Source organism: Macaca mulatta, chromosome 12, assembly GCF_049350105.2.
Source record: "Macaca mulatta isolate MMU2019108-1 chromosome 12, T2T-MMU8v2.0, whole genome shotgun sequence".
Taxonomy (NCBI): domain Eukaryota; kingdom Metazoa; phylum Chordata; class Mammalia; order Primates; family Cercopithecidae; genus Macaca; species Macaca mulatta.
Genome location: NC_133417.1, coordinates 136,103,865 through 136,224,816, shown reverse-complemented (window position 1 = coordinate 136,224,816; position 120,952 = coordinate 136,103,865). Strand labels below are relative to the sequence as shown.

The window sequence follows — 120,952 nt, the reverse complement described above, 5'->3', positions numbered from 1 at the left end:
CCGCCACCTCGCCCGGCTAATTTTCTTGTATTTTTAGTAGAGACGGGGTTTCACCGTGTTAGCCAGGATGGTCTCGATCTCCTGACCTCATGATCCGCCCGTCTCGGCCTCCCAAAGTGCTGGGATTACAGGCTTGAGCCACCGCGCCCGGCGCGTGGTGACATTTCTTCCATAGTTACCGAACTGAATATTTGCCAGGCTAAGAAGACACTTTCAACTGAGGTAAGTGGAGAAGTGGCTATTTTGGGGACTCCCCAGGCTACCTAGGGCGGTCTCTTTAACCCCTAGGATCCAGGTATAGTTATTAAAAGCACCCACTTTCATTGCCCAAAGTGTCCCAGTTTAGACAATAAATTATACAGTCACTCTATTTATCGCGGATTTTAAATGATTAAATTGTGGTAAAACAGGCGTAACCTAAAATTTACCATTTTAACCACGTTAAGTGTTGAGTTCAGTGGAATTAAGTACGTTCACCTGGTACAACCACCACCAACTCCCCATCCTCCCCTTTCCCCAGCTCCTGGCAACAAACCACAATTCTAATTTCTATGTCTATGCATTTGACTACCCTAGGTACCTCTTTTAGTGGAATCATACACTATTTTTCTTTTTGTGATTGGCTTATTTCACTTAGTATAATGTCTTCAAGTTTCATCCATATAAGAGCATGGGTCAGAATCTCCTTCCTTTGTAATGTTGAGTAATACTCCATTGTGTGTGTATTCGTCTGTTCTTGCACAGCTATAAAGAAATACCTGATACTGGGCTGGTCACGATGGTGCACACCTTTAATTCTAGCACTTTGGGAGGCCAAGGTGAGAGGATCACTTAAGTCCAGGAGCTCAAGGCCAGCCTGGGCAGCATGGTGAAACCCCATCCCTACAAAAAATACAAAAATTAGCTGGGCATAGTGACCCATGCCTGTAGTCCCAGCTACTCAGGCGGCTGAGGTGAGTGGATTGCTTGAGCCTGAGAGGTTGAGGCTGCAGTGAGCTGTCATGCCACTGTTCTATAGCCTGGACAACAGAGCAAGACCCTGTCTCAAAAAAAGGAAAAAAGAATAAAAAAAGAAACAACTGAGACTGGGTAATTTATAAAGAAAAGAGGTTTCATTGGTTCATGATTCCATAGGCTGTACAGGAAACATGATGCTGGTCTTCTGCTCGGCTTCTGGGGAGGTCTCAGGAAACTTACAATCATGGCAGAAGATGAAGTGGAAGCCAGCACTTATCACGTGGCCAGAGTAGGAGCAAGAGAGAGAGGGGGAGGTGCTGCACACTTTTTAAACAACCAGATCTTGTGAGAATTCACTCACTACACAGTACCAAGGAGGGATGGTGCTAAACCATTTATGAGAACTCTGCCTTCATGATCCAATCACCTCCCACCAGGTCCCACCTTTAACACTGGGGATTATAACTGGACAGGGGATTATAACTGGACAGGGGATTTGAGTGGGGACACAGATCCAAACCATATCAGTAGTTTATCAATGGATAAACACACTGTGTTATCCATTCATCCATTGATGGAAGCAGCAGTTGGGCTGCCCCTACCTTTTGGCTATTGTGAATAATGCTGCTATGAACATGGGTGTACAGATAGCTGTGTGTGACTTTGCTTTCAGTTCTTTTGGGTGTACACCCAGAAGTGGAATTCCTGGATCATATGGTAATTCTTTATTTATTTATTTATTATTAGTATTTTTGAGATGGAGTCTAACTGTGTTGCCTAGGCTGGAGTGCAGTGGTGGAATCTCGGTTCATTGCAACCTCCACCTCGCAGGTTCAAGAGATTCTCCTGCCTCAGCCTCCCAAGTAGCTGGGGTTACAGGCTCCTGCCATCGTGCCTGGCTAATTTTTGTATTTTTAGTGGAGACAGCGTTTCACCATCTTGGCCAGACTGGTCTCAAACTCCTGACCACTTGATCAACCTGCCTCAGCCTCCCAAAGTGCTGGGATTACAGGTGTGAGCCACTGAGCCTGGACTCTATTTAGAATTTTTTGAGAAAATGCCTCTCTGTTTCCAATAGTGGCTGCACCACTTTACATTCCTATCAGTACAAAGATTCCAATTCTCCAACATCCTCTCTTTCTTTCTTATAGTAGCCATTCTAGTGGGTATGAAGTGGCATCTCACTGTGGTTTTGATCTGAATTTCTCTAATGATCAGTGATGTGCTGAAGTGCATGGCACCATCATAGCTCACTGTAGCCTCAAAATCTTGGCCTCAAGTGATCCTCCTGCTTAGTCTCCTGAGTAGCTGGAAGTATAGGCATGTGCCACCACACCAGGTGAATTTTTAAAAATTTTAAGTTGTTTATAGAAATGGGGTTTCACCATGTTGTTCAGGCTGGTCTTGAACTCCTGGCTGCAAGTGATCCTCCCACCTTGGCCTCTCAAAGTGCTAGGATTACAGGCATGAGCCACCATGCCTGGCCAGTCATTCTTCTCTAGAGACATATCTATTCAAGTCGTTTGTTCATTTTTGTATTGTGTTACTTGTTTTTGCCATTGTTTTTGAGTTTTAGGAGTTCTCTGTATGTTCTGGATATTAATTCCTTATCAGATATAATCATGTTTTTTTTTTTTTTGTAATGATTTTGAAACTTTTCTTCCTTGTACAATTTTGAGATATAAAAAATTCCCAGACTGGGCATGGTGGTTCATGCCTGTAATCCCAACATTTAGGGAGACCGAGATGGGAGGATTGCTTGAGCCCAGGAGTTCAAGACCAGCCTGGGCAACATAGCGAGATCTCATCTCTACAAAACATTTTAAAATTAGCCAGGCGTGGTGGTGTGCACCTGTAGTCCCAGCTACTCAGGAAGCTGAGACAGGAGGATCACTTGAGCCCAGGAAGTCAAAGCTGCAGTGAGCCATGATCACACCATTGAACTGCAGCCTGGGTGACAGAGCAAGACCCTGTCTCAAACAACAACAACAATAACAACAACAACGATGATGACAAAAGAATTCCCAAACTGGACTCTTACTGGAATGACTTATGGTCCAAACGTATAACTGAATTGTGTAACTAAGAATTAAAGAGCCAGGGTGCACCCAAGATGGCCGAATAGGAACAGCTCCAGCCTCCAGCTCCCAGTGTGAGCGACACAGAAGATGGGTAATTTCTGCATTTTCGGCTGAGGTACCGGGTTCATCTCACTGGGACATGTCGGACTGTTGGTGCTGGTCCGCGGGTGCAGCCCGACCAGGGAGAGTTGAAGCAGGGCGAGGCATTGCCTCACCTGGGATGTGCAAGGGGGAAGGGAATTCCTTTTCTTAGCCAAAGGAAATTGAGACACACAACACCTGGAAAATCAGGTAACTCCCACCCTACTACTGTGCTTTACCAAGGGTCTCAGCAAACGGCACACCAGTAGATTATATCCCACACCTGGCCCAGAATGTCCCACACCCATGGAGCCTCCCTCATTGCTAGCACGGCAGTCTGAGATCTAACTGCAAGGTGGCAGTGAGGCTGGCGGAGGGGCACCCACCATTGCTGAGGCTTAAGTAGCTAAACAAAGCTGCGGGAAGCTGGAATTGGGTGGAGCCCACCACAGCTCAAGGAGGCTGGCCTGCCTCTGTAGACTCCTCCTCTGGGGACAGGGCATAGCTAAACAAAAAGCAGCAGAAACCTCAGCAGAGGTAAAGGCCCCAGTCTGACAGCTTTAAAGAGAGCAGTGGATCTCCCGGCACGAAGGTTGAGATCTGAGAACAGACAGATTGCCTGTTCAAGTTGGTCCCTGACCCTGAGTAGCCTAACTGGGAGACATCCCCCACTAGGTGCAGACCGACACCTCACACCTCACATGGCAGGGTACACCCCTGAGACGAAGCTTCCAGATCAAGAATCAGACAGCAACATTCGCTGTTCAGAAATATTCTATCTTCTGCAGCCTCTGCTGCTGATACCCAGGCAAACGGGGTCTGGAGTGGACCTCAAGCAAACTCCAACAGACCTACAGCTGAGGGTCCTGACTGTTAGAAGGAAAACTAACAAACAGAAAGGACACCCATACCAAAACCCCATCAGTATGTCACCATCATCAAATACCAAAGGCAGATAAAACCACAAAGTTGGGGAAAAAGCAGTGCAGAAAAGCTGGAAATTCAAAAAATCAGAGCTTATCACCCCCTCCAAAGGAATGCAGCTCATCACCAGCAACGGAACAAAGCTGGATGGAGAATGACTTTGACGAGTTGAGAGAAGCAGCTTCAGTCAATCAAACTTCTCAGAGCTAAAGGAGGAACTACATAACCAGTGCAAAGAAACTAAAAACCTTGAAAAAAGAATGGATGAATGGATAACTAGAATAATCAATGCAGAGAAGACCTTAAAAGAACTGATAGAGATGAAAACCATAACACAAGAACTATGTGACAAATGCACAAGCTTCAGTAACCGACTCGATCAACTGGAAGAAAGAATATCAGCGATTGAAGATCAAATGAATGAAATGAAGCGAGAAGAGAAGTGTAGAGAAAAAAGAGTAAAAAGAAATGAACAAAGCCTCCAAGAAATATGGGATTATGTGAAAAGACCAAGTCTACGTCTGATTGGTGTGCCTGAAAGTGACAGCAAAAATGGAAACAAGTTGGAAAACACTCTGCAGGATATCATCCAGGAGAACTTCCCCAACCTAGTAAGGCAGGCCAACATTCAAATTCAGGAAATACAGAGAACACCACAAAGATACTCCTCGAGAAGAGCAACTCCAAGACACATAATTGTCAGATTCACAAAAGTTGAAATGAAGGAAAAAATGTTAACGGCAGCCAGACAGAAAGGTCGGGTTACACACAAAGAGAAACCGATCAGACTAACAGCAGATTTCTCATCAGAAACTCTCCAAGCTAGAAGAGAGTGGGGGCCAATATTCAACATTCTTAAAGAAAAGAATTTTCAACCCAGAATTTCATATCCAGCCAAACGAAGTTTCATAAGTGAAGGAGAAATAAAATCCTTTACAGACAAGCAAATGCTTAGAGATTTTGTCACCACCAGGCCTCCCCTACAAGAGATCCTGAAGGAAGTACTAAACATGGAAAGGAACAACAGGTACCAGCCATTGCAAAAACATGTCAAAATGTAAAGTCCATTGATGCTAGAAAGAAACTGCATCAACTAGCAAGCAAAATAACCAGCTAATATCATAATGACAGGATCAAGTTCACACATAACAATATTAACCTTAAATGTAAATGGTCCAATTAAAAGACACAGACTGGCAGATTGGATAAAGAGTCAAGACCCATCAGTTTGCTGTATTCAGGAGACCCATCTCACATGCAGAGACACACATAGGCTCAAAATAAAGGGATGGAGGAAGATCTACAAAGCAAATGGAAAACAAAAAAAAAAAGCAGGGGTTGCAATCCTAGTCTCTGAGAAAGCAGACTTTAAACCATCAAAGATCAAAAGAGACAAAGAAGGCCATTACATAATGATAAAGGGATCAATTCATCAGGAAGAGCTAACTATCCTAAATATATACGCACCCAATACAGGAGCACTCAGATTCATAAAGCAAGTCCTTAGAGACCATACAAAGAGACTTAGACTCCCAAACAATAATAACGGGAGACTTTAACACCCCACTGTCAACATTAGACAGATCAACGAGACAGAAAGTTAACAAGGATATCCAGGAATTGAACTCAACTCTGCACCAAGCAGACCTAATAGACATCTACAGAACTCTCCACCCCAAATCAAGAGAATATACATTCTTCTCAGCACCACATCACACTTATTCCAAAATTGACCACATAGTTGGAAGTAAAACACTCCTCAGCAAATGTAAAAGAACAGAAATTATGACAAACTGTCTCTCAGACCACAGTGCAATCTAACTAGAACTCAGGACTAAGAAACTCAATCAAAACCGCTCAATGACATAGAAACTGAACAACCTGCTTCTGAATGACTACTGGTACATAACGAAATGAAAGCAGAAATAAAGACGTTCTTTGAAACCAATGAGAACAAAGATACAACATACCAGAATCTCTGGGACACGTTTAAAGCAGTGTGTAGAGGGAAATTTATAGCACTAAATGCCCACAAGAGAAAGCAGGAAAGATCTAAAATTGACACCCTAACATCACAATGAAAAGAACTAGAGAAGCAAGAGCAAACACATCCAAAAGCTAGCAGAAGACAAGAAATAACTAACATCAGAGCAGAACTGAAGGAGATAGAGACACAAAAAATCCTCCAAAAAATCAATGAATCCAGGAGCTGGTTTTTTGAAAAGATCAACAAAATTGATAGACTGCTAGCAAGACTAATAAAGAAGAAAAGAGAGAAGAATCAAACAGACACAATAAAAAATGATAATGAGGATATCACCACTGACTCCACAGAAACACAAACTACCATCAGAGAATACTATAAACACCTCTATGCAAATAAACTAGAAAACCTAGAAGAAATGGATAATTTCCTGGACACTTACACTCTCCCAAATCTAAACCAGGAAGAAGTTGAATCCCTGAATAGACCAATAGCAGGCTCTGAAAGTGAGGCAATAATTAATAACCTACCAACCCAAAAAAGTCCAGGACCAGACGGATTCACAGCTGAATTCTACCAGAGGTACAAGGAGGAGCTGGTACCATTTCTTCTGAAACTATTCCAATCAATAGAAAAAGAGGGAATCCTCCCTAACTCATTTTACGAGGCCAACATCATCCTGATACCAAAGCCTGACAGAGATACAACAAAAAAAGAGAATTTTAGACCAATATCCCTGATGAATATCGATGCAAAAATCCTCAATAAAATACTGGCAAACCGAATCCAGCAGCACATCAAAAAGCTTGTCCACCATGATCAAGTGGGCTTCATCCCTGGGATGCAAGGCTGGTTCAACATATGCAAATCAGTAAATGTAATCCAGCATATAAACAGAACCAAAGACAAAAACTACGTGATTATCTCAATAGATGCAGAAAAGGCCTTAGACAAAATTCAACAGCCCTTCATGCTAAAAACTCTCAATAAATTCAGTATTGATGGAACGTATCTCAAAATAATAAGAGCTATTTATGACAAACCCACAGCCAATATCATACTGAATGGGCAAAAAATGGAAGCATTCCCTTTGAAAACTGGCATAAGACAGGGATGCCCTCTCTCACCACTCCTATTCAACATAGTGTTGGAAGTTCTGGCTAGGGCAATCAAGCAAGAGAAAGAAATCAAGGGTATTCAGTTAGGAAAAGAAGAAGTAAAATTGTCCCTGTTTGCAGATGACATGATTGTATATTTAGAAAACCCCATTGTCTCAGCCCAAAATCTCCTTAAACTGATAAGCAACTTCAGCAAAGTCTCAGGATACAAAATTAACGTGCAAAAATCACAAGCATTCTTATACACCAGTAACAGACAAACAGAGAGCCAAATCATGAATGAACTCCCATTCACAATAGCTTCAAAGAGAATAAAATACCTAGGAACCCAACTTACAAGGGATGTAAAGGACCTCTTCAAGGAGAACTACAAACCACTGCTCAGTGAAATAAAAGAGGACAGAAACAAATGGAAGAACATACCATGCTCACGGATAGGAAGAATCAATATTGTGAAAACGGCCACACTGCCCAAGGTAATTTATAGATTCAATGCCATCCCCATTAAGCTACCAATGAATTTCTTCACGGAATTGGAAAAAACTGCTTTAAAGTTCATATGGAACCAAAAAAGACCCCACATTGCCAAGACAATCCTAAGCCAAAAAGAACAAAGCTGGAGGCATCATGCTACCTGACTTCAAACTATACTACAAGGCTACAGTAACCAAAACAGCATGGTACTGGTACCAAAACAGAGATATAGACCAATGGAACAGAACAGAGTCCTCAGAAATAATACCACACATCTACAGTCATCTGATCTTTGACAAACCTGACAAAAACAAGAAATGGGGAAAGGATTCCCTATTTAATAAATGGTGCTGGGAAAATTGGCTAGCCATAAGTAGAAAGTTGAAACTGGATCCTTTCCTTACTCCTTATACGAAAATTAATTCAAGATGGATTAGAGACTTAAATGTTAGACCTAAAACCATAAAAACCCTAGAAGAAAACCTAGGTAATACCATTCAGGACATAGGCATGGGCAAGGACTTCATGTCTAAAACACCAAAAGCAATGACAACAAAAGCCAAAATTGACAAATGGGATCTAATTAAACTAAAGAGCTTCTGCACAGCAAAAGAAACTACCATCAGAGTGAACAGGCAACCTACAGAATGGGAGAAAAGTTTTGCAATCTACTCATCTGACAAAGGGCTAATATCCAGAACCTACAAAGAACTCAATCAAATTTACAAGAAAAAAAACAATCCCATCAAAAAGTGGGCAAAGGATATGAACAGACACTTCTCAAAAGAAGACATTCATACAACCAACAGACAAATGAAAAAATGCTCATCATCACTCGCCATCAGAGAAATGCAAGTCAAAACCACAATGAGATACCATCTCACACCAGTTAGAATGGCAATCATTAAAAAATCAGGAAACAACAGGTGCTGGAGAGGATGTGGAGAAATAGGAACACTTCTACACGGTTGGTGGGACTGTAAACTAGTTCAACCATTGTGGAAAACAGTGTGGCGATTCCTCAAGGATCTAGAACTAGAAATACCATTTGACCCAGCCATCCCATTACTGGGGATATACCCAAAGGATTATAGGTCACGCTGCTGTAAAGACACTTGCACACATATGTTTATTGCGGCACTATTCACAATAGCAAAGACTTGGAATCAACCCAAGTGTCCATCAGTGACAGACTGGATTAAGAAAATGTGGCACATATACACCATGGAATACTGTGCAGCCATAAAAAAGGATGAGTTCGTGTCCTTTGTAGAGACATAGATGCAGCTGGAAACCATCATTCTCAGCAAACTATCACAAGAACAGAAAACCAAATACTGCATATTCTCACTCATAGGTGGGAATTGAACAATGAGATCACCTGGACGCAGGAAGGGGATCATCACACACCGGGTCCTATTGTGGGGAGGTGAGGGAGGGATAGCATTAGGAGATATACCTAATGTAAATGACTAGTTAATGGGTGCAGCACACCAACATGGCACGTGTATACATATGTAACAAACCTGCACGTTGTGCACATGTACCCTAGAACTTAAAGTATATATAAAAAAAGAATTAAATAGCCATCCTAAAGTTTATTTAGCTTAATATTACAAATGTAAGTACACAAAATAATTTTTATAAGGATTAGATATCAGAAAGTCTAATGTCTATCATCATACTTAACAGTCTCATGTAAATCTTTATACTGTGTTGCACCATAGGTGATGCATTGTTCTATTTTTTTTTTTTTTTTTTTTTTTTGTGAGACAGGGTCTTGCTCTGTCATCTAGGCTGGAGTGCAGTGGCACAATCTTGGCTCACTGCAGCCTTGACTTCCTGGGCTCAAGCAAACCTCCCACCTCAGTCTCCTGAGTAGCTGGGACTAGAGGTACTTCTTAAAGTTATCTAGTTAACACATTGTCTTAACCATCAATCTACTTCTCTATTTATCTGTTGAGAAGCTCTTAATAACTGTTTTGGTGCTTAAAATAAATACCTTTCACAATCATCACTAATTATTGGCACATTTTACTCCAGCAATAATAATAGTGCATTTATACTGCAATGGACTGATAGAACTTCAAAACCTAAAGCACATAATATTTTCTCACTCCTCGTTACATCTCTCATGCTCAACTATGATTAAAAGTGAATATGCAGCCTTACCACTGAATCGGAAGGCCTGCCTGGCTGGAGTAACTTCAGATGACATGCAGGCTCCATATCATGATCATTTATGTGGCCACCTGCTCCCTGATGGACTTCAAGGCAGAGAAGCTGTCACCAGTGGAGGTTGTCCAGGTTCTTGGCATTTTGAACAGAGTTGGACAAAACACGCAAACAAAGCAAGGAAAGAATGAAGCAACAAAAGCAGAGATTTACTGAAAACGAAACTACGCTCTGCAGGATGGGAGTGGCCCGATCATAGGGGCTCAAGAGCCCAGTTGCAGAATCTTCTGGGGTCCAAATACCCGCTAGAGATTTCCCATTGGCCACATGGTGTTCACCCAATGCAAATAAAGTAGTGGCCCGAAATCCATCTGATTGGTTGCGGAAAGCAACTCATCAGAGACTTAAGTGAAATTACAAAGTTATACTCCTATGCAAATATCTTTGCTTTCTGCAACCAATCAGAGCTACTTTCAATTTTCCAGCAGAAACGGGTGGGTGGTTTTCAAAGGGAGTCGCCTCTGGTCCTTTTGTTACTTAGGTATGGAAATTTGGGGTTTTCCTTTCGATTTGGTTCTAGGAAGTCAGCGTGAATCGGCCTTAGGTTTCCTGCCTCCAGACCCTAGTCTCCTGCCAAAAAGTGGCCGGTCGGCTCTTGAGCCTTCCCAAGGCAGAAGGTGGAGCTGAAAAGCAGACTTCCCTGAATGCTGAGGCTGAGTTGAATATTGGTGTAGGCTCCGTGCAGCCCACCTGCAGAGCAGAGGAAGGGAGCACCAGAAAGATGCTTGGGAGATGGATCTCAGGATGCCGGACAGAGGCCTTTGAGCTTTACCCCTTGGGTGGCAAAGCATGGACCACTGCAGTCTCTCCAGGTCGTGGGTGGGCGTGAGTGGGCCCTCGGGCCTATTTGACTTAGTCTCTCCCTCTCACATCATGGGAGCCATCTTCTCCCTCTTGTGACTCCTTGTCTTATAAACCAGAGAAGATGACTAGTGCTTATGAAAAGCACTCTCGTGCTGACAGGTGCCCTAAGGCCACCATCATCATCCATGAGGATTTCTCTCTTTGTCAGAGTGCTGCAGCAGCTGCAGCCTCATTCAGGGCTTGGCCTCTGTCCCCAGATTGCAGAGGAGAAAAGAGCCAACAAAGGCCAGGCACAGTGGCTCACGCCCGTAACCCCAGCACTTTGGGAGGCTGAGGTGGGCGGATCACTTGAGTCCAGCAGTTTGAGAACAGCCTGAGCAACATAGTGAGACCCGTCTCTAAAAAAAAAAAAAAAAAGAAAAAAAAAGCCAGGATGGGTGGCGCTTGCCTGTGGTCTCAGCTACTTGGGAGGCTGAAGTGGGAGGATTGCTTGAGCCTGGGAGATCGAGGCTACAGTGAACCATGATCCATGATTGCACCACAGCACTCCAGCCTGGGAGACTGAGACCCTGTCTAAAAGCAAAAACAAAAACAAAAACAAACCAAAACGCCCCCAAACCAAACAAAAGAACTACCACAGACCCAACAGTACAAAATCCAAAAGACCTAAAAAAGGAATACCCTTCAAAATAGGTATCCCTCCCATTCTGTCCTCAGGGTTCCTGTTTTCTTTTTACCTGAAAGCAACTGGACTTTCAGCTTCTTATGTGTCCTTGCACAAATTTTTTTTTTAGAGATTGTCTGTATAGTACCTCTACAAGCAAATAAGTATAAATAAGTCCTTTGTTTGTTTCTTTCTTTCTTTCTTCCTTCCTTCCTTCCTTCCTTCCTTCCTTCCTTCCTTCCTTCCTTCCTTCCTTCCTTCCTTCCTTCCTTCCTTCTCTCTCTCTCTCTCTCTTTCTTTTCATAAACAATAGTGTACCGTACACATTTCTCTGTGCTTTTTTTCCACAATGTATTTTGGAGCTTGTGCTACACCTGCTCATAAAGCAGTTTCTTTTTCTCGCTTACAGCTGTATGGTATTCTGTTACGTGACTGTCCCATCGTTTTTAAACCAATCTCTTAATGATGGACATTTGAGTGGTTTCTGCTCTTTGTGATCAACAATGTTGCGGTAAATAACTGGATTTGTCATTCCACACGTGAGTATATCTCCAGGATACATTCTTTGTATAGAACTGTAGGGTCAAAGGGCCCACACAGCTGTAATCTTGATTAATATTACCAAAATTTCCCCCACTAGGATTGTACCCATTTACATTTCTACCGATGATGCTTGAGAGTACCATTTCCCACCTTACTCACATCGTGTGCTATCAAGCTTTTGAATGGGTGCCAATCTGATAAGAGGAAACTGGTACCTCAGTGTACTTTTAATCCTGCATGTTTCTTATTAAGAGTGACATTGAGGCCGGGCGTGGTGTCTGATGCTTTTAACTGTAACACTTTGGAAGGCCAAGGCAGGCAGATCGCTTGAGCTCAGGAGTTTGAGATCAGCCTGGGCAAAATGGCGAAACTCTGTCTCTACAAAATACACAAAAATTTGCTGGGCATGAGGGCACTCACTTTTAGTCCCAGCAACTCAGGAGGCTGGGCAGGAGGATCACCTGAGCCTCTTAAGAGGTAGAGACTGCAGTGAGCTATGATGGCACTTCAGCATGGGCGACAGATCTAGACCCTGTCTAAATAAATAAAGAGTGACATTGGTTGAACAATTTTCTATTGTTTAAAAATCATTGTTTTTCCTTTATTGTGAACCGTCTGTTCATCTCCTCCTTTCCCTCTTTTCTATTGGGTCGTTAGCATTTTCTCACTGATTTGCTTGTATATGAGTGGAGAGAATTTTTTTTTTTTTTTCTTTCAGTTTGGCATTTATCTTTTGACTTCGCTTATGGTGGCTTTACAGAAAGACTTTATTTTTAGCCAGGTGCGGTGGCTCATGCCTGTAATCCCAGCACTTTGGGAGGCCGAGGCAGTCAGATCACCTGAGGGCAGGAGATTGAGACCAGCCTGGCCAGCATGGTGAAACTCCATCTCTACTAAAAATACAAAAATTAGCTGGGCATGGTGGTGCGCACCTGTAATCTCAGCCACTTGGGGGACTGAGGCAGGAGAATGAACCTGGGAGGCGGAGGTTGCAGTGAGCCAAGACACACCATTGCACTCCAGCCTGGGTGACAAGGGGAAACTCTGTCTCAAAAAACAAAAAACGAACCAAAAAAAAAAAAAAAAAAAGAAAAAAAGAAAAAAGAGAAAAAGCTCATAGAATAAGGGTACAAAGAAAATGCTTTGTGCAGCTCTATGTGTTGGTGTTTTATGCTAAGTATTATTACAAAAAAGTCCAAATGTTTTTAAAAATTGAAAAGTTTATAAGTAAAAAAAAGTACAGTAAGCTAAGGTTACGTTATTCTTGGGCAAAGAACAAATTTTTCATAAATGTGGTGTAGCCTAAATGTACAGTGTTTATAAAGTCCACAGCAGCAGTCAGTAATGTCCCAGGCCTTCCCATTCACTCACTACCCACTCACTGACTCACCCAGAGCAACCTCCAGTCCTGCCTGCTCCATTCATGGTAAGCGCCTTATACAGGTGGACCATATTTTTATTTTTCCTACTGTATTTTGAACGGTATTTTTCTATGTTTAGATACACAAATACTTACCATTCTGTTGTGATTGCCTACAGTATTCAGTGCAGAAACATGCTGCCCAGGCTTGTGGCCTAGGAGAAACAGGTTAACCCGTATAGCCCAGGTGTGCAGTAGGCTACGCCATGGTAGGAACCCTACGATATTCAAACAATGAAACTGCCTGCGATGCAGTGTATTAGCTAGGAATTCCAGTATGATATAGAAAGGACTGGTGAGAGAGAAAATCCTTGACTTGTTCATGATTTTACAGTAAAACATCTAGTTTTACACCAGTAAGTCTAACGTTAAATGTAGGGCTTTTTTGTGGCTCTTCCTCGTCAGGTTGAGGGAGTTCTTCTCTATTCCTAGTTTGCTGAGGATTTGGGGCTGTATTTTTTTTTTTAATCATGAATGGGTATTGAATTTTGTCAAATGCTTTTTCTGCATTTATTGATGTGATCATATGACTTTTCTTTGTGAGCCTGTTGATGTGATGGATTACGTAAATTGACTTCAGAATGTGAGTCAGATTTGCATACTTGAAATAAATCTCAGTGTTGGACAAATCTGATATTATTGAATGATTTGTTAATATTTCATTGAGAATTTTTGCATCTTCAATTCTTTTAAACATGTTTATGTTCCATATATGGCACAGAATGTGGTCTATCATGGTGAATATTTCCAGTAAGCATGAGAAGAATGTGTACTCTACTGTTGTTGGATGAATTAGTTTATAAATGTCTATTGTGTCCTGTTGCTTGATGCTGCTGTTCAGTTCAGTTATATCCTTATTGGATCTGTCAGCTACTGATACCTTATGCTGAGATCTCTAACTATAAGAATGGATATTTTAATTTGCCTTGCAATTCTACTAATTTTTGCCTTACATATTTTGACATTGTTATGTACATATATGTTAAGTACTATTCTATTTTCTTGGAGAATTGATCCCTTTATCACTACGTAATGTTCCTCTTTCTCCCTTATAATTTTCCTTGTTCTGAAGTCTGCTTTATCTATTTATTTATAGGTTGCCCCCACCTTTCTTTGATTAGTTTGTATGGTATGATGCATCCCAATACTTCTCTCATTTATTTACTTTTTAAAAGTTAAACATACTTATTGTGGTGAAATATAAACAATGTAAAAATGACCATCTTAACAATTTTTAAGTGTATAGTTCAGTGGCAGTCATATGGTTGTGCATCCATCACCACCATCCATGATGAGTTCATTTTGGACACCAATCCATACTAGAGCTCCTCAGAACTCTTTCATCCTGTAAAACTGAAATTCTATACCCATGAAACAAAAACTAATTATACTTTTCATCTCTGTGAATTTGACTACTCTAGGACATTTTTTTTTTTTTTACAGTACTTGTCTTTGTGTGACTGGCGTGCTAACAAAACTGTCACAAAAGACTCTGTAAAAACCAAAACCTTGCACGGAAGCCATTGTAACCTTACACAAAAAAACACTTCCGCAAGGAAATCTTCCCAGTAAAGCTGCATGTTCAACCTTGGGTGGGCGTCACCTTTGTTACTGACCCTTGTAGCCAATGATAATCATTTCAAAACAATCATATAATCCTCCTCATTCTTCCTCCTTGCGTATGCAGTTTACTGTGGCACATGCATTCCCATTGCAATGCTCTATTCCTGAATAAATATCTTCTCCTTTTAGAGAGCCTGTTTCTGTTATTTAGGTTGACAGTTTTTAACTGCCTTTTAGTATGCTTTGTGATTTTTGGTTGAAAGCTGGACATGATTTATATGATAGTAGGACCTGAGGTAAATTGGATTTACAGTGTGAGGTTTTATGTTAATCTGACTAGGAGCTGGGCCGTGTTTAATGTTTCCTATAGCTGTAGGTGCCAGAAACTTTAGTTTCCTCTAGTTTCAGGTGTTTTTTGTTTGCTTGTTTGTTTGTTTTGTTTTCTCTTGTATTGTTTTGGGTTTCCCTAAGAATTCTATCTTTTTTCTTTTTTCTTTTTTTTGAGATGGAGTTTTGCTCTCGTTGCCCAGGCTGGAGTGCAGTGGCGCCATCTTGGCTTACTGCAACCTCCGTCTCCCAGGGTCAAGCAGTTCTCCTGCCTCAGCTTCCTGAGTAGCTGGGATTACAGGTGCCCACCAACACATCTGCCTAACTTTTGTATTTTTCGGAGAGACAGGGTTTCACCATGTTGGTCAGGCTGGTCTTGAATGCCTGACCTCAAGTGATCCACCTGCCTCAGCCTCCCAAAGTGCTGGGGTTACAGGCGTGAGCCATTGTGCCTAGAGGAGAACTCTGTCTTAAATAACTCTTTCAGTTATAGTCTACTTTTATTATACTGGAGCCTGTTGATGTGGGGTGAATGTCCCCCCACCAAATTCCTGTTCACCTGGAAACTCAGAATATGAGTCTATATGGAAATAGGGTTTTTGCAGATGGAAGTAGTTAAATTAAGATGAGGTCTTGCTGGATTAGAGCAGTCCTTAAATCCAATGACATGGTCTTATAAAAAGAGGGGAGGATACATAGAGACAAAGACACAGAGGTGAAGGAATTCAGAGCATTTCACCCCAAAATGTGTCATTCTGATGCAGGGATTATTTTGCATTAAAGGCACTTAAATATCAGTTTAAGAGGTTACTCTGGCCCTCCTTCCCCCGCCCCCACCTCCAAAAGCAGAAGATAAAACCCTCTTGGAAGGCAAAACCCTCCTGGAAGGTAAAATCCTCCTGGAAGGAAGATAAAACCTTCCCTATGGAAGTTGTCTTCCCTATACCAGGAGGAAAGTAACGTTCTTATCATCAAGGACAAAAAGTAGAAGCTGGGGAGAAAACTACACAAACAAACTTTGTTAACTTGACCTTTGTCTTCCTAGCCACTTTTCTACCCCAATAACCACCCTAGCACAAACCCCTTTGCCTCATCATATTTTCAGTTTTACTATTCTTTGCCCAACTCAGTATATAAATGTTTAACTCTGATTACTTTTTTTGAAAGGTCTTCATGTCTGCTGTCCCCCAAAACTCATATATTGGAAACATAATTCCCAGTGCAACAGTGTTGGGAGGTGTTTAGGTCATGAGAACTCCACTCTTGTGAATGAATTCATGATGCTATAAAAAGCATCACCCACTCCACTTTTCTACCGCATGAGGACTCAGCGTTCATCCCCTCGAGAAGACGCACCACTCAAAATGCCCTCTTGAACCCAGAGTCTGGATCCTTACCAGACAATGAACCTGCCGGTGCCATGATCTTGAACTTCCCAGGCTCCAGAACTGTGAAAAATAAATTTCTATTCTTTATAAATTACCTGGTCTGTGATATTCTGTTATAATAGCACAAAATGGACTAAGACAATTTTCTTATGAAGGCTCCCATGACACATAAAGCTTATATTAAATACATTTGTATACTTCTGTTCGTCTGTCTACGTCCGTTTAATTCTCAGGACATATTAGGGCTTCCCATTGAAAGCCCTAATAAGGTAGACGTCAAATTTTGTCTCCCCTCCAGAGAGAAGGCCATGTGATGGTAGAGGCAGAGGTTGGAATGAAGCAGCTCCAAGCCAAAGAATGCTGAGAATTGCCAGCAACCACAAGAAACTAGGAGGCAAGGAAGGCTCCTTCACAGCACCTTCAGAAGGGACATAGCCCTGACAACTTCCAGGCTCCAGAACTGTGAGATAATACATCTTTGTTGGTTCAGCCACCCAGTGTGTGGTATTTTATGGCAGCCCTAGCAAACTAATACCATAAGGTACTAGGGAGGAGAGGCATTGTGTAATCTTACAATTAAATCTCAGTGGGTCGAGTGCCTGCTGTAGCCTTTCTCTTTTTCTCCCCTGATGGAGACTGGAAGGCTAGAAGGGGGCTGAAGTTATCTCACTGCCCTTCCCCTAGGGCAGATAAGGCCCTGGTAAGGCAGTGTCCTTTGATGAGAACACTTAAGGAGAACAGAATGCTCTGGGCTTTCAAAATGGTTACTTTTCCACTGGGGATGGTTTTAAATGGTTACTTTTCCTCTCCTCTTGCCTGAAGCCTGGGGATTTTTCTCCTGTCTTCACAGTGAGAAACTGGTGACCTTCCTGGAGGTAACCCCAGGAAAATATGGAGCTTCCCTACTACAGGGACCCCAGGAGTTTATAACACTTAAATTAGTCCAAACACTCAGGTTCCAGCAATTCATCAGCTACCATGTAAGTGCTCCTACAAGTTGCCGGCTCCAGGGCGGCTTCTGCTCCTGGAAGGTAAGTTGTGGTTCTCTGTATTCCTCTGTCTCTTCTATTTTTAGGGTGGGTGCTTTGACTGCCATTCTCTGCAGCATCTAAGAAAAGTTGTTGCTTTTCAGTTTGTTCAGCTTTTTTCCTTGTAAAGATGGTACTAATGACTTCCAGGCTCTTTACTGTTGGAGCTGTCTTATGGTGATTTTTTTTTGTCATCCAGAAGTATTTGTGGTTTTATACTGGGATTCTATCTCCCTACTAATTCTTTTTCTCCTTCGCAAGGTATTTTGTTTTCTTTGCTAAAGACTGTAGGGAAATATTTGAGTAACAAAAGAAAGACACAGGAAAGTTACAGAGGCCCAGAATCATAAAAACTCAGAGTAATGGCTTTCAGGTCTATGATTCTGACTTCCCTTTTAGAAATTACTGGAAGCCTCAGTAACTTCTGTACCTTACCTTCCTGGCTGCTGGTCAATCCTCTTATACTGGCACTGCACATTTCTTATCTTGTCAGTCTCAAAAGTTGTTTCCTGTATGTTTCTTTGTCTTGAACTTACTTTGTAAGCAATTTGAGGTCCAAGGCTCAGGCTTCCCTGACCTTGACAGCTTCCTGGAGTCTTGTACAAAGCCAGTTTGTGATTAAGTTTCTGGGACGATGGGCCATTGGTTGAATTATATTCTTTTCTCCGTTGGTTTGGTGTAGAATAAGTCATATATATTGCTAAATTGCCTCTTGCCAGGACCTAAGCCCAGGCATGTACTGGTGGGTCTACTCTGTGATCCAGGCTCTGATAGGGACAGGCAACCCTGAGGGAGAGCTTTTCTGAGTCTGACATCTATGTCAAATGTATGTCCAAACCCCTATTTCTCTTTAAAAACACTTCATATATCTGTCTCACCAAACCAATGCCTGTGCATTGTAGATAACTTGGGAAATACAGGTAAGTGTATAAAGACAAAAATGAAAATGATCTATGAAACCGTAGTCACTATTTTGATGCAATTCTTCTGGACTTTTGCATTGCTAATACTCAGAGAGAAGGATGAAGGGTTGTTTAGCAATCAACAAAAATCAAGGATTACTATTGCTGTGATTGTTTTCTGTGCATACAAAAAAATTAGTGCAGTGCTTTAGGAATGTGGCTGGGCAGGAACATGACTTTCGAAATCAAATGCATCTGAGTTCAAACCCCAAGTCTGTCACTCACTGGATGACCTTGGGCAAGCTGCTTCTCTATGTTTCAATTTCCTCATCTGAAAAATGGGCCTGCTCTCACCTACCTCATAGGGTTGTTGGGAATAACTAATGATTTTATGTGTGTAAAGCAACTTTGTTTTTTATTTTTTATTTTTATTTTTATTTTATTGAGACAGGGTTTCACTCTGTTGCCCAGACTGGAGTGCAGTGGTGCAATCACAGCTCACTGCAGCCTTGACCTCTCTGGGCTCAGGCGATCCTCCTGTCTCTGCCTCCTGAGTAGCTGGGACTATACACGTGCACCACCATGCCCAGCTAATTTTTAATTTTTTTTTCTAGAGACGGGGTTTCACCATGTTGCCCAGGCTGGTCTCCAACTCCTGGGCTGAAGCGATCCACCTGCCTTGGCCTCCCAAAGTGCTGGGATTACAGGAGTGAGCCAGATGCCTGGCCTGTTTGAAGCCCTTAAACCACAACACTGGCAACAAAGTATTTGATAAATGGAGCAGTTGGAGGAGAAAAAGTGTGAGGAGGAGGAAGAAAAGCAGGAACCAAAACTATGGCGATTTCCATTTTTGGAACTGCTGTGACCTCGCACAGCACACTGTGCTTCTCATTGTATATCCAGTGGGAGAGTTCCTGCTGCTTGAAATGTGATTTATGACAGTTATAAACCAAGATTTCAGTGTGTCTTCATGGAAGAACGCCTGCTAATAAAGATAGAAGGAATGATAGAATTAGATTACAACTATTTTGTAAAGACCCTCGTTATCACTGATTCAGTCAATAAGGTCGATGGGTGCTAAGGCCATTGGGTGAGAGGTCCTTGGGTATTGGATATTTACACATTACCAAACTATCATTTTGCAGATTATGTGTTAATTACAGTGGAGAGATCTTTTGGACATCACCTTAACTAAATGATCAAAATGAGGTTTATAAAATAAAAGACAAACATTGCATGTTCTCACTTACTTGTAGGATCTAAAAATCGAAACAACTGAACTCATGGAGGTAGACAGTTAGGATGGTTACCAGAGTTTGGGAAGAGGAGTGGTGGTGGTTGCAGGAGTGGGGGGCGCTGTCAGAGGGAGGTAGGAATGGTTACTGGGTACAAAAAAAACCAGGAAGAATGAATAAGACCTACTATTTGATAGCACAACAGGGTGACTATAGTCAATAATAACTTAACTGAACATTTAAAAATAACTAAAAGAGTATAATTGGATTGTTTGTAACAGAGAGGATAAATGCTTGAGGGGAATGGATACCCCATTCTCCATGATTTTACAATTGCATGTCTGTATTAAAACATCTCATATATTCCATAAATATATACGCCTACTTTGTACCCATAAATAGTTTTAAAAAAAATTTTAAAGTTAGGTTTACAAATAATGAGACTAACATTACATGCCTGCTGATGTGATAACAGTAGTACTCTCTTATGTGTGGTTTCACTATCCTGAGTTTTAGCCACAGCCTGAAAATATTCAATTTAAAACTTCACAAACAATTCAAAAGTTTTATTTATTTATTACAACTTAAACAAATTTTATTTACTTGATTGAGACCTTATTGTATGCAAAATGTTTTTCGTGGTTGAGCTTAGCTTTGTTCACACTGACCTGAGGGAGTCTGGTTTTCTCTGCTCAAGGTTGTTCAACTGCTGCCGTTGCCCTTGGTTTGTTTTCTTTCAGGATCAAGGTGGGTACTTTCATATAATATCTTATTTTTCATTCCTTCTCTGGCAATTCTTCCCTGGATTCTTTGCTTTGCATAATTGTATCTACAGTGAAACCAGCATCCCAAAGTCACTAAGATAAATCCTCCTACTCCAACATCACCTGATCTTCTAATTCTACTAGTTAACAACAATAAAAAAGAAAAAAAAGTCCAAAGCCAGCCACAACAGATCGTAATGAACCATACAATATTGAATCCCGGGCACAGGGAATATTTTCAACACCGAAAATGCCTAGGAGCTTAAAGAGCTTCCCCTTCGCGGGCTCGCCGGGCTCCGGCGCCGCGGCCATGGGGACGACTCCGCGCCTCCACCCGCCCAGCACCGCCTGCGCCGCGGGAGAGGAAGACCGGCCAGCCGCGCCCCTCCCCGTCCCCAAAAATTCACTAGTTTTAAATCACGCGCTGTTCTGAGCAGCGCAATGAAATCTCTGGCTGCCCCACTCCATCCTGCTCAGGATGTGAATCACCCCTTTGTCCCGCGTATCCATGCTGGAGACACCACCAGCCGTTAGTCACTAGCCCGTTCAGCCGTCTAGCTTATCACATCGACTGTCAAGGAATTGCAGTGCCTGTGTTCTAGGAACCCTTATTTTACTAAATAATGGCCCCAAAGCACAAGCGTAGTGAAGCCGGTAATTCAGATATGCCAAAGAGAAGCCCTCAAGTGCCTCTTGTAAGGGAAAAGGCAAAAGTTCCCAACTTAAGAAACAAAATCATTTGCTGAGATTGCCAAAATCTATGGTCAGAATAAAATTTCTAACTGTGAAATTGTAAAGAAAGAAAAAGAATGTGTGCTGGTTTTGCTGTTGTACCTCAAACTGCAAAAGTTATGACCACAGTGCGTGATAAGTGCTCAGTTAAGACGAAAAAGGCATTACATTCGTGGGTGGAAGACCTGAACAGAAACTTCTTGTGATTGGCGACAGTCAGGCTTGGTACTCTCTGCAGTTTCAGGCATCCACAGGGGATCTTAGAACCGAAAAAAAAAAAGAAAAAAGTTTTCATTTGAATTACATCATGAGGCAGTAATTAGGCAAATAGAGATTGCAGAATAGTCCATTAGGCTCTGCAAGAATGTCAATGACATGAAAGACAAAAAAAGGTGGGAAGACAGCTCTAGATGAAAAGGTATTAAACAGTCAAATACAATGTGTGAACCCTGATTAGATGCAAGACAAAGATTTTTTTAAAATACAGATTATTAGATAATATTGTATCCACGTTAAACGTTAAATTTCTTCATTGTGACCATGGTATTGGGTTATGTAAGAGAATGTTCTTCTTTTAGGAGCTGCAGGTGAAGTATTTAGGGGTGAAGTGAGCATATGTCTGCAACTTACTCCAAATGCTTCAGCAAAAAAAAAAAAAATATATATATATATTTATATATATATTTTTATATATATATATTTATATATATATATTTTTATATATATATATTTATATATATATATTTTATATATATATAGTGAAGGGTAAATGGGTGTTTAACTGCTTCTCAACTTTTCTGCAAGTCTGATATTTAAAAAAATTAACAGATGGCCAGGAGTTCACGCCTATAATCCCAACACTTTGAGAGGCCGAGGCAGGTGGATTACTTGAGGTCAGGAGTTCAAGACCAGCCTGGCCAACATGGTGAAACTTCCATCTCTACTAAAAATACAAAAAATTAGCCAGGTGTGGTGGTGCGTGTCTATAGTCCCAGGTACTTGGGAGGCTGAGGCAGGAAAATCGTTTGAACCCAAGAGGCGGAGGTTGCAGTGAGCTGAGATTTTATCACTGCACTGCAACAGAGCGAGGGTCTATCTCAATAAATCAATAAATAAAGTAAATAAAATAAATGTGGTAATAAAATCTTGCTTTCAGGTGAACGTTAGAACAGGACCTCCCACTGTCCTAGCTATTGGGATTCTCCGAAGGAGAATTAGGAATCCTCTAGTTTAAAGACACCAGTGTAGTTGGGTATGGCAGCTCATGCCTATAATCTCAGCGTTTTGGAAGGCTGAGGAGGGAGGATCACTTGAGGCCAGGAGCCTGAGACCAAACTTGGCAACATAGTGAGACCCTGATTCTACAGAAAAATTTAAAATTAGCCAGATGTGGTGTCACACGCCTGTAGCCCCAGCTACTTAGAGGGCTGAGGTGGGAGGATTGCTTGAGCCCGGGAGCTCAAGGCTGCAGTGAGCCGTGATCACACCACTGCAGGCACACTCCAGCCTGGGCGATGCAACAAGACCCTGTCAAACAAAACAAAACAAAACAAAACAAGACAAAAAGACATTGGTATAATATTTTCTGGCTGCATTTTCCGATGTGAGTCTCCTTTACGGTCTACCATGTTAAGTGTAATCATTCTCTACACTTGAATTGCATTTGGTTTTGCTTTACAATTCTAAGAAGTTGCCATTGAGCGGATGTTTAATCAGCCCTTGAGTAGTGATACTGCTAATGTGGGACTAAATTCCATCACTGCAACTGTCTTAACAGGCTGAAGAAAATGTGAGGTGAGAAAAGCCTGTGTTTGGGTTGTGGGAATTATGTACAATTATATAAGTTGAGCAAGGAATCTGTGTGAAAGCCACTTTCTTTCCTAAGAGCATCTGATCCACTGTCACATGTGCCCGTAACAAGGCCTCAGATATGCTGTCACATCAAGGAGACATGGAAAATAGGAAGTCAAGACCTTTCTACTGGATAAAAATGAGGAGAAATTTCCTTAAGGAAATAACACAAAATCATTAGACAGCTAACAACATTTGTTGTTTGCATTATCTGACAAAATTTCAACAGTGGATTGTGAATTATTCTTTTCTTTACCACTCAAAGTAGATGGAGATTATAATTTCACAGAAATGGTGTATTGAGTTGGGATGCTAGCTCTTGGTGACAGAATTACCGTCACATAGTAAAGGGATAAACATAGTGGGAGGAATTAAAAAGATGACTCTGTCCTTAACTGTAATTGCATCAAGGGATGACATGTTAGTTTCTTTTCACTTGCCATTTCCAATTGTTAGGTGAGGACTGCTTAGAAGACTATATTAAGGATTCCTGGGGCACTCCAGGCCCAGGGAGGAAGAGTACAGTAATTGATTAGTGATGTCTGTCATGATTTTTTTTGAAAGAGTGCAAGTGGCATGGAAGTCATTTGTGCTAACTTTGAATTCCAAACACAAACTAAATTGAATGCTTAAAAAACACTAACACCTTCAAGAAAGGATTTATTAAAGTAATGATTAGTGGCCATGGTTAGTGGGTACAAAAAAACAGAAAGAATAAACAAGACCTAGTATTTGATAGCACAACAGGGTGACTATAGTCAATAACATTTAATTGTACATTTAAAAATAACTAAAAGAGTATAACTGAATTATTTGTAACACAAAGGATGAATGCTTTAGTTGATGGATACCTCATTTACCCAGATGTGATTATTACACATTGTATGCCTATATTAAAATCTCATGTACCCCATAAATATATATATCTACTATTACCCACAAAAAATAAAAATAAAAAGTTTAAGGCCAGGAGGCTTCTGCCAGTGGCATGGAAAGGAGGGAACTAAGACTGAAGTCTGAAAGCCAAGCTTTAAATCCAACAGGAAATGAACTAGAAGAGAGTTAAGCCAAGTCCTCTTCAGGACACAGAATGACAGCCAGCCCAGAGCAGGGGCTTGGCTCTGTCACTGTGGAAACACAGAGAAAGCTCTGGCTTGGACGGGGTTTTGGCAGTGCCATCTACACTGTGTCAGGGGAGTGGGCAAGAAGACCAGGTGCAAGGATGCATGTGGCCCACCTGATGCCAGGGGCAGCTGTTGTGGGCACGATTACGGAGCTGCATAGCCAGGGCTGTGAAACCTTTGCATCTCGGAACTTGCTCAGAAGCCCTCTGTTATGATTTGGCTTTCTGGGTGTTTTGACTTGAGCAAGACAAGGTCCTGTTGATCAGAAGCCAGTGGGAAGCTGTGGTTTCCAGAATGAGCTCAGCTAACATAAGCTTGCTCCACAGGCCTGCTCATCAGACCTTGGAGCCCCCCAGGCTGAGGACTCTCCTTGGGAATCCCCCACTAGGAAGGTGGTTCCAGGAGACTGGGGTGGTGGAGGGTACTGCCAGCCTTCTTCTCCTGGCCATGTGCAGACTCACACCTACTCACGTTCCTGGTTTTTAAGAAGATCCAGACTGGACAGACGTGTATCCTGGATGCTTCCAGCCTCTCCAGCTTCCTAGGAGATTCTGCTCTTCAGTGCCCTCATTATGGTCAACTCAGGGACACAGGATGTGCAGGTTTTTGCCAGGTTCTTGTCCCCTGATAGTGTCTGGGAAGTTGTGTTTATTTCCCCTTCCTGCTGTAGCACATTGCCGTATATTAAGTGGCTTAAAATAACACAAATTTATTATCTTACAGTTCTGTAGATTAGAAGCCCAACACAAGTCTCACTGGGCTAAAATCAGGGTGCTGGCAGCACTGTGTTCTCCTGGAGGCTCTAGGGGAGAACCTGTTTCTCTGCCTTTCCAGCTTCCAGAGCCGGTTCTGCCTGCAGCCCTTGGCTCATCGCCCCTTCTTCCGTCTTCAAGTCCAGTAACAGTGGATTGAGTCCTTCTCACATCCTATCCCTCTGTCTCTTCTGCCCCACTCTCTACCTTCAAGAACTCTTGTGATTACATTGGGCCTACCAGGATAATCCAGGATAATTGGCAACCTTAATTCCATTGACAACCTTAATTTGCCATGTAATTGAACATACTCACCGGTTCTTGAGATTTGTACCTGGACATATTGGGATGGGGGAGATTATTTTGCCCACCTCAGAAACCCCGAACGATGCTCCAGGATCCACACAACCACTGCCCCTACCTGGTTGCTGGTCACTTTAGCCAGCCACCTCTCCTTCCTTCCTTCTGGCCACCAGGGAACTCACTTTTCTGGGATGCACATGCTTCCTGAGCCACTGCATCCAAGGATGGACCCAAGCATCACTCTAATTCCCCAAGGCCCAGATGAAACAGAGGAAACCATTTTCATTGTGACAACTGGCAGCAAAGGTCCTCATAGCTGGGAAACACCTTGGCAACTGTTAGGACAGATGGTGGAGCAGAGGCAGTGGACATCGGCAGGCACCTGGGCCACCACGCAGAGGCTTCAGCTGCTGTGAGGGAGGAAAGAGGAGGGGTAGAGAGAAGGGCCAGGAAGGCAGAAGGTGAGAGAAGCCTGCCTGCAAGAGGCTGGCTCCTGTGGGGGCCGGCCTTGGGATGTTCCGCGGGGACAGGGCAGCCGTGGGCCATTTCAGCTGTGCAGATGCCCGATGGAAGCTTGTGCTTCTGTGATGTGACATCTCCCTGTCTCTCTGCAGTCCCTGAGCTTCAGAAATGCCCATGACACCTTGAGGGCAGGGGGGGTCTCTATAGGACTCCCGGAAGAGGAGACAAGTGACTGACAAGCAGCACCATGGGAAAAGCAGAGGCCGTGGAGGTGTCAGCAGTCCTGCCCTGGGAATGTGTGGAAAACTTGGGAGGGCATTGGCCATCCCCAGACCACACAACGGGACATCCTACGGAGGGCTGTGGCCTTCCTTAGCCCTCTGGGCTCACAATGAGCCAACCTCATGTAGAGTTCAAGGCATGGCCAGGCTCCAGCTGACTTCTGGATCACACCTGCTAAGACCAGGCAGTACCTCTTAATCCAATATTATTACTGAAGGCTTGGGCATAAGAGGAGAGGATCTTAGTACAGAGGGAGTATTCCAAAGTACTCACCTGGATTGTGGTTCCCGGCACACAAGCTGCACCTGCCCTCAGGCTTCTTTCTCCCTATAGGCCTTGGCCTGCTACCTGCAGGAGAGTTTGCCCACGTGTCCTGATGAGAGTTCAGGTGACCATGTCATCTCTATCTTTGAAGTCCAGTAACCCCCCTCCCTTCCCAAATGTACCTTCTCTTGCCAGGTGTGGTAGCTCACATCTGTAATCCCAGTACTTGGGAGGTCGAGGCAGGAAGATAGTTTGAGTCAGGAGTTTGAGATCAGCCTGGGCAGCACAGCAAGATCCCCGTCTCTATAAAAATTTGTTTAAAAAAATTAGCTGGGCATGGTGGTATGTATCTGTAGTCCTGGCTGCTCAGGAGGCTGAGGTAAGAGGATCGCCTGAGCCCAGGAGGTTAAAGTTGCAGGGAGCCATGATTGTGCCATTGCCCTCCAGCTTGGGCAACAGAGCAAGACCCTGTCTCACAAAAAAACAAAACAAAAACAAACAAACAAACAAAAAAACCAAAAAACCCAAACAACAATAACAACAAAAACCCACAGATGTACCTTCTCTGGGCCTAATGAAAGGGAAAAAAAATCCCTGCTTACACTCAGTTGTCAAGATCCCAGGCAACTTCAAGTTGTTAATAGCACAAAGTGGAGCTGTCAGCCTTTTGCACTCCTCTGGGTCAAAGGGTAGGCTATTTTTAAGGCCTCTGGTGCGCGTTGCCAAGTTGCCTTCTAGAAACCACATGAGGCTGCCCTCCTCCCTAGACATCTGCCAGCACTAAGCGTTGCCATCTAATAAATCTCTGCCAAGTTGGTATGAAAATATCTCATTTTCATTTTTAGTCCTTTGATTACGTGTGTATATTTTTAAAATATGCATATTGTTTCAGGGAAACACTCTCAAACCATGTTTTTCCTCTGTTCTCACACACCACAACAACAGTCAGCAACACAGAAGGAGACTTCTGGGACCAGATGTGTGGGCGGTTGTCCCACCAAGCCGCGGACAGCAGTGGGGTGTCCTCCAGTTCAATTCCAACACTGTCTACCTGGAGATAGTCTTACAGCCCACAGGTTGAGGGCTCAGTCCCAAGACTATCCCCGACCCGGACGCAAGTCTGGACTTCGGAACTTCTGACCGACCAGCTTCAAGTTGGGGTTCCCACAACCCCCTCTTTGGGTTTGATCAATTTGCTGGAGTGGCTCACAGAACTCACGGAAATACTTAACATTCGCCAGTTGATTCTAAAGGATATTACAAAGGATACAGGTGAAGAGATGCACAGGGCAAGGTATAGGGGAAGGGGCATGGAGCTTCCAGGAACCTCCGTGAGCTCAGCTCTCCGGAAGCTCTCTGAACCCTGTCCTCTTGGGGTTTTTACGGAAGCTTCATGGTGTCAGCGTTCCTTAGCTCAGGGCGTAGGACAGAACCCTCTGGGGAGAGTCTTAAGACCCACAATCAGAAAGGCGGGGAGAGACACGAGTCCTGCCCGGTGGCAGATGAAAGGAGAGCAGGAGAAGGCCAGAGAGCTTCTGTTTCCTGAGGCCCAACACAGCCACTGTCATAACACGAGACTGTAACAAGGGCTATGGGGGTTCCGAGCCAGGAACTGTGGGCAAAAGCCAACACGTGTGTACTTATCATAACACCACACATGTCACTTCTTGTGAATGATATTAGTAATAATGAAAAACCTGTTTCAAATGTCACTAATCTCTATTTAGATGTGAGAAAAAATGTTTGATTTAGGTGAAGCAGAGAAGGTTTCATTATCAGTGCAGCTCTTGTTATGAGGTCTGAGGCTGGAGTAGGGGAAAGAAGAGCAAAACAAGAGAAAAACAAAGAGGGGAAAGAGAAGAAGAGAAGAAAATAAAAGTGGCAAGAAGAGATAAAAAGACAAAAAAGCCAATTGCTCTGTGCCTTGTCCTGGGTGCCATGCCTGGGAGACAGGCAGGTAGGCGATGGGCTGAACAAGGCCTGCTCAGCACACCCTGCATTCTGCCACATCATGTACAGGCCAGTGGTTCCCAAACCATGTGGCTTCAGGACCCCTTTACACTCTTAAAAAGTGTTAAGGATCTCAAAAAGCTCTTGTCTATGTAGATATCTATCAGGGTTTCCCATGTTAGAAATTAAAACAAAGAAACTGGCTGGGCATGGTGGCTCACGCCGGTAATCCCAGCACCTGGGGAGGCTGAGGCGGGTGGATCACGATGTTAGGCATTCGAGAACAGCCTGGCCAACATGGTGAAACCCTGTCTCTACTAAAAATACAAAAAAAATTAGCTGGGCGTGGTGGTGGGTGCCTGTAGTCCCAGCTACTCAGGAGGCTGAGGCAGGAGAATGGTGTGAACTTGGGACGCGGAGGTTGCAGTGAGCTGAGATCGCGCCACTGCACTCCAGCCTGGGTGACAGAGCAAGACTCTGTCTCAAAAAAAAAAAAAAAAAAAAAGAAACTATATTATTTACATAAATAACATTTTTAATTAAAAGTTATATTTTTCAAAGCAAAATAAATTTAGTGAGAAGAGAAGCATTATTTCTACATTTCCACAAATCTCTGTGATGCTGGGCTTCGTGAAAGATGGTTGGCCTCTCCTATCTCTATTCAATCTACTGCGGCATCACACAGCATAGAGCCTCCGGAAAACTCCACTGTACACTCACTAAAGGGAGAGAGTGGAAAAGGAAGTACTAACAACATTTTATTATTATTATGAAAATAGTTTTGACCTTGTGGATCCCCAGAAAGCGTACCAAGACCACCCTTCCCCCAAGAGTGCCTGAGCCACACTTTGAGAAGCGCTGATCTAGGCCGGGGAATTGATGGAATCCACCCCATTCTTCCCAGGAAGGCAATCTTACAATAGCTATCAAGAGCCATAAAAGCAGGCTCACGCCTGTAATCCCAGCACATTGGGAGGCCAAGGCGGGTGGATCACAAGGTCAGGAATTTGAGACCAGCCTGGTCAACATGGTGAAAACCCCGTATCTACTAAAAATGCAAAAATTATCCATGCGTGGTGGTGGGTGCCTGTAATCCCAGCTACTTGAGAGGCTGAGGCAGGAAAATCGCTTGAACCCGGGTGGCAGAGGTTGCAGTGAGCCAAGATTGTGCCATTGCACTCCAGCCTGGGTGGAAGAGTGAAACTGCGTCTCAAAGAAAACAAACAAAACAAACAAACAAAGACAAGAGCCATAAAAGCATTAGGCCTGTTGATGTAGTGATTCCCCTTCGGGGACTATATTTTATATTTATTAATTTTATTTTTTGAGACAGGGTCTCAGTCTGTCACTCAGGCTGGAGTGCAGTGGCACCGTCCCAACTCACTGCAGCCTTGACCTCCCTGACTCAGATGATCCTCCCACCTCAGCCTCCCGAGGAGCTAGGACTACAGGCACATGCCACCAAACCTGACTATTTTTTGTAAAGATAGGGTCTCCCTATGTTTCCCGGGCTGGTCTCGAGCTCCTGAGCTCAAGCAACCCTCCTGCCTCTGCTTCCCAAAGTGCTGGGATTACAGGCGTGAGCCATCTCGCCCAACCCTCAGGGAATATATTTTAAAACAATAATTCCCAAAAGAAGGAAAAACTACCTAAATGACCTATAATTGGGGAATGATTAAATAAATGCTGGCATGTACATTTAATAGAATATTATGTGGCTTAAAAGGATAATGATGAAGACTCTGCACTGGCGTGGAAGGAATATCTACAGCTCTAAGTGAAAAAATCCGAATTATGTAACTGACTCTTCACCATGCCTGCCAGTCTCATGCTGGTTCTGCCTGTAAACAAAGCCTCAAAGGCGATGAGAGAGAGTAGGTTCCATATATAGGGTAGGGACTATGGGAGAATTTTTCCTTCTCTTTTTGGTTTATTTTGATTTATTTAGTATATATTTTTTTGCAATTAGTGAAAACAAAAATCAAGACTCTCGAATCTGTCTTGCTTCCCCAGGTCAATGTGGTTGGGAGGTGTGTGGAGAGCAGCCACCCAGACCCAGAGGTCGGGAGGCGGGGAGGGAGGAAGGAGTGGGGGAGGCTCTGAGTGGGGAAGTCAGGCCTGGAGGGGCTGATAGCTCACTTGGTTCTAAATTCCTTTTCAGTGCTGACTGAGAAAGCTCTGCTAAGCAACTGTTGTGAGAGGCCTGCGGGAGACACAGACCAAGCATAGGGGCTGTGCTTTGCCTCACCAAGGGAGGAAGCTGGGGGTGGCGCACGGGTGGGCGGTGGTGGCAACTGTAGCACCCAAGACTTCTTGGAGAGAACTGAAGTCAGGGGCCACACTCATGTTACAGAGGAGCCGGGCGGCATTGCAGGCTTCATCCGCTGATGGGGAGCTTGACAGACACCAAAGCCTCCGGGGCCTGCTGAGGCGGGATGCAGTTTCTGCTTAGGTAGGACAGGGCCAGATTTGTATTTTAGGAAGCCTCGCTGTAGCTGGGTGCAGGCTATGTTAGGAGTTGGAGTGAGGGACCAGTTGAAGTTGAACACAAGGTACTTAAAAAAAATAGCACTAAAAATCTGGGTGTGGTGGTCGACACTTGTAATTCCAGCACTTTGGGAGGCTGAGGTGGGAAGATTGCTTGAGCGCAGGAGTTCAAGACCATCCTGGGCAATATAGTAAGACCTAGTCTCTACAAAAGTTAAAAATTAGCCTGGCATGGTGGTGTGCCCCTGTGGTCCCAGCTACTTGGGAGGTTGAGGCAGGAGGATTGCTTGAGCCTGGGAGGTAGAGGCTGCCGTAAGCTATGATTGGGCTACTGCACTCTAGCCTGAGAGACAGAGTGAGACCCTGTCTCAAAAAAAAAAAAAAAAAAAGAGGTCACATAGTTGACCAACAGACACTCCCTCCTGGGGTAGGGAGGATGGGATGAGCTTTATTCCCTTGAGCTAAAAATGTAACCAGGGTCCCAATTACACCTTGCAACTTAGATGCAGTCTTCTAGAATTGCAAATGTGCTCTTTCATCGTGCTCTTGCCCTTTGCATTGGAGCCCAGTTGGTTGGTGCAAGTCCAAGGTGCAGAAGGCAGGCTCCAGCTTCACTGCTGCAGCACACCTAACTAACCTCAGTAAGATCGCCCCATAACCAACAAAACTCCGGTGGTGCTGACCAAGGGGAGACTGCTACGTAAACTGGGTTGTTGGCAGCCAGGCAGTTTCCCCCATCTATAGTGGAAAGCAGCGATTTGCCAGCTAGTGGCTCTTGCTGGCTTGGGCATGAGGAAGGGATGGAAGGTGTGGGTCTGTGGTGTGGCCAGTGTAATGGGGCTGTCAGAAAGTTGAATATGCTAAAGTCAAACATAGGAAATGAGCAATAGGGTTAGTTCATCATGAACCTATCTCAATTCTTATTTACTTTTCGGGGTTCACTAAAATATGATGTGATTAAGATGTTCTGCTCTCTAGTTTGGGGTGTGTCTCAAAGAACCCCAGTAGACTCCTAAAGGGCCACATGAGCACCCCCAGCCACAGCTGCCTTGCCCTGGCCCCTGCCCCCGATAGGCCCTGGAGGTCCCTAAAAGGTCTGATGGGCTAGGCCTGCTTTCTTCTAGCTCTGCCAGAGAGGAAGCTTGGCCCCAACTATGGCCTGGTTCAGGTGTGGGCTGCAATGGGAACTTGTCCCGTGCTACTGGGACATCCCGCTCAGCTTCCACAACCATCAGCTTCTGCCAGTCTCATTTCACTGATCTCTAGTTCATTGATCTCTACCCTCCACCACTTACACTGACCTCATGGCATCTTAGCTTAATACTACAGGGTGCATCTCTTCTGATGAGGACACTTTTTTCTCCACACTCTCTGGTCCCCAGTTTTGTTAAGGTACAAATGACAGAAATTGGATATGCGAATGATGCAGAGGGTGATGTTTTGATATATGTATACACTGGGAAATGATTAAATCAAGCTAATGAACACATCCATCAATCACATAATTATCCTTTTGCGTGCGTGGTAAGAACATTTCAAATCTACTCTTGTAGCAATTTCCAAGTTTACAATACAGAACTATTAACTACAGTCACCATGCTACTATATACAATAGATCTCCAGAACGTATTCCTGTTAACTGAAACACCTTTGACCAATATCTCCCGGTTCCACATCCTCCCCAGCCCTCCAGCCCCTGGCAGCCCCCATCCTATTCCCTGCTTCTGGGAGTTTGACTTCTTTAAATTCCACATATAAGTGAGGTCATGTAGTATGTGTCTTTCTTAGTCTGGCTTATTTCACTGAGCAGAATGTCCTCTGGGTTCATTTATGTTGTCACGAATGACAAGATTCCCTTTTTTAATGGCTAAATAATATTTCTTTGTGTATATGTTTTTAATCCATTAATCCACTGATGGACACTTAGCTGATTCCCTATCTTGGTTATTGTGAATACAAAAGACACTTTTTAATGCAACTACCATGCCATCATCTTAGCTAACACAATTAAAAGTCAATCTGTAGACTGGGCACGGTGGCTCACCCCTGTAATCCCAGCACTTTGGGAGGCCAAGGTGGGCAGATCAAGAGGTTAGGAGATTGAGACCATCCTGGCTAACATGGTGAAACCCCGTCTCTACTAAAAATACAAAAAATTAACCAGGTGTGGTGGCGGGCGCCTGTAGTCCCAGCTACTCGGGAGGCTGAGACAGGAGAATGGCGTGAACCCGGGAGGCAGAGCTTGCAGTGAGCCGAGATCGCACCACTGCACTCCAGCCTGGGCAACAGAGCAAGATTCCATCTCCAAAAAAAAATAAATAAATAAAAAGTAAATCTGTAATATTGTCTACCACAAAATCCATATTCAGATTCCTCCACTGTGTCAAAACTGTCTTTTTATGACTGGTTTGTTCAAATGAGGGCTCAAATGAGGGCGTGGATTGCATTCTTTCAGAGTCACCCCTTTTCTTCTCCTTTCCTTTTCATGTCATTGATTTGTTGGAGAAACTGGATCATTGTCTGGGAGCGATTCTCAATGTCCAGCACTTGCCCTTGGAAAGTCCTCCACGCAGGAGGCAGCTGCCTCCCGGAACTCAGTCCTCTCTCAGCCTCTTTCCACCTCAAATCCCAGCCACACACTCGCCACCCACGTCCGCGCTTCATTCTGTGAATTTGACTTTCCTCTCCCCTGCCGCCATCTTTTTGCACAGATTGCCTTAGCCTGTCTGTCTTCTGTAGTCTTCTATCTGCTTTGTCCACGACCAGAATTTGTTACTACCAAGGAGGGCCAGCAGACACAAATCCTTCCCTTAGAGGCTGGTGGGAGGAAGGCAGGCAGCTCCCAGCCCCACGGTGAGACTCCTGCTCCTGCTTCATGGAGGGCAATGCGCTGGAACCTTACCTGGTTCTTCCCCGGGCAGCGAGTGCCGGTGGCTGGGACAGCATCTATGTCCATTGTCGCATCTGCAGGGCCTAGCTCAGCGCCTGGCACTTGCAGGGCATCAAGAATGATTCTTGGACGGCTGAACTATGAGCAAGAAGGCAGGCAATGGGGCCTTCCTTGTTGTCTTTGATGCAGTAAGAATCAGGATGAACAAGCGGAATGTGAATTTGTTATCTTTATTTTTAATTTTCGCGGTACATAGTGAGTGTCTGTATTTATGGGGTACATGAGATCAAAGTAAATTTGTGACAAAGCATTCAGTTATATTCTTTCCACTCCTGAATGATTGTCTTCACCTGCAGTTAAAGCAAATCATGCTGTAGGACGCCACTGTTGAGTCATTCTCCTGGGGCTCCCACAGACACGGCATTCTCGTTTTCACTCTGAGAATTAAATCTTGTGCCGGGTGTCATAGTCATCTCTGCTGTGGACATTTCCCTCTGAACTAATCCGCAAAGGTTACTGGAATCCACGGCTCCTCCAACTCCCTCCGCAGGCTTTCTCCCCTTCCCTTCCACGCTTCCAGGGTTTGCCTGGGCATCCGAGTCTCTACACTGGTGAAGCAGGCACAGCTGTCAGGTCACAGACTCACGTGTGCAGAACCATAGCTTCTGGCTCATCAAGCTCATGGAAGTCCCGGGGACAATCATGTGGGTACACGTGGGAGGGAGGTGGATTTGCCCCTTTCCACACCACAGCTTTGCCCTGTCCAATGTCCAGTGGTGGGTAATTTCCACTGCTGACCTGGGAAGTCTCCTCGAGGTCCTCTCTGGGACCCCGCGTCTGGGACCAAGATGCTGTTGTGTGTGTAATGAATAGCAGAAGGATCTTCATGGAGAGGCTTCTCACCTGACTGATCTCGCTGGTCCTCCTCCTGGGCTAGGGCCAGGGAGAAGAGGGACAGCCCGAGGGCCCCTTCCTAAGACAGACCCCGTGTTAGGCCATTCTTATGATGCTATAAAGAAATACCTGAGGCTGGATAATTTATAAAGAAAAGAGGTTTAATTGGTTCCCAGTTCTGTAGACTTTATACGAAGTGTGGTGCCGGCACCTGCCCTGTTTCGAATGAGACCTTGCTTGCAATTTTGGCAGAAGGCGAAGAGGGAGCCGGCATCTCACCTGACCAGAGTGGGAGCAAGAGGAGGGGCGGGGAAGTGCCGCACACTTTCAAACAGCCAGATCTCGCAAGAAGGAACTCGCTACTGAGAGGACAGCACCAAGGGGAGGGCGCAAGATCATTCATGAGAAATCCACCCCCATAATCTAACCCCCTCCACCACGCCCCGCCTCCAGCACTGGGGATGACAGTTCAACATGAGATCTAGAGGGGACAACACCCAAACTCCGTCAGAACCCTGAACAGGGATAGCTCTTAGCTCTCCAGGCTCTTGCTCTGTGACCTACTCTGGCATTGTTGCCTCTCTTACTTGGCCCCCCCCTGGGGCTGGGGATGCCCGGAGACAAACATGGGTACTGCTGCTCCTGCCAGGAAATTCCTGAGCCCAGACATCTCTTAGCACCCATGCCCAGGGCTGGCTGGGCTTCTTGGCCCTCCGTGAAGGGGCTAGGGGGAGAGGGGAGGAGGTGCACAGGAAGGAGGGGCTGCTCTGGAAGGCAATAGCCAACCAAGCTCTCGAGCAGTCTCTGGGCGGGGAGCCAGCCAGCCAGGATGCTGTCCTGCTGGCTCCGGGTATAAATGGGCCTTGACCTGGCTCTAGCCCAAGCACTGCCCGGGAAGGCCTCTGCTGGGGCCTCAGTTTCCACCTCTCTACAATGGGTACAGTTCTGCTACAGAGAGCGCTCTCTCTCTCCTCTCTCTCTTTTCTCTTGTTTTTTGGTGGAGTTAAGCCAAATGAGCACCTGGGATCTTTATTTACTCTCTGATCCCAGCATCCCCAGCCCCAGTCAAACTGCTCCAGTCTTTCCTTCAAGTGAAAAGCCATCAGGAAATACCAATATTTTTCTAAGCAATATAAAATATTTGTTAAAACTGTCTCACAGAAACACACGGTAAGAGACCAGGTTCTGTAGGGCTGGCTCAACCTTTTTTTTTGTTTGTTTGTTTTTTGTCATCTGGTTACAGAAAGAGAACTTTGATTGTATTTCTTACAAAGTTTAGAAGGAGTAAAAGGTATTACATGGTCTTTCAAAAAAAAATGATTCCATATAAAGCCCACCCTGATGGCCTCACTTCCTCAAATGGCATTTAAGGGGGCCCTTGCCTGGCTGGCTTCTTTTTATGTGATGTTTCACACAAACCCCCAATTATTAGTATGAGAATGAGTCTAACCATTTTTTTTTCTGAGACAGAATCTTGCTCTGTCTCCCAGGCTGGAGTACAGTGGTGTGATCATGCCTCACTGCACCCTTAATCTCCTGTGCTTAAGTGATCCACCCAAGTAGGTGGGACCACAAGTGCACACCACCATGTCCAGCTCGTTTTTTTTTTTTTTTTTTTTGGTAGAGATGATGGTCCCAATATATTGTCTAGGCTGGTCTCAAACTCCTGAGCTCAAGTAATCCTCCTTCCTCTGCCTCCCAAATTGCAGGGATTATAGGCGTGAGCCACTGTGCCCCAAATTTTAAAATAGTTAAATATCTTGTTTTACTGAGCAGATTTTCTCTATTCTGTTTGGTGGTTGTGGCAGCATCTGTGTTTTGTAGTTGACAGAAATTAGCATGAACATTCTCCTAGATGAGGTCTCTACTGCTTGTCTTTTTGAATGAGCCAGGGCAAGACTTTTTTCAATGGTTTACATTTTTACCCCAAATCTACAAAACAAATAATCACAATTTATCATAGAAAACGTTTTTTTGGTGACTGTTGGAAATAAATGCTCAGTGCCACAAAGAAGAATCAGCACTCCAGCAAAAAGCTCTCTCAGCAAGGCAATTTACTTCTGCAGAAGCGTGTAACTTGAGCCAATCTCGATCACAAGAGCACACCCATTAGCTGGGATTGGACCGCACAATCTAAGCTAACCCGATTGGCTAAGGTTTCAAATTGAATAGGGTCAATTAGGCAGGAAGGTAGAGGCTGCCCGTTACTGGGAGGGAAGGCATGTCTGGAGTGGTCTGGGTGCCGCAAAGGCAGGAGGGTTATTTATAGAACAGGTAGCTAGGAGACAAGGAAGTACAAGGAAGTTGGTCTTAAGAAACAAAGAATAGGGACCTGAAGCTTTTTGTAAAGGAATTTATCATCTCTGACAGTAACAATGCCTCACTCTCTTGTGCAGACTGGAGTGCACTGGCACAATCACGACTCACCATAGCCTCTAACTCCTGGATTCAAGTGATCCTTCCATCTCAGCCTCCCAAGTAGCTAGGACCAGAAGTGTGCACCACCACACCCGGCTAATTAAAAAAAATTTTGTAGAGACAGGGTCTTACTATGTTGTTGCCCAGGCTGGTCTCAAACTCCTGGCCTCAAGCAATCCTCCCACCTCAGCCTCCCAAAATGCTGGGATTACAGGTGTGAGCCACTGTGCCTGGCCTAGAATACATTTTTTTACTTAATGTTTCCAGTCGTACAGCCCAGCTGAAAATCAGAATCATTTTATTCAAGGAAACCTATTATGTTTTAAAGTGTATTAATAAACTTAGGAGACTAGGGAGGTAAGAGGAAGACTAGAGAAACAGTATTTGACGTAGGAAATCTGACTCAGGTTAGATCAAGAGTCCTGACTTCTATTCCTTTGTATACAAGCATAAAAAGAAGAATCATAAATATAAACTACTTTCCCCTTAGCCTCCAACCAAACAACTTAGTCAGCTTTTGACAACTTGAGTAATAACTCAAAAGAAATTCTAATAATTCATTTTTGTATTAAGACAACTGTCACCAGACTTATCTCTGGGGATCATCCCGGCCCCAAGGGTTTTTATAGACAACTACCTTTCATGAGCCTAAATCTACATATTGGACACTCTCCTTGGTCCCCTTTGAGCCACTCCTGCAGGAGGAACCTCTATAGACATTGCTGCTGTCCAACAGGATGTTTGTATCAGTCCATTCCCATGCTGCTAATAAACACATACCCAAGATTGGGTAATTTATAAAGAAAACAGGTTTAATTGACTCACAGTTCAGCATGGCTGGGGAGGCCTTAGGAAACTTATAATCAGGTGGAAGGGGAAGCAAACATGTCCTTCTTCACATGGCATCATAAGAAAAGTGCCGAGCAAAGTGGGGAAAGCCCCTTAAAAAACCATCAAACCATCAGATCTCGTGAGAACTCACTATCATGAGAACAGGATGAGAGTAACAGCCCCCATGATTCAATTACCTCCCACCAGGTCCCTCCCACGACATGTGGGGATTATGAGAACTACAATTCAAGATGAGATTTGGGTGGGGACACAGCCAAACCATATCATTGTTCTTGGTTTCCTCTGCCAAGATTCAGTACTGGCCACTGGCTTACCTTCAAGGCTCCTTCACATACTGGCCAGCCTTTGTCTGGAATCTTCCTTTGGCTTTTGCAATTCTCCAACCTCTGACTAACTCTTTTCCACCTTTGTGGGTTCCAGTCTCTCTGCCAACCTCTTTAATATTCTCTTCCCCAGAGTTCACTCTTTATTTTCTCACACTGCATGTTATTTCACAAGCTTCCTCCATCATCCTGATACTGATGACTCCCCAGTATATACAAGGTGGGCATCCAAAGTCCAAAAATCCAAAATCAAAAATGCTCCAAATCTAAAACTTTTTGTGCACCAACATGCACTCAAGGAAAATGCTCATTGGAGCACTTCAGATTTTGGTTTTAGGATGCTCAGCCAGTAAGTATAATGCAAATCCCAACTCTCAAAAAATCCAAAATCCAAAACACTTCTTTTTCCAAGCATTTCTGACAAAGGATACTGAACCTGTATCTCCATTCCCCTGTGTTCGTATTTCATACCCTCCGGTCCAAAATGGAAACCCTGTCCTCCCAGCCCAATCCCAGAGCCCAGGGCTGCATCTCCTTTCGAATTGCCCCATGATCCATCTAGAGCATGCCTATGCGAGTCTCTGGGGGTGTGTGCGTGTTGATATCTGGATGAGTGCGCACAGTTCCAGCTGTGAGCCTGTGAAGGCCTGAGAGAAGACCACAACACACAGCACAATTGTGCAAAACCCTGGGACTCAAGCAGTTGGGCAAAACCCCTTTTACAGCCAAAGCAAGTCACTCACTCAAGGCCCCCTAGGAGCTTCAGAAGGAAAGACTTCCTGATGGAGAAAATAATAAACAGGTCCATGGAGCCCGTCAGCCTTCGCTCCCTCGACCCCTCATCCAGGGGTCTGCACTGGGGCTGGGAGTGGCTGCCGGGCTGGGACCACACGCTCTAGTTCCTGAGACGCGCCTGCCTCTGTGTAAACTGGGGCCCCTTTTCTGATGTGTTCCAGGCAGCCTGAACTAACACACAGCCCCTTTGTCTGACCGCAGCGCCAGGAGCCTCTTCTTGGAAATGTGGTCACGATAGTGCTGAGGCCGGGGGTCCTGCCAGCCATCTCTGAGGGAGAGGAAAAGTGCCCCTCACCCCAGGCGTTTCCTCTGAGACCCGTGTGTCTCTGGCATGAAGGGGCTTGTGTGTCACTTGTCCGGGTGGTAGGAAGGGGTTAATTCTTGTGTCTCCTGGCAGCCAGAGAGGCTCTGGGCACCCTAGGCACAGTCAGCAGAATGCAGGGGTCCTGGGTGGGGTGAGGGAAGCTCAACCCAAAAGGACAATGCCCTTCCTCGGTGGCTGGAGCCAGGGCAGGAGCCCCTGACTGAAGAGAGGGCTCAATTCCCAAAGCTCCCTTGCCGACCTGCAGTGACCGGCTCTTCACTCTTAGGGACTATCCGGGTTTAACACTGAAGGTCCGGAGCCCCCCAGGAGCCCCGTTCGTCCTGGGCAAACCAGAACAGATGGTGATCCTCACCCCATCCCGTATAACAGACAGGGCCACCTCCAGGCGCCCGGATGCTAACCTTCCCGAGGGGAGACTGACTCCTGCCCAGAGGTTACCCCAGGCCCCAGCATGGAGTGGGCCCTCGGGGACGAGGCGGCCGGGCTCTAAGCGTTTCGCTGAGCACCTGGGCTGGGCCAGGCTGGCTGTCCCTGGTTCTTCTGACCTGTGTCCTCCTTCCCCTGGGACCAAGAGCTCTGGGTTGGGGCTTTCAGTGGATATGCGTGCTGTTCACAGAGGTGGTCGTCTCACATTTGGTCCCTGGAACTAACCCCCATCCTTGTGGGGAAGAAAGAGCAGCTGTGCTGGGGTCGGAGAGAGGCCGGGAACCAGAAACCCGGAATCGGTACTTGGTACTCGTTCCACGGCTTTTGGTGAGAGGTGCAGTGAGGTGCTGGCCCTGATGCAGACCTAGGTTTTGTGATTCCTGAGCCAGGGCTGGGTTAGAAGTCGCCACACTCAGTCAGCCTTTTGTGTTGTAGGGGCAGGTGGAGAAACAGCCCGTGCAGGGAGGGGTCTCTCCAAATGGGTAGCCCATATGCTGAGGCCTGTGCCGCTGGGGGCAGTCCAGTCTGTTAGCACTGGAAAGGAGGGTTGAAGAGGTAGACAAAGAAAGCACCCTAACCCCAGGTGACAATAGAGGCAAGGAGAGGGAGGCAGGAAGTGACCATAGCCTGACCCAGCACCTCTGGGGTGGCCACTGGAAGCTTTGGGGTGACAGCAGATGTGACCTCAGAAACTGAAGTCAAGAACTTTGGGGACTGAGATCTTGGGGAAGACCTGGTAATGCCTCTCCTACCGGACACAGCCCCTGCATCCTGCATCCTCCACCCCCACAGCAGAGCCTCACCCTGCTGCCACTGCCCCCTGCCAAGGGATCCCCAGCCCTGCCTCCTGGAGATGCTGGCTTCCGCGCGTGGGGAGTGCTGCCCGTGCAGGGACCGCTGCTCCTGGATAAGGGGTAAGCCCTGTAAGGAGAGAGGCCCTGAGTCCCCTGAGTCCAGCCACCACCTCTATGGCCGTTCTGAAAGCCTGAGGGGACTAAGGGTGGACACAAAAGGAGGTTGTTCTAGTTTCTTTGGCCTCTGGACCAACCTGAGGAGGGACAGCTACCCACTGCTACAGGCTAGTCCCCAGGTGGCTGAGAGCTCCCTTGGAGATGGGGGCTTTCTGGAGGGCCTGCCAGGCTGCCCAGCAGCTGCACACCGTGGGCTGCCCCCTGTGTTCAGTAGGTTCCTGAATTCCCCTGGCAGTCATTGACCTCAGCCACCACTTTCAAAGAGGCCAGATATCTTCAATTGCTAAAGGGGATTATCAGGGCCCCGAGTTGGGGGGTTTGGGAACACGCACCTTCCTGTCTTTGTGGGCACCTAGGGGGCAGGGTGTCAGTCCTCAGGGACTTGGCAAAGGCTCCAGAAACGGGCTTTGTGTGGTGTGGCACCCAGCTGACTGTGCAGGGGAGTCATCCGGGCTCAATGTATAAGTGGGGCTTGGTGGTCGGATGTGGTGGTTCACACCTGTAATCCCAGCACTTTGGGAGGCCGGGATCAGGGGTTGCTTGAGTCCAGGAGTCCGAGACCAGCCTGGGCAACATGGCGAAACCCCATCTCTATTTTTACAAAAAATAAAATAAAATAAGTGGGGCTTGGGAACAGAAGTGTTCCCGACAGAATGGGAGGGGAGAGAGCAGATGGGAGACATAGGGTGGGGCCTGGGGCAAGTCCCTGCCTAGCCCAGCTCTTGGAGCTCAACCCTTTGTGTCTGTCTCCAGGTCACACCTGGAGGATTGGAGCAGAGGGCGGGGGACAGGTGCTGCTCATCTTCCTCTCTTGGCCTCTCCTTCCTAAGTTCCCCTGCCTTCCTCTCTCTGTTGGGGCTTCCTCTGATTTTTCCTTGGGTCATGAGGGTCCCATTATCAATGTTACTCCTTTTTTTTTTTTTTTTTTCTCCTTCAAATAGATCCAGTAGGGGAGACAAAGGCAGGCATAAATCAATGAGGAATTCGGGCCTCAGTCACCGCTTGAGTACCAGGCACTTCCTGGGTGCGCTTACCCCTGTTACCGTGCCGACTCCTAAAACAGCGTTTTCTGAGACAGGTACTGTCGTCTTCTTCAGCACCACTGCCTGGTCCCCAGGAGATGATCCACAAACATTTTTTGATTGAATGGATGTGTAACTCCAATTTGCGGCTGGGGAAATGGGCTCAGAGAGGTTAGGCAACCAGCCCAAGTTGACAGAGTTGCTTTGTGGGGAGTGGTGGCTGGAGACTTTCGGAGGCTATCTTCAGAGTCTGGCTGCCTCAGATGCCCTGGACCCTTCTTTCAGACAACCTGATGCCCCTACTCCTGCCCTCATTCCTTCTTATTGCTGCTGGTGCCCTCATCCCAACCCAACCCCTGCCGCCCCAGTGGGTCTGTCACATACTGCTCCTGTGCCAAGCGTGTGTTGCCTGGGACCTGGGGTGGCCCATGCCCCTGGTTCCTGCCTGGCCAGCTTCCAGCCTCGGCTCCTGCCATTCCCCTCTTACCCGGGGTGCAGAGGGTGCCCGGGCCCTCGCCAACACCATGTCCCTCCTGCCCATGCCTGCACCTGAGCTGCCCTCCTCCAGCGTCCTCCTCCTTCCCCGTGTCTCTGAGGGTTCAGCTCTTGTTCCTGCCCCTGCTCCCTGACCAGCTCTCTGGGGCAGGCTGAGGGGCACTTCTTGCACAGCCCTGGGCCAACTGGTTCCCCTGCAAAGCCCCTGGTGGGCAGGTTTCCTCCCTGGAGGGAAGGAATGTCCCACAAGGGCAGGGCCAGGCCTCTGGCTGCTGAAGGAGCGAATTTCACCAGCGTCAGGGGAGGATGTGGTGAGCGCCCGGCTATCCTGGACCCGCTCTTTGGTAAACACAGTCAGATTCACTTGTTCCTTGCCCTAGAAGAAGCTGGTTCCTGAAGCTCCGAAGCTCCCCCACTGGTGAAGTCGAAGGTGTGTGCCCCCAAACTCCCCAACTCGGGGTTCCCAGTCCGGAAGACAGGCAGGGACCCGTCCAGGCTCCCAAAACCTCCAAGTCATTCTGGATGGTGAGAGGGTGGGCAGGACTAGGGTGAGAAGTTTCAGGAGGCTTAAGGGAAATTTTCTGAGAAAGTTCATCCTATTTATGACTCCTCAGGGCTGTGACAAGGGGAGGGGAAAATCCGGATGGACAGACCTGAGCTGTAGGGTGGGGCCTTGGGCGAGTCCCTGCCTAGCCTGGCTCTTAGGAGCTCAAACTTTTTGAGTCTCTCACGTACCTTGGCAAGGGATCCCCCATACACCTTGGACATCCCCCAAGGTATCCAAGGGATACCCACAGGAGAGGGAGGTACTGCAGAGCAGCTCATGTAGTACTCTAGCTTTTGTGCCAAAAGCGGGAGAAAATAAGAACTCATATGTACATGGGGCACAGAAACTCTGGAAGAAACTTAACAGTGGTGCCCTGGTGGGGGGAGAGGTGACAGCTGGATTTAGGAGTGGGACAGATATTTTCCTATATATTTTTACATATGTATTTGAATCATGTGCATGTTTTCAAAAATGTAAATAACAAGCAACAGCAATAAAATAGAAATACTCATTTATTAAAAGAAGGTAGCCAGGGCCGGGAGCAGTGGCTCACGCCTGTAATCCTAACACTTTGGGAGGCCGAGGTGGGTGGATCATGAGGTCAGGAGTTTGAGACCAGCCTGACCAACATGGTGGAACTCTGTCTCTACTAAAAATACAAAAAAAATTAGTCGGGCATGGTGGCGCAAGCCTGTAATCACAGCTACTCAGGAGGCTGAGGCAGGAACATTGCTTAAACCCGGGAGGTGGAGGTTGCAGTGAGCTGAGATCGCGCCACTGCACTCCAGCTTGGGCAACAGAGCAAAACTCCATCACAAAAAAAAAAAAAAAAAAAAAAAGAAGGTAGCCAAAAGGTAGCCAGAATGGGAAGTAGACAAGGATCCCTTTGAGGAGGGGCTGAGCAGAGACACTGCTCCCTGCAGGCCGCTCAGTGTGGACGCCTTCCTGGGGCCTCACATGGCAGGCTCTGGGTATTGAGGTGGGTGCCAGACACCTGTGTGTCTCCTCCCTGCTGCTGTCCCGACAGGCTCCTGGCCCCCTCCTGCACCCAGGGTGCGGGCCTGGCTGCCCCACCTTGCCCAGTAGCCAGCCTTTGGCTTAGATTGGGCTGGGGGCCCTATAGGGGGGCCTCGCTTGGGGCAGGACTGCCCAGTGCCCTATCTTGGCACGCAGGCCAGCTTGGGGCTCCATGGCCTGGAGCAGGGAGTGGACTTGGCACAACCCATTGCACAAGCCCAGGTGAGAGCTTGAAAGCTGTCATGGTTCCGTCAACCTCTTTACCAGACAGTGGGAAGACCCGGCTCCAGAGGGCCAGGTGGTTCCCCTGCAGTGACTTGCAAGCTCGTATTTACAGAGGGGACCCATGTGTTGGATGAATCACCCAAAAAACCCAGGAGTAGTTTCTATTCCTGTAGACACCTGAAAGTCCCAGCATGCATGGCTTTTAAAAATTGCTTGTGCTTTGGTCGCCCGACAGGGCCTCCCAACACCTCCAGGGCACAGCAGCTGCATCTACCGGGGTAGACTTCAGTCCAGACTTTCCTGATGGGCTGGAATCTATGAGGGCTCTCAGCTAATAGCCACCCAAGCCCACGGGTGAGTCTCAGCCCTCCCAGCCCTGAAGGTGGGAGATGCCAGGGAAATCTCTGCTTGCAGGGCCCTAGGAGGCCACAGGCCCAAGGCTGCCCCAAATCTCTGTGCAGACCTGGGACAGAGAAGCCGAGGCTGGGGAACCTGTGGGACCCCACTGACCATTCTTGCAGACACACGTGGAAGCTGAGGTCTCCTCCGAGGCTGGGCACGCAAGTCCTAAACTGGAAGTCCTAAACAGCACCACCTTCCTTTCCTTTCTGTGGGCAGCAGTTTCAAATCCTAAACCCCCGAAGTGCTGGAAGTCACGACGGCCCTTGTCAGGTGCTGAGAATGGCTGCTGCTGTGTGGTGCCCCTGTTAGAGCATCTGCGGTGTGTGAGAGCCTTCCTCTTCCAGAGGCTTCCCAGGTCTTGACACACGCAGTGTGATTTTGGGCTTTTTGGTTTTTTGTTTTGTTTTTTGGCAGCTGCGGGATGGGCGTGCAGATCTTCTAAGAGGGCAGGAGAGTGTAGACCCTCCTCCTGGAATCTGCTCCCCATGTCCACACTCTAGTTCCATGCAGCCCCTCTGTAGACCCCTGAGCAAGAGCCCCTAGGCCAGACAGGGTGTCACAGGAGCCACTCAGAGCATCTGGTCCCACCCCTTTATTTCACTCACAAGGAAGTTGAGACCCAGAGAGGGGAAGTGACTCTCCCCAGAGCAGGCCGGCAGCCAGGCCTGGAGGAGAAATGACATCTCAGCCCTCTCCGCCACACCGGACCACCAACAGGTAACAGCCTCTGGGCCATTTAGAGAAACTGAGGCATGCAGCCTCTAACCTGACCTTGCTCTTGTGGACTGCAGGTAACTCTCCTAAGATCAGGGGCTCGTGTGGGCCTGGGCTTTGTGCACACCTGCCCCGATGCAGCAAGCAGTCCCAGGTGTCAGGGCAGTGGTGGCCTCCAGGCAGCCTCCGTGACAGTAGCAGCGGCAGGCAGACCTGGTTTGTCCCCGATTACGCGTGACATTTTTCTACGAACCCTCAACTTCCTCCTGATCTGAGTCAGGGTTGCAGCATCATGTCGGGTGGGGAAACCTCCCCACAGGCAGCCTGGGAGCCTTCCCTGGGGTGTGTAGCTCACTTGCCACGGCCCTCCACCAAGCCTGCTGCCCATTCCCCGGAATCTTGTTGGGAAACCACCAAGCGCCAGAGATGACACTGTCTCAGGGATCATCCTGCAGCCCTGAACAAGTGCTTATTGGGGGCCAGAAAGAGCCTAGGAGCCCAGCCTCACCCACTCACCAGCTGCTTAATTTCTCTAGCCTCCATTTACCTCTCTGGGGAATGAGGCAATACACAGTTTCTTCCTCACGGGGAGTAAATGATGGGGAGGGGCGCGCTGGCTGCTATTCTATATTATAGCTGCATTGTTCTCGAACCCTAGCCAAGTGTCTCTTAGAAAGGCTGGGCAGGAAGACACAGCAGCACTTAGAACCCCGAAAATTCTAGATTCTTCCCTGCAAGTGAGAACACAAAGTCAGGACATGTCTGGCTGGCCTGGCCTCACCTGGGCTTTGTGCTGCCCGAGGCGATGGGGATGAAAGGACAGGGCAGAGCAAAGTGCCACGCACAGCTCTGTGGAAGGCAGGGTTTGCCTTTGGTTCTGAGCAGCTGTCCCAGCTCCAAAGGGAGCACCAGTGACTGTGGAGCTGCAGCAGACCCGGCCATTTGTTCCGTCATTTCTTCATCCCCTCTTTCATGCAATAAGACCTTCCCAAGGGCAAACAGTATGTGAGGCTCAGCGATAAAGGTGAAGGGGACGTGGTCCTGGTCCTGGGGTTGCTGCAGGACAGCAGGGACACGCTCCCCCTGGGATACACTGAGGACTCTTCATGGTGCCCACTCAGGACGGCACTGGGAAAACCATATCGGATGACGTGAGTGAATCCGGAAAATGGGCATTTGAAGGAAGAGGTGGGATTTTCAGCAGTGGAGGAGAGAGTTCAAGGGGAAAGAGGAGCATGAGCATGCAAAGAAGTGAGGAGGGGGCTTGGCAGCTCCTGGATCCCAGATGCTCTTGCTGGTGATGCTGATGGGGGCCAAGGTGAGGGAGGAGGAGAGACTCAGAACATGAGTTCCAGCGGGTCCCTCATGGCCTGTTGGACCTTGGGTAGACTCTTTAGCATCTCTGAGCCTCACTGTCCTTATCTGTAAAATGGGCATAATTAGGGCAGCCTCCCAGGAGTGTCCTCAGTTCCTGTCGTAGAGCACTGAGCACACTGCTGACCACCTCTCATGTCCCCAAGCCGGCCCCTTCACTCTCCCAGCCCCACTCCAACACCCCTGCCCAAGCTTCAGCAACATTCAGGCATTCGGGAGATTGCGGTCATGTGCTCTGTCCCCTCTGTGTCCTGTTCCTTCTTGCATCATGGCCCCCAGACGCCTAGCTCAGGCACAGGTGGATGACTTTATTTACACTGTGGTGTTAGTGGTGGATACGCTGTGTATTCTAACTGCGGTATTTTTGGGGGAGCATTCCAGGGCTCCTCAAATCCATCCCTGTGGCTGTGCCAATGCTGATTTTTGAGGCTCTGGCCCTGCCATCTCTGAGGTGGTTCACGCTACAATGCTCTGTGCAGATGACAGCCTGGCACCTGCAGGAAGGACCACCTTCTCAGCCGCAAACCTCCTTAGGGTGGTGATCTTCTTGTTGCTTGCGTTCTCTGGAAAGTCCAGGCCACCGAAAGAAGAAAGGTAGGTCTGGTGTTTCGGGGGTTTCGAGGCCTCAGCTGTGCAGGCACCTGAGGCTGCCGCAAGTGGGACGCTGGATCCTTGAAGGTGTGGGCAGATGAGGGTACCGTGGACCACTGGCAGTTGTGGGAATCCCAGCTGCAGAATGTAGAGAGTCAGCAGTTAAGAGCCAGCGCAGGCCGGGCGCTCGGGCTCACGCCTGTGATCCCAGCAGTTTGGGAGGCAGAGGTGAGAGGACTGCTTGAGCCCAGAAGTTTGAGACCAGCCTGGGCAACACAGTGAGACCTTGTCTCTACAAAAAATAAAATATTAGGCCAGGCGCAGTGGTTCACGCCCGTAATCCCAGCACTTTGGGAGGCAGGTGGATCACCTGAGGTTGGAAGTTCGAGACCAGTCTGACCAACATAGAGAAACCCCGTCTCTACTAAAAATACAAAATTAGCCAGGCCTGGCACATGCCTGTAACCCCAGCTACTCAGGAGCCTGAGGCAGGAGAATCACTTGAACCCAGGAGGCAGAGGCTGCAGTGAGCCAAGATTGCACCATTGCACTCCAGCTTGGGCAACAAGAAGGAAACTTCATCTCAAAAATAAATAAATAAATAAATAAAAGAAAAGAAAGAAAGAAAGTAAAAATTAGTTGAGTGTGGTGATGCTGTAGTCCCAGCTACTTGGAGGGCTGAGGTGGGAGGGTTGCTCAAGCCTGGGAAGTTGAGGTTGCAGTGAGCCTTGATTGTGCCACTGCACTCCAGCCTGGGTGACAACGCAAGACCCTAACTCAAACAAACAAGCAAGCAAACAAACAAACGTGCTAGCACAGTGAGGCCAGGGCTCTGGGCTCGGGGCTGAGCAGGACCTTAAGGATGGAAGAAATGAGGTGGAGCCCCCCAAGCAGAGGGAGCCAGGAGGAGAAGCAAGGCCTCTGCGCTCCACCCCAGTCCCTTTCCACACTCGACATACTTTCTCTCCTTTTCACCAAACATTGGAAAACAGCCTTATATTGAAAGAAGAGTCTACTTCAGGGTTAAATATCAACAAACAAAAACACCCTTCAGTAAGACACTGCTGTGTGTATGAATTCTCTCTACAGCACTCTGGATAAGCACCTCACCTTGCCTTTGCTTGCATACCTCTGGTAACAGAGAGTCCACCACATGATGAGGCCGCTTTGCTTTGTCTACTCTCGGACACTCTGGCTGTGAGATAGGTTTGCTTTCTGCAGCATTTGGAACCCACTCCTTTTCTGACCCGTGAAGTCTTGTGGTGGAACACGTCACGAGCACTGGAGGATGGATGCCCTTGTGTCTTTCCTTCTAGGGATTAGGAGTATCTCTAGGCCTTTCCGCGTCTTCTCCCATGCTGTGGTTCCCTACCCGCTCCGAGTTCAGCCCGTGCGGACAGACAGCCTTGGGTCCCAGGGTGATCAGAGCAGTGCAATGGCCATGGTCACTTCCACCCCACTTCCAGGACCTCTGAGTGTAGCATTGGCTCGCCTCGTTTCTCCCTTTCCTGTTCAAAAGAACACTTAGGAATTCCTACTTTCATTTAAGTGGTGACTGCATTTGTGTTTTGTGTATAAATATTGTTTCTTTCCAATATTTCAGCAACTTATGTCTGATTTTGGCTCTAACTCACACGTTAAGAGGCTGTGTAAGAGAATGCATAGAAATGCCTATTAAATATTAATATCATGGCGCTGCAGCTAAGTGTTCAGGACCAACAAACAGCTATTTCCTTTGTAGTCTAAGAATGAGTGTAAAATCGCCATTGCTGTGGAGGACTTGCCTGTGCTCGGGAACGGGATAAATTTTGTGAAAGACCCTGTCTATTCTTCTAAAGAGAGCATAGACCCTTGATTTACCACGTACTTCTCCCTGATCTGCCAGTCCACCTTATTAATTGGGTTGTTCAGAGCTCTAATTTCTCTGTCTATTTGATCGTGGATATTCTACAGGAGGGGCACTAAGGGCTCCAGCTACACTATATTTCCATTTTTTAAAAATTTCTTCTGCATTTCCTGCATGGTCCCATTATGTACTTTTTTGCTGTGCTAATTGGAACAGAAATTGAGTGTTTTATGTTTTCATTATTTATTGTAACTTTCACTCCTGTGGAGTCTCCATGTTGCTTTCTCAATTCTTTTTACTAAAAAAAATTACTTTGTCCTATTCCCTTCCTTTCTAGCACAAAATGTGCCTGATAAACCAAAGATTATGCTATCATTTTACTCTGTCTGTGTCTTTTCATTTTCTTGGTGCTTTTCCTTGACCAGAGATGATTGAATTTTGTTTTTTTTTAATTGATGGTTGGTTTTTAATAGATTAATATAGGGAGTATTAATAATTGTTGATAATATTTGCATAAGCCTCTGTGAGGTTGCCCCTCTGTGTTCTATATTGTGATATTACAGTTTTTTCATTTTCGGTTTCTACTGTGAATCTTCTCTTCCTTTTGTCCTGTTAAGAGAAACAAGGTAATTTAACCTAAATATTCAATTTGGAAAATATTTACGTTTTTAACTTCTTGACTCTACTGATAGCTAGCCAAGCTTTGGGGGGATTCTATTTTAAACCTCTTTTCTCATCTTCATCTACTCTTCACTGTGAAGCTGGCATTTTGTCTCTTTTATGTCGTCTTTTAGTCTTTATGTAATACACATTTTTATGATGTGATGGCTGACCTGTGAAAAGAGGAAACTTGGTTTTCAATTTTTTTTTTTTTTTAATCATGAATCAGGTTCTTGTTGCTGTTCTCCCATCACTTGGGTGGGACTTGCTATCTCACTTGACACTTCCACATCTCTGTCTCACTTCATGCTTCGTTCCCAGCCCCATCTTGAAATGCTCATCTCTGAACCTGAAAGGTCATGCCTTATCAGCTGAGCTTTGGTGAATTCAATGCGTATCTTTTAATTTTGTGTAAACCTTGCACCCTGCCATGCCTCAAACACAAACCCAGACCGCAAGTTGTTTCTCTGATGTAGAAGGAAAAAATTGAAAGCTATCCTTACTGGTCTCCTTTTTCCCCACCAAACATTTTTTATATATATATATATATATGATCTCAGGTTTTCATATTATCATTAATTAATTAGAAAAACACACCAAAAAGACGAGAGAGATAAAGGCAAAAGATTTAAAAATCACCCACCATCCAACTGCTAGAATGCAACCACTGAATGGGATGTAGAAATCTTTTTTTAGGTTTTTTGTTTGCCCCTCTATGCGTGGGTTTTTGTAATTTTAATCACAGTTGAAATCATTCTCAATGTGTCTAATTCTACAGTTTGTGGGGTTTTTACTGAACATCATCAGCATAAACATAACAGTCAGACAGAACATTTTTCCATTGAGTAAATTTACCACAGTGAAATTAACCTCTTGTTGGCATTTAAATGTGTATGTATTTTTTACTATTAGAAAAAAATAATGTGGTAATACATTGAGGCGAAGAAGAAGAAGAAGAAAAAAAAATGCTGAGGTGGACATATTTTTGTACACAATTTTTCTTCTTTCATATAATTTACTTAAGGTGAATTCTCAGAATCACTGGATTAAAGTCATATGATTTTCATGGCTTGTAATAGAAATTATCAGATCCCAAAAGTTGTGTGCTAATTTGTACGCTTACCAGCATATTGGTGACTAGCTTCACAGAACCCTTGCCAAATTCTTTGTTAAATTTGATAAGCAAAAATGTTATCTCTTCGCAAACCCTCTTCTGGGAACTGCCTGTGTCATTGGCTTATTCATCTGTTGTTGGTCTTGATATTATTCATTTTAATATTCTCTTCACAGAGAAAGAACGTCATTTATCTAACATTGGTTGTGTTTTGTTTCTTCGAGTATATTATTTGATGTTAAGACTTTTTAGCAAAAAGACATTTTTTTTGCGCCATCAAACCTGTCCTGTTTATTTTCTTTTACTTTGATTTTCAGTTATACTAAGTTGACAAAGAGCTTTTTCCCTTAGTGATTTTATAAGTTGTTTATTAAATTTTCATTTAGTTTTTCTACGGTTTGATTGTTTTGAAATGTAATTCCTTAATGAATTTGGAATTTCTTTTGAGATGCCGTTTAAGATGAGACTCTAAGTTGGTTTTACTGCCAAATTGTTAACTGACAGTCTTAACATAATTTCTTAACTAAGCCTTCTCTTTGTATTATTGATATTTTGGGGAATGCCTCATTTATTCTTGTTTCTGTTAAATGTGTTAGTGTATAGTCTTGAGATTTCTGGGTGTTAGCAAATGTCTGATTTCAACAAGAATGTCCTTATTATTTTACCATTAAATACAAAGTTGCCATTGGTGTGAGCAATGTACTCTTTGTAAGAAGTACTTCCCTATTCCGTTAGTTAAATAACTCTGACAAACTGTACAATTGGATGACTTTTTATTTTTGCTTTAGAGATGTGATACAAGACATTAATTGATTTCCTAACACTGAAACTATCTTATATTTCTATAGTAAATCTGATTTGTCATGATGATTTATAATTTTAATGTACTGAATTCCATCTAGTAATATTTTAATTAGAATGTTTGCATATATATTCATAATTGTATTTTGAGCAACTTTGTCTCTTGTGCTGAGTTTTGATATTTGGATAAGTTAGTTTAATAGAAATTCATTAATACTAAGTTCTGAAATACTTTATGGGGTACAGGGATTATCTGTTGCTTGAAAATTTGAAATAAGCTAAAGCCTATTTTAAGAGTAATTCTTTGATAATATTTTCAGTTTCTTTTATGGATATTGGTCTAGTCAACACTTCTATTTGCTCTTGGGCCAAACCTTGTATAGATGGTGGTAAATTATTTTTTTTGCCCCCAAATCAACAACTACATCAAGGTTTTTAAACAGATCAACACACAAGTAATAATGCATTTTCTTGCTGTTTTTGCTCTCCTCTCTAACTAAGCTTAATGTCTTCTTTCTTATTTCTAGTTATGACCGTTTGAGTCCTTTCTTCTTGATCATAGTTGTTAGAGATATAGGTATTGCTTCGTTTATTAGAGATATAGGTATTGCTTCGTTTATTAGAGATATAGGTATTGCTTCGTTTATTGCTTCTGCTCCAAAGGAACCACCTATTAAATGTGTCGGTTCTGATATTTTCTCTTTTCTAATTCATTTATTTCTGCTTTTATCTTTATACTTTTTCCTGATTTCCCTAAGACGCTTTTTCCCTAAATGCTCAAGTTAAGTGCTTAATTCATTTATTTAGTTTCCTTAAAGAAAATTAAAGCAGTTAGGGCAATGTATTTATCTCTGAGAATAGTTTTTGGCTGTATCCTGTGAATTTTTTTTTTTTTTAAACAACCAATCCAAAAAGGTCTTGCTATTCTTCCCATGTATTTGGTTTTGTAGTTCTCACTTTATTTTTAAATAGCCATTGTTATTATTATTATTATTTTGAGACAGAGTTTATATAAACAGAGTCTTACTTTGTTGCCCAGGCTAGAGTGCAGTGGCATGATCACAGGTCACTGCAGCCTCGACCTCCTGGGCTCAAGCCATCCCCTTGCCTTAACCTCTGCCTCTGAGTAGCTGGGACTATATAGGCACAAGCCACCATACCCAGCTAATTTTTTTCTTTTTGAGACGGAGTCTCGCTCTGTCGCCTGCCTCCCGGGTTCATGCCATTCTCCTGCCTCAGCCTCCCGAGTAGTTGGGACTACAGGCGTCTGCCACCACGCCCGGCTAATTTTTTTTTTTTTTTGTATTTTTAGTAGAGACAGGGTTTCACCATGTTAGCTGGGATGGTCTTGATCTCCTGGCCTTGTGATCCGCCCAGCTAATTTTTTAAAAAAAATTTTGTAGAGACAGAGGTTTCATTGTGTTGTGAGGTTGATCTCAAACTCCTGGGTTCAAGCAGTCCTCCCTCCTTTGCCTCCCAAAGTGCTGGGATTACAGGCGTGAGCCACCGCACCCGGGCGGGCTGTATTTTTATTTTCTAGGTCTTTGTATGCAGTCAGAGAGTACAGCCAAAATAATTTCTGTATTTTTTTAACAGATGGTTTTGCTCTTGTAAGGTAGATAATTCATTTTTAGCAAATGTTTTTTAGCTGTTTGAGAAAAAAAATGGATTATCTATTTGTTTAAAACCAAACCCAAGAGTCATTAATTAAACTGTATTAATCATATTATTTATATAATTCTATGTCCTAATTTATATTTGTTCTAATCTACAGTATATGAAAATCTGACACTGCAATTTGTTTTTACCAATGGCTCCTTGAATTCTAAGAATTGTACCTGATGTACTTTTGTATACCACCATTTGGTGTATAAGATTACTACATTTGCCCTCACAATTGAGTTTTTATTTTATTCTATAAAAATAAGCTTCTTAATCCTGATGAGCAATTTTGTCCTGCAATTCTACAAGTCTAGTTATGAATATTACCTCCCTGTCTTTCTTTTTGTTTGTATTTGTCTGTTCCATCGTCACAGGACTTTTATGTGGAACATTTCTGTGTCATTTAAGTGTACTCTTCATAAGAGCAAACAGTTATATTTTATTTTTTAATTGAGAATGTTAGTAAAATTTGATTTTTTTGCACTTATTATTGTAATTTCTATGCTGTTTCTTTTCCTGTTATATTCACTCCTTTGCTATGTAGTCGATTTTGTTTCTTTTCATCTTCTTTAGTAATTTTGAAGGTAGGCGTCATATTTTTAATAGTGGTTACTTTAAGGTTCTCAAGAATCTGACACATATTCCTGTAATTATTGAAGTAAAAAAATAAACAGAACAGAAATATTAGCAATAGAGCCTTTTGCTTCACCCCAGGCACTTACTATTACCCTCCATTGTCCCCACCCCTACAACACAAGAACATTCTTCCTGCTTTGTTAATTTATCCACAATATTAAGACTTGTCTCTTTCTAGGGACACAGATCATCTCTTTTTTTTTTCTTAGAGAGAAGGTCTGACTCTGTCACCCAGGCTGGAGTGCAGTGGCATGATCATGGCTCACTGCAGCCTCAAATTCCTGGGCTCAAGCAATCCTCCCACACAGCCACCCAAATGGTTGGGGACCACAGGCACGAGCCACCACGCCCTACTAATTAAGTTTTTTTTTTTTGTAGAGATGGGATTTCACTATTTTGCCCAGGTGGGTCTCAAACTCCTGGGCTCAAGCGATCCTCCCACACAGCCTCACAAATAGTTGGGGACCACAGGGACGAGCCACCACACCCTACTAATTAAAAAAAAAATTTTTTTTTTTTTTTGAGAGATGAGGTTTCACTATGCTGCCCAGGCTGGTCTCAAACTCCTGGGCTCGAGTGATCCTTCAACCTTGGCCTCCCAAATTGCTGGGATTACAGGTGTGAGTCACTAGGCCAGCCAGATAATCTCTTCTGGTTTTTTTTCTTTTAATTTTAAATCTGTAACTATATTCATCATACCTTATGTCTCTTTCCACAGTTTCCTGCTTTCAATTCAATGCTCAGTTCCAAGCTTTTCTATCTTGATGTTTTCATCCTTACACTCTTCTCAGTAATGATCTCTTGGAGGCCTAAAGTTTTGGGGTGATTATTTTTCTAGAGGCCGCATCCACCTGAGACTTGCTTTTTGCATTCTTTATGCAGGAACACCTGTTGGATACGAAATTCTTGCACCCAGATCTTCTCCCTCAAGCCTCTTCTGGTGTTAATTACTTGGTTTGTTTATTCATGGATGTTTGGGAGGTTCTGTCTTGGTGACATTTAAACATGTCAGCGGGACATTCAGAGGTGTCAGCAGGGCCCCTGGGAGTGGCTCTCTCCATAGCTTTTGCATGAAACATGGAGCTTCATCTCCTGTGTTGTCTCATTTACTCCACGGTTCGATTCAGCTCCACCTCTCAGCCACCGTGCTGCTGCTGACTCACAATGGTTTGGGGTCCTTTCACTCCATTCACAGATGCTATTTGCTTGACCCATGATCTTTGCTCACTCAATGCTATTTCCTTCTGGAGGAGGCTGGGACTACCCCATTCCAGTCCTCTAGGAGGTGAAGGTGCCCACCCATCCCTGCTGTGGATGGTAGAAAGGCAGCACTCCACAGATGGTGCTGCTGGGATGGAAACTGAGAGTGTCTCCACTGCTGCCTGTGGCACAGATCCCAACATCAATGGCAGCATCGGGATGGCCCCTTGGCAGCTATGCAGGGGTGCTGCTGAGACCTCCCTGGAATTCCAGAGAGCCCACTCCCAGGGTCCCTGACCACAGTCAGTGCAGCTCTGCTGCTTCCGGTCCATGGTGACATTGATGCTGATGCCACTCTCCTTGGGCTGCTCCCAGACAGTGTCTGAGCCTGGCAGAGGCACTAGCCTAGGACGATTTCTGCAGATGTGGGGCTCCTCCAAGAGGCAGCCTTTGCTCAGAGATGCCCCATGGCTTAGCCAAGAAGGGCTGAAATCTACACTGCTGTCTGAAGTCCTTCCCACCTTGTCCTTCCTTCCCTCTCTCCTTCTACAGAGTCAGACCTGTAGGTGGTCTGAAGGCTCACCCCACCTCCTCCTGCTCCCTCTCACCGCTATCCTTCACGGACACTTCCCTTGTGCAATCTCTGAGGTGTCTAACACTGTCTTAGCATCTGCTTCTCAGGGGACCTGAAGGGACTCAGCCTCCCATCCAGCCAACTATAGTACCATTGCTTGATTGGGGTGGACCCCTGGGTTGGCCAGAACAGGAGCTGCTAATGGAATGGCCCCATACCACAGGTCAAATGGTGCTAGTTGCTGTTCCCCTGCCCCGTTCCCCTCCCCCACCCACAAGTAGACTGGTTTTTATTAGCAAACTTCTTTGAGAAGGATGACTGTTTCATCTCTTGCTGCAGTTTGGAGTGCGTTGATGCCTTTTTATCTTACTTCAGTGAAGCTCCTGATTTTTTTGAAAAAGATTCAAAAAGATGGCTTCCTTGGACTTTCAGAAGGAATTCAGATTAATTTTTCAGATTCTCTTCTCACTCTGCCATTAGCTAGCAGTATTTTTTCAACCTAATTTCTTCTTGCCAGCCCATAGAGTGCCTTCTCTGGCTTCAAAGACTACCCTCTGAGAAGCTTCCATTTGAAGTCTGTCAGTAATTCAAATGTGACCTTTAGAATAATCCTACTGGGGAATACTGATGGCCAAATTGTATCTATGAATATACCTGCTACTGTCAATGGAGACTCATCCCAGCATCCAAGGTTGTGTGCTTTCTGTCAGACCACTTTCCTCCTGTTGTTATTCATTTGTTCCCCCAATTCAACCACACATTGCGTCTGGGTTTGGGTTGAACTTTGAGCATCACTGATTTTTTTTCTTGGCCACTTTGAACCACCAGCAATATGCTGGACTCACCCATGGAGTCGGCTGGTAACAGTTGACAGTAAGGGCCTCTGAGTGTTGAGCTTTTGTCATTGGTGGCTGCTTTTTCTTAATTGGTTAGTGTGACCCAGACAAAGACAGATGTCCTCAGTTCCTTTTTCAAAATCTTATTGGGTATCTTTAAACATCAACTTATATTCACTCTTATTTTTGCGGTTCTTGGTTTTCTGCTGTTTCTGGTCTTGAAGGCAACTTCTCCAAGCCAATTCCATCTTCCTCTTTGGTGTTGCAACATTTCATATTTAGACCCGAACTGGGCTTTGACCTGCTTTTCTCATCATTTTTGAAATTTACCTTGTGAGTTCCAAGCTATTCTAGTAATTTTGTGAGCTAGGCCTGTGGCCATTTCAGCATGTTTAGTGAGGAGGTGGCCACCACAGCTTGCAGATTCTGAGCATCCAGAGTAGGACCAGTGACTACTGCACACCCCCAGGGGGCACCATCCCCACAGACCACAGGACACCAAGGCTTTGAATAAGAGGAAGTACATTTTCCTAGATCTCTCTTTACATAAATCTGTGAGAAAAGTTAACATATTGGAAACCACAGAATCTTTAGAGCCACCAAATCAAGTAATGCATGTTAAATGTTTTGTGCATAGTGCTCAGTGGATAATATATATGTACCTATAAATATCTATCTATATATATCAGTTTTCTTTTTCATTAGGGATCAGAGAGGGCTTGGGAATGGTATTACAGATAAGATCTTAAAAAATACCCCAATTTTTTCCTCCCACAGGCCCCCAGTAGTGATGAAAACCAATAGTAGAATGAAAATTCGGTTAGCAATAGCAGCACAGCAAAGAAATAAGTCACAGGAATGCTTATTGTGGAATTCGTTGTTTCCTGGTAAAACACTAGAAACCTAAATGTTTATGAATAGGCTACTGACTAAATGAGTTTTTGTATACCTACACAATGGAAGGCAAACAAGCCATTCATATATGCTGATATAGACCAACATCCAAGAAACATTGTTGACTGAAAAAGCAAGGGACAGAAGCTGTATATATATTATTTCCAAATTTTAAAGAAGTCATACACGTATATGTATGCATGCATGTATTTGCATATATGCATCTACTTAGAAAATGTCTGGGAGGAGTATGCAAGAAGCTGTAAGCCATGCTGCCTTCAGAAAGGACAGTTGAGGCCTTAGGGTACAATGGAGGCCGACTTCCCTATGCATGTTCTTTTGTTCTGTTTGAATATCTTATTGAGTGCATGGAATACTTTAAAAATTAGTAACAAGCTATGAAAAATAATAACAGAAGCTTTAATTAATAACAGAAGTTTTAGGAACAGGTGTGGGGCCTCCCGCCTGTAATCCCAGCACTTTGGGAGGCCGAGGTGGGAGGATCACCTGAGGTCAGGAGTTCGAGACCAGCCTAGTCAACATGGTGAAACCTCATCTCTACTGAAAATACAAAAAATTAGCCGGGCATGGTGGAGCGTGGTGGCGCAGGCCTGTAATCCCAGCTATGAAGGAGACTGAGGCAGGAGAATCACTTGAACTTAGGAGGCAGAGGTTGCAGTGAGCCGAGATCGTGCCACTGCACTCCAGCCTGGGCGACAGAGGGAGACTCCATCTCAAAAAAAAAAATAATAATAATAATGGCTGCAGTGGTCACTAGTACAGGATTCTCTGGTGGGAGTCCATGCTGATGTCCTCCTGCCTGGTACATCAGTATCTTGGGATCTTAGCCCCTGCTGGGCAGGAAGTCATGGAAGGTGAGAGAAGCACAGGAAGGCAGGTCTCACGGCACGACCCGGCTACACTTGCTCACCAGCTGCTTGCTGCCGAAGCGGTTAAGGAAGACGCCAGGCATGAATGTCCTTTCCATGCCATGCCCCAGTGCTCTAGTGAATGTGGCACGTTCCATATCTAAGGCCAGTCCAAGTCGAGTACACCAGCAGCGTGGCCTCACTTGTGGGGAGAGGGAAGAGTGGGTGAGAAAGGAGGGTGTGGGGAGGTGGGCACAGGTGGGCTAGTGGGGAGAGGGTAGAAGTTGGGTCATATTTGAGTCATCTTTCTACCAGCCTGGTTCTGGACGCCTGGGTTGAACACTTGGTTTTGTCCTGCTCTAGAGCTACATACCTTAATAAAGAACCCCACAATGGCACTCACCCCCTCACCCCAAATTGGCCAGGTTTGGACCACACCCCTGTGCAACCACACCTATAGCCTTGGTCCTCCTGTCCCTGAGGCCACTTCTAATTTTCTGCCTGACTAAAGGCCTTTCCTCGCCCTGTGGAGACCTCAGGGCCCCACTCCATTCCCTCTGGGAATGCCCTTTCTCCCACATCTTTCCATTTTCTGTCTGGTTTTCCCTTTGAGGAACAAGAGGCTACAGCAGCTGCAGACCTTATATCTTGGCAAATATGAATCCCTGACAAGGGACTCCAACCCTCTGCCTGGAAACCCAAGCAAAAGTTGTGGTGCTTATCATGTTCTTGGAGAGTCAAATGTCTGTCCCTGAGCCAATGAACTAACCAACTACTGTGTCCAGAGGAATGCAATGCTCTGGTGCCAATCATCCCTGGTTGCAGGTTAACTGTGTCCAACCATCAGGAAAGTGGGTCTGGGGAGGACAAAGGGGATAAGAGGAGCTGAATCCTGGAAACAGCATTTGAATCCCTGGTCGAGTTGCTCCTGAAGTCAGCCCTACCCTAGTTTCCATATTTTCCATTATGTGAAACTCTCTTTGCTTCAGCCTGTTTGGGTCTGGGTATGTGCTGTTACTTCTTTCAACAAAAGGAGTTCTGATTTAAAAGATAGATGTCCATGCACAGCAGAGTTCTATATTTGCCAAAGAAAAATGTGTGTATGGTAGAAAGAGAGTGAGAAAGCGAGTCTGTAATGATATACACAAAAAGTAACATGTGCATCTGGGCAGCAGGATTAAAGGTAATTTTTCTTTTCTGTGTTCTAGTTGTGATTCAGTGGGCACGAATTGCTGTATGATGCTGGGGAGGTGTTTGTGATTCTTGACAAAGTCATTTGAATCTATCACTTCAAGAGAGTGAAAGGAGCCCCGTCTGATCTGTTGGTGTTGTAGGAAGAAACATGAGTCAGCCAAACACCAGTGGTGACTGCCTGTTTGATGGCGTCAATGAGCTGATGAAAGCCCTGCAGTTCGCAGTCCACATCCCCACCTTCGTCCTGGGCCTGATCCTCAACCTGCTGGCCATCCATGGCTTCAGCACCTTCCTGAAGAACAGGTGGCCCGATTACGCTGCCACCTCCATCTACATGATCAACCTGGCGGTCTTTGACCTGCTGCTGGTGCTCTCCCTCCCATTCAAGATGTCCCTGTCCCAGGTACAGTCCCCCTACCCGTCCCTGTGCACCCTGGTGGAGTGCCTTTACTTCGTCAGCATGTACGGAAGCGTCTTCACCATCTGCTTCATCAGCATGGACCGGTTCTTGGCCATCCGGTACCCACTCCTGGTCAACCACCTCCGGTCCCCCAGGAAGATCTTTGGGATCTGCTGCACCATCTGGGTCCTGGTGTGGACTGGGAGCATCCCTATCTATAGTTTCCATGGGAAAGTGGAAAAATACATGTGCTTCCACAACATGTCTGACGATACCTGGAGTGCCAAGGTCTTCTTCCCGCTGGAGGTGTTTGGCTTCCTCCTTCCCATGGGCATCATGGGCTTCTGCTCCTCCAGGAGCATCCACATCCTGCTGGGCCGCCGAGACCACACCCAGGACTGGGTGCAGCAGAGAGCCTGCATCTACAGCATCGCAGTCAGCCTGGCTGTCTTTGTGGTCTCCTTCCTCCCAGTCCACCTGGGGTTCTTCCTGCAGTTCCTGGTGAGAAATGGCTTTATCGTAGAGTGCAGAGCCAAGCAGAGCATCAGCTTCTTCTTGCAATTGTCCATGTGTTTCTCCAACGTCAACTGCTGCCTGGATGTTTTCTGCTACTACTTTGTCATCAAAGAATTCCGCATGAACATCAGGGCCCACCGGCCTTCCAGGGTCCAGCTGGTCCTGCAGGACACCACGATCTCTCGGGGCTAACAGAAGGACATCCTGTTCAGGGGAAGGAAGCCCTGGCCCTGAATTCTAGTAACGGATATTGCGTTCCAGGGTTTCGATGTGGAGGGATGATCCACGCCATCTTTACTGATGTGCTTCCCTTTGATGCCCATTGAGTGCCAGCTTTGCTCATTGTACCCCAAAGACCTTTTTTCCAGTGCCCAGACAGCTCCACATATACCACCCAGTGTTCAGGGATCTCTGAAGAACCCACAAACCAGGTCAATTACTGATTTCTAAGTCCAAAAACTATACAGCACAAGAATTGAGAAAGAGAATGAGACCATGTGAACAAGGCTGTTTCCAACTCTCCCCATTTTCCTGTTCGACTGGGAGGTTCTGGAAAGAAAGAGAGAGAAAGGGAGAGGACGTAGAGGAGGGAGCCAAGAGAGTCAGTTATGGGGGAGAGTGTCTTGGGCAGAGGTGGGGTGGTAGGGATGAATGAAGCTCCTTTTTAGTTTGGGTGTCCCAGGACGGAGCAGACTTGCATTTTCCAGTCCCTTCTGGAGCTGTGTTGCCAAAAGCCTCACTGAGATGACAGCAAGTGAGAGTGGTGTTGGGGCTGGGCAAGTTTCCAGTGGGCCTCAGAAAGGTGAAGGAAGCCAGCTACCCCTTTCTGTGCCCATGAGAAGACTGCAGAATGACTGAGTGGGGGTGTTGATGACATCCAAGAGCCATGAGGGGAGGGGAGAGAACACTCCTGGGGAAGGAAGAAGACAGGCCCAGGGCTGGAAGCACACAGCCCCTCCCCCACTACCATCAGGGTGTCCACAGCAGGGAGCGTTGGTACTGGCCCCGGGCGAGGAGAGGCAGTGGGAGATGGCCTGGGAGAGGGGAGACTCCTGACCTGCTTTCTATCTTGAACAGACTGGGAAGCTGCTCATTCCATCTAGCTTGCTTGAAAACAACGGCAAAGAATCAGGCCTGCCTTGGTTCCACCATAGGAGGGTGGAGGAGGTGCTGACTTACTCACCTGCATCCTGGCTGGGCAGTTGGCACTGCCCATGGAACCGTTCCTCCCTGGCAGTTGGGAGGGAGAAGATGAGGCAGCCAGGCACAAGGGTGTGGCCTTGAGAAAGAAGGCAAGGCGGGGGGTCCCTGCAGGACCCAGGAAACTGTAAACAATTGAGTCATTCCTGGATGGCTTCTCGAAGAATCTGGAGGAGTGCAAGTGACAGCGGAAGCCTCCCAGTGACTCAGCTGCTCCGGAGAGTGAATTGATGAGAAGGATCCACTGTGGGGTGGTTTTGCATGACAGAGCAAGTGGGGTGAGGAGTAACTGATGAGACTCCATGTGAGCAAGGTCTTTAGGAGGAAAAGCAACTGCGGTCTACTTGTAGGATCTGGGCTCAGTGGGGGCAGAAGGGCTTGGGAGGGGTGGCGGCCTGAGGGGAAGAAGAGAGGCATTTGGATAAACCAGGACCTGTGGGGAGGAGGAGGAAGAGGAGGAGGAAAAGGAGGGGAAGCTGAGCATTGGCCCTAGGCTTGAAGCCTGCAGGGAGTGCTGGATAGGTGGGGAACCTGGCCGAGCTGCTTCCTGCCTGAGAGCCTTTCCTGGCTGGCCTAAGAGCCGTGGACAGGCAGGAGTTGCCTTCTCAGGAGCAGCCCCCACTGTTGCTGTGCTCAGGTGGCACTCTGTACACCTCCTCCTAGGTGGATGGAGGGAAGGGTGAGGAAGAGAGCGTCAATGAAGGGGTGGAAGTGGATGTGGAGGAGTGACCAGACCAGACCAGACGAGAGGAATCAGAGGCTCAGGCCCCCTGGGCTGGGCCTCTAGGAACCACAGCCACAGAGTCAGGCTCTGCAGACCCAGAGGTAAGGCTGCCTGACTGCCCCAAGTCCCAGACACACTCCTCTCCTTGCCTGCAGGCTGCCCTGTCCCATGGCTACCGTAGACAGAGACGCCACCCATGATACTCTAAGGAAGCCAGACTTTTGCATGCAACAGGGCATTTGGGACTCAGAGTCCACGGGTCAGAGTCCACGGGTGGTGGAATTAGGGACAACCCTCCTCCCACTTCTTTCTCTGCATGAGGAGTTGGGAGCCTGCCTGGTGGAGCTGAGTGATGCCCTTCGTGTGCACTTGGGTCTACCAATGTGCTTAGGGCCAGATGGGCTTCCTAAGAGACAGGGGTGGGTGGACCTGACCTCCTATCATCCCCAGCGATGTTCAAACATAAAATCTTATCTACGTGCAGCATGACTCTGTCCAGGTGACAGAAAGGGCTCCAGACTGCTGAGAGGAACTGACCACGTAGGGAGGGACGGGGAGGGGGCCAGGACCCATGAGGTGCATGACTGTAAGAGGTAGGTCCTCGGAGGGTATCAGCAGTCTCAGTGTGATGTGACAACTGGGACCTGGGAGGGAGCCAGGACCCATGAGGTGCATGACTGTAAGAGGTAGGTCCTCGGAGGGTATCAGCAGTCTCAGTGTGATGTGACAACTGGGACCTGGGAGGGAGCCAGGACCCATGAGGTGCATGACTGTAAGAGGTAGGTCCTCCAAGGGTATCAGCAGTGTCAGTGTGATGTGACAACTGGGACCCGTGGGTGGGCCCTGAGGACCCCTGACCCGTCCCAAAACACTGTGGGAAGAAGGGCCGCTTCTCCATGGGGACCCGTGTCTGTGGGAGTGGGCACAGGTCCATGCTGCAGGCCACTATGGCTGCTCAGCAGGAGGGCCGAGAGTTTGGACCCACACGGCTGCAACCCAAGTTGGCCCATAATCAGCAGTGGGGCCCAGCGGCACAGGAGGGGCGGAGGGTTAGCACTGGAAAAAAAGACTTGATTAATCTGATTCGCTAAATAAATAGATTCCTGTGATGCCATGTGACCTTGTCTTGGACTAAGCTTACTGGGCCCGGAGAAGAGCAGGCCCCAGATGGCCCCTGCCAGGTCACCCAACAATCTTGGTCTCTTCAGCAGCCACCTGGCCACCAAGTGTGGGGCTGCAGGGAGTGGCCCTCCCTGCTCAGGAGCGCAGCTGGGCCTGCCCAGGTGACCAGGGGCCAGATCCTTTGGGGTCTAGTTGCCACTCCCCCACATCCACATGGGTGCTTGGTTCTCTGTGGTAGCAGCCAGGCTGCACAGACCCCACATACCCGGCTGCAGTCGACCCCACCCTGTCCCTGCCACCTTGTCCCACCACCACCTTGTCACACTGCCACTGTGACACTGCAGCTGCTTCCACAGGCCCTGGCTCCTCTGCATACACGGGGGTGGGGGGCCCAGTACAAGAGACCTGCTGACCAACTGAGGGGCTGAAGATACAGGGCCAGTGTCTACAGGTCTTCCACGGTGGCCCTTCCCTCCCTTCTCTGACCTTCTGTGGTGGGAATCCGACTTTCCCACGGTGGATTCTCCTAGGTTCTTCTCTGCACTTCGCAATGAATTTTGCTAGCCTGTGGAGAGCTCCCGGAAGCTGTGAACTGCTAGGCTCTGGCCTGGGCCACTCTGTCCTCAGGTCCCCACAATCCTGAGCACAGCTGATCACGAGCTGGGTGCTAAGGGCCAAGGGGGACATCTTTGCTCCATCTAACCATCTCCTACTAATCTAGGAGCCACCCCCCATGTAGGCCATGTCCCCTTGGGGGTAGTGACCACCTCCTCTTGGCCCCCAGGGAGGATTTGACTCAGAGAATGTCAGCTCACAAGGTGCATTTGTCAACTATATTCCTCTTGAGTTACCTCTCCAGGGACCCTCAGAAGCTGAAAGTCATGATACTGATACTATGTAACTGCCACAGGATACTAAAGACGTCTGGAAGCGTAAGATAACACCCTTGGGGGAAGCGTAAGATAACACCCTTGTAGCAAGTGATCACAAAGGGATGGAGATTGCAAAGGTGCTTGAAATGACTGAGACCTGGTAACAGTTGCAGAGATTCCTAGAGCTTAAAAAGGATTCGGTTAATAGACCAGTGCGGAAAGAAATTGGGCCCAGCCACTGTGTGGGTGTGAGGAGAGGCTGGCGTGCAGAACAGTCAAGAGGTAAGGGTGGGGACATCCCCTAAGGAGGAGGAGCTGTGTGGGGACACCCACACCAGACCACCCTTCGTCTGTCCTCAAGGGTCAGTTGTACTGAGGACAGCAACTTTCCAGGGCCAAATAAAGGCTGGCGGGGACCACTTGACAATCTCCACCACTGAGGAGGACAGAGGACTCAAAGACACACCAAAGGTGCCTTTTCTGGGGTGAGCACTCCCCTGAAACTACCATCATAGGCCTCGCTGGCTTTTTTTCACCCAGAGCTGGCTTCTCTGGTGAGCCCAGGGCACAAAGCCATGAGCGGCCATTTGAGGGAGTGCGGATAGCAGGTCAAGAGGGACTCCCGGAGCTTGAAGTGGAAGGACAAAAAGACATTCTTCTGCCACACTTCAGGCCTGAGCACTCCCTCCCAGGCCAGGAGCCTGCAAGATAACACCCTCCTTGCAAAGCTGTTGCAGAAAAGGTCACATGGTGCCTCAATCATGAGTCACGACAGAAATGTGGCCCTTTGCGCTTTGAAGTCTCGTGAGGTAGGATCAGAAGCACTGTCACTTCAAAGCCAGACGCGGCTCTGGCTCACCTTTGAGGCTTCAGGTGGCAGCTTTATTCCGGAGGCCCAGGCCTGAGCGAGTGTAACCAAGACGCTGCCTGCAAAGGAGACCTGCATCTCCACCGGGGCGGCACAGTTACGCAAAGGCTGCTTGGGGTGCAGATAGAAGCCTCTCTTCTCGGCAGGTGGTTTTGGGCTGTGCGTCGTGCAGACGGGAGTGCATACACACGTGTGTGTTTCTCGTTCAAGTGGTGTCTCAGAGCAGCTTGCCAGTGCAGGCCACACGGAATTAAGGAACGTTGTGCCAGAGTTGACTAGATCTGGCTAAACCCAGATTCTCCAAATAGCTGATTCCCCAAGTCAGTGTCTAGTGCATTTCAGACGGAATGACCCTGACTTGGGGAAAACTGATGTCCGATGACCCAGTGATCGCTGTGTGAGCCCCCAGCCAAAGCACAGTTCTGAGAGTGGGTGGAGGGGTTTCCCTGAGGGCAGTGGAGAAGCCTTGAGGCCAGTGGGCCTGGAGTGGTTAAGGAGGACTCTAGAGGACCGGCTCAGGGTAGGACATGTTTGTGGGGGATCTCCAGGCAGCATTAGGTAGGTGGAGAGACGTCTCCCTCCCCAAGATGGGCCAAGTGTTGATGAGCACTGGGCTCTGGGCGTGGCCCCCTTTGGCAGTAGATACCAGCCTCTTCGCTGTGGATTTCCTTCAGCTTCCTAAATCTTCAGTACCTACTTCAAGTTGCAGCCGGGGCACAGCTTTCACCAAGGGGAGTAAGTGTGAGCTTTACAGCAGAGCATGAGACCCAGAGATGCCTGGAGGGGGGAACCCACAGAAAACGGGACTTCCCACATTAATGGAGGGTGGGGAGCAAAGTCATTATTCTCCGAGTATTAAAGGGTATATGACTCCAAAGACAGGACTATTTCAATGACATGAATAAAGTGGGATGAAATTGATGGTTAAGAGATCTGTGAGCTATTGATATTTCTTCCCTGGGACTTTACACTGAAAAAACACACATATATGGCAAATATATTGTCAGTCTACCTGAGCTGCTATAATAAAACACTGCAGACTGCGTGCCTTAAACAACGTGAATTTATGTCTCACAGTTCTGGAGGCTGGAAGTCTCAGATCAAGGTCTGGCAGGGTCAGTGTCTGGTGAGGCCACTCTTCCTGGGCTGCTGACAACCACCTCCTCACTGTGTCCTAAGAGGCAGAGAGAGAGAGAGAGGAAACAAGCCCTCCGATGTCTCTTCTGTTACGGACATTCATCCTGTGGGATCAGGCCCCACCCTTACTTCATTTTACCTTAGTTGCCTTCTAAAAGCCCTATCTCCAAATACAGTTACATTGGGGGTTAGGGCTCCAGCATGTGAATTTTGGGAGGGACACTTCAGTTCACAGGAATGGCTTCTACTCTGACCTGGAATAGAAGTCACATTTCTTTAATTTATTCAAATGGAACATAACTTGCCCTAATTCACCGAGGTTTACTGGAGGATGCTCCAGCTCCATTGTCACTGGATACCTTCTGTTCCCAAGATCTTGCACGGGTCCTAGCCCGGGCATCCCTCGATGGCTGCACTATTTCCAGAGAACCCTGGGTTTCAGTCCACACTGGTCACAGCCATGGTGCCCATCGAGGACTGGGCCCTTCAATAGAGGCATCCGAATGACACTCGGGCATGCAGCTCACTCCTGCAGGCCCCGAGCTCTCCGTGTTAAATGCTCTTGCACCTTCACGTCTGAGGCTCCTTCGGCAGAGTGCTTGTCTGGGCTCTTCTTGGGAACCACAATAGCCCTGCACCTTCCCAGGCTGACCTTTGGACTCACAAACCTAGCATCCTTTTCAGGTAGGGCTTCAGGCAGCCTCCCTGAGAATGGTGAAAGCTCTGGCACTAGGTCTTTTGTTTTGTTTTTTTGTTTTGTTTTGTTTTGTTTTGTTTTAAGACAAGGTCTCACTCCTGTTTCCCAGGCTGGAGTACAGTGGCATGATCACAGCTCACTGCAGCCTCAACCTCCTGGGCTCAAGGGATCCCCCTGCTTCAGCCCCCTGAGTAGCTGGGACTGTAGGTGCACACCATCATGCCTGGCTAATTTTTGTATTTTTTGTAAAGATGGGATCTCGCCATGTTGCCTGGGCTGGTCTTGAACTCCTGGGCTCAAGCAATCTACCTGCCTTGGCCTTCCAAAGTGTTGGGATTAGAGGTGTGAGCCACCGCGCCCAGCAGGCCATGGGAGTCTTAATACATCTCGAGCCGTAGATCCTCCTGCAGTCAGGAGAAAGCCTGTGGACCTTCCCCAGAAGGATAGTTTCACATGCATCAAGTAAAATGCACCGAATTAGAGAGGAAAACAGACATATGGAAATGTAGTCACCAATGTAGCAATACATACGTTTCTTTAGGTACTGGATAACAAGATCCAGTGACAGGTTTAATGATTATCATAATTTTGAATTCATGATGAGCTGAGAAGTTATTTTGAATTATCTGCAGCAGCTGTAGTGGGATATGAGAGTATCTGTGATGTCTATTGGTGACAAGTCCCAGGAACCACACCATCTATCGTACTGTGGTGTGATGTCTACGTGCATAATGGAAGGAAATGCTACGTTCAGTTAGTGATTAGTGAAAATAGCATGTAATGTTTTCCCCCAACAAGTTCATGACACCCCTGAATTCTCCTCCCGCTCCCCAGGTTGAGAACTTCTGGGTTAGGCAGAGATATAAGGAACCTGGGCACAGGTGTTCTTCCTCTGGTGAAGGATCATTTGTGTGCCCTCTTTATTATGCGAATGTGAGCCCCCAGGGTCCCATCCTCTTCCTCTTGGGTTTTGGGCTGACCCAGGACCTTTGCTTGTCGGGGGATTAGAGAAGCTGGCCGGCCCTCTTTGTATGCCGCACTATAGGAAGCGGAGTCCCATGGCTCTCAGAAGGCAAAGACACCCATATCCCAGTCCCCAATCTCAGAGATGCAAAGTCAGGGATACCTGTCCAGGAGTTGTAGGGCAATCCAAGAAGCAGTGGCAGGGGCAAGCAATGGAGGCCCCCAAAATAAATCACCTTGAGTTAAGGGGGATCTCAGCTGATAACACTGTTCTGGCCAGTGTGGAATGTGGCTGATACTGGACACCCCTTCAAACCCAGCCACCCTGACCCAGGAGCCATGCTTTGGGAAAGGATGGCCGAGTGTGAAATGAGAACTAAAAAGAGCCTTAAGCCTGAACCTCAACCACCAAGGGCATCCCAGCCTCTAGGGCAGCAGCGTCCCTCCTTGAGGCACCAAGCTGCAACAGTGACACCTTGTGACTGCTTGGAGAAACAGCAGCAGAGGCTGATGGAACCCTGGCTCTCCTCCCTCAGGTGTGAGGAAGAAAAGGTGACCTCCCCTTTGGACCAAGGGGGTCCCTGGGGTCTTTGAATAATTTGGGGGCAATTCTTCTGCCTAAAAGACACATAGGGAAAAATAAATGAAGCAATGAGATAAATGGGACCATTTTTGTAATCTAAGTTGGTGAAGTAGGTCACACCAGTTTCACCATCATCATCATCTTATATGATATTTTATTACTACTACTGCCTCCTGGCATGTATCGATGTAGTAAGTTCCACTATCAGAGGATGGCCTTACCTACCTTTATGGTTTTGATTTTGTTATCGTTTTGTTTCTGAGACAGAGTTTTGCTCTGTTGCCCAGGCTGGAGAGCAGTGGTGTGATCTCAGCTCACTGCAACCTCCGCCTCTCGGGTTCAAGTGATTCCCCTGCCTCAGCCTCCCAAGTAGCTGTGACTACAGGCATCTGCCACCACGCCCGGCTAAGTTTTTCTATTTTTAGTAGAGAAGGAGTTTCACCATGTTGGCCAGGCTGGGCTCGAACTCCTGGGCTCGAGTGATCCTCCTACCTCGGCCTCCTGAAGTGCTGGGATTACAGACGTGAACCACTGCACCCAGGCTCCTAACTTTATGTCATAAAAGTTCTTATGAAAGTACTTGGGGTCACCTAATTGTCACCCCATCAAGCATCTCCAAGGCCCAACCACTCCCAGCAGATTCTGCCTTTGACACAATTGTGAATTCCTTTTCCCAACTCCTAATCCCCTCCTGTGGCATCCCCTCTCCCCAGTACTGCAGACTACCACCTTTCCTCCAGCCCGCAGCCATCTCTCTCCTCCTGCTCTTCATCACCTGCTCTTAGGGGTCAGTTGCCTCTGGTACAACTTCGTGGCCAGGGTTATTCTTCCAAGGACTGTATACATTGAAACAGGGAGCAAAGCTGTAGTTCAAACCAAGAGAGAAATGCTTCTATAAATACGTATCTCCAGTGACTCTGAAATTGCAGCAAACAGGCTGCACAGGTGGGGTCCAACACTGACTTCCCGAAGCTGCACTGCATCTGAAAGCAACCAAACCGGGTGAGGGGGCCACACAAGGGAAGGAGCACTCCTTTGGCAGGATGGGGATGGGGGGCGTTTCCAGTTGCTGTGCATTACCATCCATCTCCATTACCCTTGGCCTTCAGGGAAGCCTCCCACCAGTTCTCCCCAGAGTCAGTTGTTCTTTATTGGAGAAAGGAAGGAGGAAGGCACTCCATGTGGGCTCAGATACACATAGAGGGCAGTTGCTGTAGGACTCAGGGCTCAGAGGAGAATTTATCAGTTTCCAGGACTATGATGGGAGATGCCAGGGTTCCCACTGAATGTGGGATAAAATCACAAGCCCTTCTGCTTGGAGATTTAAAAAGGGGGTGACCCCATAAAGCTGGAGGAGTTGGGGCTAGAAACAGGTTGATAACAAGACCTTGGCTTGATGGGAACTGTTGTACAGACATGGAAGCTGAGGCCCGTGAGGGTGTGAGTAGCACCAGCTCTCTGATGCCCTTGTAAGTGATTTTTGCATGGATCCCATGCTAACCCGTATTCTGGGTCTCTGTGTCCTGGCCCACTATCCCCACTCCAAAATCCAATCAGGGCTCTTCAAAGACCCTGAGCCATCAAGGGGTGACCCATCTGCTCCCCAATAGAGGCTGGCACAAGCCCACCACAGGCTTCCACTACTCAATTGCACCTGATCGAGAACACGCTTATCCTCTCCTTGTCTGTTACACCTCATTTGATCCTCCCTTGCACTGGTGTCCTAAGTAGAAATGCTCCTTCTTATTCATCTCTCACAGCAAGGGCTCATGGCTCCCGTCCACCCTGTGTGCCTGGCATAGGCTGGGTGCAGAGCAGAGCTGATAAATACTTGGTGATTGACAGCTGTAGTCATCACCACTGCCCCAGCCCTCGCTTCAGACCAGGAAGCAACTGGAGGCTCAAAGACCCTGAGTCCTGGCTCCATAGCACCAGCTAATGATAACAGATGGCTAGGGGCTTGCTCCAAGCCCCTTATACCTGGCTGTGTGCAGGAGCCCTCTGGTAGGATTGATGATAATGCCGGGGTGCCTAGTGTGCCCCAATCACCAGTTAAGAAGATTCTCATATTTCTCTAAAGGTTCAAATAACAATTCTAAGCCCCTCAACATTATGAGAAGGAGCACTTATGGCTTAGGATGAAATTTCCAATGATGGCATCATGCGGGGATTTTAAAGGTGCTGAATCTTTGTAACAGAGGAGAGGGAGGTGATGTGCCCTGAAAGTCACTGGTGACTCAAACCGTGGCTCAGGGGTGATGAGGAGACAGACACTCAAGATGCTGGTGACAGGTTGAGATGAAAAAATGTTCCATGAAATGTGAAAGTGGAAAGGAGTTACCCTCTGTGGAATTAAAAGATGTCTTTAAAACCAAATGCATTAACTCCTACAGGAGACATTTAAACAATTACATGCACACCCGTAATAGTTTGTATATTCAAGCTGGATCTTCTCACTTGGAAAAACGATCTCTTTTGTATGCACATCTTCTTAATGGCCCAGTGGGAGATGCCCTGTACTCAGGGTTGCCCTGGGTTTGGGCATAGATGAGGTGCACCCCTAGTTCCTGGTGAAACCCAGGTCTGGGTGAATGGAGCAAATCCAGATCCTTCTAATGGGATAGGGAAGCAGATTGGCTCCTGTTCCCTGTCACTGAGTGATCCAAAGGACCAAGGCCAGGGACCCTTGCACCAAATTGTGCTGTCAGATTCTCTCTCCCAGGAGGGGAGCCCAGGGAAGCCCAGGGCCGCTGGAGTCACCTCCAGGCAGTGCACGTTGCTCAGCAACCTCTTTGCAACTGTGAGCTGCTCCACATCCCTGCGAAGAGCCTTCTATTTGCTTGAATTAGCTGGAGCTGATTTCTCTTGCAGGCAACAAAGAACCTTCCTGTTAGCAAAATGAAGTTTCCCGCTTCAGCATGAGAAAGGCTCCTTATGGAGAGAGGGGAGAGGGGAGCGGGAAGACAGAGGCCCTGGGTATGGGTGCTTGGAGATTCTCTCTTTCTTGGGGGTGGAGGGGGAAAGGGAGAGGGAGGTTGTATGGCCAGATCTCTTCCACAGCCTTAGAACAGAAGTGTAAGCCCTTTTGACAATCTCACCTGAATGCCTTGGGAAATACCAGGTTAGGGTGTTTTCTCGGATGAAAACTCAGGTGGTGCAGGCAGCAAAGCCCATCATCGACTGCCCCAGGGAGTCAGGTGCAGATTCTTCCCTTCCCTGCAGTGTGCCCTGGCCTGCAAGGCCCTGTCTACGGACACCAGGGTGGACTGAGGCTGCCACAGGAGGGCATGGACGGGTGTGGAGGAAACAGGAAAGCTGCTCGTTTCACCGGCGTGTGACAATGTGTTCTGTCTACACCATGCCTGCCGCAGGAGGCACTTGGTCAGATGTTGGCCCTTGCTGCACCCTGAAGGTCAAAGAGGTGATGGGGATCCTCCTTCCCCACATCACCCCAGGAATTCTCACGGGTCCTTGGGTCTCTCTGGGAAGGCTTCCCTGAGTCCCCAGCCCCAGTTGGGGGTCCCTGCTCTGTGATCCCATGGCACCCTAACTTTCCACAAGGAACTGGGGTGAGTGAGGGTCTCTTGGGTGCAGGGAACTCATTCAGGTTTATTATGGAGGCTGGGTCACAATGACGGTTGCACAACTTTATAAATTTTCTAAAAATTACTAAATTGTTAAACAAGAAAGAAGGAAACAAAAGCTGTTTTGTTGAAGGATGTACATGTAAATAAAGAAGACAGGACTCTCAGCTCCATGCAAGGCTGCCCGGGTCCCCAGGACAGGCTCATAGCAAGACCTCCCTGGAGGTCCCCATGGGGCCTGGAACACGGCTCAGCTTTGGAAGGGCTGGAGGGTCCAGGGAAGTCTATTAGCTCTGCTCCATCCTTCCCACCTTTCAGTCTCTGTCTCCTACCACCATTGTCCCAGCTGGCAGCCACTATCTCTGCTGACCTGTCCACCCGTGTCCATCACTGGCAGCCTGAATCACGTGATCTGTGAATCACGTGCTCCTTCCTGGTCCAATCAACCATGGCGGAGGAGATGGGGCCATGTGAGATGCCATGTGAGATGCCTCCTGTGGGGCCGCCTGGAGCTGCTGCCTTCAGCAGGGGCTTGGCAGGTGCTCTGAGGCTTTGTGTCTTTGTCTCCACCTCTGTGCCAGGAGGCTGCTGCCCTTCAAGTCTCGTGGGGACACAGTCATGTCCACTCACACTGTCTGCGGTGGCTGCTTTGGAGCTACAGCAGAGCAGGATAGTTATGACAGAAACTGTACGGTTTGTAAAACTGAAAACACTTGTGATCTAGCCCTTTGCAAAAAATTTCCCTAATCCTTGCTCTGAATTATAAGCTCTTCAGGGAAGGGACTAGGTCTTGTTCATCTCTGGATCTTCAAAACTTAGCAGAGTGTCAGACACATAGGAGAAGCTCAGTCAATTGTAGGAGCTCAATTAAATAAATAAATAGTGGAGTCTGGGCTGAATCTGTGTAGTCTATGTCCCTTACTTTAAAAGGAGGCTTCCAGGCTGGGTGCGGTGGCTCAAGCCTGTAATCCCAGCACTTTGGGAGGCCGAGACGGGCGGATCACGAGGTCAGGAGATCGAGACCATCCTGGCTAACCTGGTGAAACCCCGTCTCTACTAAAAAAATACAAAAAACTAGCCGGGTGAGATGGCGGGTGCCTGTAGTCCCAGCTACTCGGGAGGCTGAGGCAGGAGAATGGCATAAACCCGGGAGGCGGAGCTTGCAGTGAGCTGAGATCCGGCCACTGCACTCCAGCCTGGGCCACAGAGCCAGACTTCGTCTCAAAAAAAAAAAAAAAGGAGGCTTCCCAGCCAGGTGCAGTGACTCACACCTGAAATCCCAGCACTTTCCGAAGCCAAGGTGGGTAGGATTGCACGAGCTCAGGAGTTTGAGACCAGCCTGGGCAACATAGTGAGACCTTGTCTCTATTAAAAAATAGTAATCATAACCAGGTGTAAGGGCATGCTTGCATCCCAGCTACTTGTGGGGCTGAGGTGGGAGGATCACTTGAGCCCAGGAGGTCGAGGCTGCAGTGGGCTGTGATTGTGCCACTGAACCCCAACCTGGGTGACAGAGTGAGACCCTGTCTCAGAAGGTAAATAAATAAAAGGAGGCTTCCCCTAGACAACACTCTCCTCCTACTCTTGCCCATTGAACAGGGTGACCAAATGTCCCAGTCTGTCCAGGATTGAGGGGGTCCAAGGCCATTAAGTGTTAAAGCTTGGAAAGTTCCAGGCAAACTGGGACAGTGTGGTTCCTTATATTGGATATCTGGCCTCTCTATATGTTGAAGCATCTGCCTGCCTCACTTGGGCCATGAGTCCACTGTAGTTAGCCAGGTAGAACCATGTGTGTCTAGTAGAAATAGGAATACACATAACCAGTTGCATAACAGATTCAAACACTGTAACAACAGTGTGAAGGAGCAAGGCAGTACCTGGTGGTAACAGTTATGCTGAGGATTCTGGGTGTTACCAGTGAAGCGGCTGAGATCCCGTGGGGCTGGGATGATGGAGAAAGTCTTTTTGGTAAGTGGAGTCCATTCAGGTCTTGATTGGATGAGACAGAATCATCTCTCGCAGAGAAGGAAGGCAGCGACCTTACTGGGGCATGAGGTCCCTGGTATCCACGTATCAGTCCCCAGGGAAAATTTGGATTGGTCACATGTCAGTTCCTGAGCCAAGTTCTGTGGCCAGAGGAATAAGGCGCTGACCGGCCAGCCGGGATCACACGCCCATCTCAGAGGCCTGTTGGGTGCTGACTGTGGTACTAAGAGGATCCCGTGGAGTGGAAATGGAACTCTAGAAGGAACTCAAGGTGGCTTGGTTTGGGTTTCTTGGAAAGCAGAGTGGGAAACAAAGGTTCCTGTGCTCCTCCTTTGGTAGGGAGGTGACCTCAGGGAGCAGTCGCGAGAGAAAGGGGAGCGTAGCTGGGAAGGAAGTGGCGCCAACTCCAGGGTGTGTTATGGAGCTGGCCACGGCTGGTAACAAATATAACTGCTTGCTCAATCCCAAGGACCACCCTCCGGGAAGCTGCACAAATGTCTCTCGGCACAATCTTTTTGGGAGAAAGGGAGAATAATTTGTGCACAGGCTCCCAGCTTGTGTTGGGTCATCTGAAGTGTGTAAATTGTCTCTATTTGCTGGTTGTGGATGGGTGGATGCAGTGTCTCCCATCCTAGTATCCAGGCAAGCCTAAGGGGTGCACAGCCAGGACCTGAGGCAGGGGCTGCTGGGTGTGCCTGGGTGAAGCCTGAGTCCATGCAGAGTTGGTGGTCTGAGCTGTGGCTGGGGGCCAAGGCCCACAGATAAGTGAGAGGGTCCAAAGTAGCACAGAAGAAGCGTCTGACAGGAAAGGAACTTGAGAGCATGGGATCAGATAACACTGAGTCACCACCGTCCTCCTCAAGAATACCTGGTGTCCATGCCTCTAACTAGGGCTTCCTGGTGTTTGCACAAAGAGATCATCAGGTGGCCAGGAACGATCAGACTGGAGCAGTCATTGGGTGGAGGGAAGGTCAGCTGTCCTAGTGAGATCCAAGGACAGTCCTTAGCCCCTGCTAAAAGGAAAAGGTGGAATTAGTTAATCACCTCTGTAGAATCTAGAAAGCTCCTCTAAAAGTTGCTCAGCAAATATTTAATGAAGCTGAACAGAAGTCATAAACCCCAGTTCCCTTGTTTTCTTGCCTGTAGTGGAGAGTTTCTGACACAGCCGAGGGTGTGGATGTGGGTGGAGCTCCAAGGTCAAACCGCTTGGTTTGAAATTTTGCCAGAGGACCTGGAGAGGGTGGCAAGCTGCTGGGTGGCAGAATATCACGGAAGAACCACGTCCACCCAGCCCCAGCGCCCAGCCAGAGAGGGATGAGGAATGTGGCCTCAAGCCTGCACCGTGCAGGAGTCTGTCCAGCTCACCATGTCCTGGTCAAGCCCCAGCCCTCCTCTCTCTGCAGGAGCCAGAAGGTCATAAATCCAAGGAGCTCAGTCCCATTTTTTGGCCTTCAGGGCTGAGGAGGGAGAGGGTGACCCTCAGTGGCTGTTTATGGGGCCAGTCATCATCTACCCAGACAGGAATAGTCAAGTCTTCTGCAGTTTGACGGGAACGTTGCCAAGGTAAAAAAAAAAAAACTATGAAGACACTGGCCTTGGTGACACAGTAGGACATTTATTTATTTATTTATTTTGAGATGGAGGCTCATTCTGTCTCCCGGGCTGGAGTGCAGTGGCTAGATCTCGGCTCACTGCAACCTCTACCTCCCAGGTTCAAGCAATTCACTGCCTCAGCCTCCTGAGTAGCTGGGATTACAGGCGCCCAGCACCACACCCAGCTGATTTTTTGTACTTTTAGTAGAGAGGCGGTTTCACCATCTTGGCTAGGCTGGTCTTGAACTCTTGACCTCGTGATCCACCCATCTTGGACTCCCAAGGTGCTGGGATTACAGGAGTGAGCCACCGCGCCCAGCCTAGTATGACATTTAATATGATTCAAACACATACGTGCCTTGTTTGCTTTGTTGGTCTGGGCATACCTGTCCCCACAGTGCCCTGGAACTCCCCCATCCCAACACGTAGCACACTGTCCAATAACTTCCAGTTTCTTCTTCTACCCCACTAGACCGTCGGCCCTGCCAGGGTAGGGTTCGTTTCTTGTTCACCTTTCCATGCCCAGCACACAGCCCAGGGCCCACCGCCCTGCAGGCTCCACAGCGATGCTCCGAAATCCCGTTTAATGTCTTGTTCTAGACGTCAGGTCTACCCAGAAAAAGAGGTAGGAGAGTCTGGCCCATCTTGGGGATACCAGGACTGTGAGCTCCTAGAGGACAGGGCCAGCATGCTGCTCCTGTCTGTCCCTGGTCCCCAGCAGGGCCCAGAACATAACAGGGCTCAAGAGTATGTGTTAAACGTATGACTGACTCACTTCTTACTCACTTCTGTTTTGGTTCCATCCCAGTCTGCAGCCTGGGTGAGCTGAACAATGTCATGCACAAAAGAAATTCTCTGAACAGTTTGGAAAACGGTGACAACACCTTCTCTGTGCAGAAACGGAAGTGGAAACCTGCCGTGCACCTGGGACCCCAAGGAGGGGTGACCTTGTGCGAAACTGGTAGAATGCAGCCCTCCTGAGGCAGGGCATCTAATTTCCCAGGCTCTTGGCTGCCCAAGTGGGGCCACTAAAACCCTGGGACTTGGCACCAGTCACCGAAATGCTGTTCTTTCCACTCTGTTTGCCCCAATTCTGGTAAATGTGAGTTTTATTACCAGCAGCAACAACAAGAAGACAAAGTCAGAAGCGATCCAACTGGAAACCTTCCTGGGTTTGGAGGCACAGCCTCTGCTCAGCACAGCCTGGCCTGGGGAGGCCTGGGGATAGCAGTCTCCCTGGTAACAGTCTCCCTGGACCAGAATCAGGAGCTCAGGGACAGCTCTGCTTGGGAGGGGTCACCTAAGGGAGAAACAACCTGGGTGGGCCTGGGTCTCAACCTGGGATTGCAGGCCTTGGAGGTGGCTGCCCCCTGGGTGGTCAGGGGCTAGGATGCCCTCCGTGACGCCTGGAGAAAGGGGCACTTCTGAGACAGGATGCATTTCATCCCCTCCCTCCCTGCTGCTGTAAGGCTCCCCATCACCACAGCAGTCTGGGCAGCCCAGGCCTGACCCGGCCCCCATTAACCAGGCATTTCTGAGCGCTTAGAAAAATCAAGTTTTCTATTTTAAAATAGAAAGAAAGGGTTTTACTTCCCAGACCAGCTAAAGCTGCCCCATTCCCCAAATTACATAGTGCTCCATGTGATTGCCGCAGCTACTGCTTCTATCTGCCTGAATCCAGAGAGGCCTGGAGACTCCCCCAGGATGGGTAAGCCCTACCCCCCACTTCCCACCGAAACTGCATGGTCAGGGCCTGGGCTGGGAGCCTGCAGATGGGCGCCCAGGCTCGCAGTGGCTGCTGTGCGCTGAAACCACAGCGGATGGGGCTGCCCAGGCTGGGACTGGGGCTGGGAGTGGCCTCCTCTTAGAAGCCTTCTCCTTTTCCCTACCTCTACCACAAAGCGGAGCCCTCCTGAAGCATCCAAGAAAATGAAGCTGGGGGAGTTCACCTGCATTGGGGTGCAGCTAGTGGTGAGGACAGGGACCAGAGACTCTCAGGGAGCACATGGAAGCTGTAGGTTTACAGCACTGGCTTCCAGTTAGTGGGAGCTGGTGTCGGGGACTTCCGGTCAGGAGCAGAGGGCAATGCGAGCATTGTTCTCTAGGAGGGGACAATAGGTCCCAACCTGGGAGACCCACCGCCCAAACACCCTACCCAGAGCCAAGACCAGATTCCTCTGTACTTGCTGCATCTCCAGTGTGACTCACAGGAAGAAGAGGAGAAAGGCTGAGGGGATTGGGGGGGTGAGGATACTAGACGAAGAGAGGGAGCAGAGACAGAGGAGGTGGCAGCGGCAGGTGCTTAAAGGACTTGTGGTGGGAGAAGTTTTCCACCATCGTCTGGATGCTGTGTGTGCTCAGGATTGTCTAAGTGAGAGTGAATTCTTTTGAGCCGTGGGCTGTACAGAGACATGCTTCCAACTGTTGTGGGCTCCACTGAGAACTTCTTTAATGCTATCAACAACCATGTGAGATAGATATTATTATTTCCAGTTTATAGAGTTGGAAACTGAGACTTGGAGAGATTGAATAACTTGCTCATGCTTGCTGTGGCGGCTAGTATCCAAAGATGGCTGCAGACAACCTTGCCCTCCCTATACACACATGCCACTTCTCCCTTCAAGAGGTAGTGCTTATGTCCCCTCATCTTGAATCTAGGATGGGCTCACAACTTCTTTGGCCAATAGAATGTAGGGAAAGTGATGTTCTGGGACCTCACAGCCCAGGCATTAAGTAGGCTTGACAGCTTCTGCCTCCTCCCTTTTGGGACCCAGCCTCCACGTTGTGGGGAAGCCCAAGCCGGAAAGAGAAGAGGACTATTTGGAGGAGGGTTGAGGCTCTCAGCTGACAGTCCAGCTGAGCTCAGAACTGATAGGAAGCGATCGTTGAAGTAGATCTTCTTGCCTCCCTAAAGACAGCTCAGATAATGACACACACGGCACAGACACATCATCCCTGCTCAGCCCTTCCAAACTGTAAAATCTTGAGCACATAATGACTCTTTTTTTTTTGAGACAGAGTCTCACACTGTTGCCCAGGCTGGAGTGTAGTGGCACGATCTTGGCTCACTGCAACCTCTGCCTCCTGGGTTCAAGCGATTCTCCTTCCTCAGCCTCCCAAGCAGCTGGGATTACAGGCACCCACCACCACGCCCGGCTAATTTTTTGTATTTTTAGTAGAGATGGGGTTTCACTATGTTGGCTAGACTGGTCTTGAACTCCTGACCTTGTGATTCGCCCACCTCGGCCTCCCAAAGTGCTGGGATTACATACATGAGCCACCGTGCCTGGCCCATTACTCTTTTAAGCAACAAGGTTTGGAGTATTTGTTATACAGAAATAGATAACCAAAACAATCATCCAGCCAGTCAATGGCAGAAATGGGATTCTACCCAGGTCTGGTAGTCCAGAGCCCACTGTCTTGCCACCAAGCCCCAGGGCTGCTCTCCTACCACTGACACGCAGGGTATCATCCAAAGCTCTGAGTCTTCACCCCAAGTTGAGGCTGCTCCACTTCCTTTCACGTCCTGCTCCCTGAACTCCTAGCTCAGCTGAGGGTTAGGGGGGTGCAGGTAGCCTCAGGGTCAGGCTCCCCATGGCAGCCCCTCCTCCACTTAGAACCAGCTGCCCCAGATGCCCGCTGGGGGAGAGGACATTTCTAAGGAGAGAATGATCACAGAGTCCGGCGCACCTAAACCATCTGTCGACCTAATGAGGCTTTCCTATCCTTTTCCCTTTCCCCACATCTTCTCCTCCAAGTCTAGATAAAGACTCCACAAGTCCAGGGAAAAAGAAATCAGACGCTGGTGAGGTAGCGGGAATGGGGCGAAGGGTCCCTTTGTCCTCTATACCCCCGTCACTGGGGGTTAGCTCCAAGGAAGAGACTTGTCAGCCCCTCAGGGATCTGAGAAAAGAGGGGGATTGCGCCCATGAGTCAGACATTCCAAAATAAAGGACGTGCAAAGGAGGCGACCTCAAACCAACTGTGCGACTCTTGCCCATCCTCCACTCCTGGCTGCTAACTGAAGGCCGAATAGAGAGAACATGTCTTTTTTTTCTTTTTTAGAGACAGAGTTTCACTCTGTCACCCAGGCTGGAGTGCAGTGGTGAGACCATGGCTCACTGCAGCCTCGACCTCCCAGGCTCAACCAGTAATGCCAAATAGCTGGGACTACAGGTACATATCACTATGCCCAGCTGATTTTTAAATTTTTTTGTAGAGACAAAAAATTTAAACAGCCCTTGTTTCCCAGGCTGTTCTTGAACTCCTGGCTCACCCCTGTGCCCAGCCCGAGAGAACATTTCTAAGGAGAGAATGATCACAGAGTCCGGCACACCACCCCTCTGCCTTATGCCTAGTGAGAGGGGCTTCACTGAGACTGCTGGGAGACCAGGACATGGGGCCTGGGAATAATTTGGAAGGGGGCCCTGTGGACTGGGTGAGGGCCAAGTGCCTGGGGAAGCAAGTAGTGAGAGGTTGTGGCCGGAGCTGCCTGCTTGTTGCTTGGAGCACAAGACAAGAAGAGGTGCGTGCCAGCAAATGGCCCGTTCTGCTGGATTCTGTAGCATCAAAGGGTGTGTGAATGTTTCAGAAGCTGGTCTGAGTTACTTAGATCCAGTTCAAGAAAATGAAGCTGAGGGAGAGTTCGCCTGCATTGAGATGCAGCTAGCAGTGAGGACGGGGACCAGAGACTCTCATGGAGCATCCACCTGAGGGAGGGTGAACTGGTGCCAAGTGATGCTAGTGCTACAGTTTGGATCAATGTTGGAGGTGGAGCCTAATGGGAGGTGTTCTGGTCAGAGGTTGGATCCCTCATGAATAGATTAATGCCCTCCTACAGAGGCGAGTGAGTTTCACTCCATTGGTTCCCACGAGAGCTGGTTGTTAAAAAGAGCCCGTGCCTCCCGTGTCACTCTTGCTTCCTCTCTCTCCACGTGATCTCTGCATGCGATCTCAGCATGTGATCTCACGCCAGCTCTGTTCGCCTTTCTGCCACGAGTGGAAGCAGCCCGAGGCTGTCACCAAATGCCCAGTCTTCCAGCCAGCAGAATTGTGAGCCTTTTCTTTATAAATTCCCCAGCCTCAGGTGTTCCTTTACAGCAACACACACTGACTAAGACAACTAGTGACCTCTCCAGCTCCGATGCCCAGCGCCAAGCTCTCACCCTACTGTCCCAAACTTGGAGGCACCGAGGAGCCTAGTGAAGGGGAGGAAAGGCAGGGGCATGGAGGAAAAACCCGCCAAGTTCTCCATGCGCCTTGTAGGCTTCTCATGTGGGCAGGTCTGGGATGGGGCATGGGAGCAGTTTTAACTTCAAATGCCATCTGGAGTCTCAACTGTTTTGATAGTTAGATGTTGTAATTACTGAAATTGGATTTGTGTGACTAAAAGTTACCCAAGGGATTTTTATTATCTTGGATGGACCAAGAAAAACCAAGAAACCTACCTTCAATTTCATCCAAGGTCAGAGGAAAACCCACCTGCCAAACAAGTTTGAAGAGGTATTGGGGAGAAATTGTTTCCTGATCACACCCTACGAGGCTCCCTTGTTCAATAAAACTGTGACACAAATACTGGGAACAATTCTGGTGAATTTAGGAAGAAAGGAATTGATTGACGGGACACTGGGTGGCTCGGAGTCACTGGGTGGGCTGGAGAAAGCACGTCAGCAATTGGGAGACCACAAAGGGAACTGCAGGCTCCAGAATGTGGAGAGGATACCACCACCTCCCTGATGCCCACAGGACCCTGTGTTGCTGTTGTCCCCTCTACCAGGATGCATTTTTCACTGCCCCTCTTCCTGAGTCACTTGTCCCTATGGCATGGTCTGGGTGTGAAATGGTTTGGCTCTCTGTCACCACCCAAATCTCATCTCGAATTGTAATCCCCACATCAAGGGAGGAACCTGGTGGGAGGTGATTGGATCAGGGGAGCAGTTTCCCCTATGAATTCTCACTCATGAGTTCTCAGTTCTCACAAGATCTGGTTGTTTGATAAGTGTCTGGCACTTCCCCGCCATGCTCTGTCTCTTGCCACCATGTAAGACTAACGCGTGCCTTGCTTCCCCTTCGCCTTTGGCCATGATGGTAAGTTTCCGGAGGCCTCCCCAGCCACATGGAACCACGAGTCAATTAAACCTCTTTCCTTTATAAATTACCCAGTCTCAGCTAGAATCTTTATTGCAGTTTGAAAATGGACTAATACAGAGAGGAAACATCTGATTGACTGAGCCTGGTCACATGCTTGACTCCAGCCCCAAGGGCCACTGGGAAAGCCGGATTCAGCGTAACAATAGGGATACATCCTGAGAAACGCATTGTCAGGCAGTTTCATTGTGTGAACATTGTAGTGTGCACTTACACAAACCTGCATGGCGTAGCCTACTGCACACCTGGGCTATACGGGTTAGCCTGTTGCTTCTAGGCCGCAAGCCTGTGCAGCATGTTTCTGTACTGAATACTGTAGGCAATCACAACACAATGATGAGTAATTGTGTATGTAAACATAGAAAAATACAGTTCAAAATACGGTAGGAAAAATAAAACTATGGTCCACCTGTATAAGGCGCTTACCATGAATGGAGCTTGCAGGACTGGAGGTTGCTCTGGGTGAGTCAGTGAATAGATAGTGAGTGAACAGGAAGGCCTGGGACATTAGCGACCACTTCTATAGACTTTATAAACACTGTACATTTAGGCTACACCACATTTATGAAAAATTTGTTCTTTCCTCAATAATAACGTAACCTTAGCTTACTGTACTTTTTTTTTTTACTTTATAAACTTTTCAATTTTTAAAAACCTTTGGACTTTTTTATAATAATACTTAGCATAAAACACCAACACACAGAGCTGCACAAAGTATTTTCTTTGTACCTTTATTCTATAAGCTTTTATTCTTTTTTTTTTTTTCTAAGGCAGAGTCTCCTTCTTGTCACCCAAGCTGGAGTGCAATGGTGTGATCTTGGCTCACTTCAACCTCCGCCTGCTGGGTTCAAGTCATTCTCCTACCTCAGCCTCCCAAGTAGCTGGGACTACAGGCACGCGCCACCACGCCCATTTACTTTTTGTGTTTTTAGTAGACACAGGGTTTCACCATGTTGGCCAGGCTGGGCTCGAATTTCTGACCTCAGGCCATCCGCCCGCCTCGGCCTCCCAAAGTGCTGGGATTACACCATGCCCAGCCCCCCTTTTTTTCTATTAAAAATTTTTTTTTTAACTTTTGAACTTTTGAGTTAAAAACTAGACACTAACACACACATGAGCCTAGGCCTACACAGGGTCAGGGCCATCAGTGTCACCATCTCCACTTCCACATCTGTCCCACTGCAAGGTCTTCAGAGGCAACGCATGCATGGAGCTGTCACCTCCTATGATGACAATGCCTTCTTCTGGAAACCTCCTGAAGGACCTGCTGAGTCTATTTACAGTTAACTTTTTTTTTTAATAACTAAAAAGAGTATACTCTTATTAACAATTAAAAACACACGTGTAGTAAATATGTAAACCAGCAACATAGTTGTTTATTATTATTATCAAGTATGAAGTACTACACATAATTGTATGGGCTGTACTTTTATATGACTGGCGGTGCGGTAGGTTTGTTTACAGCAGCATTGCTACAAACACATGAGTGATGTACTCCAACCTTACAATGGCTGCGACGTCACTAGGCAATAGGAAGTTTTCAGCTCCATTGTAATTTTATGGGACCACTGTGGTATGTGCCGTCATTGTTGCCTGAAACGTTATGTGATGCATGGCCGCATAGTAGTAGGTGGCTGGTGTCTCCCATCAAAACTGTTTTGGAGGGGCAAATTCCAAATACAGGAACATGATTCAGATGATGGCCCCCGGGGGGGAAATGGAGGGCAAAAATTAATATCTTTGAAAAGGGCAAACTGAAGTAATGACCAAGTTTACCCAGAAATTATCCAGATTACACATTCTGCCCACCAGACCAAAGGAAGATTTGAAAACTAGATTATTACACAAAACACACTATTATACAAAAATAAAGATACCAATAAAGATACTTTGGACACCTGAGTTTGTGGCTATGAAATTCATACTCACCCCAGAGATAACGCAAGAAATGAACAGAAGTAATCAATGAAAAGCTGCTGGCATCCTGCTTGAACACTGTGGGCACTCGCTCAGTAAGCTGGGACAAGGGTGCTGACTAAAATCCCTCCCCTCCCCTCCGTCCCCTCCCTCCCCTCCCTGACCTCCCCACCTCCCCCTGCCTCCTACCCCGGACCTCCCACCCCATTACCTCACTGCTGCCAGCCTTCCCCTTCCCATCAGTCCTCCGTTAGGCGTTAGGCTTAGGCGCAGAGCCCTGGCTCCTGCAGGGCCAGGCCAGATGTGGCTTCCAGTGACAGAGCCCTTTGTCTCACAGGTGGGAGGCTGACGAGTGACCTTCATTGGCTCCCACATCTCTGCCTCCGTGTTCTGGCAGCTGGAGTGGGCGCAGCATGCAACAAGGATACAGAGATGCCACGGTGGGCCACTATGACTGGCGACCCTTCTAGGACTGCACCCCCGTCAATCCTTGCTGCCCCAGGCCCTAGACTCAAAGTCTCCCTTCCAGTCCCCGCAGGGAACAGGCCCCAGGAGGATCGCAGGCTGCTCCCCTGTGCCTGCTGGCCCTCAGAGGGCGAATTTCCCTTTCCTGTTGTATTTTGCCCACTCTCTGACATTCCTCCTCCCCACTTTCAAAGCTCAAATGATTTCCCAGGAAGCCCGCACTAGTCACTCTGATCTCTCCCTCCTCTGAACCCTGTGCTGCCAGGTCACATGCAAAACACGTGTCATTAAAGCTGGAAAAGACCTTCAGAATGACTTTGTCCGAACTCCCCATTTTACAGAAGGGCAAATTGGAGCCCAGAGACGGTGGTAGCCCACCACAGCTGTACAGCTGCACCAGGGGACAATGGCAGAGTCCAGATCCCCTGGGCCTCTGGACACAGGACCCCCTCCTTACTTCGGGGACACTGCATGTACTGCCTTGGGTGGTCTGCTGTGCCTCCCCATGAGGGCACGTCCCATGGAAATGGGCTCTTTTCTTTCCCAGGCAGAGCGCTGGAGGTACCCAGGGCCCCACACCCGACATGGCCAGGAAGGGCAGTAGCCAGTCCATCATCATTCCCGAAGCAGTTATCGGAGCTCTGAAGTCCCTGATAAGTAAGACTCCAGCACCAGTGGGTGGTAACTCCTTCAGGCAGAAGGCTGAGCACGGTTTCCATGGAGACCGCCCAGGCTCTGGTTTCCAAGACAACACTTGCACGAGGTTACAGAGCTTCCTATTTATGTCAACTTAACATTTCCAACTGCTCTATTCTTCTGGCCAAACCTGGGCCTAATGCAAGGCCTCCTTTCTAGGATGGGTGACAGTCCTCAAGGGCTGGAGGGAAGCAGTTGAGACTGTGCAGTTAGGTGAAAGTGAGACATGGCAGCCAGCAGGGCCTCCTCCAGCCCAGGGGCAGGTGTACAGGGACCAAGACATGCTCATGCTCATGAATTATAAAAAGGTGTGGAAAGAGACATAGTCCTACAGCTTCCTGCCATCCCTGCTCTCCAGAGGGAACTGGTGTTACAAGGCTTTGAGTGCGCTTCCAGAAATAGGATATGCACATCCATAGCGCTATCACTTAAAAAATTCACAAACGGGATAGAGATAAATATATACTCTTGCTCTTGCCACCTGCTTTACCCTAATTATAGATTTCAGAGAACTTTACACATCAGCACAAACAGATCTACCTCATTCTTTGTAATGGCAACAAAATACTGTACTTTTTAAAAAAACCAAGTCTCCAACTAAAGGGCATTTGTCTTTAGTTTCTTGCTATTATAACAATAAATATGCCTGTACATATACTTTTGCATATCCTATGGAGTGCATCCATAGGATGCATTCATAGCAGTGAAACTTCTGGGTCAAAGACATTGCATTTTAAAATTTGATACTGTGAAACTAATTTACTCCCATTATAGGCTGATGTTACAGAAAACATTTATCTAAAATTCCTAAACAAAATGTTAGCAAATGGAATCCAGTAGTATAGACATAAGAAAATACCTCGTGACTAAATCAGTTAGTAATATTCGCCACATTAACAGATATGCAAACATATGAATAGATGCAGAAAAAACATCTGATAAAACAACTTAACATCAATCCTTGATTAACAATAAAAACACTTTGAAAACTAAGAATAGAGAACTTCTTAAATCTCAAAGAGTATTCTTCTAATATTTACAGCTAAACTATATTCAAGGTGAATTTCCTTTTAAATCAAGAACAAAACAAGATTTGTGGCTATTACCATGGTGCCAGAGCTCCTACCCAGTAAGATAGGACAAGAAAAATAAATAAAAGTTTTAATTACTTGAATGGAAGAAACAAAATTTACTCATAATCAATTACCAGAATTGCTTGTATAGAAAGCACAAGGCTGGGCACCATAACTCCCGCTTGTAGTCCCAGCATTTTGGGAGGCCAAGGCAGGCAGATCACTCGAGGTCAGGAGTTCGAGACCAGCCTGGCCAACATGGTGAAACCCTGTCTGTACTGAAAATACAAAAATTAGCCAGGGTGTAGTGGTGCGGGCCTGTAATTCCAGTTACTCAGGAGGCTGAGGCAGGAGAATCACTTGAACCCGAGAGGCGGAGGTTGCAGTGAACCTAGATTATACCATTGTACTCCAGCCTGGGCGATAGAGCGAGACTCAGTCTCAAAAAAAAAAAAAAAAAAAAAAATTCCTCAGAGAACTCTGTGGAATAAGATAGACAGTCTGGCAAATTTGCTGGATCAATACTCAAAAATAAACTATACTTCTACACATTGGCAAAAAAGGTATAATTATTAAATATTATAACAACACATATAAGGGACATGGGAAGCAATGTAATGAAAGATTTGTAAGACCTCTACTGAGGAAAGTATAAAACTATGTTGGAAGACATTAACGATGCAGATTTTAAAAACACCATGTTCATGGGTGAGAGCACTCAATATCCTGATTTCAGTTCTCCCCAAGTGGATCTATAGATTTCATATAAGTTCAATTAAGAACCTCAACAGAATTTTCCATGAAACTTGGCAGTTGTTTCTAAAATGCATATGAAGTACCAAGAATAGGCATGGTACTGCTGGAGAGAATCAAGGTAGGAAACTTTTAGTACCAGGTAGCAAGACTTACTTTAAGTGTGGTTATGGTCCAAAGGATAGACCTGATGAACAAAGTAGAAAGCCCAGAAGTAGACCTTACGCATAGAGAAACTTGATCCTTGCAGACATATACTGTAGCTCAGTGGGGAAAGAAAAACAAAGACAGAAAAAATGGTTATTCCTACCTCACACCATACCAGGGATTAAACTCCTGGGGATTCATAAATGTAAAATACAAAACTCTACAATGAATAGAAGAAATTGTAGAATAATGCCTCTTCAACCTTGGGATAGGAAAGATTTCTGAAATGATATGCAAAAGGCCCTAAGCATAAGGAAAAAGATGAATAAATTTGACTACATTAAAATCAATAATTTCTGTTCATCAAAGTGACCACAAAGAAAGTGAGAAAGCTATGTACATGTGATGCTGTTTGTGAAAAAACAAAAACACAAAATGAAACAAAAAAAAAACATGAGAAAGCAAGTCACGAACTTGGGTAAGATACTTACCACCCATCCATGAAAATATGTAAAATATAAAATGTATAAATATATAAATAACTCCTACAAATTTGTAAGAAAACAAAGCAACCAATAGAAAAATAGGCCAAAGAAAGCAAATAGGCATTGTATAGCAAAGGAAATTTGAGGGTTCAATAAACATGTGAAACCAGGCCCACTTTTCTAGCAATCAAGGAGACAAAACTAAAACCATAATGAAATACCATTTTATTTCCAATCCATTGGCAAAAAACGTATTGCTAACATTAAGTGTTGACAAGGATGTGGAATGAGCAGAATGTCTATGCAGTGCTGCTGGGAGTGTAAATTGGTTCAACTTCTTACAAAAAACAATCTGCTAGAATTTTGTGAGTTGAATATTTGCATACTGTGTGACCCAGTGCTCAGGTGCCCCAGGAAGAAATGTTCATGAAAGCACTGTGATTGTAAAAAAAAAAAAAAATCAGAAAAAAATCCCAAGAGCCATGGTTAGTCATTGTTTCATAGGTAATTAAGCTGTATATTCACATAATGAACAAATATACAGCAGTAAAAATGAATTAAATATTACTATAGGTTTCAACATGGACAAGCCTTAAAAGGTTTGGAGGGTGGGGAAGCAAGTCAGAGAATAGTATTTGTATTTTGTTACCACTTTCATAGGGTTCAGATGCAAGCAAAACTTCCTTAGGGGTTCTTTGATATGTGGTACAATTAGAAAGCAGAACAAAGAAATCCAAGATAGGAATTACCTGGATTGGCTAATTAGTAGAGCTTAAGATTGGCTAATTTATGGAAAATTGACATATTTTCAAGATTGTCTTTGGTTCTAAGAATAGGTGTGTCTTTGCACTAATTCAGGCATTTAATGTCCCCCACAAAATACAGAGGGGAGAGGGATGGAAGGGAGTGCTGGGATGATGCCTGAGTTTCCAGCAGTTCCTAGCATCCCTGAGCATGCAAGCCTGTCCCCATCTACAGGCGGTCTTTCCCTCCCCTTGAATCTGAACTGGTTTTGTGACTTGCTTTGACCAAGAGAATGCAATGAAGTAACATTCTGGGATTTGTGGTGCCAGGTCTTAAAGGACGGTCAGCCTCTGCTTCCCCTCTTTTGGAGCTCAACTGACAAGCTGTAAGGAGGGCTAGGCTAGACCATTAATGATTAGAGGCCACGTGGAGAGAGGCCCTCGGAGGGTGAGAGGCCATCTTGGTTGCTCGGGCCGCAGCTGAGCGCCCAGATGAACATAAAGCAGCAGGCACGGTTATCCCATGGGGACCCCTCCGTCATCCAGCTGAACTCAGGCAACTCACAGACTCGGGAAAACTAAGAAACCACTGTGTCAGGCCACTAAGTTTTGGGGTGGTTTGTTATGCAACAGGAAGAGGAGAAGAGCATGCAGAGAGACTCTCGGTGGTATTTGGTAGTCTTTTGTTTCATAAGTTGGCTGGTGGGTTTCCAGAGATACATTGATTAATACATTTTATAACTTACACACTGACTTACATGTAGTGTTTTGTATATAATAAATACAAATGAAAAAAAAACACTGTGCCGGGCATAGTGGCTCACACCTATAATCCCAGCACTTTGGGAGGCCAAGGTGAGAGAATTACCTGAGGTTGGGAGTTCGAGACCAGCCTGATCAACATGGAGAAACACCGTCTCTACTAAAAATGCAAAAATTAGCTGGGCATGGTGGCGCATGTCTGCAGTCCCAGTTGCTTGGGAGGCTGAGGTGGGAGAATCACTTGAACCTGGGAGGCAGAGGTTGCAGTGAGCCAAGATTGCACCACTGCACTCCAGCCTGGGTGACAAGAGCGAAACTCTGTCTCCAAAAAAAAAAAAAAGTGCTTCACAAACATCCAACCCTAACTTGACTTGTAAAAACGTATCTCTTGGGCGGGCGCGTGGTGGCTCACGCCTGTAATCCCAGCACTTTGGGAGGCTGAGGCAGCTGGATCACCTGAGGTCAGGAGTTTGAGAATGGCCTGGGCAACATGGCAAAACCCCGTCTCTACCGAAAATACAAAAATTAGCTGGTGTGGTGGCATGCGCCTGTCGTCCCAGCTACTCGGGAGGCTGAGGCACAAGAATCACTTGAACCCAGGAGGTGGAGGATGCAGTGAGCCGAGATGGCACCACTGCACTCCAGCCTGGGTGACAAAGCGAGATTCCATCTCAAAAAAAAAAAAAAAAAAAAAAGTATCTCCCTAGTTTTGATTTGCAGAACTGTTTATATTATTTGTTCATTTATCTATTGGGTTGTTCATTTTTCATAACAGTTTATGAGAACTTCGCATATTAAAAAAAATAGCCCTTTTGTGCCCTGTGTTTGGAAAGACATTTCCATGTTCACTGCTTATAAACCTCTTGGCTTTGTGGTATACTCTGCTGTATATCAATTCTAACTTTTCATAGACCAATTTTTACCTGGTAGATATCATGCTTAGAAAGGCCGTTCCTCCTCCAAGATTATCTTTTAAATAATCTCTTCAAGTACTTTCATAGTTTCATTTCACAATTAAAATCTCTGATCCATCCAGCATTAATCTTGTTCTACGGAAGTAGAATCCAGATTTTTTGTCAAAATGGCTATCCTGCTATTCCATTAAAAATAACCCATGTGGGCCAGGCACAATGGCTCACACCTGTAATCCCAGCACTCTGGGAGGCTGAGGCGGGCGGGTCATCTGAGGTCAGGAGTTTGAGACCAGCCTGGCCAACATGGGGAAACTTCGTCTCTACTAAAAAAATAAAAATTAGCCAGGTGTGGTGATGCACGCCTGTAATCCCAGCTGCTTGGGAGGCTGAGGCAGGAGAATTGCTTAAATCTGGGAGGGGGAGGTTGCAGTGAACCCAGATTGCCTTACTGTACTCCAGCCTGGGTGACAGGAGCAAGACTCCATCTCAAAAAAAAGCAAACCCACATCTTCCACTAACTGGAAATGCTGCCACAATCGTATATTAAATTTTCATGTAATTTAAGTCAATGTCTGGGCCCTCTATTGGGTTGCACTGGGCTCTGCCTTTGCTACACCAAACTCCTTAATTATTGTGGTGTATAATGCTTTATATCTGGAGGGCTGTTCTTTACCCTTTATAGGACCTACCTGACGATTCTCTGTTTACTTTCCTCAAAAGAATTTATTGTGTCAAGTTAACAAATAAATCCAGTTGGCATTTTAATTGTGATTGCATTGCATTTCAATCAGCAAATATAAAAAAAAACCTGATGTCTTTGCATGATTGCCTTGGGATCTGGGAACAAGGTGTGTCTGCACTAATTTGAGTATTTTATGGCCCTCACTGGATACTGAGGCTTAACAGCACCAAGCGGGTGGGTACCCATACTGGTCCCCAGGGCAGGGTACAGTTCCCACCTCTGGGGTCCGTTTAGCCATGGCTCTGGCCAGCTCTGCTGCTGCTTCCAGAATTCTCTGGAGAATGTGACCCTGTGATTATCACACAAAATCTCACTTCAGATCCCCCGATGGTTACAAATTGTCCAGACATGGTGGAGAATAGGACACCGCCCTTGTGCTTAAGGACATGCAATAATGATGTCATCTGCCAGGTAGAACATTACAGGGTGGTTTACAGGCACATAAAGCAGCATGACCTTGGGCGAGTCAGTAAGCTCTCCCAGCCCTGTTCCCCTCCTCACCCAGAAAGTGTGAACTCTACCTGGCTCAGAGAGCGGTCGTGGGGATCCAGGGTGCTACGAAGGGAGATATCCCACACTCCTTGGCTGACTCCAGGATGTCCAGCTCTTTAGGGGCCAGATGTCAAGGTCTGCAGCGTTCTCCCTGCCTGCTGCCCCCGAGGTCCAGCTCCTCGACTCTGCCCGGAGCACCCCTCCTACACCCATCTCCCCTCCAGCCACACTCAAGTCAAGGTCAGAAGTAAAAGATTTTTATTGTTCTACAGACACTTCTGAAAAGACATCTAATTGAGAAAATATACAAAGCATTTAAGAGTTTCATCCCCAGAGACTGACTGGAGGTATTACAGCCCTCCTCTCCAAGGCTCAGGGCTGAGAACGGTTAGCATATCGAATGATCAGTAAAAACATGCAGAAGTGAGGAGGAAAGGGAAACAGGTGCATTCCCCTAAGCTGAGGGGGATGGAATTTCAGAACAGAGGAGGCAGGGTGGACAAGTACCAGGTGGCTCTCCCTTTCCCTCGTGTTATCTTTCAAAACAGTTCCAAGCTTGGAGAAAGCAACGAGCTCCACCTACTCAGCAGAACCCACGGCTCGTTGCCCGTGGACATGACTGAGCAGTGACCTTGCCTGCCCCGTTCCTCAGCAGCCCATCCCACTGCCTTGGCTGCGGGGACCCTGCTTGTGCTCCTGGGGCGCAGGACTGGGGGTCCTAGCTCCTTGCTTCTTTGGTTCCACTCAGAGAACAATTGTGCTTGACAGACTCATCCCCACTCCCCAAACTCCAGGCTCCTGCTGGTGGGCTGAAGGCACTGACAGGAGTCCCCGGGACACCCCCAGGCAGTCACCTTCCCTTGTGCTCTGGTGGGTCCATCCCTGGGCACGTGGTCCCATCCTCAGCTCAAGCCCCAGGTCTAGGAATAGGGACAGTGAAGAAAGTGTACCCTCCAAGGAAAAAGCTTTTGGGGACCTTTCTAATTGTGCAGATATTTCTGAAGCCCATGCCGCACCCCCTAGCCCTATCCCTTTGCCCAGGGCCTCACATGCGCAGCTCCCAGAACTGGTCCTTCCCCTTGGGCTGTCAGTGCAACTGTGGGCCCAGGCTTTGGCAGGCCCAGCTTCAAGACAGTGGGACACAGAAACATTTTGTGGCATCCCCTCTCCCTCCGCCACACCCAGGAGGTCAGCAGAGATGGGGGCCCCCCAGAGAGATCACGGCTCTGGTACAGGGAGGCAGGCAGGGTTGCAGAGGAATGGAGAGACATGTCACCTCTACAGAAACGCGTCCAAAGTACAAGCTAAGCAGGGGGAAGGAGGAGGGCCAGAGAGTGGCCGGAAATAAGAAAAGAGGAAGACGGCAGGGGGTTCTGGGTGAGGGGGGCCTCACACCACCCCACAGATGAGCGTCTCCACCACGAAGGTGTTCTCGAAGTGGCGGATGGCGTTGCAGTTCTTGGCCCCTCGCTTGTTGATCCCTGGGAGGAAACAGAAAACCCCAGTGAGGCCTACATCCTGGCCGAGTCAGAAAGACCACCAGCCTCAGCCTGAGCCACAGGAGGGCCAGGAAGTGACACCCGGCGCAGATTCACCCAGAGAGCACAGTGACAAATGGGGAGAGCTCGAGAGCTGGAGTCAGCCTGCCCACGTCTGCCACCTCCCTGCTGTGTGACCTCCGGGGTGTTAACCTCTCTGTACCTGTTTCCTCATCTTTAAAATGGGCAGCAAAAATAATAATGCGGATGAGAATGACTTACACTCTTAAGAGGTCATAAAGAAGGCCGGGCGCAGTGGCTCACGCCTGTAATCCCAGCACTTTGGGAGGCCGAGGCAGGTGGATCACCTGAGGTCGGGAGTTCGAGACCAGCCTGACCAACATGGAGAAACCCCGTCTCTGCTAAAAATACACAATTAGCTGGGCCTGGTGGCACATGCCTATAATCCCAGCTACTAGGGAGGCTGAGGCAGGAGAATTGCTTGAACCTGGGAGGCGGAGGTTGCGGTGAGCCGAGATCGTGCCATTGCACTCCAGCCTGGGCAACAAGAGTGAAATTCCACCTCAAAAAAAAAAAAAAAAAAAAAAAAAGAGGTCATAAAGGGCACACAGCATTGCCCGGCACACGGAAGTTCTCTGCTAACGCTAGCTGTTATTGCTGCTGCTATCTCAGCTGTCTGACAGCTGGGCTAGGCACTGTCTGAAGATAACTACGGTCTGGGGCGCGGGACAGGGGCTACAGTGGGTGAAGCCAGCCACTCACGCCTCCGCGTTGCCCGGCGCCGGAGCCGGTAGGTGTCTTTCCCGTTGCACAGGTGGTAGATGAAGGACCCCAGGGCCTCCTTGTCACTGACGTGCTCTGTGACCACCATCTCCTCCTGGATGATGTACGTCTGTGGGAGGTAGGTCCCTCTCTGCAAAACGAGGTGGCCGCCGCAGTGAGTCAGTCCCTCAGGCTTTCCTCCAACCCCTCACCCAAAATGCCAGCCCACCTTCCTCCTCCAGAGGCCCCTGGGCTGGCCCTTCTGATGTCCCCAGGCACTTCCCGCCTTGTGCCTGGTGCCTGCGCCTGTGCTGCCAGGAGCCATGGCGTGTGCACGAGTCTGTACCCAGGGTACAACCTTGAACACTAAGGAAGCCGGTCTCAGGGCGTTGACTCTGGAGATGTGGAAGCAGGGGGATAGCAGAGGCGAGACCAATCTGGGTACAGGGCCCAGGTGACAGCAACGTCTCTTGCTTCCCCAACCCCTGACACAGGAACTTCCTGCACCTCAGACCTAGCCTCCATGAGACAGGGGGCAAGGGAGGGACAGGACGCTGCAGACACCCCCCCAACCCCCTGCGCACCTTCACGTTCATGAGGAGCTCCCAGAAGTTGCGAGGGGGCAGCACGATGGTGGTGTTGAGCTCGATGACGTAGCACTTGTCCAGGGAGATGTCATGGTATGCGGTCAGACCCTGGGAGGAGAAGGGGCCGGGTCAGTCTCTGCAGGAGGTGACAGCTAACCTGGGCAGGGCTGCAAGAGAAGCTTTGGCCAGCAGGGGCAGGAATCCCACCATGCCTTCCTGGGGCCCTGGGCCTTCAGCAGCAGGCCACCCCAGACTCCTGAACACCTGGGTGCGCACTCCCTTTTCCTGCTCTTCTCTTAGCCTGTTGTAGAAGATGCCACATGATAGAGGAAAATAGCAGCTATTTGCTAAACGCCTCTGTTGTTACCAAGTTTCTCATGTTTACAGAGCTGAGGTTTGGGAAACATGGTAACATCCCAGCTGTGCATTTATGAAACCTGTGAGGGCCAGCCATTCCTGGGCCAGCCTGGACCTCAGCGCGAGATGCCCCGTCCCAGGCCCCATGGGGGTGACATGAATATGCACGAGACCCACTCTGCAGAAACCCACTGAGCTGTACACGCAGTGCACTCAATGGTGTATGTACTACCCCTCGATACAATACACTGGCCCCGCCATGACAGCCAGCGTGCAGCTGGCAGGAGGCCAAGGAGCAAATCAGCCTCAGCTAGTTCACACTCGGCGAGAACCACTGTTGCCAGCAAGAGAAATGCAGCGTCTTGAAGAGCCTGGTAAGCCTAACCATAGACACCTGCTGTACTCTAGGAGTCTCCTTTCACTCCTGCTCCCCTTGCCCTGGGTCCCCGGGACACCTGCCCACCCCCCAGGCCCTGGCCAGCCTCACCCGCTGGAAGTCATGGATGATGTCTGCAGGATCACCGCCACCAAACTGGGGCACAGGCACATTGATGCGCTCGTAGTTCTCGTCGAGGTAGATTTTCACGTCCTCTTCCAGCTCCATCTGAGTCCGGACCTGGGAGGACAGGGAGTCCTCATACAGCACACCACAGCGGAAGAAGTTATCTCGGGCCAGCTGAGCAAGGTGGAGACGGAGACAGACAGACAGTCAGAGAGGCTGGTCATACAGTGCACTCCGCAAGGTCCCCTCTGCCTACCTGTCCACTGCATGCCCCAAAAGCCTGGGGAAGCAAGAAGAGCAGGGACTGTGAGACCCATTTTGCAGATGGAGACACTGAGACGGTGGGGCATCAGGTCAGGGTCTGGGACTGCCAGTGAGGAGATGAGCTGAGTCTTGGGCAAGGAGCTTCCCAGCTTCACAAATGGGAGGGAGGATGAGCTGGGTCTGCCAGGTCCTAGGTAGCAGACCTCTGTGGGCCTCAGTTTCCCCATCTGTAAAGCATGATGATCCCTAAGGCCCTTCTGGCCTCCAATTCCCTGAGTCTGTGACTGGGAAATGGAGTGGACCAGCAGGAGTAGGACCTGGCCACCTCTGTGCCCTCCACAGAGGTGCAGACACCAGAGAAAGAGCCTGGGGTTGGCAGGGGGTCCACAGGGACGAACCTAAGAGTTGGGCACCTAGGCCTGTGCACGCCTGCCTTTCCCGTCACCTGCTGTCCTGGCCTGCAGACCTGGAGGGGCCTAACATGGCAGGTGGGGAGGTGGAGCTGGAGGCAACACTGTTAGGGTCTCGTGCCCCCACCACGGTTATCTCCACGTCCAGCCTCGGACAAGTGCCATCACCCTTCCTGGACATCCCTGACCCCTGTCTTGGAGAAACCTTGACAGACACTGTGTCTGGCGGGCCAGTCCAGTCACTCCATCAGTAACGGAGGCCAGGCAGCCTGGCGCGATCCCATCAACTGAATGGCCGGGCGGGCCAGTCTGCCCACTCTTACTTCTGGAGGGGGCTCCTGGAGGAGCCTGTAGATGCATGCTTGGGACTGCCTGGCCTGGGATGGGCAGGATTGCACTGTCTCTGTTTGATTCAGTGCAAGTTCTCCAGGGAGGATGAGTCATTGCAGCATGGGGGCTCCTGCAAGCTGTGCAGGGATGAGAGCCCAGGGAAGACGAGGCTCTGGGGCTGTGTCCCACTGTGGCTGGACACCCCGAATACTGTCCCAGGGCACAGACCCAGGGGCTGATGGGAGGTGTCCACACACCGAATTGGGGTGTGGGGAGAAGGGTGTGAGTTGAGGGTGGGACAGAGGAGACCAGGAAATGCTGGACCAGGTCCTAGGGTAGGGCCACAACAGGAAGAGGCCTGGGGGAGGGTCCTGGACAGGACCCTGGAACAAGGGGGACGCAGGTCATGGAGGGGGTGGGGCGGGGCAGGGGGATGCTGCACAAAAAGGGCAGTTGACAGGTGTGTGTGAGCTGAGCTTTCAAGGGGAAAGCCCCAGGAATGCAAACTCTTAAGCAATTTCCATCGTGGAAAAACTGGGGGACAACAAAGGTAAATGCTTAGGAGTGGGAGGTCACTTGGGTCATAAAAGACTGGCAAGTCCCAACCTTTGTGCCACCCTCAGGTTCCCTGTGAGTTGTACGTAGGTTTATCCTTTCAATTTACCTACCTTCATTTCCAACCACACAGCGACTCCCTCCCCCCCAGGTCCTGGTTGGCCTAGCTTTGTGCTCAGGTCCCCTGGGGAGGGGGGTGACAGGTGCCAGTAAGGACGCCCTCCCGCTTCTGGAAGGCGGTGGTGGAGACCGCCTGTACCCACCCCTCTCCCCCTCTTGTTTGGTAACCCAGATGTCCATGCACAGGCAGAATCAGGTCAGCCTTAAAGCGTGACCCGCAGGTGCAGAGTCTGATCTCTGGAGGGGGACTGCAGTTCGTTTCCGCTGGACCTGAGTTTCTGGTGAGAATTCCCCAGGGTGGCCCTGTGGGGCGGGCCCAGTGCTGTCACCTGCATTCATGCTTGGCTCTCCAGGACAAGGGGCTAAAGGTGGGACTGGCCTGCATCCAAGGACGCCCCAAGGAGGAGGGGGTACCCCAGTCTTGTGGGCTGGCTGGGCACTCACTCCCACCTGAGGGCATGTCCGGGGCTTCCTGCTGCCCCCTTGCAGGCACTTCCGTTCCCTGCACGCCTCTCTAGATGTGACCCTTTCTCGAGGCCCCCTCCCGGCCCGGCCCCTCACCTGCGCAAGGAAGAAGTATCTGTAGATGTAGACGGAGGCGAACACCAGGCCCATGAGCAGCACGACCATGCCCATTGACAGGTAGCACACACCGCCCACCGAACCCCCCCTCTTGGATCGATGTTGTGGGGGCTGCTCCTCCTGTGGACAGCAAAGCTGGGTCAGTGGGGGCCAGGGCCCCTCCCCTGGAAATACCCCCTTCCCTGAGTCAGGCTTCACCCTCTGGCTGGGCCCGGAGGGAGTCCTGGGGGAAAGGGATGACACCTGGAAGGGAAGGGAAGGCCCACCAGGGTCACCTGGACTCGTCCTGGCTAAAGTGAAACTGAGACAAACCTTGAAAGAGAAACCAAGACACACTCAAAAGAGAAACCGAGACACACCTGGAAGTCACTGAAAGGGATGCACCGGGTTCAGCAGGTACGTTTTGAGTTATCTGAGCTCTTAGGCCTCTTGCTTATACCAGCCGTGACCATGCTATATTATTTCAAACGGAAGATGGGGGATGCACCGACCTGGCCTCGGTGACTTCAGGGACTTAGAAATGTCTATAGGAATCGAGACACACCAGGCAGGCTGGGAGCCGCTGCTCTGGGTAATGGGGAGCCTGGGGAAGGCTTTTGAGCTGGGGAGTGACAAGATTCACTCTAAAACCAAGGGGCAGAGGGTAGACTAAAATGAGGGCAACGGGAGGTGGGCAGGCTGCATAAAGGCTGCTTAACTCCACCAAGGAGGCCGTGACTGATGGGGGCAGGGGCTCCAGGAGCCCCATGGGGTCTAGGCATGGGTGCTTGTCCCCAGCCAGGGAGCTCTAGGCCTGCGATCCACACTAGCCCCCCACAGGCACCGACCAGCACAGTCAAGCAGGCTGTTACAAGTGGTGTAACAGCTACAGGATGAAGCCCGGAAGCTTCCATACACCAGGGAGCTCCTGCCAGAAGAGAAATGTCCGGAAGGCCGGGCTAGAAGGCTTCTGGAAAAATGTGCTCTGGGAGCCAGGATTGGGCTCAAGATCATAGCTGCAGGGCTGCCAAGAAGCCAACCTAACCCATCTCCAGGCCACACGTTGTGGGGTGGTGGATGTAGGTATGTGAGTATAAAATTCAATAAAACTGCTTTACCCAGAGCACTGACCAAGGGCCAGCCAGGTGAGCTTGGTCAATTTGCTGTTTGTTCTCCTCTCCACCTCCCATGCCTTCCCCTGGCCCCTTGCTCACCCTTGGAGATATTGCAAAAGCCCCAGGGCCAGTCTCTGCCTCCAATGTTCACCATTTAATCCCTCCTCCATGGTGTCCAGATACGGCCAAGAGCGAGGTTAGAGGTCAGTTCCTGCAGACTGCCGCAGTATAGGGGAGGGGAGGGGATCTAGCCCCAGAGCCTGAAGCTTCCCATTCTGGCTCTGCCACTACCTGTCTGCTTAGCACTTTCTGGGCCTCAGCTTCCCCATCTGCAAAATGAGCAGGTCAGACCAAGTGACCTCTCAGGCCCTTTCCAGCCAGACGTTCTGGGATGGGAACAGATTTCCTTTCTCCCTTCCCCCTGGAGGGGGTGTGGTTCAGGCCTAAGTGACTCAGGACAGGCCCAATCTCTTAGCACAGCACACGGGTCCTGCCCTGGGGGCTCCTGCTGTGCTCCTCAGGTTTCACCTCCCACCCTTTTAGAGCACAGGGGAGTGTGGGGCCTGGGCCCTGGGGAGCTGAGGGTCTGACCTGCCCTGCTTTGGAAAAGAACAGAAAACGTCTGGAGGACCCTCCCTTCACTGGGGACATGCATGAGCAGGTCAGCCGGCCCCCAGCATCCTCACCGTGGGGTGCCCCTGCCTGTCCTGCACCCTGACCCTCAAGTCTGCCCGCAAGGGAGCCTGCCTGGAGGGTGTGGGAGGTCAAACCACTGCCCTCACTGCCTGGCCCATGAGGAGGCCTGGGGCCTGTCCCCACCTTGCCCCGCTTTAGCGGCCCCGTGATCATATGGACCACCCACCCACTGTCATGTCCTCAGCAGCCAGGGTCACTAACTAAGGTCACCAGCAAGTGGCGGGCATGGCCACAGTACACAGGGCCCTCAGGGACAGCTGCTGGCCAGAGGGGGTGGGGACTAAAGGGCTCCGATTTTCCAATGGACTCCTGGGAGCTGCAAGAGACGGGGGTGCCACATTCTGCTGGCATCTCCCAGGGATCAAGCCACCCAGGAGCTCTTGCAAACCAGGCGCCCGGGATGCCCTCCTGCCCTTCTGGCGCTCCTGAGCAGGTCTTAAGGAAAGGTGGCTGACCTTGACACAGGCCAGGCTGCCTACAGCAGCTGTGAATCCTGCCCTTAGGACACAACATACACCAGGCGCAGATTGTATTTAGGGGTTAAGTGGGGCTACAGGCCCAGGGGGGCGCTGCAACCTCCCCCTCCTCGGGTCTCCCATGCAAAATGTGAGCAGACTCTGCGTGACAGGGGTTTTGCTGGGATTAAACCAGACAAAGAACCTAAAAGCCCTTTGTAAAGGATAAAGTACTAGATAAAAATAGCAGATCTTTATCAGCCGAGCCTTTCCTTTTTAGGGCTGCCTCCGTGGACAGCTGTTGAGGTTGCACTGTGGCCAGACTTTTGCTTCTGCATTCTGGAAAACCAAAGAAGCTAGCTTGTGAGATTGCTAACAACCGGAAAGACAAAAAAGGAAAAAAAAAAAAAAAAAAAAGTCAAAGTGCTACATGTGAGAGCCCGAGGGCCTGTTCCACAAGTCAAATTCACCGACAAGGTGAGGCCTGCTAGCTTCATAGCAAAGGGCAGCCTCGCCTTTCCGCCTTTCGCCTGCCTGTCCACCTTTCCGCCTTTCCGCTGGGCTGCAGAACTGGCTCCCATGTCTCCCTGTGCTGGGGGAGGGGCCGGGCTCAGAGGCCCCAGAGAGGGAGGTTGGAGAAGGCAGAGCAGGGAGGAGGTGAGGCTTCCATGGCCCCAGCTGAAGAGCAGCAGTGGCAGGTGTGGCTGAGAAGGGCAGGGACTCCTGCCAAGACCCCTCACTGTGAAGGCTGGGGATCCCCCACCTTACCTAGACTGGCAGTGGGTACTCCTCTTTCACGGCCCTGCTGATACCCCCCAGCACACAGCAGGGCTCAGCCACCCTGCCACCCTCCCAGCTCCCCTCCAACCTGCAGAGCCAAGCCCCCAGAGGCACCATCGTGAGCAGAAGTGCAGAAGGGAGCATTCCAGGCTACCAGGAAGCAGACGGGAAAGCACAGATGTCCCTGCTTGGAGGCAAAGGCATTTCCTCCATAAAGCCCCACACAGAGGGAGAACCCCTAAATCCCGCCCCAGTGCTGCCTCTGCCTACTGTGCCCAATCAACACCGAGGCTCAAACTCCAAAGCCCTGGAGCCCTCACTGTCCCTTTGGCCCTCAAAGCAGCCTGTGATCTCAGGGTATTTACACCTGTCTGGGGACAGTGGGGCATCAGGGAGCCTGGGCTCAACCCAGAGCCCTGGCCCCTCGGGATCCCTGATGCCCAGGTCACTAGAAAGATGGCCGAATGGCCCGCCTTCCTGAGACCCCAGGTGCTCCACCTATCATGCTGTAGACTCAGAAACATGTTGCTCCCCACAGGAAGCAGTTACAGCGAGGCATCTGGGGACGGGGGCTCCCATTTAGAAAGTAGAAAAATATTGCGTATTGTTTCCAAGGCAACAGAGCTCTCGGAGTGAAGGGCGCATGAGCCAGAAGTCCAGGGACCTGAGAGAGGCCTGGGCCTCTCCCTGATAGTTTGAACTGAGACCCACGGGGGCACTCATTAAATGATTTACCAAAACCAGGGCCAAAATGGTCAGGGGGAAATCAGTCAACTGTAGCATTCACTCGGTAGACCCCCAAGGCTGGAGGGGAGCGCTTCCCGGCCTGGCCCCTAGTAACAATGTCCAAATTAACTGCAAGTATGATTGCAGATTGCAGCCTGCCTGGAGGGGTTCGGCAGCCAGAAACGCTCCTGAGGCCCAGGCTGAGAACAGGGAAGATGGGGGTTAGGGGGGCGGTCTCATCGCACCACATCTCTCCTGGTCCTCAGCAGCTTTCTCTCGCAGGCTCCAGACCACAGAGGCCAGGGCACCCATCAAGTGTGTGTGTTTTGTATGGTTCAGGACAGAGCCTAGCTGGGGGAGAGGAGAGTGGCCAAACATTGTCCACCTGAGCACACAGAGCCCAGTGGTCCAGAGGCACAGATGCCATCTGCCAACAGGGTCGGGGGTCCCCAGTCACTCTCCTGTCCTCCATTCAAGACCGCAGGCCCCATGGGCAGCATCTGCGCAGATGCGCTCTCAGCTTGGCTGGGCCAGGTGAAGTCCCTCTTCTCTTCCATCCCTGATAGTCAAGGCACCTCCAGAGAACAAAAGCGCACTGCCGGAAGAGCCCTCCTGGGGAGGGGAACCTGGGAGAGAGTGGGGTAGGGGATAGAGGGGCTGGCCAGGTTATGCCTCTGTGTTTTCACCATAAACATTTTTTCTCCACACTAAGAGAAAGTCATCCTCACTGGCAATCTGCTGACGGTCTTGAAACATGCAAGGACTGCTGAGAGAAGCGGGCAGAAATGAGGGAATGGAGAGAGAAGCAGCAGGAAAGCAGAAAAGCCACCGTGGGGCCTGCCGGGGTGCCAAATCCCAGGAATGGACGACAGCCCTGAAAGTCCCCACGCTGCCACAGGGAAGGACCTGACGGAGCAGGGCCACCGCTTCACAAGGTCCTTTCGGGCCAGGCCCTCTTGGCCAGTGGGCATCAGGACACTGGAATAGGGCTCCAAGCTGGCCAGATTTGCCCTCCTGGCTGGCACGGGACCCTCCCCCAACCACTCCAGGAGACCCAGCTCCTTCTGCCAAGGGCTTGAGGCCAGGACACACAAGGAAAGTGAAATCTGATCCCCAGGTATGCAGGCTGGGGAGGGGGTGACACAGGACCATTAATCAAAGGCAAATGCCAAGGAGAAAATTACAGAGGAAAGAAGATGATTGTATTTAACTTGTTTTTCTCCCCTTGCAGCCCCCAGCTCCTGAGCCTCTACATGCCCACATTTGTGCATGCGTGTGTGTGTGTGTGTGTGTGTGTGTGTGTGTGTGTGAATGCAGGCACAGGCAGGGTGTGGGGAGAAGGGGTGGGCTAAGAGGGGCACGGCCAGCCAGTGGGCCCCCAAAGGGGAAGAGAGATCCAGTTGGTGCTGTGAGGGGGTGCTTTGCTGCCCCACGGGGTGCTTCCGGTCCAGCCCACTTCCCAAGCTGGCAGTATTCCAGCGGCCCATCAGCGCAGGCTCCTCATTATCTCAGAGTCAAAACACCACGTGGGGAGGCTGGGCAGCTGGAAGCCCAGCTGGCCCCCACCCCCATCCCTCCCTGGCCCACCGAGGCACTTCCTTCCAGCCTCAGGTCCACAGACAAAATCCTCCTTGTGTTGCAGTTTTTGCTCAGAAGCAAGGGCAGTGCCCACCGAGAGGGTGCTCCTGCCGCCTCACCCTGCCCCCACCCCGCCCTCACTCCGGGCCTGGACACAGGTCAAGAACTGCCCCAACACACAATCACTGAGTGCTCCTCCCAGGGATCACTTTTTAAATCTTGTTTTGGGCAGGGCGCGGGGGCTGATGCCTGTAATTCCAACACTTTGGGGAGGCTGAGGTGGGAAGATCACCTGAGGTCAGGAGTTTGAGACCAGTCTGGCCAACATGGTGAAACCCCGTCTCTACTAAAATACAAAAATTAGTCGGGCATGGTGGCAGGTGCCTGTAATCCCAGCTACTTGGGAGGCTGAGGCAGGAGAATCACTTAACCTGGAAGTGAAGGTTGCAATGAGCTAAGATCATGCCACTGAACCCCAGCCTGGGTGACAGAGTGAGACTCTGTCTCAAAATAATAATAATAATAATAAATAATAACAAAAAAATAGACAAAATAAAATAAATCTTGTTTTGGAGTCCAGTTCAGACACCAAGGAGGGTTCTGGGGTCACTGCCAGCCAGAAGAAATGTTTTAATAATCTCCCGGGCATCCCCAACAGCATGGGACAAAATCTACACGCCCTGCCCTGAGAAAGCAGCCTCCTGGCTGCCATCGCTTTCAGCTCGCTGAGCCACAGCTGAGAAATGGGCCTCCTGCCTGCTCATTGCTGGGGGCAGGAGAGGAGGCCTGGCTCCTTGCCAGAAACTGGGTGAGGAGGAAATGTGCCCACTGGCCAAGTGGGGCAACAGGAGGCCCGCAGAAGTGAACTGTTTCCAAGGCTCCAAATCTAGCAGGTGATGGGCAGAGCCAACGTGCAACACCTCAAGTCCCTCTGCACCCTGCCAGGGCCTCGGGAAGCTGTGAAAGTTTACTAACATGCAGTTCTGTCCTAAAGGTGCTAGGATTCAAATTCTTTCCCCAGATCGCATACTCCAAGCTCCCCCTTGCCAATTAGAGAGGGAGGGGACCCTGTCCAACTAACAAAGTTTTGGGGAGGAGGTACTCAGCAGGCTCAAGGCCATTACAAAGAGCACGCAGGAAGATGTTGATATTTCCATTTCATGCTGGGTGAGGGGGAAGAAACGACGCTCAATTTCAGAGCCTGATGAGAAGCCAGAAGCTAGGATGTCAGTTATGCCCGGAGACGCAGGTCTCTGTCAGACCGCCCAACCCCATGCCATCAGCAGGCTGCGGCTGGAGAATGTGCCGCTCCTGCAAAATCTGGGGGACCTTCTGATGGAGTTGGAATGACACCCTCCCACTGTCTGACCTGGTCCTCCCTCCTCAAATATCTCCAGGAAGAGATGGCTAGGAAAAGAGATGGGCAAGCGTGCTGCCTCCTGCCCCCATCACTGTCCCTCCCCAGGCTGAGTGGAGGGCAGCTTCCTTTCCAAAGAAAACAAAGCTTGAAGAACCCCTTGCAAACTTTTAAAGCTGCAGAACCATCTTCTTCAAACATGGAGCCTCCCCTCCACCTAAGCTTCAGATGAAGGGGGGAGCTGCTCTGATGGGGTGCACAGCAACTCCCAACCTGGCCTAGGTGGTGGTTGAATCTTGTGGCTCTGAGCCACCACCATAAAAGGGCAGGGGTTTCTCAGTCTTCTGGCATTCCTCACTCAGTGTCTCTGCCCAGGCTGACACCCAACTCTGATGGCCCTCTCCAGTGCCCCCTCCTCCAGGGTCCAGGTCATCCTCTGCAGGCCCCTTAATGCCCCAGGCAAGACTGAATCTGAGCCACAAAACCTGGGGAGGGGGCTAGGCGTTCAGGGAGACTCTTCGGAAGCCTGCAGCAGGAAGGGGGGAAGCAGTGGACAAAGACTTTCTCAGTCCTGCCTCAGTGTGGGGTGGGGAGGCGGGCAGGACATGGGCTTGGTGCGCCACAAGACCGCTGGGGGCGGCGCCCACGTAGATACCTTTGCCGGGCACAATAAAACCTGGCTGGGCCAGCTCTCCCTCCCTCCCTGTCCCTGCCCGCCACGCGTTCTGCCCCCTGGGGGCCCTTCCCGGACACAAGGCACGCAGCTCAGACAGTTTTCCACAGCGGAAATGCCTTCTCTCCCCCAGGCCAGAGGGAAGGCGGAGGAAGCTGGGGTGGGGGTGGGGTGGGGATGGGGGGCGGCGGGGGCGCACACAGAGCCCGGGGTCCCAGGATTCGAGGGCACTGGGGCAGTTGGGAACCCTCCCCGTGGGGTCGGGGGACAGCCCAGCGAGAGGCTGGGAATGGAGAAACGAGAGAGGAGCAGGGAGGCCCAGACGGCAGGGCGTGGGGTGGGAAGGGGGCGCCCGGCCTCAGACCCCCGACGTCCAGAAGCTCAGCCCCGTCGGTTCTGGCTGATTTCCATTCCATCACTTTCTGGTTTGTCAATTCCGGTGCAGGCCAAGCAGCACATCCTCTGTCCCCCGCAGCCCCCAATTTGGGAGGAAATCAACGGCCCCACCCTCTTTGTTGGTACCAGACCCCCCTACCCCCAATTCCCCAGCCAATCAGGTCCCACCTCCCTACTTTGGAAAAACTACGTCTAACCCTCCTCCCATCCCCCACCTGGGGACTCGACTCGCGGCTTTCCCAGTTGATTGGAACCAGACGCGTACCCCCCACCAACATTCCTTGAACTTCGTCGGACCAGCCCCCTCCCCCTATCAGGCGGCGAGGGGCCCCCACTTTTGGAAGAGACCTCGAGCGCTTCTCCACCTGAGGACCAGAACCAGACTCCTCCTACTCTTGGGACTTCGGCTTTTGGCTGCCGCTTTAATACGGGACTCAAGCCCCCTCCTCACTCTAGGATAAGCAATCATTCGAGACTACCCAACCCTGCTCCACCCCAGGCACTGGGGCCCTGATGCGCCTCGGGCAGTCCCCAGAGCCGACGGGGCGCGCCTGGGTCCCCCGCCCCCCCGCCCCCCCGCCTGAGCCCCAGACCCTCTCACCCTAGCCGGCGTCAGCAGGATCTCGGTGGCCGAGGCCGGCGCCGGGGCCGACGCCGACGCCTTGTCAGCCTTGTCGCCCTTGACGCCAGCCACGGCGGGCTGGAAGCTAATCTTCACCATGGCTGCGCCGGCCCGCGCGTCCGCCCTGCAGCCTCTGCCGGTGCAGCCTCGGTCGGTGCCTCCGCCGCTCCGAGCTCTGCAGGCACCGGAAGTTTGGATCCCGCTCGCGTCCCTCTCTCTAACCCCACCCCCAGCCCTCCCCGCCCCGTCCCGGCGGGAGGGCCCCGGCGCCCGCCGCGCCTGCGCCCCCTTCCCACCCGCGGGGCCCGCAGTGACCCCTGCCGGGCGCGCGGCTCCGCACCTGGGACGGGTCGGAGTTCCCTCTGCCGCTCGCTCGCACAGTCACTCACTCACTCACTCGCTCACTCATTCATTCAGCCGTCACGCTCGAATCCGTTCTCTGTAGCATAATCCCTTCGCGTTCCCTCTCCAGGGCCAGCATCCCCCGCAACTCAAGTCTTTGTTAACCCAGTGTTTGCCAGGCAAATGCAGCTTCCAGACAACTCCCGCGTCTCTCCTGCCCCACTTCAGATCTTCCCCTTTAGAAACGCTGGAGCCTCCGCTGTACCTGCCCGCACGCCCCCCTCCTCCGACCTGTCCTTGGCTCAGGGAGGAGACTTTGAGGCAGGCGCCTGCTGCCTCCGTCTTGCCTTCTGAAGCCATCCACGCCTCCTTCATTCTCCATCTTGCTTCTGCCTTCATTCTTTATTCCTGCAAAACCTTCCTGGGGCGCCCTGGGGTGCACGCTGGAGCCGCCAGGAGTGGAGAAGGGAAGGCCGCTCCTGCTCCCTGACTCCTTTGTGTTGCTGCGACCTCAGTTATTGGGTGACCTCCTGAACTGCCCTTGTCTCATTCATCCAGGAGGACCCTGGCGAGAGTGGTGGGAAGACCCCCAGGGCGGGTATCAGAGGCTCGGGTTCCACTCAAGACTCTGCTTCTGCAAAGTATCACGGGTACTGGGGAGGCAGGGGCTTCTGTTGCTGGGATGGCTGCTCTTGGCACTAACGCCCTGAATCTTTCCTCTTTGTTCCTGGTACAGACTGGGCCAGGGACAGCGCCCAGCAACACACACAAGTTGTGCTGAATTGTCCGCTTTGGTTCTGCTGTTGGGCTGCCAGTGGAGGGCAGGGGAGTCCGCCAGCTTCTTGAGGACAGTCCAGGGTCCTCCACTGATCTCTCTTCTTACCTTTCAGGTCTTTTGCAGCTGCCTTGGGCCCTTAGCGCCCATGTCCCAGACCCGGACATCTTGGCTCAGATCTTGGATGAACCTAGCAGCCTTGAGGACAGACAGGTGGAGAAAGAAGAAAGTCTAACTGATGCTAAGGCCACCAGCCTGGGGAACTAGGGGAGGGAATGGGGAGGTGGAAGAAGACAGATGGTTTGGAGGAGACAGGAGGAATCTGGTTTGGCCCAGAGCCAGAGAGGAAGGTGGTATGGGCTACTGCTCATCACCTGCTCCAGATCCGATGTGAACCCTGGTGTTTGGAGAAGGCAAGCTCCACGCCTTGCTTAGGCCACATCCCCAACAAGCATTCCTTCACTCAGTGCTTTCCAAGCACTTCTGTGTGCCATGCATTGTGTTAAGCTCTGTGGCAGAAAACAGAGATGCCCCAGACACAACCCAGCCACCAAAGATGTGGTCACGTGAAATCTTGTATGTGTGGCATTCTTTCACGTGCATTCTATTGTTTAATTTTCGTCACAGCCTCTGTGACCTACACATTAGCCTCATGTTAATAGTGATAGAAAGTAGCATGACTAAACCCAGAGTCGCCAAGCTGGTTTGGCACAAATCTCTGGTCAGCAAGACAGGGCCACCTGGGTGAAGCATCTGCATGCCTGAGACTGGCAGACGAGTACTCCCCTTCCCCTGGAAGGCCTTCCTGGATTGGCTGGGATAAGTCTCTTTCCTTTGCACCTTCAGCACTCTTCAGGCCTCTCCTTACCCTTGACCATGGGCTCAGTGCTGGCCAAGTGCCAGGCGTACAACCTAGTGCGGTGATTCCTAAATTTTTTGGTTTCAGGACCCCAAGAGCTTTTGTTTAGGTGGCTTATATCTATCAACATTTACCATATTAGAAACTAAAACTCGGGAAGTTTTAAGACACAAGAATACATATATTCCATTGGGCATCAAAGCTATGTCATCACACATGTAGTCTCTGGAAATGTCCACTGCATGCATGAGAGAATGAAGGTGAAAAGGGCAAATAACATCTTACATTGTTGCAAAAAACAGTTTTGACCTTGGAGACCCCCCGAACGGGTCTTGGGGACCACCATGCTCTGCAGATCACCTGCTCAGAGCCACTGCTCTGGTAGATGCTCAAGAATCCATATTCCATGGATTCTAAGAAACACGTTTCTTCACATTTTAACATCTTGGGAATCAAGATATCTTTTACAATTATAATTGGCAGTGATTAAGTAACGTCTCTCACAAGCGATAGCATCTTAGATTTGATGGAGTACAGTATAGCCAGTCAATAATCCAAGGGGCGCCAGGAGGCAGTGGGAGGTCCATGTCGCATACTGAGTTTTGTGGACTCAGGGAAGGACAGCAGAGTGAGTGGGGTCGTGGTGCAGCCCAGGCTCCATGCAAGACAGGAGATTTGGGTGGGAACTGGAAAGACACAGGGTGTGGACAAGTGACAGGGAAATGAGAGTCTGCCCTGGGAGTGAGGAGAGTGACTCTGGGCTAGGAGCCCTCGGCTCAGTCTGACAGTCATTCTTGCCAGCACCTGAATCCTCTTTGTTCTGTTCTTGCATCTTACCCAAGTGGCAAAGCTTCTCCTGCTCCCCTCTCTGGTTCCAGGTTCTGCTCAGGGACTGCTAAGTTCTGTTGGTGAAAGTGGTGCCATCATGCCCCTTGGGACCACCGTGCTGCCTCCTCTTGGGGGCCCTGTGGCAGCCATGTAAAGCGGTCCCCTTGGAGCTTCGGGGTGGGACACCTCTGACTTCTCTAGCCAGTCATTCTCCAAGCAAGGACCCTGGCCAACAGCCCCAGCAGCACCTGGGAACTTGTTAGGAAGGCAAACCCTTTCTATGTCTATTCAGAAACTGAGGGTGTGTTCTGGGCCCACCAAGCCCTTAGTGATTCTGACACAAACTCAGGTGTGGGAACTGCTGCTCTGTCACTCTGTGCACACTCTCGACGGCCACCTCCTGCCCTTTCCAGACTGCCGCGCTCCTCTCAGCAGCTGAGCTTGACTTTCTTCACTGAGAATCTGGAAGCCATGGCTTTAGATGGCTTATGTCTATCAACATAAGAACGTCCTCCTGCCTGCCAGCACATCTGCCCCCATCCGCAGCTGCCCTTCTGCCCACGTGCTCCTCCTGCCACTCTCCGTGGAAGAGGCGTCTGTCTTTTCTCTCCAGCCACTCTCTAGGTGAGGATTCCACCCCTCCCCTCATATCAGACACCTGAGACGTCAATCAGTCCCCGCCTCCTAACTTTCCAGCTCTTCCTGTCAGCTCTGAAACATGCTTATATTAGCCTTAAAACAAAAACAAACCGCTTCTTTGACCCCACATCCTCCTCCACTGGATACCCTGTTTATCTTATTTTCTTCTTAGCCAAACTTCTTGAAAATTTGGTCTCCAGTTCCTTATCACTCCCCACACTCATCCTAGCTCAATCTGGCTTCTATTCCTCCACCTCCACCTGGCTGAAATCTCCAACCTGCTTTTCAGTCCTCATCTTCCTTGTGCTGATTTTGAGCCTCTTGGCTGAGCCCTCTCCACTAACTCTTCGCTTCCCTCATCAACTTCGGTGTGATTGGCCTTAGCGGGAAGGGCTGTTGGAATCAATCCTGCAACAGTTCACTTTGAAAATAAAATCCCAGGCCGGGTGCAGTGGCTCAAGGCTGTAATCCCAGCACTTTGGGAGGCCGAGACGGGCGGATCACGAGGTCAGGAGATCGAGACCATCCTGGCTAACACGGTGAAACCCCGTCTCTACTAAAAAATACAAAAAACTAGCCAGGCAAGGTGGCAGGCGCCTGTAGTCCCAGCTACTCGGGAGGCTGAGGCAGGAGAATGGTGTAAACCCGGAAGGCAGAGCTTGCAGTGAGCTGAGATCTGGCCACTGCGCCCCAGCCTGGGCGACAGAGCGAGACTCCATCTCAAAAAATAAATAAATAAATAAATAAAATTTAAAAAAAAAGAAAAGAAAAGAAAAGAAAATCCCAGGCTGTGCATGGTGGCTCCTGCCTGTAATCCTAGCACTTTGGGAGGCCAAGGTGGGCAGATTGCTTGAGCCCAGGAGTTCAAGATCATCCTGGGCAACATAGCGAGATCCCCATCTCTAGTTAAAATAAAATCAGAAATGTGAACTTTTACATGTATTTGCCTCTTTCTCAAAATTTAGAAGTTGAATGTTGTTTGCAAAGATATCTAGTTTATCACAATTTAAAGCACTGGTTATTTAAGACTTATGGTTGTAATGACTCCATAGAGGGTCAGTAGATTAGCTTTCTGGAAACGTAAGGGGCTCAGACAAGGGTTGCCCATTGCCCTCAGAGTTCTTCTCAAGGAGAAGTGTGCTCCATCAATCACGTGCTCTGAGTAAGGGACTGGATGAGTTTGAGATCCTGTTCTTCTGACAAGAGCAGTGTCTATCTTTAGCTCCACCTCCCCTGCCTCCACCTGCTCCCCTCAGAGGCCCCTCTTTTCCACTGAGGAGCTAGCTGAGAACTAAGTGTTGAAGATAATTTTTTAAAAAATTAGGTAAAATTAAAAACTATTTTACAAAGATATATATTCATGTATCCAACAAACCAGTCAAGATATAGAATATTTCCATAATTCAAGAAAGTTTCTTCCCATTCTTTTCCAGTAAATCCCCACCACCACTGGCAACCACTGTTCTGGTTTCCATCACTATAGATTAAGTTTTATCTGTTCTTTAATTTCTTTTCTTTTCTTTTCTTTTTTTTTTTTTTTTTTTTTTTTTTGAGACGGAGTCTTGTTCTGTCACCCAGGCTGGAGTGCAGTGGCACCATCTTGGCTCACTGCAACCTCCTCCTCCTGGGTTCAAGCAATTCTCCTGCCTCAGTCTCCTGAGTAGCTGAGACTACAGGTGTGCGCCACCATACCTGGCTAATTTTTTTAAAGGAGGTTTTTAGTAGGGACGGGGTTTCACCATGTTGGTCAGGCTGGTCTCGAACTCCTGACCTCAGGTGATCCACCCACCTTGGCCTCCCAAAGTGCTGGGATTACAGGTGTGAGCCACCATGCCTGGCCATGTTCGTGAATTTCATATACTGTGCAACATGTATTCTTTTGTGTCTAGTTTCACTGAATATATTTATGAGGTCATCCACAATAGTTTGTTCTTTTTACTTGCTGAGTAATATTCCATTTTAAAAATACATTACAACTTGTTTATCCATTCTCCTGGCATGGACATTTGGGTTGCCTTCAGTCTTCCACTATAAAATTGCTATGGACTTTTGTTCACATGTATTTTTGTTTTAATTTCTCTTGAGTAAATAGCATCAGTGAGGATGAGGTAGAAATGGCCCACCCTACAAGATAGACATATTTTATCACTGACATTGTTTAGAAATGTGAATGCATTGTGATAATGTAAAGTAGGTCAATTTTTAGTTAGTTTTATTATCATTTTTAAATTCTGTGCAGAAATTGCACTCCCTTATTGCCTGATCTGGACAGACCATTCACATGACTCTCTCCCCATCTCGGTACAGCCCTGCCAACGTATCTGTGCTTTTACACTCCCACCAGCAATGTATGAGAGTTTCAGTTGCTCCACAACCTTACCAATATTTGGTGCTGTCAGTCATTTTAATTTTAGCAATTCTATTTAGTAAAATTTTATTTTATTGTGGTTTTAATTTGTATATTTCTGATGACTAATGATGCTGAACATCTTTTTATGTGGTATTGGCCATTTGTATATCTTCTTTTGTGAAGTGTCTGCTCAGGTCTTTTGGTCATTTAGATTGTCTTTTAATTATTGATTAGTAAGAATTCATTTTATATTGTGGATACAAGTCTTTTGTCATGTATATTCATCGTGAATATTTCCTTTCAGACTGTGGTATTTCACTTAAAAATTTTGTCTGTTCATGAGTAGAAATTTATAATTTTGATCAAGCTCAATGTATAAATTTTAATTTTATTGTTAGTGCTTTTAATGTCCTGTCGAAAATTTCTTTAAACACCCATGTTCAAATTTTGAATATATTCTCATATTCTTTCTTTCAAAAGTCTTTTAGTTTTAGGTTTCATATATAGGTCTGTGATCCACTTTTAACTGATTTTTTAATGTAAGGTGTGAGGTAGGGGTTGAGGTTTATTTCTTTTCCATATGGTTATACAGGTGTCCCAGCACTATTTGTTTAAAAAACTTGGCTTTTCTCATTTAATTGTTTTGGCATCTTTGTCAAAAACCAATTGACAACGTTTAATGGATTTATTTCTAGACTCTTTGTTCTGTTACATTAGTTTATTTTTTTCTATCCTTGTGCCAATTTCACACTATCTTGATTGCTTTAGATTTCTAATAAGTATTACAATCAGACAGTATGAGTACTCTGGCTTTTTCAAGGCTGTTTAGCTTTTCTAGATCCTTTGAATACACAAATAACCATTTGAATTGGTTTATCAATTTCTACAAAAGAAAACCTGTTGGTATTAATTGGGCTTATGTTAAGTCTATAAACCACTTTTGGGGAAAATGATATCTCAACTATTCTGATTTCAAATCCACGAACATGGTGTATTTCTCCATTTGTTTAATTCCTCTTACTAATGTGTTCTTTTTAGTATAGAGAGTATAGAGGTCTTGAACATCTTTTGTTCAATTTATGTCCAAGCATTTTATGTTTTTGATGCTATTGCATTTATTTGTTTCATTTTATAATTCTTTATTGGTAATGTATAGACATACAATGGAATTTGGAAAATTGACCTTGTATTCTCTTTTTTTTTTTTTTTTAGACAGAGTCTCGCTCTGTAGCCCAGGCTAGAGTGCAGCGGCACGTTCTCGGCTCACTGCAAACTCCGCCTCCCAGGTTCATGCCATTCTCCTGCCTCAGCCTCCCGAGTAGCTGGGACTACAGGTGCCCACCACCACGCCTGGCTAATTTTTTGTAGTTTTAGTAGAGACAGGGTTTCACTGTGTTAGCCAGGATGGTCTCGATCTCCTGACCTCCTGATCCACCCGCCTCAGCCTCCCAAAGTGCTGGTATTACAGGCGTGAGCCACCACACCCAGCCGACCTTGTATTCTTTACAAACTGTATATATTCATTTTCTAGTCATGGTATTTTAAATAGGTTCCTTGGGTTTTCCATATACATAATCGCATCATCTGAGAATAAAGACGGTTTTACCTCTTTTCCTCAATCTTTATGCCTTTTCTTTCTCTTGGCTTACAAGTAAGGGCTCCAGTACAATGTGGTATAGATGTGATGATGGTGAACAGCCTCACCTTGTTTCTGATCCTAGAGAGAAAGTGTTTGCTGTTTCACTAGGAATGTAATTTAGTGGCAAGTTTTTCACAGATGCCTTTTCTAATAGTTTCCTAGGGCTGATGTAACAAGGTACCCAGGTTGAGAGCCAGAACATTAACAGATCCACTGATGGCCCCTCATTCCTCTTCCCATCACCACTTTTTACCCATGAGTAACCACTATCCTAATTTCCTGTTCATTTAGGAGCTTTCTCTATTTTCTAAAACTTCACATTCATGAATCTCACGCTATGTGCTGTCTTCTCTGTCTGGCATCCTTAACACTATGGTTGCGAGAGTCTGTGTTGAAAATATATTGGCAGTTGGTTCATTCTCATGATTGTAGGTATTCTTTCGTGTACTACAATTTGTTTATCCATTCCACTGTGGATAGATATTTGGATTGTTTCCAGTTTGGGGCTGTAACAAACAGTGCTGCTTACAAACATCCTGGCACGTGTCCTCAGTGAATGTATGTGCACCTCACTGCTGTTACATACCTATCTGGGAACTTAGTCTTACTGTTTTCTTTTTTTAGAGATAGGGTTTTGCCATGTTGCCCAGGCTGGTCTCTAACCCCTGGGCTTAAATGATCCACCTGCCTCAGCCTCCAAAGTACTGGGACTACAGACATGAACCACCGCACCTGGCCTTCAGAATCTTATTTTCTTTTTCTTTTCTTTTTTTTTTGGATCAAGTCTCACTCCGTTGCCCAGGCTGGAGTGCAGTGGTACAATCTTAGCTCATTGCAACTTCCACTTCCCAGGTTCAAGCTATTCTTGCCCTCAGTCTCCGGAGTAGCTGGGAATACAGGTGTGCGCCACCATCCCTGGCTAATATTTTTGTATTTTTAGTAGAGACGGGGTGTCACCATGTTGGCTAGGCTGGTCTCGAACTCCTGGCCTCAAACAATCCGCCTGCCTCGGCCTTCCAAAGTGCTGGGATTACAGGGGTGAACCACTGTGCCTAGTCCCCAGAATCTCATTTTTAATGTTTTCTTCACAGACAAGGAGGTGAGATTTTCATAATGGTAGGTCGGGTTTCACACAGGAGCCACCATGGGTAATAGGTGTGGCTTGCAGAAGGAGGAACAGAATCCTTCATTATCAGCTTAGAAGCTTCTGTTAGACCTTTCATTGATTATCCTGCTGCACATGGGTCTCAGGGTGAGCCACAGAGCTAGATGTGGTGCTGAAATTCTTTGGTGGAAAGAGCTTCTTTGGAGAGAGGTAGTTTAGTGATTGGTTCTGGAGAGATAACCTTCATGACTGAATCTCTCTCCCTGCCAGTTCCTACTCCCAGCGGCCTCTTCACACGAGATTCTCTCTCCAGATACCCGGACTGCAGGAAGGGGAGGCTGACCCGCAAGGACTCTACGAAAATGGCTGTCTGTAAACAGCCCCAGCCACCCAGCTGCGGGGACACACACCATTACGACGCGCAGCTGGAAGCACGATGATGGTAAATTACCCCTATCACAATAGCAACTACAAATGTAGCATTCCTAGGAACAAGTTTATAAACCATACAAAGGAAGGCACAATTCTGCTGTGGGGAAGAAGCTACGTAAGTGAAAAGACAAACCACGCTTCTGGATAGGAAGATTATGAAAATGTCAATTCTTGCTCAAACTAAAGTAAATCCAATCGAAGTCCTAACATACTTTTGTGGACAAGTAGAAAAATCATGCTAAAATTTATTTTGAAAAGCCAATACTTTGCAGTTGCCAAGAATTTTAAAATAAAAGTAGTGATGACTGAAGATTTCACGGTAATGGAAATAGCAGTGCTAGAAGAAAACATTGGTGAATATACAGTAGGCACTTTCTACAGGAAAGAAATCATGATGGAAAATTTGATATATTTACATATCTGAAAATGTCATGAATGAAATACAGAGAGGGGTCAAATGCGGTGGCTCACACCTGTAATCCCAGCACTTTGGGAGGCTGAGCCAGAAGAACGGGAGCCCAGAAGTTCAAGACCAGCCTGGGCAATGTGGCAAACCCCCATCTCTACAAAAAGTACACAAATTAGCTGAGCATGGCAGTGTGCACCTGTAGTCCCAGCTACTTGGGAGGCTGAGGTGGGAGCATCACTTGAGCCTGGGAGAAAGAGGCTGCAGTGAGTCATGACTGTGCCACTGCACTCCAGCCTAGGTGACAGCATGAGACTGCCAAAAAAAAAAAAAAGCAAAAAGAAAGAAAGGGGCAGATGGCAAACTAGAAAAATTATAGAGCTAAAGATTGAGAAATGCAGTCTTTTAAACTAGGTAGCAATGAGCTCAGTTAAATCAGTTTCTATTACTAAAGAAGAAAGGGAAATGGGTAATGGGACTCAGCAATCCTTGTTAAAATCCATAATTTAGCCGGGTGCGGTGGCTCACGCCTGTAATCCCAACACTTTGGGAGGCCAAGGTGGACAGATTACCTGAGGTCAGGAGTTCAAGACCAGATGGCTAACATGGAGAAACCCCATTTCTACTAAAAATACCAAAAAAAAATAGCTGGACATGGTGGCACACACCTGTAATCCCAGCTACTTGGGAGGCTGAGGCAGAATTGCTTGGACCCAGGAGGTGAAGGCTGCAGTCAGCTGAGATCGCACCATTGCACCCCAGCTTGGGCAACAAGAGCAAAACTCCGTCTCAAAAAAAAAAAAAGAAAAAAAGAAAAGAAAATCCATAGTTTAAAAAATAAGAATTTATAATTAAAATAATAAAAATAAAGCAAATGACTTAAGTATTGACAGCCAAAAACCCAGCAGGGGAACAACAAAAGAAACCTAAAGAAAACAGAAGATTTGAGACCAGCCTGGTCAACATAGTGAAACCCCGTCTCTACAAAATATACAAAAATTAGCCGGGCGTGGTGGCCATCGCCTGTAATCCCAGCTACTTGGGAGGCTGAGGCAGGAGAATCGCTTGAACCTGGGAGGTGGAGGTTGTAGTGAGCCGAGATCGCACCATTGTGCTTCAGCCTGGGCAACAGGAATGAAACTTCGTCTCAAAAAAAAAAAAAAAAAAACCAATACAAAAATTAGCCAGCCAGGCATGGTGGTGGGCACCTGTAATCCCAGCTATACGGGAGGCTGAGGTAGGAGAATTGCTTGTATCCGGGAGGCGGAGATTGCAGTGAGCTAAGACTATGCCACTGCACTCCAGCCTGGGTGACAGAGTGAGACTCTGTATCAAAAAGAAAAAACAAACAAAACAAACAAACAAAAAACAGAAGAAAGAAAACAAATGAATGAGAAAATAGAAAATCCGAAGAACTGATTAGCATGTTGAAGAGGCAGTTCTTCTGAAAAAAATCAATAGAAAGAGACAAATCTTGGGAAAATATAATGAATAAATAAGAGATAAAACTATAGATATAGTGGATATGACAAATTATGAGGTATTTTTCTATACAGTCCTAGCTAATGAATATAAATGCCCTGATGTGGGTGGTTTTATGAAAAAGTATAAATGGCCAAAATGGACTCAAGAAGAAGTGAAAATGATAATACCCTATAATCAAGGAAACTACTGAAAAAAGTTCTCAAGCAATTATCTCCAAAAAACAACTCTGAACAGCCCAACCATTTAACTGGATGGTTCTTTCAAACAAAAGGCACTGCCAATTCTATTGATGCTTCAATTAATTTTAGCATAGATTATATATTCTGACACAAAAATCTGACAAATAAAAGAAAAAAATCACTTAGTTATGAATAGAGATTTTAAAAATCCAAAAGTACATTAGAACAGCAAAGTGCTATCAAGCAGCATTTCTCCTAGGAATAAAAACATAAATTTCATGTTTGAAAATCTATTTGGGGCGAAATTGCTTTGTAAAATAATGCTTAAAAGTAAGAGCTATTCCAACTTGAAAGGCAGAGAAAAGCATAAAGAACAAAAAACAACTATTATGACAAAACCCATGATAACCACTATTAACACTTTATTTTTCTTCAATAGTTTGTACTCTACATATATACGAGCATGCATGCATGTGCGTGTGTATGTGTGTGTGTGTGCTGTGTTTTTTACAGAATCGGGACCACACTCTGTGTGTGTGTGTGTGTGTGTGTGTGTGTGTGTGTGTGTGTGTTCCCAGTTGGGGGCGATTTTTACCTTCCTCAACAAGGACATTTAGAGATATTTTCAGTTGTCACAACTGGAGGGTTGTATGTTGCTGGGCTTTAGTGGGTAGAAGCCAGAGCTGCTGCTGAACACCCTGTAATGCACAGGACGGTCCCCATGACAAAGAACTATCCAGTCTAAAATGTCAATAGCTCCAAGGTTGAGAAACCCTGATTAATATCCTGCTTTTTTTTTTCTCTTTAATTTCAACATTTTCTTCTGTGGAAGGCAGAATGCCTCCCCCTTCTCTCAAAGATATCCATATCCTAATTTCTGGAACCTGTTACCTTACATGATGAAAGAACTTTGCAGATGTAATTAAGTTTATGACCCCGCCTCTACAAAAATACAAAAATTAGCCTGGCATGGTGGCAGGTGCCAGTAATCCCAGCTACCTGGGAGGCTGAGGCAGGAGAATCGCTTGAACCGGGGAGGAAGAGGTTGCAGTGAGCCAGGATCGTGCCACTGCACTCCAACCTGTGTGACAGAGCCAGGCTCCATCTCAATAAAATAAAATAAAATAAAATAAAATAAAATAAAATAAAATAATAAAATAAAATAAAAACATGAAAGACCCGACGCAGTGTTGCTAGTTTCAAGATGCTCGAGGAGGGCTCTGTGACAAGGAAAGCAGGTGCCCTTGAAGAGCTGAGAGAGGGCCAGTTTAGGTGGCTTCTTTTCTAATCCCAGCCTATGGGAGGCTGTGGTAGGAGGATTGCTTGAGACCAGAAGTTTGAGACCAGCCTGGGCAACATAGCGAGAAGCCCATCTTTACAAAAATAAAAAATAAAAAAATTAGCTGGCCATGGTGGCACGTGTCTGTAGTCCCAGCTAATCTAGAGGTTGAGGTAGGAGGGCCACTTGAGCTCAAGGGTTCCAGCTTGCGTAAACATCTTTGTGTACAAATCTTCATCCCCATATAATAGGCTTTTTAATAAAAGTTGCTAAATTCCTCTCCAGAATTTTTTTTCAATTTATCATCAGCCATGCTTGCAAGAACTGGTGACACCATACTCTTATCAAGAGTTAGTGAAGTCATTTGAAACATGTCCTTTAATTTCATAAGAACATATACCTCAATATTGTAAAGTTTTGTTGTTGTTGTTTTAATTCAAAAAAAGTGGAAGTGACAGACATTTGCTGATTATGTTTTTTTTTTTTTGAAACAACCAGCTTTTGGATGTATCAATTATATATATTTTTTGTTTTCTGATTATTTCTGTATTTAAAACAATGACAGTAATTTCTTTCTCTTCTATTCATGTTGTTCTGTTCTTTTCCTAACTTTAAAACATTGCTAGTGAAGATGAACTCCTTTTCTCATCTTCATTATGTTTCTGTCTACAAATTGGGGGAAACATTATCTATTTCATAGGTAATAATGGCTAAATAATAATATTAGGATTAAATGAGGTAAACGGCATAGAGCTGGGAGGTGCTATAACCCAGAGAACTTTCAACTGCTGGTTGTTTGGATTACGTCCAGTTTTTCACTGTTATAAACAACACTGCAATGGATATCTTCATTGCTCTTCACAAAGGTCTCCTCGGTCAAACCAACCAGCACTGCCACTACTGCTACCTCCTTCTGACAGCCTCGCCAGCAGGGTGTTGAATATTTTTTTTTCAATTTAAAACATTTTTTTAAAACAATGACGTTGTTTTACCTGAATTTTTCAGGATACCGCTCAGGAAATGAAAATGCCATCAACAGGAATACAAATTTGAATGTTGTTTTTACCCAATTAAGTTATTATGCCAAATAACTTAATCGCTAATTAAATTTTCTATTTAAAAGGAAAATACTTAGGTTTTATTACGTAGTGTGGAAATTTCAGATGAGAGAGCAAGTCAGCTGTATTGGTTTGCTAAGGCTGCCATAATCAAGTACCCCAATGGAGTGGCTCAAACAACAACATTTATGGTCTCTCAGCACTGGAGGGTCTGAAGTGCAAGATCAAAGTGCCAGCAGGGTTGGTTTCCTCTGGGGGCTGTGAGGAAGAACTGCTGCCTGCCTCTCTCCCAGCTCCTGTTGGCTTACTGGTACTCTTTGGCATTCTTTGGTGTGTATTTGGTATTGCCCTGATTTCCGCCTCTGTTTTCTCACCATGTTCTCCCTGTGTGTCTGTACCCAAATTTCCCCTTTTAATGAGGACATCAGGCTCTTGGAATAGGGCCCACCCTAATGACCTCACCTTAACTAATGACATCTGTAACCACTCTATTTGCAACACATTCTGAGGTACTGGGGTAAGGACTTTAACATATACATTTTTTTTCCTTTGTTTTCTTTGTGATGGAGTCTCGCTTTGTCTCCCAAAGTTCTGTGGCGTGATCTCGGCTCACTGCAGCCTCTACCTCTTGGGTTCAAGCTATTCTCATGCCTCAGCCTCCCGAGTAGCTGGGATTACAGGTGTGCACCACCACACCTGACTAATTTTTGTATTTTTAGTAGAGACGGGGTTTCACCATGTTGGCCAAGCTAGTTTCAAACTCCTGACCTCAAGTGATCTGCCTACCTTGGCCTCCCAAAGTGCTGGGATTATAGGTGTGAGCCATCATGCCCAGCATCAACATATGAATGTGGAGGGGAACACAATTCAGCCCATAACATCTGCCTTGACCATAATTAGACTCTCCTAGGATAAATGCTGTCATCCAGCTCAATGTGCAATCAGAGTGTATTCTCCCAGGTTTTCTCTACCTACATACGCACACCTACAAAGCTGATTTTATAAAAAGTGAGATTGTATAATTTTCTGATCTGCTGTTTTTCACCTCCAATTTTCTGATCGCCTCCCCATGTCATCCAGGGCAGATTATATTTTAATGGACGTATAGGGTTCTATCTTTTGATGCACTGTATTTTATTTGATGGAAAATATTTGTTTTTCCAAATGTTTGCTTTTGCAAGCAAAGCAGCCTTGAAGATATTTATATGCGCAATGTGCTTCCTTGCTTCCTAGCCTGCTATTTTTCTAAGATAAATTGCTACAAGTGGGTTAGCTGGTTTAAATGGCCTGCACCTCGCAAAATATTTGACAAATATTGACAATCTGCTCTTCTAAAAAGCTGTGACTCTTTACATTCCTGCCATCACAGGACGTTCTCTTCCAAACCTGCCCCTCTTCCAGCCTTCTCCATTCCAGCCAGGACAACTGTGTCTCAGCAGCCCAGGCCCAAACTTGAAACCATCCTCGTCTCCCCTCCTTGTTTCACAGCCTACACCGAATCTATCAGTAAGTCCCCAGGCTCTTCCTCCAAAGTCTATCCAGATGGGCCCGTTTCTCCCACCGTGGTCCACGCCATCCTTTCGTTGGGACCATCTCACCTGGTCTCTCACCTGGCGCCTCCACCGCCCCCGCCAAGGCTGTTCTTCCCGCAGCCGCCAGTGGGCGCACTTGAGAACATAAATCAATCCTGCCAGGCCCCTGCCAAACACCCTCCCCGGCCTCCTCTGTCATTCAGAAATAACCCCAAGCCTGGCCAGGGGGCTCCACACCCTGTTCTACCAGGGGGCCGGCGCCCTGGCCTCCCCCTCTGCCACCTCTCCTCCCATCTCTTGAACACACTGGCCCCGCTCCTGCATACAGGCTTTGGCCCCTGCAGCCGGGAACATCCTTTCCCGCACCTGTGCGTGGTTGACTGACGTCATCCAGGTCTGGGATCCCCCCGCACCCCTGCCTTCCCCCGCCTCCCCATCGAATGGTAACCGCCTCAACCCTCTGCCCCTACCGCGTGATTTTTCTTTATAGCACGCATTGCCCGCTAGTGTGTGTTTGTGACGCACTATCTGTTTTGTCGCACATCTCCGCGTTCCCACCTTTGTCCCGGGAGTGTGGGCCCCAGGACAGCAGGAGCTTTGCTCAGCGTTTTCGCTGCGCGTCGCCCGCGTCTGGGAGCGAGCCCGACCGTGGGAGATGCGAGGTAGAAACTGGCTGGAGGAAGGTATCTCCCAGGTTCTGGGGCCATCTTTTTAGTTAATATTTGCCTGTTTGGTAGGCAGAAGAGAGCGTCATGGGTTTTTGGCGGGGTTGGGGGTGGGGGTGGGGGTGTTGTGTTGTTTTGTTTTGAGACAGGGTGTCGCTCTATGGCCCAGGCTGGAGCGCAGTGGTGC

The 120,952-nt window shown here is 47.9% G+C and overlaps 2 protein-coding genes and 1 pseudogene across 9 annotated transcripts; 1 reads left to right on the top strand and 2 right to left on the bottom strand.

Moving 5' to 3' along the window:
* The first annotated feature begins 17,331 nt into the window (after positions 1-17,331).
* GPR55 (G protein-coupled receptor 55) lies at positions 17,332-63,220 on the top strand. Of its 6 annotated transcripts, XM_077957868.1 has the most exons (3): positions 44,026-45,018; positions 46,869-46,983; positions 59,281-63,220. In XM_077957868.1, exon 3 carries the CDS (start codon positions 59,415-59,417, stop codon positions 60,372-60,374), a length of 960 nt encoding a protein of 319 aa, XP_077813994.1. In that variant the 5' UTR covers positions 44,026-45,018; positions 46,869-46,983; positions 59,281-59,414; the 3' UTR covers positions 60,375-63,220. The 6 variants fall into 6 exon arrangements, with proteins under 6 accessions (XP_077813995.1, XP_077813996.1, XP_077813998.1 ...); XM_077957869.1 differs by lacking the exons at positions 44,026-45,018; positions 46,869-46,983 and adding an exon at positions 17,332-17,594; XM_077957870.1 differs by lacking the exons at positions 44,026-45,018; positions 46,869-46,983 and adding an exon at positions 42,466-42,540.
* Positions 20,285-21,610, bottom strand: LOC100425230 (cytochrome c oxidase assembly protein COX20, mitochondrial pseudogene; annotated as a pseudogene).
* Positions 63,221-91,088: 27,868 nt separating the features above from the next.
* Positions 91,089-105,386, bottom strand: ITM2C (integral membrane protein 2C). Of its 3 annotated transcripts, none has more exons than XM_028831202.2 (6): positions 105,172-105,386; positions 96,795-96,935; positions 94,540-94,728; positions 93,693-93,803; positions 93,109-93,259; positions 91,089-92,328 (listed from the first exon to the last, which is right to left on the bottom strand). In XM_028831202.2, exons 1-6 carry the CDS (start codon positions 105,289-105,291, stop codon positions 92,237-92,239), a joined length of 804 nt encoding a protein of 267 aa, XP_028687035.1. In that variant the 5' UTR covers positions 105,292-105,386; the 3' UTR covers positions 91,089-92,236. The 3 variants fall into 3 exon arrangements, 1 of the variants encoding a protein (XP_028687035.1); XR_013402224.1 differs by lacking the exon at positions 91,089-92,328 and adding an exon at positions 92,608-92,747 and having other exon boundaries at positions 92,834-93,259; XR_013402225.1 differs by lacking the exon at positions 91,089-92,328 and adding an exon at positions 92,608-92,744 and having other exon boundaries at positions 92,834-93,259.
* Positions 105,387-120,952: the final 15,566 nt, after the last annotated feature.

What these genes read in the sequence shown, in the direction of transcription:
- GPR55 (XM_077957869.1), top strand. Translation starts at nt 59,415, where the DNA reads ATGAGTCAGCCAAACACCAGTGGTGACTGCCTGTTTGATGGCGTCAAT.
- ITM2C (XM_028831202.2), bottom strand. Translation starts at nt 105,291, where the DNA reads ATGGTGAAGATTAGCTTCCAGCCCGCCGTGGCTGGCGTCAAGGGCGAC. An exon ending in GATACTTCTTCCTTGCGCAG is followed by an intron (nt 94,729 to 96,794) that starts GTGAGGGGCCGG and finishes CACCTTGCTCAG; the next exon opens with CTGGCCCGAGATAACTTCTT. An exon ending in AGCTCCTCATGAACGTGAAG is followed by an intron (nt 93,260 to 93,692) that starts GTGCGCAGGGGG and finishes CTCGTTTTGCAG; the next exon opens with AGAGGGACCTACCTCCCACA.